At 38.5% G+C, this 138562-nt stretch overlaps 20 protein-coding genes and 1 pseudogene across 25 annotated transcripts; 10 read left to right on the top strand and 11 right to left on the bottom strand.

Moving 5' to 3' along the window:
- Window positions 1-1016: 1016 nt before the first annotated feature.
- LOC114729030 (VQ motif-containing protein 9-like) lies at window positions 1017-3626 on the bottom strand. 2 transcript variants are annotated; one of them, XM_028915971.1, is made up of 2 exons: window positions 2025-3626; window positions 1017-1031 (listed from the first exon to the last, which is right to left on the bottom strand). In XM_028915971.1, the coding sequence occupies exon 1, from the start codon at window positions 3010-3012 to the stop codon at window positions 2035-2037; it is 978 nt and encodes a 325-aa protein (XP_028771804.1). In that variant the 5' UTR covers window positions 3013-3626; the 3' UTR covers window positions 1017-1031; window positions 2025-2034. The 2 variants fall into 2 exon arrangements, with proteins under 2 accessions (XP_028771804.1, XP_028771803.1); XM_028915970.1 differs by lacking the exon at window positions 1017-1031 and adding an exon at window positions 1592-2010 and having other exon boundaries at window positions 2043-3626.
- Window positions 3627-8158: 4532 nt separating this feature from the next.
- Window positions 8159-11386, top strand: LOC114729046 (cytochrome c oxidase subunit 6b-1). Its single transcript, XM_028915994.1, has 5 exons — window positions 8159-8479; window positions 9394-9696; window positions 9803-9885; window positions 9992-10073; window positions 10881-11386. The coding sequence occupies exons 1-5, from the start codon at window positions 8273-8275 to the stop codon at window positions 10932-10934; spliced, it is 729 nt and encodes a 242-aa protein (XP_028771827.1). The 5' UTR covers window positions 8159-8272; the 3' UTR covers window positions 10935-11386.
- A 1555-nt stretch (window positions 11387-12941) lies between these two features.
- Window positions 12942-17250, top strand: LOC114729033 (serine--tRNA ligase, chloroplastic/mitochondrial). The gene is given in 16 exon segments (XM_028915972.1): window positions 12942-13301; window positions 13404-13552; window positions 13768-13861; window positions 13946-14094; window positions 14211-14223; window positions 14226-14302; window positions 14754-14767; window positions 14769-14809; window positions 14812-14838; window positions 14841-14929; window positions 15333-15499; window positions 15820-15954; window positions 16040-16133; window positions 16686-16707; window positions 16710-16828; window positions 16831-17250. Coding segments are annotated over 16 exon segments (1422 nt in total). The 5' UTR covers window positions 12942-13204; the 3' UTR covers window positions 16966-17250.
- Window positions 17251-20993: 3743 nt separating this feature from the next.
- Window positions 20994-21820, bottom strand: LOC114729087 (uncharacterized). The gene has a single exon (XM_028916043.1). It carries the CDS (start codon window positions 21743-21745, stop codon window positions 21236-21238), a length of 510 nt encoding a protein of 169 aa, XP_028771876.1. The 5' UTR covers window positions 21746-21820; the 3' UTR covers window positions 20994-21235.
- Window positions 21821-24375: 2555 nt separating this feature from the next.
- LOC114729056 (queuine tRNA-ribosyltransferase catalytic subunit 1) lies at window positions 24376-31438 on the bottom strand. 2 transcript variants are annotated; one of them, XM_028916010.1, is made up of 16 exons: window positions 31213-31438; window positions 30782-30875; window positions 30203-30381; window positions 29571-29621; window positions 28742-28798; window positions 28176-28296; window positions 27854-27920; window positions 27691-27732; window positions 27200-27305; window positions 27000-27110; window positions 26488-26559; window positions 26309-26410; window positions 26164-26210; window positions 26010-26037; window positions 25265-25446; window positions 24376-24699 (listed from the first exon to the last, which is right to left on the bottom strand). In XM_028916010.1, the coding sequence occupies exons 1-15, from the start codon at window positions 31228-31230 to the stop codon at window positions 25288-25290; spliced, it is 1254 nt and encodes a 417-aa protein (XP_028771843.1). In that variant the 5' UTR covers window positions 31231-31438; the 3' UTR covers window positions 24376-24699; window positions 25265-25287. The 2 variants fall into 2 exon arrangements, with proteins under 2 accessions (XP_028771843.1, XP_028771842.1); XM_028916009.1 differs by lacking the exon at window positions 24376-24699 and having other exon boundaries at window positions 24769-25446.
- Window positions 31439-33992: 2554 nt separating this feature from the next.
- Window positions 33993-34838, top strand: LOC114729060 (classical arabinogalactan protein 1-like). Its single transcript, XM_028916013.1, has one exon. It carries the CDS (start codon window positions 34193-34195, stop codon window positions 34610-34612), a length of 420 nt encoding a protein of 139 aa, XP_028771846.1. The 5' UTR covers window positions 33993-34192; the 3' UTR covers window positions 34613-34838.
- Window positions 34839-36345: 1507 nt separating this feature from the next.
- Window positions 36346-38495, bottom strand: LOC114729059 (28 kDa ribonucleoprotein, chloroplastic). The gene is made up of 5 exons (XM_028916012.1): window positions 38244-38495; window positions 38016-38114; window positions 37161-37445; window positions 36849-37006; window positions 36346-36760 (listed from the first exon to the last, which is right to left on the bottom strand). The coding sequence occupies exons 2-4, from the start codon at window positions 38106-38108 to the stop codon at window positions 36872-36874; spliced, it is 513 nt and encodes a 170-aa protein (XP_028771845.1). The 5' UTR covers window positions 38109-38114; window positions 38244-38495; the 3' UTR covers window positions 36346-36760; window positions 36849-36871.
- A 1313-nt stretch (window positions 38496-39808) lies between these two features.
- Window positions 39809-41491, top strand: LOC114729057 (RING-H2 finger protein ATL54-like). Its single transcript, XM_028916011.1, has one exon. It carries the CDS (start codon window positions 40064-40066, stop codon window positions 41135-41137), a length of 1074 nt encoding a protein of 357 aa, XP_028771844.1. The 5' UTR covers window positions 39809-40063; the 3' UTR covers window positions 41138-41491.
- Window positions 41492-47170: 5679 nt separating this feature from the next.
- On the bottom strand, window positions 47171-48877 carry LOC114729080 (transcription factor bHLH96-like). The gene is made up of 3 exons (XM_028916036.1): window positions 48185-48877; window positions 47642-48025; window positions 47171-47488 (listed from the first exon to the last, which is right to left on the bottom strand). The coding sequence occupies exons 1-3, from the start codon at window positions 48587-48589 to the stop codon at window positions 47393-47395; spliced, it is 885 nt and encodes a 294-aa protein (XP_028771869.1). The 5' UTR covers window positions 48590-48877; the 3' UTR covers window positions 47171-47392.
- A 13280-nt stretch (window positions 48878-62157) lies between these two features.
- LOC114729070 (RING-H2 finger protein ATL11-like) lies at window positions 62158-62964 on the top strand. Its single transcript, XM_028916026.1, has one exon. It carries the CDS (start codon window positions 62158-62160, stop codon window positions 62962-62964), a length of 807 nt encoding a protein of 268 aa, XP_028771859.1.
- A 2558-nt stretch (window positions 62965-65522) lies between these two features.
- Window positions 65523-67093, top strand: LOC114729079 (RING-H2 finger protein ATL11-like). The gene has a single exon (XM_028916035.1). The coding sequence runs from the start codon at window positions 65858-65860 to the stop codon at window positions 67007-67009; it is 1152 nt and encodes a 383-aa protein (XP_028771868.1). The 5' UTR covers window positions 65523-65857; the 3' UTR covers window positions 67010-67093.
- Window positions 67094-69263: 2170 nt separating this feature from the next.
- LOC114729027 (flavanone 3-dioxygenase 2-like) lies at window positions 69264-71398 on the top strand. The gene is made up of 4 exons (XM_028915967.1): window positions 69264-69496; window positions 69619-69854; window positions 70517-70844; window positions 70916-71398. Exons 1-4 carry the CDS (start codon window positions 69278-69280, stop codon window positions 71156-71158), a joined length of 1026 nt encoding a protein of 341 aa, XP_028771800.1. The 5' UTR covers window positions 69264-69277; the 3' UTR covers window positions 71159-71398.
- A 1283-nt stretch (window positions 71399-72681) lies between these two features.
- LOC114729074 (putative clathrin assembly protein At4g40080) lies at window positions 72682-74916 on the top strand. Its single transcript, XM_028916030.1, has one exon. The coding sequence runs from the start codon at window positions 73094-73096 to the stop codon at window positions 74126-74128; it is 1035 nt and encodes a 344-aa protein (XP_028771863.1). The 5' UTR covers window positions 72682-73093; the 3' UTR covers window positions 74129-74916.
- A 299-nt stretch (window positions 74917-75215) lies between these two features.
- LOC114729073 (protein DETOXIFICATION 27) lies at window positions 75216-78299 on the bottom strand. Its single transcript, XM_028916029.1, has 8 exons — window positions 77774-78299; window positions 77107-77648; window positions 76914-77000; window positions 76758-76814; window positions 76119-76357; window positions 75902-76020; window positions 75714-75803; window positions 75216-75567 (listed from the first exon to the last, which is right to left on the bottom strand). The coding sequence occupies exons 1-8, from the start codon at window positions 78065-78067 to the stop codon at window positions 75481-75483; spliced, it is 1515 nt and encodes a 504-aa protein (XP_028771862.1). The 5' UTR covers window positions 78068-78299; the 3' UTR covers window positions 75216-75480.
- A 12602-nt stretch (window positions 78300-90901) lies between these two features.
- LOC114729069 (uncharacterized) lies at window positions 90902-92500 on the bottom strand. Its single transcript, XM_028916024.1, has 3 exons — window positions 92332-92500; window positions 91752-92253; window positions 90902-91565 (listed from the first exon to the last, which is right to left on the bottom strand). Exons 1-3 carry the CDS (start codon window positions 92498-92500, stop codon window positions 90902-90904), a joined length of 1335 nt encoding a protein of 444 aa, XP_028771857.1.
- Window positions 92501-96258: 3758 nt separating this feature from the next.
- Window positions 96259-97797, top strand: LOC114729077 (purine permease 1). Its single transcript, XM_028916032.1, has 2 exons — window positions 96259-97171; window positions 97248-97797. Exons 1-2 carry the CDS (start codon window positions 96449-96451, stop codon window positions 97596-97598), a joined length of 1074 nt encoding a protein of 357 aa, XP_028771865.1. The 5' UTR covers window positions 96259-96448; the 3' UTR covers window positions 97599-97797.
- An 8052-nt stretch (window positions 97798-105849) lies between these two features.
- Window positions 105850-108693, bottom strand: LOC114729055 (bet1-like protein At4g14600). The gene is made up of 4 exons (XM_028916008.1): window positions 108452-108693; window positions 108214-108331; window positions 107258-107314; window positions 105850-106319 (listed from the first exon to the last, which is right to left on the bottom strand). Exons 1-4 carry the CDS (start codon window positions 108511-108513, stop codon window positions 106158-106160), a joined length of 399 nt encoding a protein of 132 aa, XP_028771841.1. The 5' UTR covers window positions 108514-108693; the 3' UTR covers window positions 105850-106157.
- A 298-nt stretch (window positions 108694-108991) lies between these two features.
- Window positions 108992-112005, top strand: LOC114729053 (GEM-like protein 1). Its single transcript, XM_028916003.1, has 4 exons — window positions 108992-109515; window positions 109666-109767; window positions 110332-110603; window positions 111454-112005. The coding sequence occupies exons 1-4, from the start codon at window positions 109218-109220 to the stop codon at window positions 111625-111627; spliced, it is 846 nt and encodes a 281-aa protein (XP_028771836.1). The 5' UTR covers window positions 108992-109217; the 3' UTR covers window positions 111628-112005.
- Window positions 112006-116459: 4454 nt separating this feature from the next.
- LOC114729054 (zinc-finger homeodomain protein 2-like) lies at window positions 116460-119468 on the bottom strand. 4 transcript variants are annotated; one of them, XM_028916005.1, is made up of 2 exons: window positions 118388-119468; window positions 116460-116516 (listed from the first exon to the last, which is right to left on the bottom strand). In XM_028916005.1, exons 1-2 carry the CDS (start codon window positions 119166-119168, stop codon window positions 116500-116502), a joined length of 798 nt encoding a protein of 265 aa, XP_028771838.1. In that variant the 5' UTR covers window positions 119169-119468; the 3' UTR covers window positions 116460-116499. The 4 variants fall into 4 exon arrangements, with proteins under 4 accessions (XP_028771838.1, XP_028771837.1, XP_028771840.1 ...); XM_028916004.1 differs by lacking the exon at window positions 116460-116516 and adding an exon at window positions 117035-118063; XM_028916007.1 differs by lacking the exon at window positions 116460-116516 and adding an exon at window positions 117035-117976.
- Window positions 119469-125559: 6091 nt separating this feature from the next.
- Window positions 125560-127710, bottom strand: LOC114729068 (serine/threonine-protein kinase-like protein At1g28390; annotated as a pseudogene).
- Window positions 127711-133736: 6026 nt separating this feature from the next.
- On the bottom strand, window positions 133737-134705 carry LOC114729040 (uncharacterized). Its single transcript, XM_028915983.1, has 2 exons — window positions 134488-134705; window positions 133737-134413 (listed from the first exon to the last, which is right to left on the bottom strand). The coding sequence occupies exons 1-2, from the start codon at window positions 134586-134588 to the stop codon at window positions 133966-133968; spliced, it is 549 nt and encodes a 182-aa protein (XP_028771816.1). The 5' UTR covers window positions 134589-134705; the 3' UTR covers window positions 133737-133965.
- Between the last annotated feature and the right edge of the window lie 3857 nt (window positions 134706-138562).

Below are 138562 nucleotides of genomic sequence, written 5' to 3'. Positions count from 1 at the left end.
AAAAATTTTAATAAGCTCAATTTAAAAATTAAAAAAATAGGGTTAAAAGTTTTTAATTAATCTTTATTAATATTTTATATTATTTCTTCTTTTTACTCCTCCGGTCCTAATTATAAGACCCAATTGACTTATTTGAGGAGATTAAGGAAGTAAGTTAAATTGGTTATTTATAATAAATAAGTGTTGTTATTCCTAAAATATCCTTGCTAATTAAGTGTATTGGCTAAAACTATCATTATTAGAAGGATTATCTTAGAAAAAAATGCATAAATATAAGAGAGAAAATGGATTGGGTCTTATAATTAGGACCAAATAAAAAGTCAAATTGGGTCTTATAATAAGGACCGGAGGAGTATTAAAATTTCAAAACCCTATTTTTTATTTTTTCTAAACAGGACTCATTAAAATTTTCCTTCCTATTCCCTCTCCTACAATTCTCTCGGGGAAAAAAAAGCTGATGTGGCGTCCAATTAAGCTCACCATGGCTGGGATATGGTCCAGTAACTGCCACCGTGTCGCCTCTCCCTCTCCTCCTCCTTCCCACGAACCTCCCCACAATGGCGTCGTTGACTTGGAAGTCGCTTGTTGTTCTGACTGGGAAACAGTGGCAGGCGATGCCAACTTTCCTGGGCTTGGAGACGCACATGATGATGTTAGAGTGGAGGGACCTGCGGCAATGTCAACAAGTAATTGATTGGAAATCAATGAGTAGAAAGTAAAATGGAATTCAGAGAAATCCACCCACCTGCAATGGAAAATTCACTACTGGTGAGGATAGTGTTTGAACTTCTGAAATGGAAGATGGGAGAGTGGGAGACTTCTTTATATTGCGCAAATTCCCATATTCACACATTAATTTTCCTTTCTCTTGGCCCTCTCGTCTGTCATAGTAATCCAGAAGCCAGAGTGCAAAACTCTTCTTTATCTCCGGCGTTAAGGACCGTGGCAGACACAGGACCATGTTCCAGCCATGGTCAGTTTACTTGGAAGCCACATCAGCTTTTTTTTTTTTTTTCCAGTATCAGCAACCCCTTTTGCCATGTAGGATGAATCATGTATAAGAAGGATTAATTTATTAAATAAGAAAAAAAAATAAGAACCGAGTTTTAAGAAAATTAAAAATTCAGAAACTGATAGTTAAAAAATTGAGTCATAATTGAATTAAAAGTTGAAGTATCAAAAGATTAATTTTCTCATTAATTTTCACCATAATTCAAATCATTTTATTTATTAAACTTTATTTTCATTCCAATATGTGATTAACACGTATCAAAATCAGCCCAATGATGAAGTGAGGAGAGTCCAAGAGGGCACGCGGCCTAAAGAGAGGTACTCCAGAAACCGGAAAGACCATCTGCAGTCAGGCCGTCCTCATTTCTAGAATAGCCCTCTGAGAACTTAATAGCAATGAGCCCAACAGGCAGGATCCCGTATGAGAGATCCTTGATCACCCATCTCTTAAGCCTCCTCTTATCAACCACGTTTGCCCACCAAAATCAATCGGATGTGCCAAAAATCGTCCAACAATTAATCACGTACCCCATCATCAATTTGTATAGAAGTCTAACAGCCTGGGGCAATTTCACCTCCATGACAACAAATTATATATTTTCACACAATTAGTTGTGTCTTGTCTACTGACAAGCAAAGACAGAGAGTGCCACGACGTTCAGCTGTACGCGCAACTCAATGGAAGTGATATGAGAAACTAGGAAATAACCTTACAGCCGGAAAATATTCGAAATGAGAGCAGTGGCATCCCCCTAAAATCATAATTTTATAGCTAACCATATTTCCTATCGCCCAGTAGACCTAAGCAGCAAAACCATATACAAAAAAATGTTCCCACCTCGTGTCTTTGGTATGCATATACAGAATAAAACTACTAAGTAGTGAAGGGACTTGTATCATCAGTCCAACCACTACAAATTGAATGAACCTGATTCCTTCCGACCTAAAACCATGTACAAAACCCGCAAACCAAATCCTAAACATCAAACAAACAACATTCTACTCAGATTTACCTGAACCAGTTCAAAGACCTCTCCATTTTGGGCTTGGAACGGGCACCGTCGGCGAGAGGGGCAGCTGAGGAAACACTAGTTGACCCGACGAAGGCGAAAACAGAAGACATGGGGAAAGCAAAGGGTAGGGCGATCTCGGCGAATTCAAGCATCCGAAAGGGGCTGGCAGAGACGGCGTCTGAAACTGCGGTTGCGCCAGCGCATTTGTTGAGGCTTGTGAAGGAATCACCCCCTGCTGCATCGGCGTGACCTGCGATTGAGGCGCCGGCTGAGGCTGTTGTGTGGCGATATTGTTCCAGCGAGGCGAGGCTGGAGGAGCTAATGGCGGAAAACCCGAGAACTGCTTGGGATTCCAATCCATGTTGGACGTGGAATTCTGGAGATAGCGCATATAAGCGGAAACAGGAGATTCTGCGTGGACAGACGGAAAAGGTGGCAGAGGTGATAACGGCGGAAGCGGTCTCGCAAAGTCAGAGAAATTAGCTCCGGAACCAGCGTTAATGGGGTTGCCTGTCGAGGCCGAAGCGGCGCTAACCGGAGGCGGTTGGGGCCGGTGAATAGCGCCGCCTAGCAACGGAGGTGGGCGATTGCCAATCTGCGCGAGCGGAGGAGGGCGTATGCGCTGAAGGCGAGAGCTAGGAGGCTTGGGCTGTTGAATAGGAGGCGGAGTGGAGATGCGCTCGTGAGCAGGTGAACCCGTGAGCTTCTGGACTACATCCCTGAAGTCGTTCTTGTTGATGTTGTAGACAGGAGGCTGATGCTGCGCTTGCGGCTGAGCCGCGGGTTGGGGCTGGCCGTGATTGAGCTTGTGGTTTTGGGGCTCAGTGAGAGAAGAATCAGAGGAAGGTTTTCTGAGGGAGGGCTTGGAGATCTTGTGAGAAAGCTTGTTGAGGTGCCTGAGATTATGAGAAGAGATGGTGCCATTGCTGCTACTGGGCGTGGCCGTGGCGGTAGAGGAGTCCGCAGAGGACTGGCAGCTTTTATCCATTACACTAAAACTCAAGCACTTTTTTCTCTCTCTAGATCTACGATCTCTAATCTCTCCCCGCGCATAGCAGAGTGATGCCGGTGGGTTGATGTGGTGGGCTTCCTCTCATCGCACCCTGCGGGTAGGGACACAGATGACTAAATAGAAAATTAGTTTTTTGGGTTTAGAGGGACTGGGGATGTGGCCAAGTTCCAAGACTCTTAACATGTTCCTGCAAGTGTTCCCGAGATCGACCTAACGAGGGGCCATATCGTGGTGGGAAAATCCGAAAATAAATAAATAAATTAAGGCCAATATGTCTGTCTCTTTACGCTGCCTTATGCTCTGCCTTTCACTGTTTTTAATACCCCATATTTTTGAGACAACATCAAGTGATTACCCAGATTTGCAAATCATAAAATAACAGTGACATAATTTCTATGAAATTTCCACTCCAATCCCCAAAATTCTTCAACTCCTGAATAAATCTGTTAAGACTTTATAGGAATTATGGCAATATTGGACGATATCTGGAAATATGTACATTTGGGCGGTACTTATGGTTCGTTTTCTCTACTCCTCTTTCATGTGTTTTCACTTTTCAGGAGTTGAAAGAAGGCAAGGGACAGGAAGCGCAGAAGAAGGGAGGGCGTAACAGATACTATACATATGGCTTGGTGCCTATTTTAAACTGCATGCCCATCATAAAAATGGAGCTGATGGGGTTTTAGCAATTTAATTACTAAAGAATTAATTAGACCGTGAGTCGTACAGCAGTGTGCCTAGGGTCGGTGGTGTTTGCTCCTTTTAGAAAGAGGAAGAACTAAAAGTGGAAAAAGGAACTTGGTAGGGGGCATAGGCTGATTCACGAGTCGGGTTCAAAAACCTCAGCGATGACCGGTCAAACCTGAAGCACGAGATGTCCTGGCTCTTATAGACTTGGCCACGGAATCTTTAAAATCTTGTCCCTCCAACCTCCAAATGATTGCCGCCCTACGACTCACAATTTCAAGGGCCAGAAACACACCCCCACACGCGCGACAGGCGCCGCCCGCAGAGGAGGAAAAAAAGACATGTATATCAGGGAAAGAAAATTACGGCACCCACACTTTGCCTTTTTTCAAAACATATCTCACCCATTGAAATGTTTGTTTTATATTTTCTAAACACTCGATACCTTGCGTTTAAATAAGGAACCCAAAATAACAGGTTTCGGGTGCGGGGGGTCTAAAACGACTCAGCCCTACAACAGGTAGAGAGAATAAAGGGATTTTAAAAGTGAAAAAATTACACTCAGGTCTCACGAAGATGATTAATTCAGAAAAAATCTTTAGAAATCCTGAAATGATTCTTAAGTCCCCAGGTACCTGTGTGTAATAAATTGTAATTATAAAATTACCTGTTTAACCCTATTAATTTGAACCCAATGCAATTCATTTACAACCTCAGCGGTGGCTGTTGACAACCCATGGATAAATGGTTAACAACCTCGGTACTGCCTGTGGTATCCCACAGAGTGAGTTGTTAGGGGCACTGTCGAGGTTGTCAACCACTTCTTCTCAGATTGTTAATAGCCACCACTGAGGTTGTAAATAAATTGCTGCAATAAAATTAAGAGGAATAAGTAAGTAATTTCATATTTACAATTTATTACACACAGGTCCCTGAAGATTTAGGGATCATTTCAGGATTTTCAGGGACTTTTGCTAAATTAATTATCTTTTATTTGACTTGAGTGTAATTTTCCCTTTAAAAATTATTCGTTTTGATTCAAAAAAATAACTATTCGTTGACGCTGTCTTAGGGCTTGTTTGGATAACATAGAAAACCATGGTTTTGGGACCCAAACCATGGTTTGGGTCTCAGACTTGCCAAATACCCAGGAAAAAACAGAAACCATGGTTTTGGATCAAAACCATGATTTGGAGCTCAAAACCATGGTTTCAGAAGAAGTGGATTCATTCTGCTTATGGCTCAAATGGGAGAGTATAATTGTACCTGTAGAGTAGATCTCAACGATAATATGATTTTAATATTCCTCAATTATTTTTTTATAAACATATTTAATCTTGTATTTTATAAAAATATATATACATATTAATTATATTGTTTTATATATTATTAATTATGTTGGTAAAAAATATATTATTAACAATTTTATTTTTTCAAATTAAAATATATTATAAAATCTATCTTTTATGTAATTATCATATTAACTTATACATTTTTTAGTAAAATTTGTACATATAAAAAGTTCTTCTGATAACAACTATCCAAACACTCTCATTTATCATAATCACTTTTTCACAAAATCTATTTTTTCCAGAAGCTATTCTCCAAACTATAGTTTGGTTTCATTCAAACACACCCTTAGTCAACAAATCGGGTGAAAGCCGGGTTCAAAACCTCTCCTTTTTTTCTTTTATTTTATTTCTTTTTTTAATCGTTAGATTAATATCTTAATGGTTTAGATTTAAATCTTTTATACCTCTTATTAAAATATTAAATTATAAAAATAAATAAATTATAAATTTATAACTATATTAAAAATTAATTCTAATGAGTTGCAAGTGCACTAATTTTTAAAAAAATATTATTAATAGTTTTAAAAAAATTAAAATCTAAACTGTTAAAATATATTAATTTAACGATTAAAAAGACAAAAAATAAGAAAGAAAGAGGATAGGTTTTAATCCGAATTCCTATCATCCATTGGTGCCGCCGCTGACGCCCTCGAAGTGACTTTTGCCAGATCCGGAGGAAAGGAAAGGAATAAAACTTGAAGCAGTTGTTGCTTACATGGATGTCCGGTAATTTTAAAATCCAAGCTCAACTTCTAAAGATAAAAAATTGATTAAAATGTCAAATGTATTTTACAAATTACAGCCATACTTGCCCTGTAATTTATACACAGAAGAAGACAGATGTTGCGAGTTTTATAACCCTGTTTACGATCGAGGTGCTGATGGTTTTAAAAAAATTAAAATCTAAACTGTTAAAATATATTAATTTAACGATTAAAAAACAAAAAATAAGAAAGAAAGAGGATAGGTTTAATCCGAATTCCTATCATCCATTGGTGCCGCCGCTGACGCCCTCGAAGTGACTTTTGCCAGATCCGGAGGAAAAAAGGAAAGGAATAAAACTTGAAGCAGTTGTTGCTTACATGGATGTCCGGTAATTTTAAAATCCAAGCTCAACTTCTAAAGATAAAAAATTGATTAAAATGTCAAATGTATTTTACAAATTACAGCCATACTTGCCCTGTAATTTATACACAGAAGAAGACAGATGTTGCGAGTTTTATAACCCTGTTTACGATCGAGGTGCTGATGGAAGCTCATAATCGCGGTAACGTGTGCCTGCAAGCAAAGAAAGCTTTTGTGTGTTTTTAAGATGAGTGACGTGTGAAAGGGGCAAGCGTGTCAGAACCTGATCAGCACAATAGTTTAATTTCGTGGGAGTTGATTAGGGTTAGGTACGAGGCTTTTGTTTGCACCATCCATTGACAAGTTGCTTTAACCTGTGGACAGCGATGGCAAGCTAACCAGTCGCACTCTAATCAACTTTATATGCAAAACAACCTTAGCTGCTCTGTTGTTATTTAAGGCCGCACAGGCTCTGTCGGGGGCATCCACTCACCAACCCATCCCATCAATAGAATTACACATATGCATGATGCGGACCTCGTATTGCACATATGACCATGCGTGAACTCTTCATGTTGTTGCGATAAGTATGTGCACATTAAATTAGGAAGTAATAGGCAATAAAGGGCCTGCTGACAGAACTTCATATTCGATGGGAGAAGGAGGGAGGAGCATATCCCTTCCTGGAGGCTGATTAGTCTTCCTGACGCACGCATTTATCTTTGACCGCAATTTTTCTAACGTCCAGTGACCCACGGCCTCATTTTTTAATTAACCCGTGTTTTGTCCTGTGCGTAGATTATATCAAGCGCGTAACCACCTGAGTGACCTCACCTAATCTTATGCGTGCCTCTTCGTAATTTTTGGGTATAAAGTATTGGAATCGTAGCTATCTTGATTTTGCGTTCCTTTGATTTCCTGCCGCACCTGTGGTATAAGCCTATGACTCATTTGTGCGTGCCTCGTTTCCCATTGTCAGTTTTTCAGGCAGGGCTAGGCTCACCTGTGCATTCAGCTACTCTAGTCATCATCCGACCTCACCCACTCTTCTGTCCACGCACACTCACAGAATTTTAGACAGTTACAGTTTGAGAAATAAATTTAATTAAGATTCGGATTTTGATCCAGTGTCTTTAATCACCAAAAGCAATGCATGTTGCCCTTTATGCTCACTCGTAATAATACTATCTCCAATTTTAATTATAAAAATTAGTTGATTATTTTAAAGAAACTAAAAAATAAATTAAATTAGTTATTTGTAATAAATATTTTGTCTTTTTTAAAATATTCTTTCTAATCAAATATGTTGGTTAGAACTATCATTATTAGAAAGATTATTTTCAAAAAAATTATATCAATATGAAACAAAGTGGATTGGATTCTTATATCTAGGATTAAAATAAAAATCAAATAAAGTTTTATATTAAGAATCAGAAATAGTAAGTTTACTACTCTTATTTCAACCACTCGCTGCATCATAATTCATAACCACAGTTCCGTGCCTGAGCCCAAGGTATCTGCTAGGTTAACCGTAAATAAATGATTTTGTATTGTATGAAATAAATAAATAAGAAGAGTTTTACTTTGTGAAATATAAACGCTAGTTTCAAATGCTCCAAACTACAGTTTAGACCCAAGCGGGTCATCAATATGTCGCGAAATGTGCACGGAGATGTGAACCCTGCTCATGAATAATAGGTCTAGTACATTCATTCATGTAATTTTTTCTTTTAAATATATATATCTTTTTATAAGAAACAATCATATTTAAAGCACTGCCAGGTATAAATATCAACATACTTCTTAGTAAAAATTTGAATATTGATTTTCTATATCATAATAAACTAACTTATTTTTCTAAACCCATCCCATTCATCTTAAATAAAAGTTCTCTACTCTTCGAGGGTGTAGTGAACAATTTGCTCGGCCCCCTATTTTATTCCATTTTTTGTATACTTGTTTTGATAGATTTTGTGTACTTTTTTCTGGGCTCTAAGCGCGCAGCTAAGTGGGAGAGGAAAAATATGGCCGAAAAAATAAAAGGAAAGGCCCAAAAGAGGGGTGTATGGGAATCTACCCGAACGGCAGCTTGCTCGGGTTGACTCCCCATATGATGCCGGGTTTTTGTCAGGATGGTCAGACGGCTCCGATCGAACACGTGTCTCGCCCACATTCTAGTGCTCTCTCGCCCATTCCACCCTTTCCCTTTGCAGCCACTATTCCAGGGTCACCCTGCACCCCCATCCATACCTACCAGCTTATTCCTCCAATTACTATTCCCTGAGCTCACTACACCGATGGCTGTAGCTGAGACCGACAATTCTCCAACACTTGCTGAGGTATACCTCCCCGCTTTTCTCTTCTTAACTGTATGCAATGTAGAATTCGTTTTTCTAAAACGTTGCTGGGTCATTTTGTTCCATTCACGAAGCTCGATTTTGACGTACCAGGTAGATTTTATATAAAGAATCGCCTGCTCAATTGATTTTGATGTCTGCGACTTCATCGATTCGATACAAAATATCCCTTCTGGTGTGAGGAGAGGAAAATGGAGCCTTCGTTTGATTAACAATCTGGAGTCCTTGACCTGCGATTTGATTAATCAGTGCTCAAGCATATTATTATAGAGTGAAAAGCTTGATAATGTATTTCATTAAAATTTTCATTAATTCAGCTGATTATATGTAGCGTGTTGCTCAAACCTTCGAGGGACCGCCCCCCGGGCGGGGGGCATTTTAGAATCCCCTTTCGCAGGAATCTCTGAAACATTTCTAACTAACGAATAGTAATAATATCTGAGGCTGTCTACCAGGAATTCTATGCTAAACCTGTATTGGCCACTATAAGGTTATGCTAGAAATGCTTGCTGGGTCTGATCTGATTGTTTCTAATCCTATACTGTACTCCAATCTGTCTTCTGCCTCCCTGTTCTTCCAGTTATGAGAATGAGTTGGATACTTGAAAGGCAGCACCGTGTCATGGAGTTTGAATTTTGTGCTTAGGCTTCATGCTCAAGTAGAAGAGTTTATTGCTAACTTAGTCATTGTTGAGGACAATGATAAGAAAACATGGAATTACGTGTTATATAGTTGCACCAATAAAATTGGTCCAAAAGTTTAATGAGTACATAAACATGTTTTGTTTGATAGGTTTACTGTGTCGATAGTTTTCACCTTTCTGTTAAGGTGGGACATTCGTGTTCTCAGCCCAACATATTACCTGAAAGATATTTTTCTGTTGCTTTGACTTTCAGCAATATCTTGTGAACGATAAAGAGGAGAAAAAAGATGGAGGCAATAAACCTGTGGAAGTTAAACAAGTTGAAAATCCTAGGGAGGCTTCTTCTGAGGAATCTGTGGCTGAGAACAATGTGAAAATATCCCCTGCACCTGCTAAAGAAAGTAGTGAAGTCGTTCCAGGGGCTGAAGAAAGCGCTGAGCCCAATTCTGCCGTTTCTGAAGAGAGCAATGATGTAACTGCAGAGCAAACTAGTGGAAACACCGGAGAGGAAAACTCTGGTGATCAAGATGCAGCGGAAGAGACTCCAGAAATTAAGGTTTCTGCCCCCTCCTTTTTTACTTAATCTAATACTACACCTTTTCTTAATTTTAGCACGAGCATACCTACTCTTTCTTGTATGTTAATTTTGTTCTGCTATCAAGCTTGAGACTGCCCCAGCTGATTTCCGTTTTCCTACTACAAATCAAACAAGGCATTGCTTTACCCGATATGTTGAATATCACCGGTGAGCCATAGTTTCTTTTGGCCTTTTGATTCTATCATGCTTGTTGCTGATATAGTATGAAGAGATGGACTGTTTCTGTTATATTTATATTTGGATTCCTGTGCAGATGCATAGCTGCAAAAGGAGAGGGTGCCCCGGAATGTGATAAGTTTGCAAAATATTACCGTTCTCTTTGCCCTGGCGAATGGGTATGCATATTCAGTGTCTCTTTTTAAGTTAATGAGCATCTGGGTTCTGCCAATTGGCAATGTGGGGATCTGTTTATCCGTTTAGATCCGTTGACTTGCTTATATTTCTTGCTTTTCACTGATTCTATGTGGAAAATCTATCCAACTTTTGAGCTTTCTGGACTCTGATCATTGCAATGGAGAAGCATCATTTACTTTGTTGCTATTATAATTGTTCCGAAACAATTGTGTCTTGTATTCTATGACAGACTTTTTCAACGTTGAGAAATGTCTGGTTTTGTTCACATCATCACTGACTGTAAGTCAAATAAGAAAATTGTTGAAGATGACAAAACCAACTGTAGTCATGAAGTTAATTAGGCTGCATGCGGAAGGTTTCTGTACAAGCATAGGCGCATAATAGTTGGGATTCTCATTGGTATAGTTAGTTTCTGACTTCCTGGTAGCTGATGTGCTGCGCAGTTCATGCTGAATTTAAACTCTCCTTCCTTTCAAGGACAAACCTTGATTAATTTGTTGACTAATTGACCAGAAAGTGAGAGTTTTATGGCTTTGAAGTGCAACATCGCCATGTGTAAGATTTTTAGCATTCATGTTTTCATATGGAGGCTGGCTGGTTATTTTCACTGGTTTCTGTCATCAGATAAAAAACATAAAAATCGGATATCGTGGTGCAGATATTTTCGTTTCATTCATAACGTACACGCTCGCTTTATCTTACATTTCATGTGGTGTTGTTTCTACATCAAATCTTAAAGTGGGATGTTTGAACTAACGGTCTACTTCTATTAATGCACCTATAACCAGGTTGACAGATGGAATGAACAAAGGGAAAGCGGAACATTTCCAGGTCCTCTGTAGCCGGTGTTTGTCTGAAATGGCTGGCACAATTTGCTTCTCCTTGTTGCATTTAAATTTCTGTTCTGTGTAGAGGGAAACTCTCATGACTTCGCAGGAGGTTCAATTCGACGCACTGGGTTAATAAGAAATTTTGGCTCCCTATTTGAAGTGGCTTGAGTTGGATGCGGATGCTTCAAGTAATTATAGAGTTGTTTCCTGTCATGCGTAGAAACCAAGCGTATCTTTTTATATGTTGTTATTTTTTTCAATCTTCCTGCCCCGATGGAAGCCTGTCTTCTATGCATTTCCTACTTTCAAACTGCTTACCGTTGGGGCTGATAGGGATTCTGAGAAATTGACGTCTGGCGATAGCGATACCTTAGTGGTCTGTGCTTAAAATGGGTATCCTTTATTAGTTCTCACACTAATAAGTTAATTTTGCTTTTATCTTTATTTTAGTGTTAATTTTTGTTTATTTTCTTTATTTTTACTTTTATCTCTTCACTTGATCTTAATATAATTTCATACCTTCATCATTTCTTTTGCTTAATTTAATTTGGTTTGATTTGGTTCCAGCATCATTTGAGTTTGATTTTCACCTTTTAATATCATTTTATTTTGTTGTTAACTTAAAAAAATTCCAATATTTCTCACTCTTTGGCGGGGAAAAAATCTTGCACGATATGTTGGCTTATATTATTGTTTTTGGTTTTATTTTTTTAACTACGACAAAATGGTATCCTGAAATAAAGAGTTCAAATATTACAAACAGTTAGCTAACTTATATTAGCAACCCTAAAAGAAAGAAATTACTTTTAAAATTACATCAATATGGTAAGAAGAGAGAGAATTTAAAAGAGCGCCGAAAAAATGCAAGAAACACTTATATGTGCAGGGGACATGAATAGGAGGCTTACTTAATTTGGACGTACGCGTGATGTGATAATCCACTCTGATCTTGTCTAAAAAAGAAGAAGAAGAAGAAGATAATCCACTCTGCTTCACTACTCATGCATTTTATAGCTGTGAAGCAATGCGAGGCTGCGGGCATTGCCATTACCTACGCACATGAGCAGAGCAAAAAAATTATTCTCCGAAATTAGCTCTTTTTCAAAAAATATTAAAGATTGTATCTATTTTCAATTTAAATGTCGTTAAAATATGAAAATAAAAATTATTTAAAAGGATACAAAAGGCAGCACAAAATCCATGTTGCCCCAAATTAATAATAGTCCCAAACATTTGACCTTGGTTGACCTGTATACCCCGGTGGAGCATGCACACGGGGCATTTATCTCTCTCTGTTTTTTTTTTTTTGCCCACTCACTTTTTTGTATTTATAAATTTGAGTTGGAAAAAGAGTGAAATGGATGTCGCCTCGACATGCCGCATAATCATAATAAGGTTAATTAATGGTCAAATCGTTTGTCCCCTAATTTTAAGTACTGCTCATATTGGGCCACTTGAAAACATTGGAGAGACAAATGCCACGAAGGAAGAATCGAACTTTAAACCCGCAAAATTGTGTGAAAGTCATGTTGATAACTCCTAAATAATGTAAATATTTATGTATTTTATATTTCTAATAATTCATTCACAAGATATGTTTAAAAATAAGATCACAACTTATATTAAGATGACTCAAAATTAACTAAAGTTAGGAAATTAAAAAACATAATAAAAGAATAACGTTTAAACTAAATAAAAACTAAAATGTAAGTGATCAATATATTTTAAGTATATTATGCTCCTCAAATTGTAAATATAAAACTCACTTTATAATATAATTTATATTATAAAATAGTTTTATATTTAGAATAGGATAAGTATGACTTACAAATCATGTATGAATTTTTTTTTTTTTAGCCAGCGCGCATGAATTATGTGGTGTAATGGAAAATTGGAAAAATACATGCATATAGTAAATTCTTTTTCTCCCGCGGAAGCATATCACTAATATTTTCACTTTCACGAATCCGAAATTGACATACGACGAGGTTAAGCTAGAGCAACCGGACCATCACAGTGCCGGGATCCATAAGAAATGAGGATAAAACAATCGGCCGAAAAGTTGCGGTCGTGTTTGCTTAAAAGCTTTCCCCTTCGCGTCTTCTGGTGCTGTGACTGAAGCGACATGGCTATCCACAGCTGCCTGAGCAGCACCCCTTTTCAAAGTCTTCAATTTGCCACGGTTTCCCCTTCATCTTCCTCACGCCTTGTTTTCCCAACAGCCGATAGAATTCCAGTTAATCCCCTTTCTTCCCGTAGCTACTTACTCAAACTACCCTTGCATGCAACATCTCACTAGAGCTCTTTCAGCTTCTGCTGCTGTTCAAACATCTCCCGCCACATCGTCGTCCACAACTAACAAGACCCCTGATGACAAGGGTGATTCCTTCTTCTTCTTCTCTTTGTTATTTTGTCAATTTCGTTCTTAGCTGTGAAACGCAATGTATATGGAATCTTGTTGTTCATGCTTGGGTGATGTAGGTGGGAAAGCACCGTGGAAAGCAGCTATAGACTTCAAGTGGATAAGGGACGACAAGGAAGCAGTCGCCGCCAACATAAAGAATCGAAATTCTAATGCTAATTTAGAGCTCGTGCTTGAGCTATATGAGAAAACTTTTAATCTTCAGAAGGTTAGGTTTCTCTACAAGGTTCACGTTCTGATTTTGCATTTATTTCTTATTTTAATTATAATTTGGACTCTTCTTGATGTTCAAATTACAAATAATGTTTATCCGTATCGTAGTGATATTGCTTAGCAATTGCATCAATCAGTCGGGAAATGGAGAAAGGAAAAATGTCCTTCTCTTCTCAATGCTTTAGCTAATTTGTCATTCACAGATAGCAGGAAGTTGAGAGGGTTCGCGGGGAAAGGAATGCAGTAGCAAACAAGATGAAAGGAAAAATGGAACAATCAGACCGTCAGAGACTCATTGAGGAAGGTGCTCCTAGAGAATTTGTCATCCAACAGGCTTTTTTTCTGGTGTTCAAGTAAATTACCTAAACCTGTTGTGTTGTGCATGCAGGAAAAAGTCTGAAGGATCAGCTGGCTGCCTTGGAAGAAGAGCTTGTCAAGCTTACCGATGAGCTCCAACAGGAAGCACAATGTATACCGAATATGACTCATCCAGATGTTCCAATTGGAGGAGAAGATAATTCAAGAGTAAGAAAGAAGGTATGTCAATTATTACAATTCCCTACCTTTCCTCTCGAGAGGAAGGTTGTTATTGATCTTCCTCGTGCTCGAATTAGTTTTTTCCTCAAATATTAATTTAGTGTGCCCCCTTTTAGGTTGGTAGTCCTCGCAATTTAGCTTTGTTCCCAAGGATCATCTGCAACTTGGAAAGGAACTTGATCTTTTTGATTTTGATGCTGCCGCCGAGGTATACCCCATTGTTTTATAAGGTATTAAAGCATTATATCTTTGAGGTTCATGTTTGCTTATCTCAATTTATTTTGTTGGCTTGTAGTTTGTGGCAACCAGGTAAGATGAATTCCGTGAATTTTAAACAAAAATAGGTGGTGATATTTTATACTCAAAAACCATTCCTTTTCTAGGAAGTGCTGGCATACCCAGGAGGCAACCTGTTTTCTTAATAGAAGTAGCCATTCTTTTTAAATGTCATATAAAGATTTTAGTAGGGTCGGACAAATTTTTCCCCCATCTAATGTTTCATCCGAGGCTTCCTGTTTTTTTTCCCCCCTAAAATAAACATTGCTTTTGTCTAAAGCATTTTATGAATTTTGAAAGCATGGACTTCTAAATGAAATACGATAACGTAATTATCTTCATTTCTGTCTCAAATGCAGCTAATGTACTGCTTGCTGTACCAGGTCAGTGGTTCAAGTTTTTAACCTGAAGAATGAGGCGGTTTTGTTGGAAATGGGTCTGTAAATTGGACACTCTCAGAAGTAATGAAGAGGGCTTTACCCCATTAACAACTCCTGAAATCGTTCACTCCTCTGTTGTTGAAAAATGTGGATTTCAACCGCGGGGAACAAATACCCAGGTTTGTGATTACATTTTTCAGACATCATTTGTTTCCTGTCAGTTCTGTAAAATAATCTTTGCTTCACAAGGCTGAGAAGAAGTGCATAAAACTGATGACAAACATGTTTATTCATCCATTTTGAATCATTGATCATGAACTAGATATTGTGCTATTGCTAGCAGAATAATTGTCCGTTAGTCCTTCCATCTTTATCTTGTCTTGTCATATGCTAGGCATGAGACCTTGCATTGGTTGTTCTTCAGAAGATAATCAGTAATCACAGCAAAGTTCCGTCCTCTGTTGTATGATGCAAATTGATACTGTTAGGCTTTTCCTTGCAACTACTACTGCTTTCATTTTCTCCTATTTCATGTACAAGGACCATAGTGTGTATTGATGCTCTATACCAACTATTAAACAGGTATATTCCATTGATGATAGCGATCAATGCCTCATAGGCACTGCAGAAATTCCTGTTGCAGGCCTTCATATGGATTCTATACTTGCTGAATCATTGTTACCATTGAAATACGTAGCACTTTCTCATTGTTTCCGAACTGAGGCTGGTGCTGCTGGTACTGCTACAAGGTAAATATCTTGGGAGACCAACAAATGAATTTTAAATCCCAAATTATTAATATGTGTGTGTGTGTGTGTGTGTGTGAGCGCTTAATCTCCAATGACAAACCTTACATCACATATTCTAGCTACGTTATTCATGATGAATTTATTGGACCATCTGTATCTGCTATATATTTAACATCTTATCCTAGATGCTGATGGTGAAAAGAAGAATCTCCAGCACCTTCCTGATCTGTATAATTGTTTAAGTAATGTCAGATATAACAATACAAATTGATCCTGTTATAAATCCTTGAATAATACTGTTTGATGTCTATATCATACAGGGGTCTTTACAGAGTTCACCAGTTCAGCAAGGTTGAGATGTTTATATTTTGCCGCCCTGAGGAGAGTGAACGCTACCACGAGGAGCTTATTACAATGGAGGAAGACCTCTTCTTATCCCTAGGCTTACATTATAAGTGAGTTACTTCATCCCTTCCTTAATCTTCAACATAATTTGCTTTTTCTTTCTGTGTGATGTGATTTTTTTTTTTTTTGGGGCAGAACTTTGGATATGGCCTCGGAAGATTTAGGTGCCCCTGCTTATCGAAAATATGATGTGGAAGCATGGATGCCCGGCTTAGAACGGTTTGGTGAGGTATTTTCTTCGACTCATCAACTTTCGTGGATGCATCCATAAATTTTTCACTGGCTCTGGGCCTTAAAGCATTGCTTCTTCTTCATCGATGATTTTGATTTGTTATTTATCTAGAGAAAGCAAGTATAGCAGCTCGGTGTGCTTGCACACAGAAGCTGCAACTCGCTGTTTTTTAACGAATGTCACCATAGGGCTCTGTTTATTATCTGCTATCCTTCTTGAAGTATTTTCTCACGTGATTTAGTATTAATATGATGTGGAAGCATGGATGCCCGGCTTAGAACGGTTTGGTGAGGTATTTTCTCGACTCATCAACTTTCGTGGATGCATCCATAAATTTTTCACTGGCTCTGGGCCTTAAAGCATTGCTTCTTCCATCGATGATGTTTGATTTGTTATTTATCTAGAGAAAGCAAGTATAGCAGCGGGGCGTGTGCTTGCACACAGAAGCTGCAACTCGCTGTGTTTTTTAACGAATGTCATCATAGGGCTCTGTTTATTATCTGCTATCCTTCTTGAAGTATTTCTCACGTGATTTAGTATTATGATCAGATATCAAGTGCATCAAACTGCACAGATATCAGAGCCGGCGATTAGGAATTCGGTATCGTCCATCAGGGCCACCAACCACAAGCACAAAAAAGGCTAAAGGCAACCTTCCCGCCACAATTGTCACACATTTGTTAAATGCAAATGCAACGCTTGTGCTGTACCTCGGATGATTATTTGTTTGCTCGAGAATTACCAGCAAGAAGATGGATCTGTGGTCATTCCTGAGCCCTTGAGGCCCTTCGTGGGTGGCCGTAATATCATATCCCCAAAATCTGGATAAAATTGATTATTACGTTTACTGCCATTTGCAGGATTGTTGCGTCATTAAATGAGAATATATCTTGGGTCTATGCATAGTTATAGGAGGAAAGTGTCTTGATCAGTTAGTCGAAGAGATTGTCTGTTATTACTCGGAACTGCTGAAGATTGCTTGGCAAATTTGCAGCTGATATAGGAAATTTTCCAGCTGGATTGATATGCTATTATTTCCCCAGAACTTTCAGCTGCGTACACTTTTGATGTCAATTGATTTGATAATTAAATCTTTTTTATATAGTGCTAAAAACATCCTCCAATTTCGTCATTCCCTGTCAACCTTTGCAACATTCCATAACGTATAATTCATCTAATGGATAGAAGTCGCGCATCGGTTTTCATTTCCTTGTTTCTTATTTCGTGCATCCAGCGATATACTTAAATTTTAAGGAAAGCCCATCTCCAAGTTTTCTTTTCTCATTTTCTCTCCTTTCCCGCAACCGGGCCTCTAGTACCCCATTGAAAACCCTCTAGCCGCAAATCAGACTTTAAGTTCAAACTGTGGGAATCAGATGATGTGTCAGCCACGTGAGTTGAGGTCGCACTGATGCGATTCAGTGTGGAATGGTGTCCTGCTTTGGGGGGGGGGGGGGAGCAATGAATGGTAAACGTGTCATTCTTTCGCCAAGAAATCATTTTACGTGGAAAAAGAAATATTGCTGTGACTCGATAACTTATCTACGAAGAAATCATTTTGTGGTAATTGCCTAATTTTGCTTTTAGAATCCAGCTGAACCCTGTTGCTTTGGTAGTGATACAGTCTGAGCCAAGAGTTCTTTTAGAACTTGGCTTGTTTAATAATAACTACCATTTGCAGGAATCATAGCAGCATCTGTGTGATTAATTATCAATGGAAAAAAAAAGTGTGTGATTGTTGTACAGTCTTCTAAAAAACACAACTTTAGGATTCGGAGTCCAGAATCTCGTCAAGTGGATTTGGAGAAGAGAGATGTTTGTAGGCCTTCTCTAACATGCGAGGCCGACTAAGCCAATTTTATTTCTTTTTCCTTTTATCTGATGAATCCTCCTACGTCTGAAGAGAATCCGCTCCCACACTATTACTGCAAATAATGATACGCAATGATTTATACGGGAGTTGCATGTTCATTTTATTCATTATAGAATCTACAGGACGGGAAAACAAAAAGCATCGGCACATATGGGGCGAGAATTTAGACGATCACAAAGCTTGACTCTTTAATATTGGGAGAGGCGGTGCGGTGCCGGTGCGGATCAAATTCCATTGCCGTACAAGTCTGATGGTGTCACGGGTGTGCTGTACAAGCAGTGTTTTTTTAATTCTGCCAACTCTGAGCTAAACCCCCGCGGCCACCTAATAAGCGAGAGGGATCATCATGACCGTGCTTTCTCTATTTATTAATTATGAGCTGGAACATCCCACGCCTTCACATTTATTATTTAACTATGCCCGTAGTCCATATCTTATCAAAATAATATTATATGTACTTGTATATTACTTGCCCACCACCCTCATTCATTCTGCATAGACTCTTGTCCATGGATGTGTGTGCTCTTCCTCAGTTTTGGTCCTACATAGGTACAGCTCTCATCAAAATAATATTACGTGCTTGTACATATTTTATCACAAACAGACCATTATTTATCGAACAAGCGAATGCTACGTCATAATGGGAGTTGGGAATCTCTCAAAGACTAATTTAGTTAGCCATGAGCGGCAAAGACCCTTGGGTCTGGTGGCACTAATCCCTCTTGGGAGGGAGGTCACAGGCTGTGCTCTTTATATGCGGATGTGTGTTTTGTGTGTTCAATTCCCAATGACCATGGCTATCTTGGCAAACCAGGAGGAAAACCAGGCCATCTTTTATTGCGAATACGCACATATGCTTACAAGAGTGAGATCTCAACGCACAGATTATTTACTGCAAGGAAGAGTCGCAAGCAGGTTCACAGCAATTTTTTTTTTTTTGGTTTTTAAAGATATACGAATATGACTAAAAGCCCATGACCTTCTGGCGAAGAGATTAACACCCATCAAGCCTCTCTAGTTTTAGACTCTATTGAAGATGTCGACCAAGCATTATGGCATAACTGGTAGGGGGGAGGAAAAAAAAACACACAAACGCACATCTAAGTGTGTTGGTGTGTATTATTAAACAACAGCCAACAAATACCATATTAAAAATCCCTCTGAAAACCAGATGATGTGATGTGCAGATTGCTGTCGCTTGCCGACCAAATATAAAGAAAGAGTATTGTGAGGAAAAAAAAAAGTATCATGTTGATTTTCTCTCACATATTTTTTTAATTGTAATTATCATTAATTACTCTGACTTTTATATAAAATAAATTTTTTACTACCGGTGACTTAGTCTTTGATGCAAATTTATACTCCATGCTAATGAAGTTGTGGTCACATCATTTCGATTTGCTGTCTAAATAGGCACTAAATGTTGATCGCATCAAGGAAGGAACTTCTTTAAGAGTCGATAGCTTCTTCCTAGGTCTTGATTCCTCTTAATCAACTAGCTTGTTATTAGCAATCCATTCTTGTAAGCCAATACATCTTACAGATGTTATCAGCAGTTGCACTACCACGTACATGTCAAAGCCACCTCTTGTTATTAAATGTCGATTATATATCAGTATTTTTTTTTTTTTCCGAGGGCAAAGATTTTTCTTGCACGAAATCATGTACCCTTTGAAACCACCGCGAAGGCGTGAAGATTGGATCCCGGTGTTGTTTCTTTAATTTCCGGCATTTCCAATTTTAAATTCTGCATAATTCTTCCTATGGGAGAGGGCATTTATTTTCAGCTTTAATTTGTGGTGCCAACTAACCAGTTTGAACTTTACAACGCATGCAACGGGCACTACAAAAAAAATAGAATGGCAACAACTTTTGTCGGCGACAAAAAAAATTGCTGTTGAAAGTCTACTTCCTGCGACGACAATAAAAAGTCATCATTAAAAGTATAATCTAATAATATATATTTTATTTTATAATAATAAATAAATTCAATATTTATTAGTGGTAAGACGATTGGTCGTGGTCACAAGTTCGAACTCTAAAGAAAACACATTTAAGATGAAAATATTTGAGCGGTAACGTGGTATGGACGTGGCGTCAGTAAAACTAATTTTTCTTAGGCATCACTTTCAGCGACGATATTTGTTACCATTAAAACTTCTAAAAGTCGCTGCTAAAAGTGTCTTTCTTTTTTTTGTCGCCTCAAAGTTAATTTTTTTGTAGTGGGGAAATTGCAAGTCTTTGTGTTTGTGCACGGCCGGCCCCACGGGTATTCTAGGAGCTGCCTTGTAGGGTTTGGCTTTTCCAATTTCATTTACGACTAACCCGTGCATGTGTAAAGACTAAAGACTTGATCTTGGCCAAAAAAGAAGACCGACGACTAAATAAAAATTAATACTATATGAAAATTCAAAGTCGCAAACACCAATACACGGTGGACAAACCGCTGGAATTTGCAACCTCGAGAAAATTTATTCGTCGATGATGCAGATTAGAAATTAATAACAAACAGATATCGAAGCAGTCAAGCCATTAATAATGCGTATGCGTCTCTTATTCATTCATCATATATATATATATATATATATATACTCCTCCGATCCTAATTATAAGATCCAATTGACTTATTTGAGGAGATTAAGGAAGTAAGTTAAGTTGGTTATTTAATAATAAGTGTTGTTATTCCTAAAATATTCTTACTAATTAAGTATATTGACTAAAACTATCATTATTAGAAGGATTATCTTGGAAAAAAATGCATAAATATAAGAGAGAAAATGGATTGGGTCTTATAATTAGGACCAAATAAAAAGTCAAATTGAATCTTATAATAAGGACCGGAGGAGTATATATAAAATTAACAATGGAGTAATTTGTTAGCCCATTCACAACTATGATCGACAGAGCAAAACAGCAGCAGCAAAAAAGATGATAAAATTATTCAATTCTACATGTGATGAATGTTTTCTGCAATATATACAACGTATAATAGAAACGATAGAGGACCTCGTTGATTCCATTAATTTAATTTTAAATTTTCTAGCTATCGTTCTCTCTTTCGCGATACGAAGAGAGTGATGCATGAATTTATATACAGATCAATGCATGGGTAATGCGATACAAGATCTCACTTTTTCTCCCTAGCTTTGTGTAGAAAAAGAATTGGAAAGAATCGCTAATCAATATGATAGCCAACGACCTAATTTGAAAAGATCTTCACTACATATTAGCTTGCCACTGTCACATTTTGTCTCACAGACGTGCAACGAACGAGCTGATCATGAGTATCTCTGTGCTCCGTTTTCTTATGTCTGGGACGAAGCAAGTTGAACAAAAACCCTCGACTTTTACCAGCCGTATCATCACCACCAATCGCATCTCTTCTTCTAGAAGCCGCAGCCATTGACCTGCTCTTGATGAGTCCATGCTTGGCATTAAACAAGAAAATGGAGATGGATGAGGTAGTCTTGGCCTCAGAAGGGGAAGCGCAAGAAGAAGAGCAAGAAGAGGAATAATAGGAAGATAAAGACGAAACAGAAGATGAAGTTGCAGCAGAAGAAGGAGGAGCGGCACGTGAGGTCGAGGAAGAAGATAACTGGGCAAGCCTCTCTCTCAGACAGAGAGAACAAACGCCGGGAGATTGGTGGTGTTTGGGGTGCCTCTTGCAGCTAGCGTCATGCTTGAACCGCCCGACGACATTGTTCTTGCGCTTGGAGAATCTCGTCAGGTTTAACATATTTGAAGGTCTTCATCATCGTCCGGCGTGAGAGCAGGTTGATTCATATACAGAGAAAAAGAGGAAGAGGAGGAGGAAAGGGAGCGATGCTTCCGTGATAGTTCATGGGAGCTTCCTGCGGAACTTCTCCAAAATGATCTCTTTTGACGGTTCATGTGGAAAGAGTTGAAAAATCAAAAATGAATTTTGGAATTTGTAGATGGACGCCTGTGATTGAGTGGGCAGGGGCCCACCGGGGGGAGTCGGTGGTTGGGATTTGAGGATCGCAGGTCGAAACCATATACGTGGAAAAGGCCGAACCCGAACCCATCTTGGTGGGGACTTGGGGAGGGGCGGCGTGGAAAACCTCAATTTTTGTTTTTTGGCAACCGAAAGGGTAGGCGTGGACCGAAAATTTATTCAAGCAACCAAACCGGCAAACGCTGTCGTTTCGTGAAATTTTTAAAAATTGTTTTATTACAAAGGAAACTATTGGCGGGTTTCTCTCGGGCAAGTGACAACCAATAGTGGGTGGCCAAATTGTATACTTGGGCCTTGGGGTGCCAGGTGTACTTTTTCCTGGTCACCAATAAGATTCTGCCATGTGTTGTTCAGGCAGAGAGCAGGTCAAGTCACTGTTCATACCCCGTCAAACTCGTTCTGTTTACGGAAATACCCTCGAACCCGGGCATCAAGATTTGGTCCAACTCCAATAGAACACGACCAGGTACTAATTAAGTGCGCCATAAAAAATCTTGGAGAAAAAACTATTATGGTCTTCGCTTTTATTTGAAAAACAAGGAGCACGTATGTATGACTCGGATTAAGCAGCCTAAATGTGTCGAGCTAAAATTCTTTTAACGTGGAGTATGAATTAAAATGGTTAATGTAAATAAATTACTCCTCTAGTTCTGTTTATAGAGCAGAGAGAAGAAGTTTTTTTATTTTATTTATAGATATTAAGAGAAATTTTTTACATTGATATGCAATTTTATCTCTTATTTATTATTGTGTTGACTTTGTTTAATAATATAGATTAAATATGAATAAAATTGAAAATTTATTAAATTTTAAATGAGAATTAATAAAGTTTAAGTTTTTTTAATCTGTGTAAAACATATTAGAAATGTCTTATAAATAAGATAAAAAGAGGAGATGGCAAACATGAATTTTGGGCGATACAATTTATACTAGATAAGTAGATATAATGTATGTCGCATTTTTGTTGGCAAACTTGTCAACGCATATGGCATTGAATGAAAGAAACAAGTGATTGGAGACTGGAGTTGGTGAAGACAAAGCGAGGAAGCAACAAAGACAAGGAAGCCCCGAGGACTGTGACGGTGACCTTCAAAATAACACGCGCTTGTCTCCTCATTTGGTTTCGCCCATGCTTCCTCATGATCTAATGCCATCACATCTCCTCTGTCAAATTGGATCCTACCTCCTTTTATCAAAAAATGACTTTCCAGTAGATTTATTCCCCTTAAAGGCCCCTGCGTTTTAATCTTCTTTTTATTTAAAACATATCATGCCATAATATACATAATCAATATATTCCACACGAGGAAAACAAGTCAATAACCCATTTGCTGCTCATCAACGTTACTATTAATTTGCGGTCTTAAACTCCACATGTTTTTAATTGAGGAAAAAGCAAATTCCCATAAAGTCCCCCATATCGAAATTGAAGCTGCTTATTTTTACTGACAGCTTAAAAAAAATACTAGACTAAGATAAGAATAAGCCTTTCTTTTTTTTGCTAACAATGACCGCAAAAGCCCAAATTAATAGTAACGTTGATGAGCAGCAAGTGACTAGATGTCGTGCACATCGATCTAAGGTAGTTAAACAAGAGAGGCTTTCCTTTGATAATGCATCACTAAGTGAGCTTTTATCTCTGGAAATGCATCTCAACTGTAAGTCCCAATCAAGAGCTTTCATATTCCTAATTTGCATAAACACCAAGCTACAAGAACCAGGTATAGAGTTGCTTAATAACATGCCAATTAAGGTTTTGGAGTCAGATTCAAGAATTATTTTCTTGAATCCCCTCTCCCGAGCCGTAGAGAAACCTTTAGGTATTGGCCATTCCTCGGCTTTTAAAGCATTACATATTCCTGATCCATGTGTAAAATCTGTCATCCATTTACCATTGTGATTTATAAAGAAACCCCCACATCCAGCTACTTGTTTAATAGAAGACACAGTACCATCAACATTGATTTTAATCCAATCAACCGGAGATGGTTCCCAAGTTGCTGACTCATTAGTAACAGATAAGCTACCAACTGAAGCTAAATCATTAGCTATTACAAAGGATTTTCAAGATTTCAAAATCATATCAGCAGGATTTGTTTGCCTTTGGAAGTCATCATTAAAAATAGAACAATTCATCCAAATCTGAAGCCTCCATATAGACACTCCCCAAATTTGGTTCCAGCAAACAGACAAATTATTTCCTGATTCGCTTTTCAAGTTTAAAGCCATCCAATCACGTAAAGAAGCATTAAAGAATTAGGAAATATACCTACGATTTAAGATTTTCATTCAGAAACGCTCTGCATAGATGCAATCACGAAGAATGTGAAATATATTTTTCAATCAGAGTTGCAACAGTTACATAAAGAAGTTTGACTCTATTTGCTTCACCAAACATTTGTATAAGAACAAGCTTTTGAATATTAGGGTTCGTCTCATTCTTGTTTCATTTTCTCTGGTACCGCAAAAAAAAAAAAAAAAAAACACCAAAAGGGGAAAAAAACGAGAGAGAAAAATCAATTCAATTGACCCTTCTCTTCCAAGTTTTACTCCATCTCCTCCAAACTCCAATTCAATAGAATTCAATAGACGTTTGTGTTAATAGAGGATTGAGGTTGGTTTATGGCAGCATGAAAGGGGTGACGGTAACGGATGCTCTTGTTTCTCTCTTGGTCGAGGGTCTCGATTTTAGGAGCAGCGGCACATAGATTGACCTAAGCAGTGACCAGAAAAAACAGTGACACATGGATAGATTGGAGTTGCAGATTTCAAATACACATAGCTTTAAACGTGATAAACCAAAACTGGTTATAACAAATAAACATATAAGAAACAGTGGGTCCCCGAAATTACGCATATGCTATAATTCCATTAACCTGACATGACAACACCAGAGTCTTTGGCTGCAGCACAAGAGAATGATTGTTTTCGCCCATTGTAATGCGTAAAACATGAGTAAAACCAAAAAAGGGGCAAAGTATTGATTGTACGCATAATCCCGAGGCAGCATAAGAAAGGTTACAAAATTTATGCTGCCAGTAATTACAAGGTCACTATAGAAAACTCTGCCTCTCAAAAGATTGAGCATTTTCATCATACGGTAAAATTTGACATTCCCAAGTTTTAAAAATAATTAATTATAAAATTTGTGACAAATTATAAATTTAACATATGGAAATATCTCAAATAGTAAAAATGCTCAATCTCTGCAGAAGTAGAACTCTAAGTATAATTATCGAGAATTATATTTTTTCTCTCGAAAAGGAAAAATTTGTATACCGTCCGCCCGGACCTTTTCCACCTCAAAGCCTGCCCGACTTCATTTCCATCTCTTCCTCCCTAAAACAATTTTCGGAATTGTGTTCTTGGTATGATGAGAACGGAGCGCAGCAGGAAGAAATGTTAATTCCAGCCACCTCCATAGCATTGCAGACCCATTCCGGAACATCACCTTCCGGGAACTGCAGCATGAGGATATGAGTAGTTTTAATTAGCAAATATCAACTATAAAAAGATGAGTCTTATCCATATAAGTAGAAAGTTCATATCTACGTTTAGTTCAAAACTCGCAAGAAATGCCTATCAGAGATCAGAATGTAACTCTCCAGAAATAGGCACCCAAGGCTAAGTCTGGGGCAAAAACGAGTATTAAGCTTAAAATGGCTCAATGTCTCAATCCTTGCAAGGCCTCTGTAAAATCTACCCAAAACATACCATCCGCTCTCAATAACGACTGCAAGGTCATTGACTCGTGGGTTAAGCGGTGGCAGGAGACTACGGAAGGTGGGGGAGGCTAAAATAGTCTCATTTAACTGAGCATCCTGATGCCTAAGAGATCCAAGAAAGCATTTCTTTTTCCCTTTCTTTTTTTTTTTGGGGGGGGGGGGGGGGGAGCTGTGTGAAACACTAACATTTTCATAGAGGCATGGGCGTATGGCCTATTTGCTGCGCATATGATAACAAAAGAATATGCACGTATTAGGTAGAGCGCAGTTATGATTGGGGAAAGTTTAGCAGTAAATACCATATTATGTAGAAAGTCACATACAAACCTACAAAAACAAAAAAAATAAAAATGTCATTGCCATATAGAGGAGGGATAAATTTATTGGTCAGGAAACATTAATTTGGATCAGAATATTTAGATAGAAAGATTGGAAGAAATCATTAAGACATACTTTGGCAACCTTCCCTCGATTATTGATGAGTGTAGGTCCCTGCTGAGCTGCATGTTTCAAGAGGACCTTTACTGTAATCACCGATATGAATACAAATATCATGAATCATAAATACATAACAACAGTTCATAACAGCGTTTCGTACCTGCATAATGTAATACAAATTATGATATGACAGAAGCTGAGATCCCATAGCATCTTTTGTCACAAGACAATGGATGTAAGCCCTGGTGTAGTTCTTGCACACCTATGGGAGACGAAATAAATTGAAAGGCATGTTTTATGAAGTTTTCATCAAACATGAATGTGCTCTTACAAGCATACCATACAAGAGCAGGAAGGATCGATGGGACGAGTGTCATCAGCCATTGCTCTATGTTTAAGTTTCAGTACACCCTACAAAAGTATTAAAATTACATAAGTTCTAAAATTCATAGTGAGGAGCATATAAGGAGTTGGTTGTTGATAGAGCACAATGACGTTATGTGATCCATGTAACCAATCCCATCCAGTGCAATGAGATTTGTTGCTGTTGTTGTTCCCAAATCCATAGTGAATGAACAGATATTAAAAGGCGTCATTGTGAAATTCTTTTAGAATGTTACTGATGAGATGTGTGCAAATTTCAACAAAAGGAGAGCAGATAAAGGCAACATCATTCGTGAAATAATAGGTTTTTTCAATGCAATGTGCCAGACCTAGCACACATACAACTATTAGAATGGGTTGAAATTGGCTGTCTCACATTCTACACTGAGTAAGGTCTATCTACTTATATATTTCCAGATGTTTTAGAACGTTACAAACTGTCTGTTAACAGGACAAAACTTAAGCACCTCAGGAACAAGAGCGGTGCCAAAGCGTGCAGTACGGGTAGGATAGACGCAGTCATACATGTCGGCACCCAAAGCACTGCAAACAACTATATCAAGTGGATAACCAACTCCCTGAAACAAGCCCAACGAAATATCACAATAGTAAATACAAATACATTAAAAAATGGTCGCCAAGAATAAAGTCAGTCTGTGTTTCTGACCATAACATATCGTGGTTTATCTTCTGGCAAAGCAGCAGTGCACTGAGCAACAACACGCCAAAATGAATCTTTATCTTCACCACCAGCAAGACCACCAATAGCATAGCTGTGACAGGAAACAAGTAATAATCCATTTAGCTCCTCAACTAATGAAAAAGCTACCCATTCCGAGGCCATACTGTGCACGCGTTGTGTCTATTCATAACAGGTGGTTAGAAAGACAAGCTATATATCTGACAATTCTAGATATATTTGGTGTTTGAATGTTACTGACTCTGGGATGCATGAAAGAATGCAATATAATCACATAAAAAAATCCGTCTAGATATTCTTTCTTTGATGAATAGAATGCAGTCTATATTTTAAACAGGGCATACCATAAGTGATTTAAAATTAGTCATCAAGCCATAGAACCATATGACATTGGAAATAACTCCAAGGTTGAGACAAAAATATAGCCATTCATACATTACAAATAAATTGACACATACCCTGGTAAATTGCGATCCACCAAGCCTCCGACACATATATCCCTGATTGCATTATCTCATGGTTTAAAGGAAATTTCAACAACCATAGCGGTAAAACAATGAAAAGGGCTATGGATTAAAAAAGAAAAAAAACCAAAAAGTTGAAGTTTGCACTCATATTTACCTCAACACAGGATCTAAACCACCTTGTACGATACCAAACAAGTTCTGCTCATTTGGTCTCTTGTGTGCTGTTCTTATAAGGCAATGCACATAAATATTCAGAATGGAAAAGCAGGATTACGCTGGACTAACAGAAAATTCATTTATGGGAAATTGGGAAATCAAGGGAAGAGCAGCACAGCTGATGCACCAAATTTCTCCAATACCCAGTTATTTAGTCATTACGTGGTTGAAGGATTACAACCATAGGAGATCTGAACCACATACATACATGCATAAAGTGTCCTAGGAGATGAGTGCTGGTTTTTTCACTAACAAATTACCTGCTATGCATCTGTCTATCCATCGGAGTGTGCGATACATGGCTTCCTCTATTCGTGGACCAGTAATAGTGGTCCTAACAACATCATCAAGAGCCATAATAATATCTGCTCCAATTCTGTTCTGCAGGATTTATTAATAAAAAATGCAAGCACATGAATTTGGAGCAGATTAGATCTTCAATTTTTATCTGCTGGAAAAGTTAGGTGACAAATTCAATCACGGCAAAGTTCTACTCCATTCTTTCTAACTATTTTTAACCATAAGCAGTGAAGCATAGCCACCGGATGCTAGTATTTGAAAGGCCTCTTGATCACAGGGGCTTAAATTCTGAAGGTGTGAGTTTTCAAATATTCATGGAGTGATGGAAGTTTAAAAGAAGGAGCATCCTTCTCAGTTAGTAAACCATGGATTGAAAATAACCATAACATAAGTCAATTCTACTTAAAGCCAATCATTGTATGTAGAGCCCCGCGCATATCAAATAGATTGTATTCCTAAGGATGATGCAAAAGGAAACAGCCAGGAGAAACATAACAGGAAAAAAATATTAATATAATATACCTACTTGGATCTGAATAGACTCTTCAGGGGTGAGGAGCATTGGTTTTCCATCAACTGGTGACTGAAAACAACAGAGTCTTTAGTTACAAATAACAAACAGAATGGCAGTATAGTTCATTATCATAGATCAAAAGGATTTTGGAATAGAGAGGATGAGAGATCTTCAGATAAACTGGAAAGAGGTATTCAAATAAACTGGAAGATGCCTAAGCAGCATTATTCCAAGAAATTTCAATCTTAGATTCAAGACCGGTTGGCATTGAAGTGCAATGTACTTGGATTTATATTGTGCATTCAGCAAAATGATGATGCAACTTTAGAAGAATAGCTCTTCCATCACATCTTTTAAGGATCAAGTAGTTTTCTTACAGCATTTTAGGGGTTTAACCAATGGTTACCCTGAGAAAGGGTAGTTGTCTGAGATGCGGGTGTGAGCGTTCATTTTGTTGATGAATTTATAAATTTGTTTATTGTTAATTCCTTATCCTCTCTCTTTCCCTTTTCTCTTCTAAATACAAATTCTCCTTTCAAAGAAAGCCATGAACACCACCTATGCAAGGAGGAAAAGTTAAATGATTTTATTTTATCATACCATGTCTCAGATAAAGAAAAATGTCAAAATGAGGAAAAAGATAGGGTTTTAATTAATCTCTGCAGAAGCTGTCCATTAGGGCAACCAATGAGAAAAGTCGACACATTTTGGAGAAAAACAAAAACATAACCTCATTCATTCAACTGCATACTAATGTCAAAAGAGGAGCAGAACGCATTTTGCTTGAATCAAACAAAACACACATTTAAATCCTGGTCTATATCATGAAACTCAAATATACCTGAAATGTCACACCTTTTTCAGTGATATCAGCAAGATGCAATAGTGACACCTGTAACATCATCAGAATAGATTTGTGAGATGGCAAGACCTGGTATATAAGGTTTTTTTTTTTTTTTTAAATCATAGTTAAAAGGATGTATCCAGAATAAATAACAAGATAACACATTAACGTCACACGACAAGTCTAGCTATAATATCATTTTGATCATCGTCTTTACTTTTATTGCTCATAGTTGTAGTTACTTTCAATAGTACTCCATCTTCGGCTAAATCCTACTACATATTTTAACAATATAAGACACATTTTAATAAAATATTGCAGACAAAAACCTCACTCACGTGAAATAAAACATAAATAAGATAGACAGAACAAATCACTGAAAAATGCAAATTTAATTCCATCTTATACTTGCTTCACTTGGAAATATATACACTCCAATAGCAACAGATCTTTATTTTAAACCCTCCTTTCCACCTTATTGTGCATCTTACATTTGGTCCGTTAACTATAACAATTAGTACAAGTTATGTGGTACGACGAACTAGAATCGTATAAAAATTCTATCCTACAAATACGCAATACTAATGAATATAGCGCTGAACAGGGGCATAGTAAATATGCATAGCAACCATTTGAAAGCCACCAGAGTCTGTAAGTAGGGCCCTTGGCCAGTTCATAAATTTATGAAGACCGCCAGCTTCATCAAGAAGCTCAGAAGTTGGTCGAAGCGCCAAGTGGTAAGTATTTCCAAGTATTATTTGACAACCAATCTCCTCGAGCTGGTTTGTTGTCAGTCCTTTTATCGTTCCTGACCAGCAATAAACCATACAAATACAGCAAAAATACACCAATTTAGGTACACCATGACGAACTGATGAGCAGTTGATAATAGTATAATAAGATAATTTATTGCAAAATTTGAAGCATATTAGAGTATAATAAGACGTCTTACATTTAAAGTAACGTGGTTAAGCTATTTTGTACTATGAAATGACTCAATTGCAATCACGTGCAAAACTCAAAAATTACTATTTTTGACGCCGAAGATTTGATTAAAAAAGAACAAGTTGGAGGCCAAATGAAAAGTGAATTTCATTCTCTTACAGTATGCAAAACTTTTGAAAGGGTGAGTTTTACTTGAAAGATTATATTTGCAGTAGCTGCTTGCCTACCATAATAATTACAAGGAAATCAGTTTAAAATCTGACCTTGTGTGCCCACTGGCATGAATAAAGGCGTCTGGCACACATAGTGGGGGAGTGTCAATCGAGCTGCACGAGCCCGGTTGAACCTGCCAAGAATCTAAGATAGGAAACAAAGCAGCAGATTGTTTAGCGCGTTCGGCACGATAGACACAAGAACACGCTCTTGAGATATTTAAGAAAAATGATTTCATCCAAATAATAATAAGCAACTACAGTTCAGAGCATCGCAAGAAATATTTATGAGCTGATGAATGCAATGCAGAAGTGCTTTTCAGCCGTCAGGAGACAACTGAACCAGACGTCGTCCACACTGTTAAAGAAATATAAAACGCGTTCAGATATTATGAGTTGGGCGCATCAGCGTATACGCACTGCTCGATGGATGCAAATAAATGCAGGCATATGAGTCTGCAAGATTCGAAATGAAGCCTAACCTCAAAACGAAGCGCCATGAGATGGTATGGTCGTTTACTTTGACGCGAAGCACGGCAGTCCCAAAGTTATCCCGACCAGGAAGCAGGAGATAAATATGAAGTAGCTGATAATTTACCTTGTATATGGGAGTAGTGATGAGAGTAAACGCCAGGTAAACGCCCGGAAAAGATATGGAGACGGAGAACTGAGGAGAGGGTGGGGTGGCAAAGGAGAAGCAAAAGGCTGGGGTGGCTTACAGGTTAACGCTCTGAAATGAAATTTTGAAGTGAAAGAGGTGGCCGGACGCGCTTTTTTCTTGTTAGTCGTTAGCGTGACGGCGAGCGCGGCAGCCCGCCTCCCCTCGAAGTAAAACTTACTAATTCTTACCTTAGCCCTTTCTGGTGGGTCGGGTACACTATTGCATGGGCTGAGGGCTTCAACCTCCATTATCCTCTTTCATTGGGTTTTGTCTTTTATTCAGTTCCAGATTCTTGGTGCTCCCTACCTTTTTGGTGGCATGCTCATTTATATTTGTGAGTTTCTTTATTTCTTTCATATGCTTCATCTTTTGACTGTCAAAAAAGATTAAGGAACCGCATGACTATGGAATCCAGCCAATCCTTCTTCAAATCAAACCCTCTATAATCTCTTTAGAAGGACGCGCGCAAATGCACGAAGCCACAAACTAACTAATTGTGCTTTGCCCCGTAAAAAAAAAAAAAACTAAAGTATTAATAGTTTAATTTTGTACAAGATTTTAATTTGTTCTCGTAACTTTAAAATGTGTACTTTTAATCTTTTAACTTTAAATTTTTTTTAAAAAAAATGATGACATTAAAATCTTAAATGTTGATAAAACATTTTCAAATATTAACATATTAAGTTTAATTTTTTAAAAAAATTATTATTAAAACCTAATAATTTTATGATTAAATGACCAAATATATGTTTTTTAAAGTTAAAAAATCAAATTAAAATCTTATACAACGTTAAAAGACCAAGTGTATATTTTAGCCGGAAAAAACCAACTGTGCTTTGCTACAAAGAAAAAAAAAAAAACAAACAAACACACCATGTGGCCGGAGTGACATGGTAATGTATTAACTCCCAAATGACGACCAATTCATGTTTGGGAGCTGGAAGTGAGGGAGATGAAGAGAATCTGGACTCATGTTGGCGTACTAAATAAAAACTCACAGGTGACTTGAAAAATAATAATAATAAGACTTGCACAAGATTTTTAAAACAAATTATATTATTTATAATGTGTGGATATAATTTAATATATTTCACGTGTAAATAAAATCTAAAAATTGCGCTACATGGTTTATGAGTTGTAAATAAACATTAAAACTGTGAAAAGATTGTTTCTGTAATTCCGAGATTTTAGACGAGCAGACTAATTTTTTTTCCTGAACAGAATTGGAAAATTGCAAACAAACAAAAATATATACACACACACATAGATACATACTCCTCCGGTCCTTAATATAAAACCCAATTTTTATGTTGGTTTTGGTCCTAAATATAAGACCCCTTTCTCATATTTATCAATTTTCTCTAAATTACCCTTATGGATACTCCCTCAACCATAATCAAGTAGAAGAGGAAGAGAGGGTATTAAGAAAGATGATTATGGTATTTTAGGAAAAATGTAACACTTCTCCTATAATTAACTAACTTACCTAACTTTCTTAATTTAATCAAATTAGTTAAATTGGTCTTATATTAAGGACCGGAGGAGTATATATAATTATATATATATATATATATATAATCGTTGGTAGATGAAAATGAGCACCCCACGTTCCTTCCCTCGCCGTTATCTGTACGCCGTGTCGGTGACAAGAGGTTCGAGAATATAATAGTAGACGATATGCCTAGGGTCTCATTCTGGGAATAAGAGGATTTTGCGGCCTGAAGAAGGGGGAAAAATTGAATTTTTTCAAGTCACTTTCCATGTCCCGCTTACTCCACTGTTGTCAGATAATTTTGCACAGTTTGATTTTAACAGGTGCTCCTTTGTATATATATATATATATATATATATATATGGCAAATAAACCACTGCCAACACCAACGCAAAGGATGATTGTGCAAAACTGTCAACAATAACAGCAAATGAATCACATTGCATGAATTGAAAATTTCCTCTTGTAGTCATAGTGCTGTATCAGTATCTATTCACGCCTCGTATCGGAAAAGGTTAATAAATAAACCCCGCAGAATGTCAATCCCTGGTCCACTTGTGATCTCAATATCAAAAATGGGTTTCGGTCCTCCCAACGACCCCCACGCATGCGTTTATTTTGTCACTTTCTTCATTTACTATTTAAGGAGATTTAACCAAAAATGCCACCCCAAAAATGGGCTTCCACCCCACTTTAATATGCAGTATTTTTTCCCCCTAGCAGTCATGATCCGATTTAAGGTGCTTCTGAGTCCTCACTGCCGCCCGTGTGGGATAAACATGGACATTCTACGATTCAGGAAAGCTTGCCCCGGGACTGATTTTTTTTCTTCCCTTTTTTCCCGGTAAAACACATTAATTATGAATATGAATAACTGGGATAAGATTTTGTACAATTATTTTTGAATTCCAGATCATCAATCTTTCACCCACGATTGTTGTTGTTCCCATCCATTACTTATTTAAGCGGGAATATCCCGAGATTTGTGGTCGTCAGGTATTAGTTGAAAAATCCCAAAATATATGAAAGTGAAATAAATGTAGTTAATCAAAGGATATTAACTGATACGAATTTTCTCCCCTTTTTTTATTTCGAGCCCTCCCGCAACTTTCATCGCGGTTGACTGTTTGACCGTGAATGACTTGCGAGGAAAATACTCGCCGCTTATTGACACGAAGACTTCGAAACCGACTAAAACCTAAGACCCCTCAATATAAATACCTCGCTTCCTTTCTTATTCCCATCTCCGTCACCCTGCATCTGCGTCTTCACTCTCTGCTCTTCTTCGCACTCACTCGAGTTTCCCACAATGGCAAACTCTGTCTTCCTCTTGATCTTGGCCTTGATGGCCACGTCCGCTTTTGCTCAGACTCATGCTCCCGGCGCCTCCCCTGCCGCTTCCCCTAAGCGCTCCCCGGCCCCAGTGTCCGCTCCTAAGTCACATTCTCCTCCGGTGTCGTCTCCGCCGTCCATGGCCCCCACATCTGCCCCAGCGGCCACCGTCACCCCACCGGCTTCGTCCCCAGCCACCTCTCCTCCTGCTCCTCCGATGGCTCCCGCCGCCTCACCCACTGTCTCGCCAACCGCCTCTGCACCGAGCATTAGTGAGACGCCATCACAGGCTCCCGGATCTCCGGCTCCCAAGAGCGGCGCCGTTCTGAACAGAGGCGCACTGTTCGGATCTGCAGCCGCTGTTGCTGTGGCAGCCGGTTTTCTTCTTCAGATCTGAGGTGGTCGTAGCGTGGTTTCATGGGTAGGGTTTGATATTGTTAGTATGTGAAGGAGAGTATGATCCACAGTACATTTCTTGATTTGGTATTTTAGTGAGAGAGGTAGGATTTTAGAGATGGGCGAGATAGTACTATACATAGTATCCCGTATTATTTTTCTCTGGTATTGGGGTTGATTTTGATTGTTTTTCAGTATCATATTTTCATATTCTGTTTGTTCGTTGCTCATGGCGGGTGACTTGCATTATTTATTATTGATATTTCAGATTAAATTCTACTTCGTTCTTGGATTACATCTAAACGTACGTGCTTGATTAATTTAATAACATATTGGTGAGAAAAATAATATGTCTTTAAAAATATATGAGGGATTCAGATCCCATACTTTTGCTGTCCATTAGTTCAGCAGGGACAGTATTAATTATTAAATAAAACAAACGCATCATGGTCCTTTGCCAGAGCAGCAACGGCACAAATTGAGAATCAGATTCAACCATAACATAGTGATAGGCCGAATCCCAGGCGGTAGAAAGCGCCGAAGGCAACTGAAGGTAAGGCCCATGTCGGAGTAGTGCTCACTTTTGATGTTTAAAAAAAAAAAAAGATGGAGAAAGAGAGAGAGGTAGGGTTGAACAGGTGTCTCCATTACGCTACTATAGCGATCACATGATGGTTAACAGCTGTAGGGGACTTTAGCGCGACACGGACGCATATGTTTGGGGAAAATTATAATTAAGATTTTACCTAAAAGAATTAAATACAAAAATATCTTTTAAAATTATTAAATTTTTCTGTAATCATAAAGAATTTTATTATAATAAATTTTATTTGTTTAATTATTAAATTATTTTTTTTAGTTTATATTGAAAATTGAAAGAGTAGTAGTTGACAATACAAAGATTAACAACTATCGTAATAGGTAGGATTGTTCACGGGACGGATCGGACCGGGACACTGACAGAAAATCTGTCCCGTGTCCCTGCTCAACCGGGACGAATCTGGACAGGACGGAACGTCCTAAATTTTTTTTTAATTTTTTAAATAAAATCTGATTTTTTTAATTATATTTTTTTAGACTTAAACCTTATTGTATCTTAAGTTGTCAATCACTGTTCTTGTCAATACAAATTAAAAAAATAATAAGAACAATTTGGTAATTAAACAAATAAAATTTATCACAAAAAAGTCTCTTAAGACTTTAAAATAATTTTATGAATTCAAGAGACTTTTTTATTTATAATTCAAGAAACTTTTTATATTTAATTCTTTGATAGAATCTAAGTGCAATTTTCCTTTAATCAATCAATTTGCATGATTTCTACAAATAACCCCCCATGCCTGCAAAGCCAATAGCTGATTCAGTTCGTAAATCCAAGCGAACTTATCCCTCGTTGTCGTCGGATGGAAGAAGACTGGTGAACATACATTAAAGGGACACGACCGGTTTAGCATCCAACAAATCGACGTTGAAAACTCTCTTGTTCTTTGGGTTTTTGAGCAGTTCATCTGTTGATTTGCAAATCGGAAATTGGCCATTTGGCGTTCATCTGGCGATTTTTCGCGCATCAATAATTTATTAAAACAGCCAAAACTTGGCTCGAAACAGGTTTTCGGTTTTGCCTATCTACTCCCGATCAAAAAGGTCTTTACCAATCCTCGTTCCTGTACACTATGGAAGAAATTGCTGATCACAAAAACATCCAACACGAATATAAAGGAAGTCCGCAACAAATTTAAGAATATAGCATATAGCGACTTCAAACCAAGCAGGACGCACAGAATTTACAGGACATTTAAATGCAGTGGTTTTCGTGATTGGTCAAAGTTCCTAGCAGCTCAAACAATCGGCAAATCACGACGCTGCTTCGTCTAACATGGCCCTCAGAATCCTCTTTTGTTTCCATTTTTTCACAGTGAACTACGGAAATGCAAACTCTTTCTTGGAGCTATGAATAGTAACGGCATGTCATAGTTGCATTGAGCCTTTGAGGCTTGCATTCAGGAAAGAGCTTCAACCCGCAACCACAAATAAATAATACAAAGCAGAATGAACGCCGTCATATTACAGTTATAATTAAACACCAGACATATTGATTCAATCCTTGTAACAAATGGGTCTCTGTTTATAAGGGTACATTGCAAACCACCTGTAAAATAAGAATCATTTCTATCAACAACGACTTTATATATCAATGAACATGAGCAAACAAATAAAAGCTCTGCAGAAGATCATACAACATCAATAGTGTAAGATGGTGTCAATCAGCTTTATCTGCTTCTACCCCATTCACGCTGGTCTCAGAAGATTCATCTTCAGACCTCGCACTCTCCTCTACTGGTTGTTTAACAAACTGCTTACTACGCGCCACCCTGATTGGCCTTCCCATAAAATTCTGCAGAACAGCCATTTTACCCACATCCTTGGTTAAAATTGGCACTCCAAACTATATTTAGCAGTAAGCCAAAAAAAAAATGATAATGAAAATAACCAAAATTATGAATTCAGCATGTTCAATCAATTCACTGGAGAATGAAGTCCGTAGATACCTTCCCTTGGAACTCAGAAAGGGCGGCCTCAGCTTCTCTCTTAGACTTGAATGATACAAATCCATAACCAGCGGACTTTCTAGGGTTGTCATGAAATATAACCTCGGCAGAAACAACACTACCACTTCCTGAATCAAAAAACTCCCTGAGATCTTTAGCCCTTGCTTCATAGGACAAATTTCCAACGAATATGTTAAATGTTACTGTCTTCTGCTGCACAGGAGGTGGAGCTTTCTTCTTTTTCGGCCTAGCATATGCCAGTCTCAGTATACGCCCTTCGTATTCCTATCAAAAAGCCAATATCCAACTTAAACCTCCCCCGGATGTGAAGAATGTTAAGAATAGTGAAGTAATCAATTAAAGATGAGCATATGAGAAGGTTATAGCGATCACAAGTAATCCTAAAAGAGAGACCGCCCACAGAGAGTTCGGATCCTCTACCTCCCAAAATTGATTCATTGCATGTCGGGTGTTTGGACAAAGATACTGGGAAAAAAATTGGAATAGTATTTTTATACGATACAGACCCCATAAACATATACACTTTCTTATGAGCTATATTAAATTATAGCATATATCACGCTCCAATCGCCTCCATGACTATAAATCACCTGTTTTTCTCCAAAAGCTTGCATGAATAGAGATGATCTATTTTCCTCATAAGAGTGCCCTCAACAGTTAATAACACAGCCTAATCCTACCTTTGACACAAAGCAAAACAAAATTATTAAGTCCAAACCATTCCCGTTGACAAGTCCATAGAATCGATGAAATCAGAAGTCAAAACCTTTACTACAACAAATTAAAAGACCACAAAATAAACACACACACACACACACAACAGCTGCAGCTTACATACGATTCGAGACTATTCAGAGCCGCAAGAGCCTCTTCTTCCGAGCCCATTTCAACGAACGCCAAACCCCTGTTTCTCGTCTTGTTATACATCGATAGCTTAAGAGTAAAAACAAAACATAAGCTTCGTCAGTTTAAAAAACGAAAGCTGAATGCGAATAGAAAATGGAACTCAAGCGAAAATAAAAAGGAACGGGAAAGGAAAAACAGAAAGAGGGAACTGAAAACCTCAACATCTAGGACTCTTCCATGCCTCTCGAACAAAGAACGAACGTCTTCAGGAGTGCTAGTCCAAGGTAGGTTCTGAGCAAGCAACCTGGTTCGAGAAAATTCTTCAGCTTGTGTCTCAGTTGGTTGGCTGTCATCGGAAACATTTGAAGGAGAGGAAGTAAGCGCTTGTTCTTGGGATACGGTGGCCAATATTGGTAGAAAATGAGAAATTTCTTTGGTTTTATCGCGTGAGGGGTGAGTAAGGGAGAGAGGTGGAAAATGAAATGAGGAAGGCGAGCAACAAAACGAGAGATTGCCGGGGGAAGGATGGGGAGAATTATGGAAGAAGAGAGCGGGCGAAGATGGTGTTCTACGGAGAGGTTAGCTGTTGACAGGAGGCCGCAGATACGAAATAGCGCCATTGCCACTCGAAAGGTTGAGTCTCACTCTATTCTTTATTACCAGTCGTTGAGTTCCAAGGCGACAGCAGCGTCATGAAGCAACTGGGTCGAGGGGCCGAAGAAGCAGCAGCGACGGGAAGCGGTTGTGGGTATGGGATAAGGGAGCAGGACATCAGGGGATTACGCCATCGTGGAATGGGGACCTGCTTCCAACGACACCGTTTCTCCCATGGTGATTTCCATTTTTTTTTTTTTTGGGGTATCTTTTACAATTTTGTTTCTACTCAAATGATTTTTGGTTTTTTACGTGATTGAAACCGTAGAAAGAACCTGACCACAAAAAAAAAAAAGTGTAGAAAGAACAAGCGCGTTTTGTACAAATTATTATTCTTCCACGTAATTTATAAAACAATGTAATAAAAATGATTTAATTTTAGTTGAGCAAATAGATATTTTTCATTTTGGTTTCTTCATATCGGGTCTAGTTTTATAAGGTCCATATGTATTTGATGTTTATTCGAACGGGCCCAAAAATATTGGGTTTATTTGTTGGTCTCCTCGTGGTCTCGACATGAGGCCATAAACAGAGTATCTCCACATAAATCGTTTGGTTCTACACAAATTGTGAACCAGGTGGAACAGAGAATGTCCGCTGGATGTGAATCCAGTTGAAAATGGATGATCACAAAACTTTGAACCGATTTGGGATCACCATTGCACCTGTGGGCTGTGGGATAAACTACTCTGACATGCTTCATCAAAAGGGTACTTAAATTTATTTCTTGGGACTAAACCCGGCGATCTCCAGCGGCACTCTGCAAGGGTAGGAGAGTTGCAGTGGAGGCACCGAACTTGAGGATGGGACATCATCATCCTGATTTGAACTCAGCACCAACGCATTTGCGAAGGCTGCTCCATGCTCCTCGGAGTACGTGCTCACTTCCTCTTTAAAATGTACTCGGCGACAAATTCAAGACATGAATAACAAAAATGACAAGTGTTTTCAGTGTTATAAATCCCCTAAATTCATGCATAGCTGGCATGGGAATGCAAAGGAACTCAGTGCATACCAGCAAAGGAACAGGAAACTGCAGTTGAAACAGGGGAGACGCTAGATGATGAAAGCATTTTGTATGGCTGTATTTTCGTGGAAGCTGCCGCAGTTGGAACCAAACACCACATAATTGATCTGTCGTTAAACAAGCCAACAGAAATAGCAGGGAGGCACGAAGCTTCTTTCCGACTTGTTATCATTTACCAATCACAACAAACACTAAAACCTTTGAAAGAGACGGTTAAACTATTAACATCGTTTCTTCTCTTTTAATTCTCACAACACCCATCTCACGCTTCTCACAAACATCACTCCCACTTTTCCTTTTCATTTTTTTGTAAATTCTGTCTGTAATTCCTTTTCATGAGACTTCCAGATCCAGGATGCACAGAAAGCTCTTCCCTGCATCGTCCACAACAAATCAAACCCAAGAGTGCTCTGACTTTTGTGAACCAACTTGCCCGTACAACTGCTTTTCCTTTCCAGACCACTACTCCCCTCCACGGCCGCCTCCGCCGCCCATTTTACCTCCAAGTAATCAGATCACGTCCTACTTGGCCATCGTTGCTTCACTATTCACTGTCGTATTTGTTCTTGTTGGTTTCTACGTTCTCAAAGTAAAGTGCTACTCCGACTGGTGTGGGCGGAGACGCAATGGATCCTTTACCACCCAATCAGACAGCCTTGAGGATGAGTTTGTTCGCGAGAATCAAGTTGATCACCCCATCTGGTTGATCACCACAATTGGTTTGCAGCAGTCTATCATAAACTCCATCACGGCTTGTAAGTACAAAAAGGGCGAGGGACTGATCGAAGGAACAGAGTGTTCAGTGTGCTTGAATGAATTCCAGGAAGGCGAAACCTTGAGACTCTTGCCAAAATGCAACCACGCCTTTCACATCCCCTGTATCGATACGTGGCTGCGGTCTCATGTCAATTGTCCTCTTTGTCGTGCCGGTATTGTCCCTAACAATGCCACTTCCGGTGCAGCCATCTTAAATATGAGTTCATCCGTGGAGGAAAACTCCAACACGGTGGTAAGAAATGAAGACGCCCGAGTTGAGCGGAATGGTGGTGAATTAATTATTGTGGACTCTGAAAACCGGGAGGGAACAGGAGAAGCAGGGGAAGCCGAGGAGTTCGCTCATGAATCAATTTCAAAGGAGTGCCCGAATGTTGATGAGAGTGAACAGATTGTGGATGATATGCGAAAAGGAACGAGTTCTGTGTCGATGGATTCTCCCGTTGATGATATAAACCATGACACTGAACGACACACGGTCAATCTTCTGAAGAAAGGTGGTGAATACTCAACACTCTTTAAATCAGGGCGTCGGTCTTCAGTTGCACAATGTCTTCACGTAACCCCAGTTTCGATGAAGAGGTCAGTCTCCTGCAGTGGAAGGATTGTATCTACGAGAGGCTACAAGAGTCTGAATTCAAGTCTTGCCCGCTAGAATTTTCTAACATCACAACTTGTACACACAAGCGTCTTCTGTCTTCTGCATCGTTTGAATTGGGGGTGCCATTATTTTCGCAATCACCAAGCATGAAGCGCGTGGCATGCAAAGCAAAATTATGTTCCGAGGAAGAGTTAGATTTTAAATAAGGCAAATTTTAAAATGGTTTGGTTGTTATACTTGTAGTTTGGGATTTTGGGCAGAAGAGTTACACACGTCCCGGCAACGAGGAAAGGCACATGATCCCCTGACTGAGGAGGCGTCTTTGTTTCTTTCCTCAAGCCTATTGGGCTCATGTAAATATCATATGTAAGCTGACGGCCCAACTATGAGAATGAGACTCTTCCACCACGCAGGCTCTATCGTCTTTCACCCACTTAATTTTTTCAGAAATTGGGTCTAACAAAAAAAAACTAATCCATAATGAATCAATATTTAAATTTTTATTAAAATAAATATTCATATTTAGTGTTTTAACAGGATTTCAAATATAATTACTTCTAATTCCAATAAAAAAAATATAATTACTTCTAACAAAAGAATACTTGTAATTAGGGGAAAAAAATCCTTCAAATTGAGGATCAATTGTCCTGTAGACCCATAAAAAAACTCAAAATAAAAAAAAACAAAATAAGAAATAGCTTAAGTTGCTCAATGTTGCGGAGCTGAAGGTTCAAGGTCCAATGATCTGGTAAAAGAAATCAGAGAAAAAGAAAAGAAAAAAAAATCTCATTTTAGCCAAAATGTCATATTCATGATTCAGCGTTAACTTGACCAGTGATATGATGCCACAGCTCCTTTGAACGCGAGGGTTGGGTGCCCACTCATGGTCGAAACCCTAAACGGGTCCAGGCAACCTTTTTAAGTTTTATTCTGTAAGACCGAAAAAGCATAAAAATTTATTCTCTAATTATTACTCGAAGAAACATTCACATAGCAATGATTGCTTCCTCTTCCATTACTTGTCTCTGCTTTCCATTGCTTGGTTGCTTCGAAGAATAGTAATAGTGGAATGTAATTCATTTATTTATTGCCAATAAGCCTTTTCTCGACAGGTATAGTTGATGCACCTAAATGTTAATTTATCTACATATATATAATTTATTTATATTAGGATTAATTAATCTGCAAGTTCTTATAGTTTTAACGAATTTTGAATCAGGTCCCTATAGTTTTTTTTCTTTTTATCAGGTCCTTATACTTTTACCTTTTTTTAATTAGGTCCTTGTATTTATTTTTCTTTTAATTAAGTCCTTATAATTTCACTAAATTTTTAATCAAGTCCATGTAGTTTTAATTTTTATTTATTAATTAAATATAAACTTAATTAAATAGATTAATACTGAAATATAAAATATTAATAATTAAATTAAATTAATAATTATGTAATAAAAAAGTAATAGAATTAATTAATTCAGGAAAATTCTTTAGAACAATTAATTTTTTTGCTGAAAAAATTAAAATCATTATAATAATTCAATATCTCTAGAATATTATTGTTTATAAACTAATATTAAATAATATATACTATTTTATGTTTATATAATAGTACTATTAGAATTTATAAAATAAAGAATAAAAAATTCAGGGACTTAATTAAAAATAAGGTGAACTTATAAGGACTTGATAAAAAGAAAAATAAATACAATAACCTAATTAAAAACAGGTGAAAGTATAAGGACCTGATAAAAAGAAAAAAAACTATAAGGACCTGATTCAAAATTAGTTGAAACTATAAGGAGCTGTGGATTAATTATCCCTTTATATTATAGTATCTGCAAGTTATGAGTGATATTTCTCTTCTCATACGCTATATAATGCAGTGTGTATACTCACATTTGTTTATGTCGTCAAGGCTTTTGGAAGAACATTCTGTTAACATTTTCCCCTGGCGAATTGAAATGGCAAATGTACTTTTTTTCCCGAGAAAGCTGTCTCCTTTCCAAATCAATGATTTGGAACTCCCATGATATTCTTTGCGAGCGAGAGTTCTTGGATCATACCTCAAAACTAATAACCTGTACTGGTACTGGTTAGCTTAGTCAAGACGAATGTCTCCCAACAGCCATTATCTCTACCAAGCACTTTAAAATGTCTTGATTTGCCTTCAGGGTTAAATGAGATGAAGTGAAATGACCCCATTCCACGACGAAAGTCGAAGTTTGACAGGGGAGAGAAATAGAACAAACATAATGGGGCCCTAAAAATTAAAAAGGACGTTTAGAAACGGAGCCACAGTGGTGTCGATCGATCAATGGATAAGACAGCATTGGCCCTTGGAAAGCTTGTTAAGGCAAGGTAGGTTTGCCTCTATAAATCTTTCCTTTTTTTCCTAAAGTGAGAACAAAATCTAATGGATCTTCCATGACTTGGATGTGAAAATACATTCAATTGCTTATGATTATTACTGGCTGCACTGGTGGACCAAGCATATACACATCACTTACGAACCAATTTTACATATCCAGCAAGGTCAAATCATAATCATATCATCCTCTCTTCGAAACAGTATTTTGTCCACCCATACTCATGCTTTGAATTGTTTTTCAAAGCATCAATTTAGTACGTTCTCTGCGTGTAATACAGCAACGACATATCTACAATATTCTGGGGGAGATATAAAGATATCTATGGGCATAGGGGTGGCACATTGTATCAGACTGAAAGTGAAAGGATATTATCCTCTTCTCTTGTTTAATTTTTCTTGGGTTGAAGTTGACATGAACAAATGGGACGTTCGAGAGAAACCATCATAATTAAATTTCTCAATCATAAATTTGATGTCATGTCTTCATATGGTGACGAATTTTCCCCCAGTTATCACGGTTCAGCCGCAACAACGATATTACTATTAATAATTAATGTTGGACTCCTTAAATGGGCTATTATAAAAATCAAACCGAGGTACATCAATATATATATCGCCCTCTTACCCGGTTGAATTAATTAAGGATCATGAACCCATACACACGCATAAGTTCTGCTTTACACGTTGTTAAGGGAAAGTGTGCGCGTTAATCAGTAATTACCATATGATGATGCTGGCTAGAAGAGGATTTTTTCTTTGGGGGGGGGGGGGGGAGTTAGGCTGACCATATGTGGAACCAGAAGGGGCCACGAATGGCAGTGTGGCACGATAGTGCGAGGCCAATGATCATGGCCACTGAATCTGAGGCAGAGCGATTTATTGTTGGTGAAGACTTTCTTCTTCGGGACGAAAGTAGAAGAGTAAAGATACAAGAGCCATCTTATGCATTTGGCGGTATATGGTTTCAAAAATGGCATGCACATAATGACCTGTGACTTGGATTATTTGCAAAAATTAACTGTATATAAATAAAAATAAATATATATACACATATATTCTTCTCGTAAGTCTACGCCTCTGCGGGCTACACTTCTGTTTTAAAAATTTGCATATTTCTATGTATCTTATAGCTAATCCAGGTGGAACTTTTCGAATACGCGTAAAAGATGATCGATGCGGTCAAAGACGTCACAAATAATTTAGTTGTATTCAATTTTTTTGGGCCAAATAGTTGTATTCAATTGAATAAACAAATTATGCAAACTCCAGATTAAAATGAATTGACATGATTTATTGCCAAGTGGCTATCAACACCTAACTGATTTTTTTTTTTGTTTTACCAACATATATAGTTGAAAATTGTAAAGGAAACCCAAAAAAATTAAAATATAAATAAACCATGTAAATAACAGAGGGACAACAACTAAAAGAAATGATGATACGAGTTTCTTGAAAGATTTTCGGGGTGAATGAATTTTTATGATCGATGCTGTTCGTTTATTCTCATTGATTACTTCCTGGGGCAAATTATATAGGCAGGTTCTCCACTGGACCATGTCTTTAATTACTCCTCCGGTCCTTAATATAAGACCCATTTAATTAATTTGATTAGATTAAGAAAGTTAGGTAAGTTAGTTAATTATAAGAAAAGTGACATATTTTTCCTAAAATACCATAATCATCTTTCTTAATACCCTCTTCTTCTTCTACTTGATTATGGTTGAGGGAGTATCCATAAGGGTAATTTAAAGAAAATTAATAAATATGAAAAATGGGTCCTATATTTAGAATCAAAACCAACTCAAGAATTGAGTCTTATATTAAGAACCGAAGGAGTATTAATTATTGGTGATGCCCATGTCTCCGAGGTGGCCTAGTGATAAAGATGATGGCGTTCGACAACCCTTCAAAGCCGCATAATATATGGGTGAACAGTATAAATAGCTGGAGTGCTCCTCTCATTTGTTATATATGTTTGGTATTCTATCATACGTGCGTGACGTGCATCTTTGCCCATTGTTAGTTAAGGTTTCAGCTTCAGATGGTGTGATTGTCTGTCGGTTGCAACCTCTCTCGTTAATTTTCTTGGCCGATCCAATTCCTACAGCCAATGTTCGTACCCTTTAATTTGGTTCTAGTGTGATTAATATTCGAATATATACAAAAACTCGCGGAGCACTATTATTCTCTTCAGAATTCCAAACGGGTGGGCACTAATAGATGCATCGTGCAGTTGATGAGAAGCTAACAAAGAAATTAAAAAGGACGCTAAAAGAATATTTACATGTGGGAGACAAAATGGAAGGTACGTGTATAATTACCCATTCTCTAATTTAATCACTAGGAATGGTGGGTGTTGCTGTTAAACTGGTCGTAATGATTCTGCCCTGATCTCGATTAGAAATTTGAAACTTGAAACCCAATCCATATATAGATCTTCTTTCATATTTTGTTTCCCTTTTTGTTTATCTCTTTCTATTAAAGCCAGGGGCACGAATGAGAAGGTTTTGGGAAGAGGTAGCCATAGCTATGTAATTTCATAATCGGGCAATATAATGGAGTCTCCGAATGATTAAACTGCACTCCAGCTCATATTAATTTATATGTAGGGAGCTTGCTCGATTGGACAGCGTAACCGTGAAGGCCATCCAACTGAAGCTAGCTTACTATTATTCTTGGATTTCCTATAGTTAAAACGCCAGACCCCGAATGTCTCCCTTAAAATCATACACTACAAATTTTTCAAATGAAAATTGTGCGTGGATAATTTTCAAAAGAAATGTTGTTAAGGCTAGACATTATTGTTCATTATCATTAAAAAAATCGAAGGTCTCTAATTCAGCCTTGAACACGGAGATGATTAAGAGCATTAAAATGCGTAAAATTAAGACTACGCTGTTTCAAATGAGCAAATTTACGAACATTTCAGCCCCCCGAATGGCGTTGTGTGTGTGTGCGTGTTCGTTCTTTTATTATTCTATTGTTTACGGATGCCTGCCGTCGATTTACTGGAACGCTATTAGTTTATGGCCGTTGGATTTTTTTTTTGTTTCCCGAAATCTCTATGCGACAAGGCAATCAAAAGTACCGTACGATGCGTTCTCGAAATCTGGAGCAACTGAATAGTCTCAATTTCAGTCTCCGATAATTTATCGCCTGTTTCAAGCGAGAAAAGAAGGATTCCACTCGCGAGAGAGAGCATGTACGGGGCGAAATAAATTTAAAATGATGATCGGTTGCTGGCCAAAAATCTGATGGTTGGTGATTTCCAATCATATAAAGGTTGGGATTAGGTAATTTTGTTGTACGGGCAATATGTTATCTTGCCCCAATTGACCCCAAAAAAGACAAAAACCTCAATTCTAGCTATTTGCGTCCCGTATAAGCGATTCGAAACTTACTTCTTTTTTTATTTCCCAAAAAAAAAAAATTAAGTGAGAGTAATTCATTGTATCGTACATGTAATAACGCAAGGCATCAAATCTAATTCCAACGTAAGCAACATTAACATTAATTAATAATCCATCATCTATACGGATAACGGCAGGATATATAGGATGCCGTCCATAATTGAATATCCCCTTTAATTTTTGTTCAATGTTTTTTTCATTTGACCATTTGTTTAAGATTTACTTTCTGGGGCTAGTTTCCGACAGCTGGAGTGGCAAGGGAGGAAAGAAGAAAAATCTTGTAATTGCATTGGAGATGTGTGACGCATAGTCGCAGGGACAATGCTTTCAGCCACCATACATTACACAACAATACCGCATTTCTCCACTAAAATATTAATATCTTTTTTCATAATTAGTTATCTCACAGGGTCGATTGAGACGGCATCATAATTAGATTTAGAACGACACTTTATATCCCCGCCTTTCCAGAGATAAGATATCCCCAATATTAAAAAAAAAAAAAAGACGAAGAAGAGATCACATCTTCGAGTTTTAACAGAAAGGCGATTCCTCTTGGATTCTGCGCATTATTTCGTGCACAGCAGCAGCGATTTCATCCACCGTGTTCAGCTCACACCCATCTTCGAGCTGTTCCGTCCAAATCACAGATATAAAATTGTCAATTTCAGCATTCTAATAAAAAGAAGAAGAAGAAGCAGAACAGAGCGTAATCAAAATGGGGAAAGACCTCTTCAGTCATGGCATAAAATAATTAATAAAATGGAGAAAGTGGGAAGCAACCTTGACGCTGGCAGAGTGAAGGACCATGTCGTCGTGAGTCGTCACGTTAAGGTGGAGAACGGTGAGCCTGAGAGCTTGAAGGCCGACGACGATCTTGGTGAGCTGGCCGGAGCGTTTCTTGGAGAGTATCTTGAGGTTGGCGTGGGTGTCGACCATGGTGACTTCAATGTCTGCGACGGCCCATTGCTGGGAACTGGTGTTGCTCTGATTTGCATGGGTGGAGTACTGGGGGAACGTGAAGAACTCGGCGAAGGGCGAGCTGCACGTCCCGCACTCTTGCTCTTGTTGCTTCGTCCTCATCCTTCGTCCCTCCATTGACTGCAATAGCTGCTCTAGCTCCTTAACAAAGTTGATGGCGCCTCCTATTATAGAAGCTTGGTCCCCCTGTTTCGGCCCACAGAAACAAAAACCATGTTCTACGTCGGTAATAATATCATAATTAAATTAGGGCCTCATTCTTGACTTCAAAAATAAGGACCAAATTATTACAAACAGGACGGGCTGTACTTAGCAGAGAAAAAGGAGGTTGGAGTTTGAGCTGACCCTTTGAACGTAAGATGGAGGCATCAGGGAACGAAGCACCGCCAGGTAGTCATTCATCTGTCTCCGTCGATTGCGCTCCACAGCAATGTGAGTCATCCTCTGGCTCTCTAGGTCCTCCTTGTTCTTGGCGCTCTTGGTGCGACGTCGTTTACGACGACCCGAGGGAGCAGGGGAGATCAGTGATGGGCCGGCGGTGCAGGCCTCGGGAGAAGAGTTAGAATCCCAAGTTGCATGGACACGTCTGTCGTCTACGTTGCTGTTGATGAGCACTCCAACAGGGGCTTTCTCTTCTTCTGCAAGGAAGCCATGGTCGTCGGGGTTCCAAGCCGCGGCAAAGGAGTACGAGTCCTTGCAGCAACTATGTGAGAAGGGATCCTGCGAGAAAACTACAGTCTCTAGTGCCATTATTGCTCGCCTGGATCAGAATTTGCTGTGGTTCTCCCTGTTGCTCGCAAAGGACACACTACTTTTTTTTCCCCTCCCAACAAGGCACTGAGAGACAGAGTGAAAGACAGAGGCTGGAACGAAGAAAGGAAGATAAATAAAGATGTAGGGCTAATAGCGAGGTGCTGTAGAAGAGGAGTTTGGGGAAGGCAAGGAAGAAACTTGGAAAGGTAGCATAAGCTCAGAGGTGGAGCGGAATACGATCACAAATGGTCGAACAAACCGGCCTTTTATCCTGGACCCGAGGAAGAAAGTCTTGCAACTTGAAGCTGGATTATTCAAACAAACAAAATGCTACAGCAGCTTGCACGTGAGGTTTCTTCGCAAAACCCCTGCCTTTTATCCTTGACCGCCCACAAGTCTCACAACTCACAAACCACATCAAGAGCAGCTATAGATATAGGGACACACACACACAGGATTCTCTTGTCTCCAATTGCAAACTATATATATATATATATATATAACACACTACTCATGAACAACCTCTTTGCAGATGGATTTTATAAAATCTTACACTTTATGAACTGACAAATAGGATTTTGTTTGTTTTCTTTAAACAAGTGTGAATAAGATATACACACAAAATCTCGATTCGTGAATAGCTGTATCTTGCCCGTCGAACGACTCATATTCAACTGGTTCTAAACAAACAAAATGTGAGGGAGTGGAATATATTTTTGTGTGCAGCAAGTCCATTCTAATTAGGTGGGAAAGCTTACAAATACAAATAATGGTTGGTTGGCGAGGGGGCCAGAAACAACAGCCTCCGTGTATTGTATCAGATACCAGTTTCGTGAACGAAGCAGGGTGTGCACCGGGAGGGACGGGGACGGTCATCTCCCTTGTCGACATGCGGCTATTAAGTTCAGTTCAAGGGCTAGACAGTCTTTTAGCTGTTGAGGCACGCCTTCTTGCAATATTATATACTCCTCCGGTCCTTAATATAGGATCCAAATCTTAAGTTGGTTTTGATCCTAAATATAAGATCTATTTCTCATATTTATCAATTTTCTCTAAATCACCCCTATAGATACTCTCTCACCCATAATCAAGTAGAAAAGGGAGAGGGGGTATTAAGAAAGATGATTATGGTATTTTGGGAAAAATATGTCACTTTTCTTATAATTAACTAACTTACCTAACTTTCTTAATCTAATCAAATTAGTTAAATGGGTCTTATATTAAAGACAGGAGGAGTAGTTGTATATTGGCAATAGAATATGGAGAGCGGGGGGCGGTTTCATTTGTTAATAATTTGGTCGGATACATGGACATGAAAAAGAGAAAGGTGACGAAAAGCTGGAAATAACTCAGAGATTCTCAGAAAAATCCATAGCAGGGAAATGGTTTTTTCTTTTCAACAAACAAAAAGAAGCGTAAGAGGAAAAACAGGGAAGAAAGAACAAGGACCAAACAGCTGAGTTGAGAAGGTGAGGACAGGGTCAGACATCAGAGGAATCCATGTGACCAAGCAAAGAGCCACTCTGTATTCGTCTGCCATCCACACTACGCTCCCCCCCCCCCTCGCTTCCTTAGTTCCACTTTCCGAGGCCCCTGTTCTGTTCCTCCTCGTTTCATTTCTTCCATAACATTTTTCCCTCTTCACATCATTAAAAATGAATTAATATCATTGCAGATGCTCTGGCTAAGATTGGTTTTACTAGCACGGCCATGACACCGCTCCTCCTAACTTGAGGACTCTGGTGCGGAAAGATTGCAATCCCCTACTACTTAGTTTTCTCTTTTAGGTTTTTTGCCTTCTTGTATACCCAAAAAAACATGAATTAATATTTTTTACTGTTGGGATTTTTGTCATTATTCCTGCTTCCTTTCATTTGCCCGCTTCAATTAGATTCATCCTCATGTGGTTATTTAATCGTGTTTGTTATCATGTCAGGTATATAAAATTTTTGACTTAAATGCTAGTTAAAAACTCTCTCACTGCATGATATATAAACCGAACAACAGTACGTTTTTATAATTTACACTTTCTCACTCCCTATTTATTTATCCTAGTTTAGATTTTTATTTTTTTCTTAAATATATGTCATTCCAATTTTTTAAGCTGTAATTATTGCTTGTTTTCAAAAATATTCTTATTATATGGAGAATATTAAACATGAAGATGGTTATGACGAACGAAGGAAATAAGTAGCAAGATATAAAAAGAGGGGGGAGAAAAAAGAAAAAAAGAGTCAAGCCCAGTCAGGCAGAATATCATGCGATGCATATTTTAACACAGCTTCCCACGGAAGAAAAAAAACTAGATTTTTCACCTTCATATTTTACTCTTGCCAAAGACGAACATGATTCATTATTATACCTCTATTAAGTATAAATATCAACCGTCTGACCACATCTCGACGAGACATTCTCTGGGTTTTCTTTCCTAATTTTCTTGGTTCTCTCCGTTCACAGGGGAATATTGCTAGCACCATAATCTATGTATATATAATTTGTATGCCATTAATCAAATCAGCTCTACGATTATTCCCTCGATCGTCTTATATTTAATATAAGCTGCTCTGCCAATCTCTGATCTATGACTAGGAAATGATTAAACCAGGAAATAAGAAAATCCAAACCCCAACTGGCATTACTCGGAATGTATCCAGAAAAAATGTAATTTAAGAGATTCCCCTCACTGAAATTAAGTCTCAATGACAGGGCAATTAAGTTTGATTGATTAAGATCTACGACTAGCTAGTAGCCACCCCTCTAATTAAACTCCATTATCAGGATTGTTTATTAAAAGCTGAGAGTTTACGAAACGATTAATTGTTGAGTGTCTTGTTACGCTAGCCAGCGCCTACCGTGTTCGCCTTATTCTACATTAAAGCCTCCTTCATCATCCGTGCCATGATAGCATCTCTTCTTAATTAATTAATTAAATGTAAGGTGGATGCATCAGTAATTAGTACTCCTCCTATCCTTAATATAGGACCTAATTATTGAGTTAATTTTGATCATAAATATAAGACTTATTTATCATATTTATCAATTTTTTCTAAATTACCCTTATAGATGCTCCTTCAATCATAATCAAATAGAAGATGGAGAGAAGATATTAGGAAAGATGATTATGGTATTTTTGAAAAAACATATCATATTTCTTATAATTAACTAACTTACCTAACTTTTTTAATCCAATCAAATTAATTAAATATGGAGGAGTAATATTTTTTTGGTACAGATCAGTAATTAATAATTATTTCCTGCATGTAAACTAAGGCATACAAACAAAAAAAAAAAAAACTAAGGCATAACTTCCCGTCGAACTCATTGCTGGGCCGGTGCGCAATATGTTCTCGGCCTATTTTTTATCATCCTGACCCTGCATGACAAGAAAACGGTCCGCAGAAGAGAGATTTGCATGCGTGTCTTTTAGATATCTCTCCATCCAGTATCTGCGCGACGTACTTTTGCATATTATCTCTTTGGAAAAAAAACATAAAATTTTACAAATGCAATGGCTCGATAAATAAACGTGGGTTCCATGCATTGCGTAAAATTTGAAGTCAGTTATATTATATATTATGTTGACGTAATAAGCGATTTAATGAAAACACCATGACATGGATCTGTTATCAACTTTTACCTAGTAAAACTGTGTAATGAATAACAATGGCGTGCATTTTAGAAGAACAATATATAGAATATGTGCAAGAGTTTCTGAAAGAAATGGGTTAAAGTGTTCACAGTTTATTAACACGCATAACACGACTCTCTGTACTTTTCACCTCGTTAAGAGAAATGTGCTCATAAACTGTACTGCGCGCTAACTGCCCGTAACAAGTCAACATGAAACAAAGTCAGATTAGTATTATTAGACATCACGTTGCTACTAGTTAGTATTGAGTGAGACATTAATTGAACCCGATGAGAAGTGAACGCAAGTCAAACTGTAAACACCGAAGTAATTAAACGTGAAGAGGAAGGAAGTATGATACAAAACATAGCAATCGGGAGCCGCGGATATAGAGGGCCTAAAGTAGTAGGGGCTAGGTAAGACACGTCATTGAACCATTTTGTCCGAATTTGGAAGCGGGTTGCAGCTAATGAAAACAAGAGTAATCCAGGTTTCTGTGCAATTAAGCATTATTAATTTTGAGGGGCCAATGATTAAAAAAAGTAATTACTCGCATGTGCTTCAACCGCAAAACACGCTTCCATACGGCTTGGTAACCGAGGCAGCCGGGCGCAACGTACAAGTCGCCTCATGTTATTTACTAATAATATGCTTCGGTCACTGGCAAGCTAATTGGATTTTTATTTATTAGCAAGAAATCGAAGCCCTGTTCTCAGATAGATGGGTGTTAATAAATAAATAAGCCAGGAACTGTGTCGTGAAGTAACCAAAACCTCAAATTCTGGGAAACCGTTTCTTGTTTTATGCTCCCTCCATTTTTTATTATAAGAGACATTTGATACTCATGGCATGTTCCCATATATAAGAGACACTTAAAAGTTGTCTCTATTTTTTTGTATTGATTTCCTATTTTATCCATAGTTATTTTGTCTCCAACTCATACTATCTCTCCCTCCCACTTCTCTTTCTTTTAAAAATTTAATTGTTCCCTCTCATACTCTCTCTCCTTATTAATGGGGGCATTGTTGGAAAAAACATTATACTTTTTACATATTAATTGTCATCAACTAATTTTAACTATTTTTTTATCAACGTAATTTGGTTATTTGTCTCTTATAATAAGGGACGGAAGAAGTAGTGTATGTGCAGACGCCGGCGTTTGCTGTGCGTATTCTCGTGATCATCGGATTTCTTCTTCTGTGCGTGCTATCAGAAAATACATACTCATTGACTACTGGTTGATATTGGATTTAAGGCAAAAACGATATGATCGAACGTTTAATTTCAACGCTTCCCGCTCCTGTCTCCAATGCAGCTTATGTACTTCTATTTACCTCTCGCTAACACTAACAACAGTGATTATACAGTCCAACTTATTAAATTTGTCATAAATTAATACTCTTCTAGTTCTTAATATAAGACCTGGTTAATTAATTTGAATAAATTATAGATGTTGGTTAAACTAGTTAGCATGATATGTTTTTTTTTAAAACACCCTAAACACATTTCTTAGTTCCCCATCTCATTCTTCTATTTGATTATTGTTAGAAAAATATCAACAAGGTTAATTTGAAAAAAAATTAATAAATATGTGAAATAAGTCTTATATATAGGACTAATATTAACTCTCTAATTAACTCTTGTATCAGAAACTAAAGGAGTACTATTTATCAAAATAGGACGGCTGCATCATGTTCTTTTGGTCACAACTATAAGAATTATATAACTAGTTTATAAAAACTAAAAAATCAGTTAACTTAATTGTTTATAAAAAAGTATTGACCACTCTAAAATATTATTTTTAAAAAAATTATGCATTCAGAATTACTCTTTTATGAAAAAAAGAATAATATTTACAATCAATACAAAAAGTTAATAGGATTAATGATTATGATTATAAAAAAATGAGTAGATTAATGTCTTATGTTTAGAATTGGAAGGAGTGTGATGGAATAATTGTTAGGATATTATTGAAAAAAAATGATATTCCAGACATTTAAATGAATAAATTACATACACAACCCTGTTCACTTCCTCTCCCATGATTCCCGCGCGAAGCCAGGGAGAGTGTGTATAACTTTGTTACTGGCCAGCGTCAAACAATATGTCCTTTCTGGATTTTTATATTTCAGGAGTTCATATGAATAGTGCAGAATGAATAAACAACCATTTTTGTGGGTAATAGGAAGACCATGGATGGATATGACGGCTTTTGGTTGGAGGAAAAATAAGAACAGGCCGCAGCTGGAAATAATTGGGCAGGGAATGAGAAATTTGAAAGTGAAGAAGACGTGGCAGTTATTCCCCACGTAGCCGGGGGAGAAAGGGACGTGGAAGATGTTGAGATAAGCGGATGGCGTGCATAGCTCAGGCCATAGAGCGAAGTAGCTAGGTAGGGCCTCCAACTCGGCTCGTGGGGGTAGGTGGAGGGTTTTAGATTACTTAGCGTGTAGGCGCAGAGAATTCACGTAACAACCCATAGTTAGATAACTAGTTTGATCATTGATGCATGCAGCTTCCCGTCGCTAGACCCCCATCACGGTTAGGCTGAAAAGTAAGCGATAGCAGAGAGAGGGAGAGGGAGGTGTGTGTGTGTGTGTGATTTATTTTTAATTGGATCGATCCGGGCCAAGGTCTGATGCAGGGTGCATTCAGGCCCCTTCTTCCACGGACACATTTGCATCAGAATCGCCGAGATCAGCCTCCCACAAACACTACGGGTGTGTTTGGATGACACCCCAAATCATGGTTTGGGGTGTCAATCACCCAAACACTCCCTCTAAAAACCAAAACCATGGTTTTGGAAGAAGCAAAAATTTTTTGCTTTTAGAGAAAAAAGGGAGAGTGTAAGAGCCTATATGATATGTATTTTGTTATTTTTTTTATAAACATATTTTTTGATAAACATATTTAATCTTATATTTTATAAATATATATACACATTAATTATTTATTAATTATATTATCTTATGTATTATTAATTATGTTGGTAAAAAAATATATTATCAACAATTTTATTCTTTCAAATTAAAATATATCATAAAATCTATTTTTTCTGTATTATCATATTAACTTATATCTTTTTTTTAGCAATTTGTATATATAAAAAGTGTTTCTGATAACAACTATCCAAACACTCTCACTTCTCAGAATCACTTTTTTACAAAATCTATTCTTCACAGAATCTATTCTCCCCAGAATTTATTCTCCAGAATTACTTTTCCATACCACGGTTTGGTTTCATCCAAACACATAACGTACCTATGGATTTTTTTTTTGTTTGGTGGTGGAGGCGGGTGTGGGTGGAGGGAGGGGCCGCACAGCTGACGTGGCGCTCTCTCCCACCTTTACATTAAGGGGCACGGCGTGCAGAGGTAGCGGAAACGACGCCCCTCGCGTTCCCGCCTCAAAATTACCACATTCCAACTTCAAATTCATATAATACACGCTGCTTAACAAATCTATACTATGACTCCTACTCCCTCTCACTCAGTCACTCGCCAAAAACAGCATATTTCATTCATTCAGATACAAATATATTGACTGTATATGTATATATCCATTCTTTCTCATATTTTAGTATAATATACTTGGATTTATTTATGATAAAAATATATGGTCGATAATAAACACGTACGTTCCGTGTTGAAATAAAAATTGTACATATCCACACACACACTTATGTTTTACGTTGTTAATTAATTGACGACTGTACATTTATCATGTTTATGATGGTGGTTAAAGACGATTTAAAAATAATAACAGGCTATCGCTTTTATTAATGGCATACACATGTCCCGTGCAAGAAGTTTCAATGAATTCCCGGATTATTCTGGGTGAGGTTTTCCAGGACATAAGCTTATCTAATACTCTTTTTGTTTTTACTATAAGACTTAATTCTTGAGTTGGTTTTGATTCTAAGTATAAGGGCTATTTTTCATATTTATTAATTTTCTCTAAATTACTTCTATGGATACTTCATCAATCATAATCATGTAGAAGAGGGAGATGAGATATTAAAAAAGATAATTGTTGTGTTTTAGGAAAATGTATAACTTTTCTTATAATTAACTAACTTACCTAATTTTTTTAATCTAATTAAATTATTTAAATATATTTTATATTAAAAATCACAAGTATACTAATTATGATCACTCTTTCATCCCATCTCTGGACCTCTATTATCCTCCAGCCTAAGAGTATCGCCGATACTTTCTTTTCACTGGATGAGAAGTGATTGATTTGAAATTTTATCTCACTATTTAATTCCACTCATAATCAGTGAAGATATACGCGTACCGCTGTCATGCGTCGATCATATATTTAATAACTGTTTGGATAATTCATGAACCCGTCACACCGATCATTTAGTCATGAGACGAGAGTTTACTATTACTTGCAGTTTAGAAATATATATCATTTATAGCATCCGAATAATTAATTTTATTTGTTTTTTCTTAATCATAACTAAATTAAAATATATCTCAATTATGATTGCGTTGTTGGAAGTTAAAACAATCTACTGAAAAATAATCATGGTAAAATAATAACTCAAGGCCAATCAAACTGGGAAAATTAACGATCAATATCGCTCAAGCATTCAGATAAGGCCACACTGCTCGTGAGAGAAGATTAGGACAATGATGCATTCCCTTTGAATGCGGTGCCAGAAACATGCAGAGTTTGTTAGTATAGAGTACTACCTCCGGTCTTAAATATAAGAATTAGTTAACTAATTTGAGTGATTTAAAAAAATAAGTTAAGCTAGTTATTTGTAATAAATATGTATTGTTTTTCCTAAAATATCCTTACTAATAAAGTGTATTGGCTCAAACTACCATTATTAGAAGGACTACCTTGAAAAAAATTCATAAATATGAAAGACAAAATGAATTGGGGTTTTATATCTAGAACCAAAATAAAAGTCAAACAAGATTTTATATTAAGAACTGAAGGTAGTACTGTTTAATTCTCCCCGACTTAGACACGAGATATGCTTCTCATGTCCTTAGTATAAGAGTTAATTTGATTTTTAATTTTGGTCCTAAATATGATGATATTCTAATTTATTTTGTCTCTTGTATTTATTCATTTTTTCAAAGATAGTCCTTATAATAATTGTACATGTTAAATATTTCATCAAATGACACTTGATTAGTAAGGATATTTTAGAAAAGACAACACCTATTTATTATAAGTAATTAGCTTAACTAATTATTTTAATCTAATTAAATTAATCAACTAACTTTTATATTAAGAACAAGAAATAATATGCTCTGATTAATAGTTTAATTAAGGTGCTAATTGGACCCAAGAAAAAATCAAGACAAAGATGTACTTAAATCCTAAATTTGATGACAAATAGTGACATTTATAAATCATAATTCAAATTATTATTACACAAGTTTTCATGCAACGTACATGTCCCGTCATTTCAAAAGATATAAAAGATGCCGATAAAAGTTCGTACATTCTTCGTTAAATAAATTAAGAGGTATTTAGATAAAAACTAAATCATAATTTTAAAAATAATTTTATAATATATTAAGTAAGTATGTATAAATGGTTTTGTTTTGATTTATATAAAAGTATTTTTTTAACAAATAATTTTGTGTATCACAGACACCCCCTAACTGTAATTTTGGGTATCACAAGCTGTCTTTATGCATCATTGCTGAAATATCCGCGTATAGAATTGCAGTAACGCAATCAATTGATCAGTTCATCGCTGTCCACTCAACTTGTATACATAAGCTGGCGGTGCTTAAATTAATAATATTATTACCCCCCCCCCTCACCAGATACAATGAACTCTTTCAGTTCTATTGATTAAATTAAAGGCTTAAGTTCCACTTTTCCTTGACATGAAGTACAATGATTTTCCTGGATTAGAAATAGAAAAGACAGAAGAGCGATGATTTTGTTTTTTATTATCAAATACGTGATTCCGTAAAGAAATTATATTCATATTACCTAATCACAAAAATTCAACTCATTTATTTAATTTAAGCAATTATTTAACAAGACATCAGTACCTATGAGTTAAATGTGCGGTTTATCTTTAATTATGCTTTCCAGTAAGATCGATGGACGTCTTGGGACATGTAATATTAATATTATAGTACACTTTTTTTGAGAACGTGCGATTACTGCCCTTACATACTTAGGACCTGAAGGAATAACCATGGTTTGTTTATTTCTTTACATCTCGTGATGTATTTTAATTTATTCAAAGATTCTCACTTTGTCGGTGAAATTTCAATTTGTTATCTATCGATCATCATTCTCCGCGTTGCTTATGTTTATTTTGATGACATACATTGGATCATGGTATGTGAAAAAAAATAAGGCAGCACCATGTTTAAATTGAATGGTATATCCTAGAATTCGTGCGTCTTGTTTCTCAGGACACATTTACACTACAAAGGAATTATAAATCTGAGGTTTCTTTGCTACGAAAGCTATATATTGGAATGCACGATCAAACTGACAATTTTTTAACCAGACCTATGTGCCAGCTATAGCTGGAGGATCGAGGATCACTTGTTCTGCCTTAAATCTGCCCTAATATTATACATATAGACACGCACAGGCGCAGAAACACATGCATGACTTGTTAATTTTTACGCATCGAGAAATTTTTTTTGCAATATTGAGAACGTTGTCTTCCACACAGACACACGGGGAAGAATAAGATAAATGAAATTAAGGGCTAGCTGGTTTCGTTCCATCGCATATACTATATATATATATATATATAAACGAATCCACATTTCCGACAACTTCGGACGTACCAAATTGCATGGTGGGCATGACATAATAAAGATATAGAATCAGAACCTCTGTGAATATCCAGAATATAAAATATAGTGGGGAGTTTGGAGGAGGTTAGGTTAAAAGAGACATCATGTTGCAACAAAATGGGGTCGGTGTGTTGAAAAACGATATGAGAAGAAGGTGGTGAGAAGTGAGGATGATCGACGGACAAGAAACAAGTTGGTGCATTCCAAAGTCCCACAAACGAGTTTGTCTTGTTTGTTAGTAATGTTTATAGCAGTGAGACCCGGTGCAGTGCAGCATAGCGAAACCGCTACCGCTACTTCCCAAAACCAGGGGCCTGCCTGCATGTGCAAGCATCATAGTTCTTCAGGATGGATCATAAATACGTCCACTTTAAACACAGATCGATGGTTCTCTCGGTTTCTGACTATGCATGGGTCGTCACACGAAACTCTTATATATGGGACATCGACAAAACATGTTGAGTGTGGTAGGTAAAGAATTGTAAAATTAGAGGTTAGGTTTTTTTCCCCTCCGGTTATTCAGTTATTTGATCGATGTTATACGTTATGTTTACTTTCCGGCCCTTTATGTTACCCCACATCCCAAAACGACGAGGCTGCCGTCAGACGAATCGCCTGGTGAATCCAATCAGAAATTTAATTTAATATAACTAAAACTAACAAAGTGGGTCAACCGGAAACATCTGACATCAGTGCACAATATATATTAGATTTAGATTCAGTTCACATCAGTGTTGATGCACTGATCCCATGCATTATAGAGACGTGAAAGGTCTTTAATACCGGATACAACTTGGCACAGTACAACAGCACTGATGGAAGTATGCGAATATCACATTCGGGAGCTACTCCATTTGATTTTAATAAATTTAAATGAATCAAACAATTCAGTTAAAATTATTTAATGAATTTAAACCTTCAAAATTACTTTCGACGAAGTTCATTAAGCAGAGAGGATTGCTTAATTCTAGACGAAGGGTCTTGTATTAAAAATTATAAGAATTTATTATAATAAAGAGCAGGTGGAGCATTTTACTACGGGCAGTGAATATTGGTAAAAGGTGATGAAGAGATCACTGGGTTAGTGTTGAGATTGTGTTTATGTGAATCCCCTCCGTCTGTCTAAAAGTCCCCATTTTATCAGGTGTGTTTGTACTGGAGTTACTCTTCGTCCCTTGCTCTCCCTTGCTCTCTCAATGTCGCGCGCGCGTGTGTGTGTGAGACAGAGAGAGAGAGAGAGAGAGAGAGATGATTGTTTTAGTTCTCAGCGTTCTTCACCGGAACTCGTTATCACATAATTACACCGTCCATTCGTTCGATGACTTTCGCTATGAGCCTCATGACTCAGATGGACTATTTTGGGTCGGCCCACTATAAATTTGAGCCCAATAGTGTGTGATTTCCGTCTTCTGAAATTTTGTCTGTCTTCAGTTTTACGACTTCATTATCCTTTCCCTGCAGGTTCCGATCCCTGCTTTTCGATGTATATATTTCGTTTGTTTTTTCATTTAAATACACCGGAAAGAAATATATATTTCGTTTTCACTCGTGGGATTCAATTACTTAATCTATAAAAAAAAAATTAGAAGCCCTATCCTCGTAAAAAGAAATCCCTTATAAACGAGACCTTCCTTATTTTATCTTTTACAACATACTCTTTCCGTCCTTAATATAAAAACTAATTGTTAAGTTGGTTTTGGTCTTAAATATAATATTTATTTCTCATATTTATCAGTTTTTCTTAGACTTACCCTATAAATACTTCCTCAACTATAATAAAGTAAAAAAGGAAGGGAGAAAATTAAGAAAGATAATTATAGTGTTTTAGGAAAAACATGTCATATTTCTTATAATTAACTAACTTACCTAACTTCTTTAATATAATTAAATTAGTTAAATACGTCTTATATTAAGTATCGGAGGAGTATCATATTTGGTAGAAGTAGAGTGACATGAATACATGATCCCTAAGTATGATACCAATTTTATTTCTATAAGATCAGATCAAAACGCCTTTGGATCCTGTGCATGGATGAGGATGATGAACGCATTTTAGACGGAAACACGCACTACAAAAAGTGATTGTAGGTAGGGCTCACATGTAATCATTTGGTTTGAGGCCAACAACTCCACCTTTGTTTTTTCAATTCACTCTTACCACTCATTTCGCGAATGCAGAGGATTCAAGCCCATCGACTGGGAGGCATGGGACTGAAGGGATCATTTTAATAGTGTTGCATTTCAGTTTTATGAGTATTGTTTTAAACGTGAAAAGCAAATGGTTCATCCCCCACTAAATTAAACAAACACGAGAAGCATGCAAGTCCACGTGACCAATCCCGCAAGTCACCCATCCTTGCTGTATAATGGAGTGACAGTGACCTATCCTGACAATTGTTCTTTGCTGCCTTATATTTCATATACGCAACCAACCTTTACCAACCGCATATGGGTATGACCCTCTATTTACTTAACTGGAGCGCCTTGCTCAAACCACTCCCCAGCTCCCTACAAATTAACATCTCTCTCACGCACATAACCCTTCAACTTCCATCGGAGTGACGGATCCTGATATCTGTGTGCTTCCCGTCTGTTTTGAGATGGGGACTGAAGAAGACATGCCATTTACAGTGTGACATATGTACACATATATAGCTACTTCAGAGGTCATGCATTATTTATTAATTAATACAAGCACCTCATCCTTATTTATCAGCCAAGAGTTTTATTTATCTTGTGAAGAGATGGACAGATATTCATTTTTAAGTGAATAAGAAGAACCCCTGGAAATAATGCAAGGTCAGAGGTTCATATATAGGATGTGATTGGATTTGACATATTCTGCTCCCCTGGCTGTCCTTATTGCCTTGCCATATGAATCAAAAACATTATCCCTTGGGCATGCGCTACGGGGCGCCAAATTTTCGGTCGCGTCCTGGCCTCCCTAGACTCATAAAGTTTAATGATTTAATCAAATTAACTAAAACACAATATATTAACCGTACACTCCATGTATTAGCCCCACTGCCAGTCGGCGGCGGCGATCGTATATTTCTCTGCCTTCAGTTGTGTGTTTTACAGGTTAGTTTTTTTAAAAGTAACGCTGAATGGGCGGATAAATCCTTTGGCAGGAAATGAAGAGTAACACTAACAACGAGGAGCGTAGAGGCGCAGGCATCCCCAGACTGTTCAAACTCGACGATGAACTTACCAGTGTTACTATGCCTCATGTTTCGTCACAGGCAACGCCGCCGCAGGCACCTGCTCAGATCATGGAGCCACCCATGATGACCTACGACAACAAGACCATGGCCATCATCATGGGCGCCGTGGTCGTCGTCTTCTTGGTATCGGGCTTCGTTTCCCTGTACAATCGTCAATGTGGGGACAGACGCCGTTTCCGAGGCCACATCGACCTCACATTTCCAATGGGGCCCCTGCGATCCAGTTCCCGCGCCCAGGGTCGCGGTGTGAGCCCGGAGATCATCCAGAGCTTCCCCACTTTCCTGTACTCGACGGTGAAGGGGAGAGGGGCGCTGGCATGCGCGGTGTGCTTGAACGAGTACGAAGACGATGACACGCTGAGGTTAATCCCGAAATGCAGGCACGTGTTCCACCCCGAATGCATCGACGGCTGGCTGGCGTCTCACTACACGTGCCCACTGTGCCGGGCCAACCTGCTGGTTCCGGTAGTACTGCAGAGCGAGAGCGAGGTGACGCCTTTGGTAGCCGTCGGAATTCCAGATTCAGAAGAACAAAACGAGCACGATAATAGTGAGAACGAGAATAATGGAGGAGGGAGGGGGAATACAAGAGGGTATCGGAGTAGGACGGTGAAGGAGAGGGTGGGTCCAAGTCGGTCAAGGTCAACGGGACTGCTGATGGGGATACTGTTTGGGAGGTCTCGGTCAACGGGAGAAGCTGGAGGAGGGAGGGAGTAGGAGAGGACTGGGAGAGATATACGCTGAGGTTGGAGGAGGTGAGGATAGGGACGAGGCTGAAACGGACGAAGAGCTGCGTGGCAACATTTACGAGAATGAGCAGCGGCAGAAGAGGGTATCGAACCAGAAGCTTGGGCAGCCACCACTCGCAGTCACGCTACGCCTACGACCGCTTCATCACATCCCATACACTCTCCGCCGACCAACCCACTCCCTTATCTTTGTAAAATGAATGGTACGGAAATAACATAAAACTTTGCGAACAAGCAAAAATCAAAACTAGTGTTCGCTATTTATTATATATTGTCGGTTATTAAACATACAAGTTTGCTAATCAACACTTTTGTTTAAAATGAGATGTGATTTTTATTTAAAGCTTGGCATACTTGCACAGTTGATATGTAGGATGCATTTCAAGCTTCATGTTTCCCAGAATGTGTATGACGAGCAAGGCAGAGAAATTCCTATAACTTTTTTTTTTTTTTATGTGTTTATATTCTGTAAGGGTTGGAAAGTATACAATTTAAAACAGTCGACATGGATGAGAGGCGATTTAATTAGGTACAAAAGCGGCCATCCTCTAGGATGACTTATTAGTACGTAGTAAGTGGGATGGGGCACGTAATTGAATTGGGATATGCTGCGGCTGCAATTAATGAATAAGGATCCATGATGAGCTTCGTGGACTTTGAAGAGTAAGGTTAAAAATGAAACAAGTTATCCCCGTAGTTAGGCATGTGAATTAATCATATGCCTCCACAAAGAAGCGTGACACTGGGTTCCGCTCGCTTTGCCCCACCACACATTTAATTTGATTCCAAATATTCATTAATTGTGATTAATTAGTGAGTGGTGCACATGTCAGACATGGCTCCAGTTTCTTCAAAATTAGTAATAAAGATTAAGATAACTCTGATAATTCCACTAAATTATAATAAGTGAAATAGACGACTGGCATCAGGCCTGCGGTGCAGTGGTGGCTGAACTAATTAATTTTATTTTCTTATAAAACTTGCGCAAGTGATAATGCCACGGGTATTAATTATCCACAAATTTTGAAGAACTGATGCCAGAAGCAATGGCAGAGACCAGTACTAAAAAAGCATTTAAAAATGTATATGTTTGTGTGTTTTTGGGTTTACTTATCTGCTGAATATAATAAATATCAGTTGGGTGCGGCAGGCGTTAAGCAGCAAAGACAAGTACTTGGAAAGCATAGAGTTGCACTTACAGGTGAGCAGACTAGAATACCGGAGATGAACTTGTTGAATAAAATGACAGGAAATTAAAAATAAATAAAACAGAAATAATTGTTTGGTGCGTTGAAGACGGTGGAGACTGGGATTAGTTAAATGGAAGTGGTGGTTCACTGAACTGCCATGAATTTCAATCCACAGGGCGAGGAATTCAACAGGGGACCAGCAATTGCTTCGCGCGACTGGGACCAACTTTGTGTTTTCCACGAAACCAGGTCTGCCATAGGACGTTTAAACCCTTAGGCTCAGACGGCGACGGAAAATGACGTCCCAACATCTTCCTCTCCATGATATTAAAAACTAATGACGTGCAATCACCTTCTAATTTCTAACAATTCAACAGCGTGTTTATTTGCCTGAGATTGACCCTTGCTTTTCATTTATTTGCTCAGGCAACTTGAATATCAAATTTCAAACACCCACGTAGTCGTAGGTCCACCGGCTAAGCAGCCCTAACTAATAAGCTTGACATTTTAATTCCCATTTCACTGCACTGTACAAACTTTGAATTGTGTTATTAATCAGGAGCAAATAAAACAAAACAAATACCCTGCTGCAGAGGAGAAAGAAGGAACACATTAATTATTTATTCGTTATGCACAACGAAACATTTTTTGTGGGTTCCCCGGTTCCGGGATCACTAAGATTCAAAATATATGTGCGTATACCCCACACATGCGCCAATAGAACGGCAAGGAAGGAGGTCTTAACAAAAGAACGACCCGAAAGTGGGTAACAGAAGAATCCAAGAATCGATCCTGGCATAAATGTTGCAATTCGGAAGAAGATAAAAAGGCAATGTGGGGAAGCTCGCGAAGTGGATTCTGGAAGCAATCGCATAAATAAAACAAAGCCACCGTCACGGAGGAAGAAAGCAAGAAAATGAATCGCACTGGACAAGCGTAGCGACAAATAAAAAATGCATAATCTAGATTCTAGAGGCCCAAACTTGGGGGACCAAAGCCCCCTCATAAACTCCATCCCAATTCGCATGTCTTTGCCACGACAATGTCGTGATGTGGGGACGCCAACCTCAGATACAACAAACAAGAAGTAAATGTGGATTATTGGGAATATTTTATTTGCGGCTCTCCCTCCCCACATTTTTAAAAGTCATTACCCTAAATCCTACGTTCCCCCATCCTAGCACATCATATCCAACAACCCCGTGTCCCCATTCTCATTCCGAGCGCGTTCCCTCCATTTCTGTCAACTCTTCTTTTTTTTTTTTTTGCCCGGATTGAAATTAAATTACCAAGAAATTCACAATATGCATAAAAATATCAATCACACGACATTGAACTAAAAAAGTTATTCTTCCGTTAAGAAAAAAGTTTAAAAGGAAAACGGTCCCCAAAGATACCCCATCTATTGCATGCCGCGCCCAAATCTTTATATCTTCTCCTCGGCGGGCTCAACCGAAAGCATGGCATGTGATATTTAACGCCCGGCCTTTTGGTTTCGCTTTGCTTTCCAGTTACAACACCATCATTCCCATTCTGAGCAAAAACACACAAAAGAAGAAAGCAAGAGTGGGGCAGCCATCACTGCGTCGTATCGTACGGCATCATGTGTCGGATTTGCAGCAAAATTCTTTGCTTCCGATAGCTGCAAGCCCCTCAACCTGATGATCAGCTATGACAGTCCATTCCCACACTCCCCCTCCTCCCATCCCCCCGCCCTCCAGTCTCCATCATCGCCATGGCCTCCGCTGCCTTGTCCTGTTTCTACTTGCCTTCTCGGCTACCGCGCAATTCCCCGCGGCTCCCCCGCCTCCGCCCGCCGACCCTTTTGCCAGGCTCAAGTTCGACAAGAACATGGCCATCATCATGGTCATCCTGGTCCTCGTCTTCTTCATTTTGGGCTTCCTTTCCATCTACACCCGCCAATGCGCAGAGCGCCGAATGAGAGGAAGACTCGACCTCACTCTCCCGATCGGCATCAGCAGCCGTCGACCGCGTGGTCTTGAACCCGAGATCATCGATAGTTTTCCCACTTTCGTTTACTCCTCCGTCAAGGGGCTTAAGATGGGAAGGACCTCGCTGGAATGCGCCGTCTGTTTGAACGAGTTCGAAGATGATGAAACTCTGCGTTTGATCCCCAGATGCAGCCACGTGTTTCATCCTGATTGTATCGATCTTTGGCTTTCTTCTCACTCCACCTGCCCCCTCTGCCGCGCCAACCTGGTTCCAAAACCCGGTGATTCCTCCTTCGTCGCCATTCAGATCCCCAATCCGGACGTCGATTCGCCTCACCCTGACTCAGGTTTGAATTCCCGTGAGATGCCCCAGGAGAACATCAACACGGCGGCACCGGAGTCTCCGATTCTGAGCCGAAATCACACAGTGAACCGGAGCCGGACTCCTCGGTCAAAGTCAACGGGGTTCTGGTTGGCTGGCTTATTCCCCCGTTCTCACTCCACGGGTCATTCCTTGCAGCTTCGTCCCGGAGAGAATTGGGAAAGGTTTACTCTCAGATTACCGGAGGATGCCCGAAGGCAATTACTAAAGCGAACAAATAGTTGCGTAGCGTTCACAAGGGAGAGCAGTCAGAGGAGGGGTTATAGGACAAGAAGTGTAGGGAGTGGAAGGGGAAGGAACTATTTCCAGCACGAGCGATTCGGAGGCGAGGGGCGGCCAGAGCAATGGGGGTTCACGGTGAGGCCGCCGTTTTTGAGCAGGAGTGGTTCGACCGTGACGAACAAGGCACCGGAGGGTCCGTCGGGGGTGGGGATAGACGACATCGTGGAACGGTCTTCTGATCCACTGTTTTCCGGGAACAAAGATTAGATGGTAGGACAGGGGTAGCTTAGTCAATTAGTTTTTCACAGAGGGAAAAGTTTCCTGTTCATAGCATAACAATGCCACTTTTTTTTTCCCCCAAAAAAAAGAAAGGCCCTCTCCCGAAACTTTCTTCCACGTATTTATATATATTTTGAGTTTATCTGAGAAGATGTTTGGATGTAAACTAAAATATAATTTTAAAAATAATTTTATGATATATATGTGAATTAAATATGCAACAAAATTTATCTTAATTTATAAAAAAAAAAGTATTTTTAAAAAATATTTCCAGAGATATCCCAACAGCTCCCCAAGATTTCGTTTTCGGAAAATTGAACCCAAATGAACTGGAGGTGCGCCTGAGAATTTCAGAACATGCTTTTGTATGAGATAAGATTACAAACTCGTGACAATTTTCATTACATATATGGAGTTGTTTTGAAAACGTATTATTTGCGTTGACTATACTCTCGAGTGTTGTCTCAACAAGAAGATCAAGATGATTCAGCTACTCCTGCAGTCCTAATTATTGTTTTTCGTAATGCTGCTGGAAATGACGCGGCTCTACTAGAACATCTCTTTAACACCTTTCTCCCAATACCACCTCTGGTCTTCAACGTAAGTTATAACCCGTAGTTCAAATTGAACCACAAATTAAAACTTACGTTAAGAAGCAAGGTTAGTATCATGTCAGCAAGAAATGATCAACATAGATTCAAATATGATGGGAAAAGTTATAGCATATAAGATCCGATTGAATGACGTGACCTTTCTAATTTATTTAACTATTTAATTTTAACGGAGAATGTGATTGTTATACCGGAGAAGCAGGATCTGTTTTTTGAAAAAAAACACCGCAAAGGAGGAGAAGGAGAAGGAATTAATGGCAGTAATGATGATTAATGAGCTATTTGATACAAAGCAAGACATGCACGCCTGCATGGTTGATGATTGTATGTAATTACTTGGAAAGAAACAAGGCAAGTGAGAATGAATTAACGGTAAAACTGGGAAAATCACGAGTCATCAGGGATGGGCCACAGCACAGGCTTTACCTTTCGGTCGAAGATGGCAATAAAGATCATCGCAGGGGCAGAACAGCCGCAGCAAATTAGAAAATTAATGGAAGAGTATTGGTCATAGCTTTATATAACTTGACAGAAATAAATTTGTTTATTTTTTTGGGCCAAAACATAAATTTTGTTTATTTGAAATTATTATTATTATTTGCATGGTTTAGGTGCAGCCAGCAAGGACGTCGCGCACGCGCATTTCTTTATCTTGTAAGTTACGTGTGTCGACGTCTAATCGACAAAGACGGAAACCGCAAAGAGATTGGACCGAGGACATGAAAGGAGGCCCAGCCCACGATCTAGTGCTAATGTTACTGTCGACAGTTGAACCCATCCGTACACACTAGTTGATGCCCTCACTCTGTCCCACCCCTTGCACGCCCGCCTACGCCCATTTTCTCTGCTTCAGTGCTTCCTAGTCTTACGGTTCTCCCTTCCAGTTCCACGTTGAATTCGTGCGCCTGGGACAAGGAAAATCTGCTGAGTTCAGAAGATGACTAATATTTGATTTCTTTCAATTAGTTACGCTGATTTGGTGCCAGATCCATCTCTACATCGCATCAAGCAGTGCACAATGTCAATATACTTTCTCTTTTAAGGCCACAAAACGGGAATGCATAATGTCAATATATTTGCCGCCAAAAATCCATTCCAGCGTCACCAACAACAAATTCTCCCACCTCTATAATTTTCGATGCCTGATGACCGTTTCTGATCCATTATATTTTCCATCAGTGCTCGTGACCTTTCATTTAGGGCCTCCACGCAGCAAACTACTCCCAATATTGTATTGTGATTCATAAAACGTTTTACTTAATGCTAAATGTCCTGTCCTTTTTTAAATCCGCCCCCCGCCCCACCCCAAAAAATCTACGACCATCATAGTGGCAACAGATAACACGTTACTTCGGGCAGCATTAATAAACCACAACAGCACTGTGGGGGTATATAGGGCAAGTTATGTGGTTTGATTTTGAGGGTTTCCGTCTCTGCAACGAACACCACACGTTTGTGGTGGAGCCATCAACCCTGACGATCCCAGGGAGGGGTTCCACAGTGTAATGGTAGTAGCGTGGTTTTATTATATAAAGCCTCACTCTATGGGGAGTGCATGCTATCTGTAATAGTAGCAGCGAGCAAGATCCCCTTTGTTACTCCATACCCAAACCCAGGCGAGGAGAATCCCGAGAAGAAAGTAAGGATGGATAGTGTGAAAGGGCTAGTTGAATCCAATCGTCTGATGAGCTCTATCCCCTCCAAATATGTGTGCATTCAATGTCCAGAAGATTCCCTGTACTGCCAATCCGACGTTATTGTTCCCACAATTGACTTCTCCAAGCTTACCTCTTGCGATCCCAGTGAACGCTCCAGAGCAACCCAGCAGCTCGGAGATTCCTGTCGCGATTGGGGGTTCTTTCTGGTAAGCTCCGCGACTTTTTCTTCCCTTTCATGTCAGGAGTTCCGATCCGTACATATGTTCGATCTTCTTCACTTCTTTTCTGTGAGGTACCCACACCTAATAGTTGGGTTGGTTAAATGTAGCTGATAAACCACGGATTGCCGGAAACACTAAGGGATGGGCTGGTGAGGGCATGCGTCAGCTTCTTTAATCTGACGGAAGAAGAGAAGAAAGAATTCCAGGGAAGCAGTGTGTCGGATCCCATAAGATGCGGCACAAGCTTCAATCCGAACGTGGAAAAGCGTCTTTTCTGGCGAGATTATCTCAAACTCCAAGTTCATCCTCGCTTCCATGCCCCTACCAAGCCCCCCAGTCTCAGGTATCGCCCCTCCTCTAAAACAATCATGTTTAATTTATATTCTCATTTCTCACACGACATTTACTGACAAAATATTAGGCAGACCTAAAAAACTGTTTCAATTGCAATTTTACCTATTTTTGGTATCAAGAAAATCATCAACAGAAATTATTCCTCGCCTGAAGACGGGCAGGGAAGCTGAGAAAGATTAGGAATGAATATCATACAAGGAATGATTTATCTTTTACTTTTATTCTTTGAAAAATTATTTGGTATGTATATAATATAAAATAAAGATAATTTTTTAATTATAAGTTTTCTTTAAAATTAATTTTACAATATGATGAGTATCGTATAGTATTTGAACCATGCAAATTTAACTATATGAATGGTTGAAATTGTACTTGGACTACACAAATTTTACTATATTGATCGGTGAGTATCATAACACTAAAAGGAATTAGTTTCGGCAGATATGATCCTCATCAAAATTAATATAGATGGTCAGGATTTACGTTCCAGAGTAGGAAAGGAGCTCGTCTGCAAGGTTTACGCCCAAACCATTCGCAATTAATTAATTAATTAATGTGCTTGCTCTCCTGGAGAATATGAAAAATCAAAATATCAACTGTTAACGAGAATGTGGATATATAGATATGTTTTAAATGGTAAAATGGGTGCAGCGAGACTATAGAAGAATACTGCGAAAAAAGTAGGGCAGTGGCGGAGGAGTTGCTGAAAGGGATAAGCAGAAGCTTGGGGATGGAAGAGAACTCCATATATGAGAAGATGAACGTGAGGCTGGGGACGCAAATGTTTGTCGTGAACTATTACCCACCATGTCCAAGCCCGGAGCTTGCAAGGGGACTGCCGGAACACACAGACCATGGGCTTCTCACTCTGCTCATGCAAAACAACCAGGACGGGCTTCAAATCCATCACGATGGCAAGTGGGTTTCCGTACATCCGCCGCCAAACTCCCTCATGATCAACACCGGGGATCACATGGAGGTAAAATCTTGTTCTAGTCTTAGCATATTAGGTGATTGTTCGGAGTGTAAAGGGGTTTTGTATGTGTTCAGATATTGACGAACGGCAAATACAAGAGCGTTCTGCACCGAGCAATGGTGAATAATAAAGCGGCGAGAATCTCCATAGGGACTGCACACGGGCCTTCCCTGGACACTACGGTCGCCCCTTCGTCGGAGCTCATCACGGAGGCTCATCCACCTGCTTATCGCGGCATCACATACAGGGATTACATGCTGCTTCAGCAAACCAATCCCCTTCACGCAAAATCTTGCTTGGACCGCATCCGCATTTGATTCCATGCATCCCCTTCCTTTGCTTTTTACTTGTTTTTTTATCCTCCATTCCTGCTTTAGCTTTCGAGTCAGTACTGTCTCTCGCGTAAGCTTAAAATAAGGCTCTGATCTAGCAGATCTATGCTCATGGTTGTGGATTCTCACTTCGTTGTTTCTTGCTATGCTCGTTCGTTCCTTGTAATTGTACTATATAATGTTACCACCTTCTTATGCATTGCCCGTCGGCAATTTTTTACTATATATGCGTTTAGAGCCTGTTTGGTTTGATGGGAGGGTAAGAGAGGCAGAAAAGGGTGGGGTAAGGGGGTGTGAGAGGTTTTAAATTTAATTTGGTTTGATTAAAAAGAAAGAGGGTGAAGAAATAATAATAATCAATTTACCATTTTACCTTTACATATTAGTTTATATTTTTATTTACATATTATATAAATTCATTTATATCTTATTTCAAATTATATAATTCAATGAATATTCAGTCTTTTCATATTAATATGTGTATTTAAAAATTAGTACAGTAATAAATATAATAATATAATTTACATAATCAAATTAATAAATTTTATATGGTCCAAAAAAACGAAATTTTTTTCTTTTTTATCATTTTTTCTTCCCAACTTGTAAATATATTTTAATTGATACCATAATATATTTGTGAAAATTAATTCATTTGTAATAATATAATTTTTCATTGCAATAATTTTTATTATAATATATTTTTAATTACAATAATATATATTTTTATTTAAGTCTTACAATAATATATTTTATAAACATTAATGAAATATCATAAAAATATGAGAGCAAAATGATCTAACATTTTAGCCTTTCTCTTAAAAAAACCCAAGAAAAGTCAAAATAAGGGTAAGAGAGTGAGGAGAGGGGAGATTTTAGTGCTCTTTCCTTTCAAAATTTCTAATCAAATAACGAGAGAGGCTCGTTTTTCCTCTTCTTTCCCACCTTTTCTTCGAATCAAACACACCCTCATGGGCTGGAATGAAACGTGCAGAGAAAAGGTGTCCACACAGCATCGCGGCTACCAAGGACCAAGCCTTAGAATTTGATTCCGTATAGCAAAGAAAAGTGACCTCGTTAATTTAATTTCAATAAATAATACATGCGCCTCACACTTAATCTGAATGCTGACGCCGTCAAAAGATGCTCATACGAATTGAAAATTCTCTTCTTCAACTTATAATTCGTATAAAATGACTGCATGGGTATGATTTATATATATAGCTACAATCTAATTATATATAAATACTTCGAATCGTAAGAGATTTATACATAGTCATCACAAAAATAGAGCAAAAAGAATACGTGTGTGTGAACAGGAGATGAGTTCATTATTAACATTTTTTAAAGCACGATTGCTTAATTATAAAAAAATAATTTAATCCTAGTCATCATATAAAAAAAAATTCTCGTTTACATTGCACGTAACTGATTCTTGATTAGAAAAAAATTCATATTCATAAAATAAAATTAAAAGACAAAATAATTCCAAGAAAGCGACACACTTATGAAATGGTCAGCTAGATCGATAGTTTTATGAGCTCTCACTTTCCGAGCAGAGTAGATTTCACTAAGAAAATAAGATTAGAAACCCGAGGGTTGCTTGCCCGCGTATGCAACCGATGCACTGCGTGGGAAAAGGCTGGCAAACTGAGGAAAATTAAAGCCCATCCAACCTCATCGATTGCTATATTAATTTCGATTCATGAATATTTGATCGCATGGCATATTAATTGAGATATTCAGAGTCTTGCTCTGGCAACTGAGTTTATTTTACTTCTCAGAGGGAATTTAGGACCTTGACTCTCGTTTGCGTCCATAAAAGAACAGTGTACGAACCCAACCCAATACCCTTTTCTTCACTTGATTCTTTCGTCGTTCTCTGTCGACTGCTTTCTTTCTGTTCTTTCCTCTCTATTCCCAATGGCTCCGAAAGAGAGAGTGCGAAATCTCATTTACAATCTCAAAGACAAGGCCTCCATAGTTGCGGCAACTCTATCGCTCAAACGCCACGTGTCCTCTGTTCGCCTCCACGTCCTCCGTGCCACCAATCACAGCATCTCATATCCTCCGTCGGAAGACCGAATCGCTGCCGTCCTCTCCGTCAGCCAAGGCTCACATCTTTTGCCACGGGTCTGCATAGACGCTCTCATGGACCGACTTCACGAGACGCGGAATGCCATTGTTGCCCTGAAATGCCTTTTCATGTTACACACCATAGTCAGGGGACCCCTCGCTCTGAGGGATCAACTCTCCTATTACCCTTCCTTTGGCGGACACAATTTCCTCAATCTATCCAACTTTCGTGACGATTCAGGGCCGGAATCATTGGAATTAACATCATGGGTTCGATGGTATGCGGGCGTTTTGGAGCAGTCTTTAACAGTATCGAGGGTTTTGGGTTATCACCTGACAAGCGGCGACAACAATAATCAAAAGAATGGGGTGCAGGAAAGAAAGCATCTTCGGGGATCAAACTCGGATTTGTTGCGTGAAATTGAAAGTCTTGTGGGATTCGTGGAGCAGCTAACAAGAGTGCCCGAATCGTTATACCTTCAAAAGAATGAGTTGGTATATGAAGCGGTGAGACTGGCGGGTGAAGATTACAGAAGTGTGCAATCCGAAATATTCTTGCGGGTTGAAGAATTTGGAGAAAGAATGGAAATTTTGGATGTGGGAGAGCTGAGTGGGTTGGTGGGTTATTTGACAAGAATAGAGGGTAGCAAAGAAAAGCTGGTACTTCTGTTCGTGAATAGAATAAGAAATGATGCGTTTTGGGATTTGATTAACCAGGCGAGAAGAAAGATGCAGGCAAAGAAGGAGGAGATGGAGGGAAAGTGGCTGACGGCGAGACCCAAGTCGATCGGGTGGGCAAACCCGTTTCTGGAAGCGGACCAACGGATAGCGATTCCGCCTGGCGGAGGGTGGGTGCGTAAGATCAGAAACGGCGTTCTTTAACGGCTCCAACGGTTGGATAACAGTTTGTTTTTGGTTTCTGGGCCATTACTGTTGGGGAGCAGTTGACAGGCATGTTTCTTCGTTCTTTCATCATGGTTGATATTTCGACATCCTTCCTTTTTTTTTTTTTTTGGGTGTAACGTTGTGTCATCCAGTTCTCTTTTTTGGCCTCTCTTTTGATGATGAAGGGAACATAGTCAAACATAATAGAATGCACAAGATGTAGGCCAGAGTGCTACACAGCTCGTTCAGTCGTTTCGTAAGTTTTGTCCCCAAGGGGAAGAGAAAGAAAAGAGAGAACACACAGATCCATCTGTGAGAGCATCGGGTTTGCTTTGACTTTTATTTTATGTTTGTTGATGGATTTATGGCGCTTTTCCACTTTCCAGAGACGGTTCCATGTGCCGTGATGGAGTAAGCTGAATTATTGGTCCCAGTACTGGTCCATTATGGGGGTCCCAAAATTCTATATCTTTACCTACTTATTAATTGTTTTTTAGCCAAAGCCTATATGTATGATTGTTAACTATTGCATTTGCATAATAGATTCTTTGAGAGCCAATAACCCATAATCTAGTGGCACTGACTCCCTCTTTGGTAAGGTCAAATATTTAAACCTTTGTGTTGGGTTTTCGAGCAAGATTTCCCAACGTTCCAATGTATTCTTTCCTTTTCTTTTTTCTGGCGTATTGCTGTCCGTTGAATGGAGTCGGCACCAATTCCATCCGGATGCATTGTATATGTAAATTGTATGCATTCTGCATTATGCAAAGGATATGTCCTGCGAAGCATGGGCTATCTCACTTTCTCGGCCCAATAACTATGATGTGTGTGTCTCCGCGTACAGATTCCTAACGACACCCCTCTGACTCGGTATATCCGTCATATTCTAGACGATTGTGAATCATGCAATCTCAAGCTCTTGCCGTCTTGCGTAAGCGTAACCCTGTTTTCTTTATTATCTGCCGACTCCGCGGATTATGCAGTATTTTTTTAAAAAAAAAGTTTTCAACTTAGGTTAGGATTGGCCCAAAAGAAAAATGAGTCGTGGATCACTTGCCCTCTGCACGCGTCAAGCCGGAGGAAATAGACAACAAATCACTAGCTAATTTGTATTAGAAAACTAAGATGTAACGATAGGAGATCAATGTTGGATGAGAATGAAAGAAGAAAGCAATTTGCACTCTCTTGTCATCCCGTTCCTTCTCGAATACTCTGTTCCCCCGTCCCTGTTTATCAATGTATGTACCGATCATTAACAGCAAAAATAAGAGTACAACTTTATCTCGACAACAAAATCAAGAATGCAATCACAGGAACAGTGCAATTAATTGTTCACTCCAGGAGACTTTTTACGGTCGGGGTGAATGGGAGACGTCTATTGAATCATTGGGGCTAGGAGTGGACCACTTTTTCACTCTGGAGCTCGCCGTCCTGGCCTGCACTTTCCCAAAATAGAAAAACCATTACCAAAGGACTAACAAAAGCTTTTAATTAAGTCGTGACTTCACCATCCTATTTTCCACTAGCAATTAAATTTAAGGGTGGCCAAATTAATTAATAACTTTTTCAAGCGGGCACGCACCTCCTTGTCCCAATCACATCTTGCTGTTATGAAGATGAGTACGAGCGTCTGAATCCCCGTCCCACCGAATATCATCCCCCCCCAAATGCCCTGCCATCATCAGTGCCAAAAACAAATCACAACATTAAAACATAATCAGGGTTTAATGAACAGCTAGTGTAGCCAGATTTCTTTGTGTACACACATACCTCGACACCAAGCTTGAAAACCCATCCCATAAGAAATCCAAGAGGGAGCCCAACAACGTAGTAGCAGCCTAAATTTATATACGCTACTGATGTTTGCCATCCGGAACCAACAGCCACCCCTGCATTTCCCATATCATAATATGACGATCTGCGAGAGAGTGTGCGTCATCTAAATATTAAAATATATATGGCGGCTGCACACGTTGAATATGCTGACCTGACAAGACTGGTTGGACGCTGTTGAGAAGTATGGTCGCGGCTAAGAGGAAAGCCATGCCATTGACTGCTTCAAGTACCTCTGAACTGGATGTGAACATGTAGGCAAGCTGGTCGTGAAATCCCATTATCACTGCGCAGAAGAACACCCCTATCACTGTTGATTCTGCAACCGATACTTGGGTCGCAAACTTTGCCGCTTTCCCGTTCCCAGCTCCGAGCTCGTTCGCCACCCTTACCCTATATATTGTGTCAACATCCGTTCATCATTTACGCCGCATTTGTGTGTGTGTGTGTGTGTGAATTATGGTCTCGTCTCTGTCATCATTTCAAACTAAAATTCTTCCGGTGCAAATCTACTGATGATCCGACTTTGAATAGTCAAAGGGTAATTTCCTAAGGGATGATATGACTCCTGTGGTTGAGTGTAGCTTTTTTCTGCCTATCTATTGTCATTTAGCGAAAACCTAAAACCGAAAAGGAGGTGCGTACTTGTCATTAATTAGACCTTGTTTTGACACAACGATGATTCAAAACGTTGCCACCACATAATTAATGCCACTTTACAGCTGTCTTGTGAATGGAAGGAAGGGGAAACGAGAGAAAGACAGAAAGGGAAGAGGATGAATTAAAACTGTACCCGGTACCGGCGAAGAAAGCAAGAGGAATCATCATTTCCCATCCGTTTATAGTCATACTGCGTGCGGCATAGAAGGAAAAAAAAATGCCCAGTAAGGATCCCAGTTTTGCATTTGCAGGAGCGAAAGGCCAACAACTCAGGAATTTAAAAACTCACCATATTGACAGCGCATCTACGGCAACTGTGGCATTCTTCAGGTGTCCCGTCATCAGTATGAGTATCCTATAGTACCAGTTCTCCAAACTGCATCCATCACCCTCTCAATTAATTTGTCTTAATTATGTTTGTATTTAACCTCATAGCTGTCAAGTCAAGTAATAATAGAAAGAGAGAGAGCGTGGTAGCAGACCAGAGCATGACCCCGGAAGCGGCAGAGAGCTTGAGAAATTCATAGAGCCCTGAGAAGGCTTCCATGGAGAGACCCGTCCAGGTCAGAGGGCAGCCACCGCAAGCCACATAGCCATACATGCCGAACACCAGTACCCACCAGGAAAGGTCCAGAGCAATGGCCGCACCCACCACTCCAACATCCCAAACGTATACGAGCAGCCAGCTGGTGAGCACATTGACCACCAGACCCGCCAATGAAACCCAGGCAATGATATAGGTCTTAAGCTGGCACTGTAGGAACCTTTGAAGTGGGAACTGAAACGCAAAACTGAAGTGCAAGGGTATGAGCCACAAAGCCACCACGCCGGACTCCACCGCCACATCATCTGGCTGTCCTAACAATCTCAGAATAGGGGTCGCAAACACGTACAGCGGCAACAGCAAGAAGCAACACACAAACAGGACTATCCAAGACCTTTGCATGTATATCCCCAGCATGTGATATCTCTTTGCCCCGAACGCTTGCCCGCACAGTGTCTCCAACGCGCTGGCCATCCCGAGCTACATAGTATAATAAATATATGGTATCAAATAGCAAGTAGAATATTTAATTTATTCATTCAATAATTGATAATAATAGCGGAAAATTGGTAGATAAAGCCTTGCGACCAATTAATTAGGCATACCAGGAGGCCGAAGTTGAAGCCGACGATGACGGTGTTGGCGATGGAAATGGAAGCGAGCTGAACATCTCCGAGATGACCCGCGAAGGCTTGGGTGACGACGTTCATGGTGAATGACGCCACGCGGCTGAGGATGGAGGGACCCACGATCAGCCATAGCTTCTTGGATTCGATCCACACCTTAGTTCCGAGTTTATCTTCTTGACTCGGGGACCCATCCTTGAGCGAACACTCTGGCAACAGGGGCTGACTGAGGTCGCCATTCTTATCTTTGTCGTCTCCGTTAACGCTTCTCATGATCCGGGATGTACGACGCGCTGATACGTACTACCCTTCTGGGCGCTGCGTCAAACTAGAATGTGAAGTGCCGAGCGTCTCCTGAAATTATATAAACGTGGCCTACTGCTGGCCTCGGAGTTTCAAGTTATAAATTTATAAAAGTTATGATCCTTCTCAAATGCTGCCCTCCCGGTAGGAAGAGGAGAAAACATCAATTCCAAATTTGCTTATTGCCCATTAATTCCAAACTTGCTTCTTATCCGATAGAGGTTGCGCACTTGGTCAAGGGAAAAAAAGTTACGCCCCAATTTGGAACTCTTCTCTTCTTCTTCTTCTTCTTTTTTAACTTCACAATTACTCATCATATATTGCAAATTACACATGTCAGCGCGAGCATCGCTCGCTGGCGCGCAGACAGGTTCTGGACCTGTTTTATTGTTCCCCGATAAAACATAAAATTATAAAAAAGGGTGTTTCCGATTGTGGTTGTTGGATTTATTAATTACACATCACGTACGCTAGTTCCTTGTTAGAAAAATCAAACAAGAACTATAAGAATATAGTGGGAAGTGGTTGAATTTTTGCGTTTCGGTTTTCCTGCGACTGGTAAATTATAGGTACGTCATTTACTTGGAGATAAGGTGGGGAAATTAGAAGACGTGACAAGTGCTAATGTCCAAATATACGATAATTAACGAAAGGTGTTACATGTGAAATTAAGTTGTATAAAAAAAAAGTAGTCTTATTATTGGAAAAAATAAAGTCGTATTCAGAATTTGTAGGGCGAATCCGCGCGGCCAAATAGCTACTGGCAATTTGTGGCATTGATATATGCATGTATATATATGGTATAGAATTTATGATAATTTATAATATTTATAAATTATAAATAAGAATATTTACCTTTTTAATTTCAGTGTGATGGTTTGACATATTTTTTTTAATACTCCGGAAAGTAGGCTTTGAAGTAATTATATACACTTAAAATTTTATAAAGTGTATTGGTAGAAAAAAATTCATAGGATGTGCCTAATTTTTTAATGTTTAAAGAATATATAATCTTAAAATTACTCATGTTCATGAGTACATAAATATGATTATCACAATAAATATTGTTGAGAATATTATTCTAATATTATGTGATCATGAGTTTTTGAACTGTTTTAGATGAGATTGTACGGTTCAGGCAAAAGGAAAAAAAGAAATTGTACGGTTAGTAAATGGATACTGAAGTAATAAATAAGGGAGACGGCCCGACAACAGGTATTGGGCAGGAAAGAGGAAATTAAAAGAAGTTATGGAGGGTGTTTTTGTGTAGTTGGAGGAATGCTACTTCTGTGAGAAAAAGGTAACATGCCAGGGATTTCTGTCATCAAATAATGTGGAGATTTGACTGCAGCCTGCAGGAAGGATGGCAAAGAATAGGAATGTGAATGATGCACGTTTGGTGAAGGAGGCTGTCAACCGACAAGTTTGGTGCGGGCTTTCCGCAGTCATGTTAATACTCTTCGGTTTTTTAAATGTAAGATTATATACTAGTATCTTCCTATTAACAGAAAACAGCACTGTACGTATTTAACAAGAAAAACAGATAAAGTAGCGAGGAGCATTTTAGCAATTTCTCACTATCTAGTTACTATCACTTGCGCCGCTCTCCGTGCTTGCATTCGTTACAGTGACCGGAAGGAAAAGTAAACCAATAACAGAAAAGTTATTAACTTTATTTTTCTTAGTGATCATGGATCAGCTTTATTTGATGATGATTGAAAGACACCCTGTGGGGAAAAAATTACATGTCCCTTATAACATTAACTCAGAAGGCATCCCTGTTTTTGTATTTTTGGATCTAACGGTAATGGTATGATAGGGGTGCTCGGATCAAATAGATACATTTTGGTGAAAAATGGATATATTGAATCAAAGCTTGTCATTTTGACGGCACTTGCTACATGGACGGACAGTAGTCGCTGAAATATGAACACGACACGGGTAATACCACCAAGGGTGAACTAGCGATTCTGGTAAAAAAAAAGAAAGTGAGAACTAGCGATCGAACGTTTTCGCCCCATTTCTTATCAGAGGTCATCCATAACTGCATAAGACACACTTTGATCATAATAATAGCGGCATATTGTGGACAGAAAGCAATATATATATGTGGTCAAAGATGTTTACAAAGACCAAAGAAATGAACAAAGAGACGTAAAATCACGAATGTGAAACACGCCGGGAAAAGCAGTAGTAGGTGGAGATAATTGGCGTTCACACCTACAGCTACTTGAAACCCGGGTCCCATTACCAATAGAAATCAAATACGGAGCTCAATGATACTGTAGCAGCTAGCTAGCACTTAGCAGCCCAGATAAGTAGTATATCGTTCTGAAACCAACAGCCAGGTAGCTCCTGCATTTAATTCAATACGATCACCACGGCTATATAAGATTATATATGCTCGATGTGCATATATTGACGTGACTAGACTGCCGGTTGAACAGTGCTGAGGACCAAAAGCTGTAAGCCTTGCCATTAAACAACTGTATTAATTTTTATACGAGATGAAGTGAAAGGTTTTCTTTAATTGCGTATTTTGACCAGACGTGTCGGGAAGACCGGTGAAGAAATAGAAAATAAATTAGCAGGAACAGAAATGGGTATCAAGAATTAGGGACTTGTTGCCTGTTGATGATCAGAGCTGCGTGAATGTGTGTATTGTAGTCTTGAAAGTGATGGCTATAAAATTGAAGGCGGTAGAAAAAATCAGATGGCAAGGTCCTCATAGACTCCATCTTAACGTCTGCTTCACCTCAGGACTGGAGATGTGAAAACGTCCTCTTACTCATGCAGGAAATTTCAATTCAATTGGGCTTTAAAGCTTCATCAAAGGACGGTAGCTATAATCATTGGGTTCTTAGAACCCCAGTCCATCTTCAAGCTCTGATCGATCCAGATAGAATGGAGATTAGAGACGCAGTTTATCTACTCTTCCCCCCCCCCCGGGGGGACAATTTCACATTCAAGTATTCTAGCTTGTCCAAACGTTTTGTAACTTGTACTGTTTGGACCTTTATTTTAATGAAATATAATCTCCTACTGTTCGATGGAAGGAGGGGAAAAAAATAAAGGCAATAATGGAGAGGGACAGTCATATAGGAACACCCTTTTTTTTATAAAATGATATAGTAAAACACTATCTCTTTGCCAAAAGTTTGGCCTCATCACCAGTCCATCAATATTATTTAAACTTTACCACTGTATGAAAGCGTAATTGGCGGTTGTTAACTTTATATATGTGCAAGTCTGGCTTTGAATGAGAGTAAGATATATATATATATATATATATAGATAAATTCATCCTTGCACCTAATTTTCTGGGTTTTCTGGGTTAGACTTAGACCAAGATATTAATCATGGTGTTCAAACAGAACTGAAGACCTTAGAACTCAGAAAGACAAAAACTGAATATTGGCAGTTTTCTGCACTTACAGTGTTGGAATTATTCGGCCTCAAATGCTTATGACAAAAATAAATAAATAAAGGGAAATTTACTTATTGTAATATAAAAAACGAGCATCAGGCACTATAATAACATTTAGGTATAAAAATACCTGTTATGATTTCAAATGACTCTAAAATGCACCTTTTGTTAACTTTATAAGATTGTTGTTTATTTTAAATTGTGGGCCTGTCCACTTGCCCTCCACTTTCTATATTTTTTGCAATATCAGTCGGTCTCTCCTTTCCTTTCTCTCTCTCTCTCTCTATATATATATATCACGGTTCCTGCACAAGCTTTAGGATGGAGGCCACTGAATCACCTTGGATACTTTTGATTTGTGACTCTGACTCCCTCTCATCCTCTCCCTCCCCTTACATCACTACTCCTTTTAGCCCTCAGTGTTTCGGCAACTCTTTAGTGCCCCCATCACTCCCACTTGCTCTCCTTCTCCTCTCTTCCTCAGTGATCATGATTTGCCTAAACACTACTGTTCCTCCTCCTCCTCTTCCTCTGTCCCTCTCCACTTGTTTCTCCACTGCTTAAAAACGCGCACGGGCCTCCATCACGTTTATATTCTTGTACTACATATTGATATCGGCCCTTTAATTTATTCTTCCAGGCCATGCATTCTTCATTTGTTATCACCGGCCGCGCATTATTAAGTCGTCATAAAAATATTCTGGACTATCTCATTTTTACCGACATGATATATAGTTTCTGATAATTACTATCAGGGAAGACTGGAGCCTAGAAGTTACTGAAACGAATCTGCAAAATGCAGAAGAGAAGAAAGAACACCGAGGGAGGGAGAGAGGAGGCGGATGTACATGCATGCTTGACAGTTTGGTGGGCATGCAATTTTTTGGCTGGTAGATAGATAAACCGATGTACCTTTAATCTCATGTACTAATACTTTATTTGTTTAATTATCCTTGTCTTGTCCCCTGCGGATTTGACTCTGCCAATCACGATCCAAGGTGGCGCACTGCACCTTTAATTTGAATCCATATATGTCACCATTATCTTTAATTGCCATTATCTTGATCGTTATGGGCCGTTGTGGACCGATTAAATTAATCAGGGTGGACGATCCATGACATCCCTGTTTCTCCCCTGACGTGGATCTAAGAAGGACAGGCCGCATGCCTTTCTTTAGGAATTGCCACTTAAAGCTACGTCCAAATTACCTTAACCATTTATCTACTGAGCTGTGGCGATTAAAATAACATAAATCGAGTTGATCAATTACTTTAGAACCGATGTTGTGTTCATTCCTCATTTCCTAGTGTTTCTTCACTTCATAAAATTGATCTTTTATTATTAAAAAAATAAAAATAAAAAGAGGCTCCCTGTCCATGTACGCTAAAGAATTACAGCACATGAACTAGCAAAGTGTGCGAGAGAGAGGGGGGAGCACGAAAGGGCTCTGGAGTGCCATCTTTCCTTGCTCTTCTCTTTTTCCTTTTATTTCTTTGTTTTCCTTCGTTTTTTGGTTTTTCTTTCTTGAAGAGGATGGAATGACTTGGCGGAGCTAAACTGGGCTGAATGGGAAATTAAAGTTTCAGATGACGAAAGGCAGCGAAATGAAATATCTTGGTTGGCTAAGGATTGCTGTCAAACAAGGTAGTGTATTTGGAATGATGGGCTGGTTCCGAAAGTATCTATCTATTTCAAAACTCAAAACCGGCCAGGACAGAAAATCTGAGTCTTGTGATTTGAACCTTTTTAGTCGCCTTGGGTTAAATCAAAAATAAAACCAAATTATGCAGTAAAGCACAACTCGGGTCGAGTCTCTTGAGGAGCCTTTTATTAATTCCTAAGTTAACTAAGTGACAGAATAAAAAGGAGGGTTTGAAAATGATTTTTCAATTAATAAAACTAATTATGAAAATAAGAATTAAATCTAAACTATTTTTTTGGTATTTTTTTAATAAAGAAAGAATGAAAAATGCAAATTTGAATTTTAGAAAATCAGTAATGAGAATGCTTCTTGAAAACAGAATGTAGCTATCCTTGCTTAATAAAAGATATGGGAGTAAAATAATTCACCAAGTTAAGAAAACAACCCCAAACACGGTTTGGGTCAAGTAAACTCAACACTTAACTACCCTAAACGCTAGATAGTAATCAAGTTATTAAGTTACTTTTAAAAACCACTTGATGTGCAATTTAAATTGAGTTAATAAAACTTGTTTCCCTCTCAAAGAATGCTCACGGAGACACTCAATTGCAATACATCTCAATCATAAAATCTAACAACGCGCCAGATAAGATAATTTTAATGAATGCAAAGGAAATATATATGAATTCAAATCCCAAGTAATACAACTCAAATTAAATTGCAAAAATCCAATTAACAGAAATTATAACGCATAATCTCAGTCTCCAAATCAAATGAAATATTCCTAACACAGGAAAAATCTAATGAAGTCCAGAAGAAAATTAATTGGAAAACTAAATACTCCCCTAGTTGAAGCTCCAAGCTCAAGCTACTCCTCCATCTTCAAGAAGCACAAGGAATTAGCCTCTCATAGCTCTAGAAGAATCCACAATATTTTTGAAGCAATGAGAATTCATGGAGGCTTTGGTGAGAAAGTGGGTGTGAAGATTATTTGTAGAAGAATACAAATAATGGGGGCCGACGGTGATGATGATAGTTATGGAAGAGATGGATGATGATAATGAAGCCTGTGGAATAGGTGGAATGAAGTGCGTCTTTGGCCGAAGGGGAATATGAGAATTGAATGGGTGCGCCGCTTGTGATTGCGTGAGAACTGGTGTATATGTGTGGAGCGGGTATGAGGCGTGTGAATATGAGTGTGTGTACGGTGGTATATATAGGAATGGAATGGGGGGCGGCTGTGATACCTGCGTGAAGGAGGAGATATAATATATATCCAAATCAAATCTCAAAGATAGGCGTGTGGATAATTTCTGTGTCCTCTTTTTGAATCCATAAAAATATAGATAATATCATAATCTGATGCCATCCAAGCTGTGTCTCCAATTTCCTTCTTTTTGCATTTTTTTATTTCCTTCCTTTCAGCTTTCTATGATCTTTATTTCCTTATTTTTAAGGCCTGCAAAAGATAAAATGAGATGCTATCATAAAATCCAAAATCAATTATTTAAAAAGAGATAAAAATATGATAAGATCTCCTATTAAATCTCTAATTTCATGCAATCAATATTTGATTCAAAATATCTACAATCAATGCAATTTATCCCACTTTAATTGATAAATATCTCTAAAAAGATATCAAACAATATATTAAAATCAGCATTTATCAACTCCCCCACACTTGAACTTTTGCACTCCTGGGCAAAACAATCAATCACATGAAAACTAAGACTAACACCAAGAGCAATTAAAGAGTTATACAAATTCATGGAAAGAGTATAATAGCCCAATCAATGACATCCAACAAACTAGCAAAATTCATAGTTAAAACTAATGCAAAGGATTAGTCAAGTATGTAATCAACCTTGAAAGTGAATAAATGAGAGAAAGCTCTCAAGGATAATAGTGTTTCACTCATGTCACCTCATTGGGGTAATTTTCACTCAGATCTACTTAATTCACACTCTATCATAGGCTTGTAACAACTCTACTGTCTCAATTACTACCACAATTATACAATAAATCATGAGGACTTTAAAGGGTTGTAATGATGGAATTAGGCCACATGGAATGAATGAGAAAAATGACAAGAACTATGCATGCACATATGAATGATAAGCATCTTAAATACCACTAGATATTCCATAAAATCATGTCTCACAGAGCTACTTTTGCTACTTCACAGAATCCAAAGGAATGCCTTATTTCCCATACTTCTTTTTTTTTTTTTTTCACTCCTCTCTTCTTTTTTTTTTTTTGAAATTGGCATTCAAACACATTATGAAAGATAGTAGCAACATTCTATGATATGACAAGTCATGAGTATGTTAAGATGCTTTGAGAATGCAATTGAGATGTACATGCATTGTCGCTTGTCAAAAACGAGAATAAAAAGAAAGTGAAGGCTCAAAAGGGGTATGCAATGGATAAAAATGATAGAGGTTTGTGTTTGGGATAATAGGGTTATAAATATGAATGCCTCAATCACTTTTATCATATAATCACAATGTAATTAGACTAAGAGTTGAACAAGTTCTGCAGAATGAAAAATTAAGTTGATAATCACACACAAAGAAAGGAAATTAGGCCCAAAAATCTTCCAACAAGGTTTATTCTCTCATGTTCACTCACATTGGCTAATTAGACACTAAACTAATCACAAAGCATTAATCAAACTACTCAAATTATTAGCTGTAGGAGTATCATAAATCAAAGCATTATATTCAATCATGAACAAGCATAACTCAAAATTAAACTAGTGAAAGTCTCTCTGTTTTTTTTTTTTTTCAAAACAGAGTAGCAATAGTCAAAGTACGGGGCATAGTGAGCAACAGAATCACCAATACTAATGGCAGAATTAGTAGGGCTCAATCAATCAAAGAATTTCAATGTGAAATAGAAAGGCTCACAAATGTAGAAAATGGAGGTCCTCCCCCACACTTAGTCAATACATTGTCCTCAATGTATTTCAAAACACACTATCCTTACCAGACTCCCATGTAAAGACTAAGTGTTGAGTGGGTAAAGTAGAGAGCTTGGAGCATTTATTAACTAACAAGAAGGGAAAGAAAAAAAAAAAAAAACTAATCCTAACTACTACTACTGGAATGGCCCTCCCCCCACACTTATCTCAAACATTCATGTTCAAAACATTTCACAGGCAGACATATGCATGATATGAGAGATAGAGAGAGGAAAGGGACAACCTGGCCTCATGGAGGTTTTGTACTGTCGTGGTAGAGCTTGAGAAGGTGTCCATTGACTTTGAATTCTGATCCACTAGCCTCATCAAGTAGCTCTACCGTCCCGAAGTCATGCACTTTGGTGACTTTGTATGGCCCATCCCAACGGGTTTTAAACTTTCCTGGTTTGAGTGCAAATCGGGCTTTGAAAAGTAGTACTTGGTCACCAGCTTGAAAGTGCTTTCGCAGTATCTTTGGTCATGAATCTGCTTGGTTTTCTCTTTATATATGCGGGAACTCTCATAAGCGTCCAACCGCATCTCTTCTAGTTCCTGTAACTGCAACTTCCTTTCCAGACCAGATTCCTCTAGGTCCATATTGCACATCTTCACTGCCCAGTAGGTCTTATGCTCCAGTTCAACCGGAATATGACATGCTTTCCCATAAACAAGCCGGTATGGGGACATTCCTATCGGTGTTTTGAAGGCAGTTCTATATGCCCAGAGTGCTTCTTCCAACCTCAAGCTCCAATCCTTTCTCGAAGGCTTCACTATCTTTTCTAAGATCTGCTTGATTTCTCTGTTAGAAACTTCTGCTTGCCCATTTGTCTGTGGATGATAAGCAGTGGATGTTTTGTGGGTAACCCCAAACTTTGCAAGCAAACCATTGATAATCCGGTTGCAAAAATGGGTACCTCTGTCACTTATTATAGCCCTTGGTACCCCAAATCTACAAAAGATAGACTTAAGAAACTTGGAGACCGTTTGGCCGTCATCTTTCCTAGTAGGGATGGCTTCTACCCACCTAGATAAGTAATCTACTGCTAACAAGATGTAATTAAAACCTGCAGACGGTGGAAAGGGACCCATAAAATCAATTCCCCAAACATCAAATACCTCACAGAATAACATATGGTGCTGCGGCATTTCATGCCTTTTACCTAGCCCCCCAAACCTCTGGCATTTATCACATGCCTTACAATATAAATAAGCATCCTTAAACAAAGTTGGCCAGTAAAATCCAGCATCTAATACTTTCCTAGAGGTCTTTTTAGCGCTAAAGTGTCCCCCACAACTCAATGAATGGCAGGCAGAAAGGATGGATTGGAATTCTGTCTCTGGTACACATTTTCTAATGATCTGGTCATTGCAATTCTCCACAGGTGTGGTTCATCCCATACATAGTACTGGGCTTCTCTCTTGAGCTTCTTCACCTGAAATGGAGACAAATAATCAGGAATCAATCCTAATACCAAATAATTAACCAAGTCAGCAAACCAGGGTTCTTTCAAACCCACAGCACATAGAGCAACATCAGGAAAATCATCACAAACTAAATTAGAATCATCTACTCCCCTTGTATCACTAGGAAGTCGACTGAGATGATCTGCAACATGATTCTCTGCTCCGGCTCGATCCTTGATCTCAATATTGAATTCTTGCATAAGTAGAGCCCAACGGAGCAGCCGAGGCTTAGACTGTGGCTTTTTAAACAAATACCGAACAGCTGCATGATCTGTGAACACTACAACCTTAGAGTTGATCAAATATGGCCTAAATTTATCCAAAGCAAACACAATGGCAAACAACTCTTTCTCAGTGGTTGTATAATTACACTAAGCAGCATCCAAAGTTTTTGATGCATAAGCAATGACCTTAGAGACCTTACCATCTCTTTGGCCAAGCATTGCTCCAACAGCACCATTAGAAGCATCACAAGACAGTTCAAAGGCAAGTTCCCAGTTAGGGGCAGTCAGAATAGGAGGGGTAATCAGTCTATGTCTCAGTTCATCAAATGCATGCTTACAGTTATCATCAAAAACAAAGTCAACATCTTTTTGAAGAAGCTTTGACAAAGGCAGAGATATTTTGCTAAAATCTTTTATGAATCTGCGGTAAAAACCAACATGCCCCAGAAAGGATCTTAAGTCCTTAAGTGAAGAAGGGTAGGGCAAGGAAGAAATAACCTCAACTTTTGCCTTGTCAACCTGAATACCATTTTTAGAAATCACATGTCCTAGCACGATGCCTTGAGTTACCATGAAATGACATTTCTCATAGTTCAAAACGAGCTTCTTCTCAATACATCGAGCTAGGATTTGATCAAGACTAGATAAGCAAGCATCAAATGACTCACCATAAACTGTAAAATCATCCATGAAAACATCCATGCAATGCTCAAGAAAATCATAAAATATAGACATCATGCAGCGTTGAAAAGTACCAGGAGCATTACAAAGACCAAAAGGCATCCTCCTATAAGCAAAAGTACCAAACGGGCAGGTGAAAGTGGTCTTCTCTTGATCCTCAGGAGCTATAGGGATTTGAAAGTATCCAGAGAACCCATCTAAGAAGCAGTAATGACTCTTTCCCGCTAATCTCTCTAACATCTGATCAATAAAAGGCAATGGGAAATGGTCCTTCCTAGTGGCTTCATTAAGCCTCCTATAATCAATGCATACCCGCCACGAATTTTGAACCCTAGTGGGGATTAACTCATCATTGTCATTTTTAACTACAGTCAACCCACTCTTCTTAGGTACTACCTGAACCGGACTAACCCACTCACTATCAGAAATAGGATATATGATCCCTGCACTCAAAAGTTTGGTGACTTCTTTTCTCACAACATCTAGGATCAATGGGTTAAGACGCCTCTGGGGCTGTCTAACAGGTTTGGAGTCCTCAGTAAGTAGTATCCTATGGGTACAAACAGTTGGACTGATCCCAGGAATATCAGCTAATGTCCACCCAATCGCCTCTCTGTTTTTCCTAAGCACACAAAGCAACTTAGCCTCTTCATCAGCGGATAAAGCATTTGAAATAATCACAGGCAAGTGTTCATCATGCTCAAGAAATGCATATTTAAGATTAGAAGGTAGAGACTTCAGTTCAAGGGTCGGGGGTTGAACAATAGAAGGGATTAACTTAGGGAGTTTAAGAGAACAAAGAGAACTCCCTTTTGTAGCCTCAACTAGGTAGCTTAGATTCAGCTCCTTGAATCTACCTTTTGCTCATTGGCCTTCCCAAGTGTTGAGTCAACTTCAGGTTGACCTATAGCAGCAACAAACTTGGGTTTTCATCCTTCACACCTGCATCACAACTAGAAACAAGATCTTGCAAGTATTTCAAAGTATGAGGAGAAATAATAGAGTGATTAGAAAGTGCAAGTGAATGTTCTCATAATGCCCTTTATCCTTAGGTAAAGATTGCCTTGGTTGCTGATCAAAGACATGAGTAGGGGAACTAGATGGAATTGGCCTCTCTGTTGAGCCAACATTATCACTTTCAGCTACAATCTCAGATTCCATAAAAGTATCTGCACATTCACGAAGCAAATCCTTTCCCAAACTAAGGTCACTTGCAAAAGCAGAGTCAGTATCACAGAGAGAAAAGGTATAAACCTGTGAAGTGGAGAGGGTACTGCTAATCTCAAAATCAGAATATATCATGTCGCTATCACAAGTATCAGAAAGAGAGTATATAGAAGGAAGAGAGGAAAAATACTCATCATAAGCAGACATGGCATCATTAAGCTCAGAAGAATCATGTTCAACAGGCATAGGCAAGTAGTTATCATCATGCAAATTCAATTCAAAATCATCCCTTGCCTCTTCAATGGCCAAATCAATAGCATTAACACCTAACAAAGAGTAATCCTCATATGGGTGTTTCATGGCTTCATACATGTTAAGGCATATCTTATGATTCCCAACCTCCATGGTTATGGCACCTTCTTTCATATCGATAATGGTATTTGCTGTTCTAAGGAAGGGCCTACCTAGGATGAGAGTGGATTCACTGGCTAACTCATTAGACACATCTAGGACATAGAAATCAGCTGGGAAAACGAGGTCTTTCACTTTAACCAATATGTCCTCTAAGATACCATCAGGGTGCCTAATGGACCTATCAGCTAACTGTAACACAACACTGGTGGGTTTGACTGCTTTGATTCCTAGGGCGATATAAACAGATTTAGGCATTACATTAATTGCGGCCCCTAAATCTAGCAGTGCAGCGGCTATGTTCACTGGTCCAATGGTACAGGGAATGGTATAGGCACCTGGATCTTGGCACTTTATGGGAAGTTGAGGCTTAAAGATAGCTGACACATTAGAGCTCAGTTGAACTCTTTCATTAGGCCTAAACTTTCTCTTGTGAGTGCACAAATCCTTTAGAAACTTACAATATGCAGGCATGCTTTTAATCATGTTCAGAAAAGGCATATTTACTTCTAGCTTACTAAAGAATTCAATCATTTCCTTTTGGGTTTGATCATCATGCAGTTTCTTACCTCTAAAGTAAGCATTAGGAAAGGGAATGTCAGAAATCTTTACCTCTTTACCTTTTGGCGTTAAGGCTCCTTGCATAGTTGATTCGCTTTTCTCATGTGTGGTTGGAGCTTTTTCATTGATCTCTTCCAGAAGTGGTTGACTTGCCACTTGAGATCCTGGCCCATCAGTAGACCTTGCTCCATCTTGAGTAATTTCAGCATCTTGTCGATCAGTTCTTTCTTCTTAGTGCTTTCAGAGTGCTTCAGCTTCATAGGAGTTAACGGAGGCTATCACATTCAATTTCCTCATCAACTTCTTCGTCATCCTCATTAGAGAATTTGACCACCCTCCCACTTCTCAGATTGATGGCATTAAGGGATTTGGGATTGATCACAGTATTTGAGGGTAGTCCACCCCCATTCTTGGCTTGCAAATCGCTCACAGTATTGGAAACTTGAGTCAGGTGAGATGTCAAAGTGTTATTCTTCATTTCCAATGCCTCAAACCTTTTACAAAGGTTTGTCAATTGAGCACTATCATTCACCTTATCACCCTGCATCTTTTGGAGAATCGAAGCAATAGAGGAGAATTGGCTGTCATTCAGGGCCTTATCTTCCCTTAATCGGTTATCCATATTATTAAGCTGAGCAGACATACTCTTCAGAAGTTGGCTGGTCTCATCACTCTTTGGTTGAGAGAGTGAATTATCCTGGAGTGGAATAACCATTCTTGAGGTGTCTTGAAACTGGTTAGAAGGAATACCAGATCCAACATTGCCTTGTGAAAAATGATTCTGTCCTCTAGCCTCATTATTCCTCCAACTAAATCTAGGGTTGTCTCTCCACCCCTCATTGTATGTGTTGGAATATGGGTCCCATTTCTGATTGTTAGTGCGACCTTGATACATTGCAGAAACTTCCTCAATTCTGGATGGGCAAACACTGCTAAGATGCATAGGGGAAGCACAGAATTCACAACTTGGGGCTACTAGGGCTTGAGAAGTACCCATGGCATTACATTGTTTTGGGCCCCTGTCATTTTCTAGCCTCTCCAGTCTTCTATCAATTTTTTCCATAAATAATTTCAATTCATCAGTAGAAGAAGAAGAAGCTACCTCCCTCACAAACTGCTTGTCTCTAGTGCCATACTGTTGATCATTTGTAGCAGTTTTCTCAAATAAGTCCCAGGCACCTTGTGGAGTGAGATCGAGTATCGAACCATTAGCAGCAGCATTAATAGTTCTCTGATGAAGTGGCAAAAGACCCTCATAGAAATACTGAACCAAATTAGATTTGGAAATCTGATGATTAGGGCAACGAGCCATCATGGTGAGAAACCTAGTCCAATATTCATAAAACGATTCTCCTTCATCTTGTTGTGCACCAAAAATAGCTTTCTTAAGCTTAGAAGATCGGGATGCAGGAAAGAACTTTTCAAGAAATGCTGTCTTGAGTTGCTCCCACGTAAGTGTAGTGTAGTGCTGAGGAAGTGTTCTTAACCATTCTTTAGCTTTTCCTTCCATGGTGAAATGAAAGGTTCTCCTCAAAACTTCCTCGACATCAGCACCTTGGGGCTTCATGGTGGAACACACCATCATCATGGTCTCAATGTGTCCGTAGGGGTCATCTCCTGAAAGGCCAAAAAATTTAGGCAAAGCATTAATCAAATTTTCTTTAATTTCAAAATTGGCATTAAAATTGTAAAAACCATGAGGATCAAAATTCACAGTAGAGTTGTTTATTTCTCTAAGACTCCTCTGATCTTCACCATTATTCCTAGGTCCGTTATTTTCCTCATGACCATTATTGTCCCTATTGCCCCTATTTCCATTTCCACTATTTTCACCATCACCCCTATTCTTAGTACGATCAGCCATGTCTAAAACTTGGTTAGCTGTACTAGGAATGTGTTGTTCTAAAAGAAGTTCCCTATCACTCTTTTGACCCTTTTTCTTATTTTTCCTTTTAAGTTGTTTCAAAGGTATGTCAAACTCAGGATCGTCAAGTAGGGTTTCTTTATCTCTGGTCATACACAAAGAAATTCAGAACAGCAATGTGCGAAAATGAATGAAGATCAGTGCAAAAATGCAAAATGTAATGCAAGATATGCAAATAAGACAAAAAAATGAAATAATTAAAATAAAATGAGAATTTTTTTTTTAATTTTTTTTTTAATGATATGCAAATACAACCTAAACTAGAAAAAAAATTCAAAGAAAATATAAAGAAAAGAAAAGAAAAAAAAACTGACACTTAGTTTACTAAGGAACCAATTACTTGGCTCCCCGGCAACGGCGCCACTTGATTTGAACCTTTTTAGTCGCCTTGGGTTAAATCAAAAATAAAACCAAATTATGCAGTAAAGCACAACTCGGGTCGAGTCTCTTGAGGAGCCTTTTATTAATTCCTAAGTTAACTAAGTGACAGAATTAAAAGGAGAGGTTTGGAAAATGATTTTTCAATTAATAAAACTAATTATGAAAATAAGAATTAAATCTAAACTATTTTTTTGTATTTTTTTTAATAAAGAGAGAATGAAAAATGCAAATTTGAATTTTAGAAAATCAGTAATGAGAATGCTTCTTGAAAACAGAATGTAGCTATCCTTGCTTAATAAAAGATATGGGAGTAAAATAATTCACCAAGTTAAGAAAAACAACCCCAAACACGGTTTGGGTCAAGTAAACTTAATACTTAACTACCCTAAACGCTAGATAGTAATCAAGTTATTAAGTTACTTTTAAAAACCACTTGATGTGCAATTTAAATTGAGTTAATAAAACTTGTTTCCCTCTCAAAGAATGTTCACGGAGACACTCAATTGCAATACATCTCAATCATAAAATCTAACAACGCGCCAGATAAGATAATTTTAATGAATGCAAAGGAAATATATATGAATTCAAATCCCAAGTAATACAACTCAAATTAAATTGCAAAAATCCAATTAACAGAAATTATAACGCATAATCTCAGTCCCCAAATCAAATGAAATATTCCTAACACAGGAAAAATCTAATGAAGTCCAGAAGAAAATTAATTGGAAAACTAAATACTCCCCTAGTTGAAGCTCCAAGCTCAAGCTACTCCTCCATCTTCAAGAAGCATAATGGAATTAGCCTCTCATAGCTCTAGAAGAATCCACAATATTTTTGAAGCAATGAGAATTCATGGAGGCTTTGGTGAGAAAGTGGGTGTGAAGATTATTTGTAGAAGAATACAAATAATGGGGGCCGACGGTGATGATGATAGTTATGGAAGAGATGGATGATGATAATGAAGCCTGTGGAATAGGTGGACAACGCGCCACTATGGGTGAAGTGCGTCTTTGGCCGAAGAGGGAATATGAGAATTGAATGGGTGCGCCGCTTGTGATTGCGTGAGAACTGGTGTATATGTGCGGAGCGGGTATGAGGCGTGTGAATATGAGTGTGTGTACGGTGGTATATATAGGAATGGAATGGGGGGCGGCTGTGATACCTGCGTGAAGGAGGAGATATAATATATATCCAAATCAAATCTCAAAGATAGGCGTGTGGATAATTTCTGTGTCCTCTTTTTGAATCCATAAAAATATAGATAATATCATAATCTGATGCCATCCAAGCTGTGTCTCCAATTTCCTTCTTTTTGCATTTTTTTATTTCCTTCCTTTCAGCTTTCTATGATCTTTATTTCCTTATTTTTAAGGCCTGCAAAAGATAAAATGAGATGCTATCATAAAATCCAAAATCAATTATTTAAAAAGAGATAAAAATATGATAAGATCTCCCATTAAATCTCTAATTTCATGCAATCAATATTTGATTCAAAATATCTACAATCAATGCAATTTATCCCACTTTAATTGATAAATATCTCTAAAAAGATATCAAACAATATATTAAAATCAGCATTTATCATCTTGTATTACAGAAATACAACCAGCTTCCTTTTCTGTTTTTAGGTGCACACAGAAAGTACCAGATGCTACGATTATGTGGCGTTTTATTATTTTTGAAGGCTGGGCGTATATATTAAAAAATTGAACTTATATATGAATATGCAGAAATCAGTCGAAAAGAGAGATGAGCGAAGATGGAAGATAATAACTAACGGAGCACATATCTCGTGGATTGGAAGTAGCTAATAATTAGATAGGCTTCGCTGACCACCACTGGACACCTTCCTTCCCTTGAACACATCCAGTCCTCCACCACAATATCTAAATAAATAAATAACCCAGCTGTGCTATCCCATCCCTTCCTCACCTCAAGTTATTTTCTTAAACAGATATTAATATTTATGTTAATTGTGTACAAACTTTGTATCCACTGACTAATTACCTTTTTTTTTTTTGGGTCCGTTACTCATTCCGCCAGTCTAGTAGACTTGTGCCATTGACTTAGCAAGAATATGATTTAGCAATAGAATATCATGGGCCCAGATATGTTCCGATCGTTACATCGATATGTAACGGGATAAATTAAGGGCAACGGGTCATAGATTACTGATAACATATTATATAAAATTAATTAATTTATAATATATTATTTAGCTATAACTTATAACCATTTAATCGCAACATTTAGATTACTATATTTTGACCATATTTATAGATAAGATAATGTGAGAAGATGACGGCATGCTCAGTTATGCATTATTGAATTAGTGGCACTGACGATCTGCTATATGACATTCATTTGTAATATTCATGATATCTTAGCTAGTTATATCAATTCCTTATATCCTGGCAAAAATATAATCAGTTCCTTATATAAACCAGTATTTCTTGAGCTCGTTATATATTTTCCGACCAATTCATGACCAATTACGAGGCCTAATGTCCAGGGCATAAAATCGCGAGCAACAGACTTCGAAGCACAATATTGCAAAAGTCATCCCAACATATATAATAGATACTTTTATATGTATAATAGAAAATTTCCAATAAACTAGTAAGATGCCTGTCTCTAAAGATCGCATCTAAATTTTGTCATTTTATATGATATAATGGCATCCGTGAACTCTACATATTTTATGAAATTAATAATAACAGTAAAATGTATATATTTTTAAATGATATGTTTCGAGACTTGCACCGCTTGTATTTAAGAGTTAACTAAATTCTTTATCATTTTTCTCTTAAGAGATTAATTTATGATGGCAGTAGAGAAAAAGACGAAAAGGTAATTTGGATGCAGAAAAAGAATGAATACATTCGGGCATGTGGCCCCTTAATTCTCCCAGCCCCGTACCATAGTACCCAGTACTCACATTCTTTCTTCTTTGCGTCGCCTTCTTTTAACAGCAATGCAAAAGATCGAGATGCCGAATTCACACGCCAATTATGAATTTAAGAGTTAGGAATTACGAAATCGTACTAAAACCTCGAGCAATTTTAGTAAAAGCTTATGAAAGCTTTTAAATTTCGCCAGTGTTGTACAGTGTAATGTTTATGTGAGAGTACATTAACACGTCGAAAAATAAACAAGGACAACTGGCCAGTCCGAAGGATCCCGTCGATAAGATTCATGTTTCTTGTTTGAACTAATTTAATATTTATTTCAAAAATTTACCTTAAAATTAATATCAAGAATAGAATGTCCATCTAAGGTGGGTTGGTGGGGTACAAGATGGAGCCGGCATTCTTCAGGAACTTCAGAAATTAATGGCCACCATTTATTAATTAATATATACAAATCATTAGGCAAAATACAAATCATTAAGCAAAGAGGAGTTGATTGATCCACTGCTATATCCAAAGTGCTTCTCCTCTCCGGTGATCTCGACGACACATCCTCGAACAGTTTGTCTCAATCAGCATTGTTACAGAGACGCACAAGATGCGAGAGGACGGTGAAGCGTCAGCCAGACAAAAGAACAGCACCAGGAGAGTCCTTTTCTTACTAAACTGCCTCTTACTCTGCCTAGGCACCACTGGTGGCCCTCTCATAAGTCGCCTCTACTTCCTCCACGGCGGCAAACGCGTCTGGCTATCCAGCTGGCTCGAAACCGGAGGTTTCCCTGTCTGCCTCGTTCCTCTGTTCATCTCTTATAGTCGCAGCCGCCTCTCTCGCCACCCTAAGCCCTTCGTCTTCCTCGACGCGCGCTTGTGTCTCGCAGCTTTTGTCATCGGTGTTCTCACCGGCCTCGATGATTACCTCTACGCTTACGGCTTAGCTCGCCTCCCTGTTTCCACTTCCGCCCTCATCATCGCCACCCAGCTGGCTTTCACCGCCGCCTTCGCCTTCCTTCTTGTCAGGCAGAATTTCACCCCTTTCTCCGTAAACGCCGTCCTCTTGCTCACCGTCGGGGCCGGTGTCTTGGCTCTCCATTCATCCGGGGATCGTCCCCGAGCTGAGTCCACCAAGCAATATGTGCTGGGATTCGTGTTGACGCTGGCGGCAGCGGCCCTGTACGGTTTTTTGTTGCCTTTGATAGAGCTTATGTACGGCAAGAGCAGGCAGCGTTTGACCTACACGCTCGTCATCCAGATTCAGTTCGTGATGAGCTTCGGGGCCACTCTGTTCTGTACCGTTGGGATGCTCGTCAACAACGACTTCAAGGTTCACTGCTCTGTATCTCTTCATCACAACTTTACTGGAAAGGAATATATGAGGAAACTGAGTGTTGATTTTGCAGGTGATGGGAAGAGAAGCGAGGGAATTTGGGCTGGGGGAAACAACATATTACGTTGTGCTGGTGTGCAGCGCGATCATATGGCAGTTTTTCTTTGTGGGAGCTATAGGGGTTATCTTCTGTGCATCTTCAATGCTTTCAGGTATTATAATCGCGGTGATGCTGCCGGTCACCGAAGTATTGGCTGTATTGTTCTACAAGGAGAATTTCACAGCAGAGAAAGGAATCAGTCTGGGCCTCTCAATCTGGGGGTTTGTGTCATACTTCTATGGAGAATATAAACTGATCCAGAAAAAGAAGGAAAATAATCCCACCCCTCTGGCCGACTTCACTCCAAGTATTCCTAATCCATGAATTCTGCTGTTATTTATTATTTTCTTGCTTTTCAGTTTTCTTCTTCAATTAGGTGTGCGACCCTATATTGTGAGAACGTAAGACCGGCGTGTTAATATTTATGTATATGTGTGTCTCATAATAAACATTTTTCGGCGCATGTATATATACATATACATATATATAGGATGATACTCCAATATTTTCTTCAAATCCTAAATATAAGATCTATTTTATAGTGTAAATTAGCATGAGGAATATATTAGTATGGATCTTGAATTCCGCCTGAATTGCTGCTGAACCTGGGCGGTTGCAGTTTCTTGAAACAGTGCTTCCCATGCGCAACAACGCTTTCTCCTCTTGCTTTCATCTTCTCGGAGTATGTAACAGTTTCAGGGCATTTTGAACGCTTCCCACCCCGAGCATCTTCACTGTTGACCGCGGGGAATAGAGCAGCTTTGAGAATTTCCTCCAAGTTAAACTATTAAAAAAAAATTATTTCAATGTTGGCAATTATCTAACAATTTAAATCAATTACCACTAAACTTCAAAAAGATTAGGAATTGTTCTAAAATATTTAATTTTTTAAAATTATTTTTTTCCTCAAAATGTCGCTGTCCTACTGTTTATTTGAAATAAATGCACTGACTTTGCTTTAATTTCATTCCAAAAAAAGAAAAAGAAGAAAGGTAAAGGTAATCATAGTTTATCCAAATTCTGTCAATTTAATATGGATTACTCCCTTCCCTTCTATTTATAAATTTTAAATCTGGAGAGGATACTATTCATTTTATAAGTTTTAATTAAAATTTTATTTGAATATTTAATATATTTTTTCAAATATGTTCTAAATAATTTATTCTATCTTTTTTGTCATACCCTCTTATTATATTTATCTATACATTTTTTGATATTTTTTTATTTATTATAAACGCTTGTTTAGAAACTATATTTCTAATTGCACTTTAAATAAGTGATATTTAACGATATTCACATAAATTAATAAACTGTGCCCAACCGTATCTGACAAATGAGCGCTGTTGATACCTGGTATGATTGCAGTACCCTATAATTGGTCCCAGCCGGCAGCCACATTTCGACTATCATTGACTGCATCTAAGTTTCCTGGGTTCCCATCCTCTCATAGAACACGCGGCAACGAGTGGATCGATGATGAAACGGTTGGCACCCAATACTTTTCTTAGCATCACCTTGTAAGCAACCCGAAGTCAAACGGACGCACTGACGCTAAGAAACTGAGAGCCAAGCCTCCTTCCGCTGCACTCAGAAAGCGCAGAGAAAGCCGGCAAGCCCATCGCCACCGTGGCCTTATTATTTTTGCGGCCAGCATTGCACATTGCAGTGGTTAGCTGCGAAAGAGAGGGACCTTTTCTATCTCGCCATTTTCTTCCTTATCCTTCACCAGCGAACTGATTCGGCGCAGCTTCATTTTCTTGCATTTTGACCGCAGCTGTGGCTCCAAACTTGGATTTCTTGAATTAGGTTTGTCAAGTGCAAATCGCCACTCTTCCACACTATTGCGTACGAGTATGTTAAAATGGGGTTTTGCTGTTGAAAGGAACAAAGTCGAATGGATTGGAATTTTTCACTTCATCGCTTGTTTCCTTGTCTGTCTTTTATGCCGTCGGTGCCGCAAAAGAAGCTGGAAGGAGCACGGTTGCTATAATTTTCTGGACATGGTCTTTGTACATGTTAATACTAAAATTTTGCTAGAAGGATTTTTGCTGTTAAAAAGGCTTTGTGTCTCTGTATTGTTAAGAGTAAAAGTACACCAACTCCCTTCCTAGATATAGGAACTAGTTGATTAATTTAAATAGATTAAAAAAATAAGTTTAGTTAGTTATTTATAATACATACGTGTTGTCTTTCTTAAAATATTTTTAATAATCAAATGTATTGGCTAGAATTATTATTATTAGAAAGATTATTTAGAAAAAAATGTATAGACATGAGAAATGAAATAAATTAAATTTTATATTTAAAATCAAAATAAAAATTAAACAAAATCTTATATTAAATACTCAGAGCTAGTACAATAATAATGGGTGTTGGGTGTGTCTTTTATTGCCGTGTTGAAATCGGCACAGATCTTAACGTTTGAAGTTTGTCATTTGCGCCGGCACATTGATCCTCATGGTGAGTCACAGGTTGTTGTTGGCCTGAGGTACCCTGTTCGAAACTGGCGAGAGGAAGAGTAGAGAGACTGACAGGGAATTGTGAAGTTTGTCATTTGCTGTTCATTAATACGTGTTCTTGCAGCCTCTGTTTCGTTTCATGATGCAGCTGAGTTTCGCCTCGTATTGTTCGAAGCAATGAACATCTTGTCCGCTACTCCGCTAAACCAAAAAAAAAAAAAAACACAAATCTTGAAGGAAGACCATGTTGGAAAAACAGGGGGAAAGGAAGAAGACGAGTCTGATTTTCGCTGGGCAATGACTAAAAAAATGGGACAATTCTGACGTGCAGAGTTTACTTAAATTAGATGGTTCAGGGATTATGATACTTATTAAATCTTAATCATTCAAAGTTAATATAAACAGTAAAGATTTAAATTTTTGTGTTTTTGAAAAATATTTTTCTTTAATACATACATAATTCAAAATAAATATAATTTCTTAACTGTAATTGTAAGTTCTTTTAAAAGATAATTTTTTATTTAAAAAATATTAGTCGAAAATTTTAAATCCAAACTACTAATAAAATTGTATTTGTATGGGGTAGATTTTAGGTTATGAGCATAACGTTACTTTCCAAATCCCAATCCGTTTATTTAATACACGAACCTAATAGAGACACGTCTTGGATCTAGACCCCACCCCACCAACGCCCAGGACCCAAAGAAGAATTTGAAGGGAAGAAATTTTTGTTTATATTCTAAGTAGATCAAGATAAAATTTTGTCTTATATTTTTCTATTTTTTTATTTTATTTATAAGTCACTTTTAGTGTTTTTTTACACACTAAGAAAAACTTTAAATTTTATTAATTCTCATTTAATATTTAACAATTTTTTAACTTTATCTTTATTTAATATATGTTATACTTCATTTAAACAAAGTTACTCTTTTGGTCCTATTTATAAGACACTTCCAACATATTTTATATAGACTAAAGAAAACCTTAAATTGTATTAACTCTTCATTAAAATAAAATAACTTTTCAACTTTACCCCTATTTAATATATACACTTAAAAAAAATAACTATTTAGATTATAATAAATAAAGGACAATATAATATATTTATGGTAAAAATTTAATGAAATGACTTATAAATAGGAACAAAACAAACCTTCTCTCTATGCCCCATAAATAGGAACAGAGAAGTAACACAATAATAAATGAAGTGTAAAATTATACATCCATATAAAAAATTGAGAAAATGACAAATAAAAACCCGTGAATTACTAAAATTACAAAGAGGTTACTTGAATAAACCAAATTGCTAAGAAGGACCCAGTCTCAAATTGTAATTATAAAATCAGGCTAAAAAGACAGAAATGCCCTTATTCTCTTTCTTCCATCACCCCATCTTTTTCTCTTTCCTTTTTCTCTTTTCCTCCGTCTTTGTCCTTCTCTCCCTCTTCATCTCCCTCCTTCTTTTCTTCCTTCCATTCCTCTCCCTCTCAAAAACATTCATCTCCTACCTATACATTTATCAATATGATTAAAGTTGTGGCCATTTCCACCAATCTTTATTACAAAAAAGATGGTGACCCATCATTAATGCTAGTCGATGACTTTCGACTTTCATTTCCAGATATGTTTTTGATATAGTATTGTTTGATTGTCGAGAATACTATCTTCTTTTTGTTTACTTGTATGTGAGAATCGATAATCTCCTTATTTGATTTAGAGTTGCTGGTTGCTGTCAAAACACCTCTGGTTTTTTGTTATTTGATTTAATATTCTTGTAATTTTACTTAGTAGTGTTGTAACCATGGATTGGTTAGTTTGATCACAGCAACATGGCATGACAATATAAAAATGTTGGTATTTTGCTTATGGGCAGAGCAATATTAACATTTAGTATTTATAGTTGTAAATAATATCAATGTAAATCCATTTAATATTCTAAAATTTATGACAGACCTCTCTACTGACTTATAATTTCACTTACCATAGTTGTTATTTGGCTTTCACTCTTGTCAAGTGATTTTCACAACTTGTCATTCGTCTTACTCAACTTGTCATAAATTACATATCTTCTGTCATTTGAAAAGAGAAGATTAAATTTTTATGAATTGCTTATCAGAAGTTGTCATTCGCTTTACTAAACTTGTCATTCTTCTTACTCAACTTGTCATTCGCCAATGATGTTTAGTAAAGTGTATGACAACTTCTGATAAGCAACTCATGGGAAATTAAGATTCTACGTTAAAATGACAATTTGCACAATTCCTTGGCAAATGACAAGTTTAGTAAAGTGAATGACACCTTTTGATAAGCATTTCATATGAATTTAATTTTCTCTTTTCAAGTGACAATTTCTAGATTTATTTAGCAGATAACAAGTTCTGATAAGCAATTTATGATAAGTCTAGTTAGGCAAATAACAATTTTAGTAAGGCAAATGACAACTTTTGATGAGCATTTCATACAAATTTAATTTTTTTTGTTCAAATGACAGAATTTTTAGATTTCTTTAGTAAATGACAAGTTCAGTAAGGCAAATGATAGAATTTTTGTGTTTCTATCACTGCATTTCTGTCACCATGTTTCTAATTAAGTGGACAATATTAAATAGTTCTACATTGTTACAATATAGAACTGATTAACAAAAAATATTAGTATTCCTTTGCACAATATAAAAAGACCATAATTATCAGATTGTCATGTGTTTCTATCACTGCATTGTTGTCATAATAGTTAAAAGTCTGCATTAACAACACTAGCTAGCAAGCGAAATTACAACAATAGTGATCGTTACATTCCCTCCAATATATTTAACTTTCCTTTCATCACTTGCTTCAAAATGTCCACCAATGTGTACGTAATGTAACAAATTTTATGTTTCTGTTACTGCATTTCTATCATCATAAGATGATTGTTTTTTACTTTAGAAAATCACAATTTAAGTATAATATATGACAAGTTAAGTATATCAAATTATAATTTCGTTTATTTCCAGATTTCTTTAGTGAATAACAAGTTGAGTAAGACGAATGACAAGTTTAGTAAGGCGAATGACAACTTCTAATAAGCAATTTATAAAAATTTAATTTCCTCTTTTCAAATAACAAAATTTTCAGATTTCTTTAGCAGATGACAAGTTCTGATATGTAATTTATGACAAGTTGAGTAAGGTGAATGACAAGTTATGAAAATCAATTGACAAGAGTGGAAAGCCAAATAACAACTGTGGTAAGTGAAGTTATAAGTCTGTGAGGAGGTCTGTCATGAATTTCAAAACATTAAATGAATCTATATTGATACCATTTACAACTATAAATACTAAATGTTAACATTGCTCTGCCCATAAACAAAATACCAACATTTTCAAATTGTCATGCCATGTTACTGTGATCAAACTAACCAATTTGTAGTTACAACACTACTAAGTAAAATTATGACAATAGTAAGTCAAATAACAAAAAACCAAAGGTGTTTTGACAGCAACCAACAACTCTAAATCAAATGAGGAGATTATCAATTCCCAGATTCAAGTAACAAAAAGAAGACAGTATTCAACCAGGCCATCTTCAAAATCTTTAAAATATTCAAACCAGTGAACCCTGTAGCTTGTATCAACAACTTAGAGAACTTAGCCTTCTTCTTCTTTGCTATCAGAGAAAACAATCCACAAGGTTGACCACCATTATTCAACAAAAAGGTGGCAATCACTCCTTGTTTTAGAATTGCAGAAAACTGTCCCCAATCTTCTATTCCCCCGTCACCGACCACCTTCCTGTCTTCACCCACTGATATCCTACGCAAGGAGTTGCGAAAGCCCTCTTAGCCCCTCACGAGACGATTCACAATGGAGGAGACCCAACGAAGACGCTTCTTCGACCCAAGGAAGAAAGAGAAAGAAGAAGAGAGGGAGAGGGAGTTTGAAGAGAAGAAGGAAAGAAGAGGTCTCCCGCCTACATCTGCCTTCGTTATTGAATCTGAGTAACTGAAGGGTATTTTAGTCTTTTAGGTGTGATTTGCTAATTACAATTTGAGATCAGGTCCGTCTTAGTAATTTAACTTATTTAGGTGACTTGTAATTTTAGTAATTCAGGGGGTCTTTATTTGTTATTTTTCCTAAAAAATTTCTCTCAGTACTTATAAATAAGACTAGAGGAGTATTTCATAAATTATGATAAGAAATTACCTACAAGTCATTCTCACTTATCAAGGGAAGTGTCGATTTCGCTATTGAATTGACAAAAATGAATGATTGATGCTAATTTGTTGGTTTACAGCAGTTAGATCTTCCCAGTAATTAAGAGATGAGTGCATGTTGGACCAAAATTGAGTGCTGAACTGTTGAGATGAAGGAAACTTGGTGGTGGCACATTTTGGACGGATGGAAAACAAAAGGCATAAAAGCTTCTTTTTGTTTGATCCCATGCTATTAACATCGCTTGTGTTATTCTTCGACATTCCTTCCTCCTCAGAATTGAACCATTTTCTCTTGTCTTATAAGTCCACCTCGATTTTCCAAGTGCTGACCCTGTTTTTACACTTTCACGATCGTCAAAACACCATAGATATCCATTTGACAATTTTTTCAAAACGCAATTGGTATTTTTGTCCGCTCGAGTACTCTGATGGACGCAAAGTTCCTAACATGCTATTGAGTTGATCTCAATCAACTTCAATATGCTTTTATCAAGATGAAACTATTTGTATCGGCCAAAAGAAAATCTTAGATTCGGTCATAAGCGTCAATATAACATTCCTGACAAATTAAAAAACGGTGCCCTCCAATTGACCCGTGTTAATGAGAAAAGCATTTTGTTGCAGAAATCTCGAAACACAGGTAGTTTAGTAACCCACCTGGCCTAAATGTGATATCCAAGTTGAAAAGACCGCGTTCTTACTGTACGTGAATAGTTTACTCTTCCGAGAACCTATTGGGAACTCACGTGATAATCAGGAAATTAATCTACCCAGCCGGATCGTGGCTTCTATACTGGTAGGGAGTAATTGATGCCAGTTAATTATTTTAAGATTGAATTATGATTTTAATTATGATTATGGACAAATATCCGTCCGTTTGAATTTTGATACAAGCAATGGGTGGAGGTCCGACTTGCGAGAGGGGTCTGGCTATCCAGTTCCAGTATCAACGAGCGAAGTCCTAAACGCAACTAATACTCTCAATTTGAGAGAGAGAAAATCGTATCCAAAGGCCCAAAAAAAAGCAGAGAATCCCACACGTTGCCACGTGTTGCTTTGACAACTACATTTAGCCGCCTCTTAATCACATTTAGTATTCCGATTGCGTTCCCTGAACAAATGTTTTTGAAATGACAGTGTCTATTCTTACTCTAATTATGCAGATGCAGGGTTTGTAAAATACCAATGCTTTGGAAACGAAACAAGGCTGAAGGGAACCCAGCCATTCAATCGCATAAATACTCGGAATCAATTGCATGCATTTTAAATAATAAAAATAAATCCAACCGCGTTTACCTGGAAGACCTTCCATGGTCTTGGCAGCTGAAGGACATTCTGAAGAGGCAGTCAAAGGGGTAACTTCGATTCAAACACGAATCTGAAAACAGACCATCACGGAAACCTCCACACGTTATACTAAAAGCTTTGGATGAACTTCATAATTCAAGGTTTATTCCCAGAAACACGATGGATTAACTGTTTAAATGAACTTCATAACTTCACCATTCAAGCTTTAAATGAACCTGAAATTTTAATTCTTTAGTGTTTATACTAGGCATTGTCAGATAAGTCAGCCGATTGCAGATTAACGGTTTGCCATTTTCTCAACCACATCGCCGTCAATGATTGTTCACAGTCAATTCTTTCTGGTCATGGAATGGTCGCGCGCGGGGCAGGGGCATCAAATCTTTATTCTTTATACAAGCCAATGTCTCCGCTTCCCCTTAAGCTGTCATCATGTGTCGGGGGATGAACAAATTTTGAGTTACAACGGGTATGCTCCACAATTTTCTTGTGCATTCAAATAGATATTAATAGTTTTATCGGTCGGGATCTCTCTTTTCCGAATAAAATTAGAAAAACATTATGATTCTCCAGTATCACTGCATAGGATGAATGAGATAGCTGTTTTAGACACCGTCATCTGAGTGATTAGGAAAAAAAAAATTCACATTTTACTGTACATAAGATAAAACGTTACTCAGGATAGAAATAATCACGGGCCATACAAAAGGAAATTTTGTTTTCGCACCCCCAATGCACAGCACAGGAAATTAATCATTCTCATCACTGTGGGCTCTACAGGTACACATTTAGCTATAAACTCTAAAGGATTGTAGAGCTATACTCTTTACAACAGAATCAGGCATCATAAGGGTGGTCTCATGGTCCGAAGAAGCCCCTGAAGTCATGTCCTTCATCCACAACACCAGACAGCCAAACCTCCCTCTCCTCATTTTCTGGACATTTTGGACCAAAGGTACACTATAAAGAAACAGACTAAAGCAAAGACAATTACGTGAACAATATGGTTTGAACCATTTTGGATTATGCTCTTGTTCAATCTTCTTAGATTATTCTTCACCCCAGCTTGGGCCTTTATCATTGTTATTTGCTGTAGTGAAACAGATACAAGCGGCATGTTAGCAAATGGCAAGACAATATGACAGTTTTCTGCTACATACGAGACAACAGACCATTGATGGAACAATTACAACGAAAAACATGCAGCTCAAAGGAGAAGTTAATATCAGCGAAAAGCCAGCGAATATAATGACATTAATGGACATCTATTCCAGGATATAATAGATACAGCTAAATTGCTGTGCTTGAGAAAACAGGAGGTTGTCATAGATTTTGTGTCTCGGAAGCTAATACTGACACTTTAGCTTGGATGTCTCAAAATATGAATGTTGATTTCTGTACCTTGTCTCAACCACCACTTTACTTCTGCTACCGTGGCGGGTGATGATAGGCAAGGGGTGGCAACCCCATGTCACATGCAAGCTGATTTTTACATGAACCCTTTCATTTAAAAAGAGAAGAGCAGCAGAAAGTTATTACTCCACTTTTTAATGGAAACTTTCTAAGACTTAATACATAGATTTTACAAGATGTAGAACAAACTTCTAATCAAATTCATCTCTATAAGCAACACCCCAGGGCACACAAGACAGCTAATACCGGTCATTTCCTCAACGATCTTCTTCACACAAATCAAGCCAGAGTCCTACCAACCATTCTAAAAAGGTAAAGATCCATAGCAAAGAGTTATCTTGGCGTTTTAATACAAAGGTTCAAAATATAGATAGCACCATGTTGCTGTTTTATTCCCTTTAATATTATACCCAATTGACCCTAAATTTCCGATTGAGATACATTTCCTACCATGGTTAGCATTTTAGCTACACAAAGTAGAGCAAGATCAAAATTCTTACGGTGAATATATTTTGCCTGATTCATAATTGAGAAACTTTAGGAATGCTGTGCTCTTCATTTTGACTACTAAGGGGGAAAAAAAGCCAAACAGAGATTATTTAAAAATTGACGTACCAGCTGTTCCAGAAAATCTTTCTGATACTTAACTTCTGTCCCAATCTCCTCAGCAACCTGCACCAAAGAAATATTAAGTTGTCTAACAACCTGAGGATGCAGAAAGGGAAACAAAAGCTTCCAAACATGATGTAGCTTCATAAGAATAGATAAAATAAAGGGAAAATGACAATTTAGGACCTGATTAGACAATTAAAGTACAAGGCCTGTCACTACTAAAACACCCAATTTTTCACTACCCAAATTTCAATTCTTTCTACAACTTTTCACAGTTTAAATGTCCTTGTTATTATTTTTCAAAACAGGTCCTGAGATGTTACTCTCAATAGGACAGAACTTAATAACAAGTCAAGCCGGTAAAAAATAGTTATAAGATGGAAATGTGACTCAAAAAAGCATCACCAATTCTTTTGTTAAAAAAATTCATATAATATTCCTCAAGGAGCGATATATTGTTGGATGGCGGGAAACAAAACATTTGGAGATATTTGAAGCGTAAAGCATATATTTTTACATAATTCTTCTCCGAACCAAAAACATGAAGTAGTCTACCCTTCTGAGTTTCAAATAGTATAATTCAATCCAAGTCCATTCGCTGTTTGCATCCCTTCATGGTAAAGAAATTAAGCCACGGGGAAAGGGGTTTGAATCAAGACTGGATAATCCACAAAAATCAAGACTCCTCTCTTACGTAATTCTAAATAGGTTCCATTAACATGGGATACACAAGTAGAATAACTCCTGTAAGTTGTTTGCAAATGAATTTGGATCAATGACACTGCATTTACAAATTCGGTAAAGTACCCCAACGAAGGAGTTGGAGCAGGATGAAGGTGGTATGTCACACAATTTGGATAACTTGCGAGCGTTGCTTATCAGGCTTCATAATTTTGCGAAAACTCATTTAAGAAGGCAAGAAAAGAAAAGAAAAACCTGTCAAACGGATCAAAACATACATTTCTCAGTTTTCCAACTTGGCCACGTAGACCGCTGATCTCCTCGTCCAAGTCCATCGGATCAATACGCAATTGGATTTCATTCGACCCTGCAACTGATCTCGTGGTGAGGCCCTCTCTGCATCCTCATATATGGATATGTGAATAAGAATTATATCAATCCCTGGAAATTCTTTCAAAAAAAAAACAAGAAAAAGAATTTATTTGTCAATTGGCCGAAGAAGAACAGAAAAGCTACCTTGAACGATAAGGGGCAGCATGACCAAAAGGGGAACCACCTCCGTGCGAATTGGCAGCCATCGAAGAAGATAGAAACCCTAAAATAAAAACGATGGCTAAGAAGAACTTAACGGAGGTCGCAAAACAATGGCAACGATAACAACCGCGAAATCAGAGTTAGCGAATTGGAAAGCAATACTCGGACTCGGATTCGTTGTTCACACAGCAACATTCCCCCTTGCTTGGCTCTTTGAAATATACGCGGTCTTCCGAGTGACGTGTCCAAAGGCAGATCCACCGTTAAGTTTTGCCCTCTTTTCTCATCGACGGTCCCTAGCGGGCGGCTCTTGCACCACAATCATTTCACTGTTTTGTTTTTCAAATTTATGGCAGTATATATATGAGTGTGCGTGTGCGCGAATGAATGGGCTTAAAGGGCGATCCAAAAGAGAGGAAATTATTTGGGCTCAACTTCTAACGGGCTAATAAAATTTTCTGTTTATTGATATCCCATCCAATTTCAGGTACCGTGTGACGGAAGTCCAATTATTCGGCTATTGTGCCCGGAACATATTCGTGATATCCCATGTTCTCAGTTTTGAATTGAAGTCCCTCGTCTCCGGAATTTCTCCCGCAATAAAATTTTTCTCCCGGATACTCTGTGTTGAAAGAAGTCTGGAGTACTTGAAATCGGGGTTTGCATCAGCGTCACCTTCCCCGCTGATATAGGCTGAGATCCTGAAAATTTCCGATCCGAAGCAGGGAAAATCCCCAGGGCATAAAACATGAGTGCTGAACAAACCGACGCCAGCAAGTCATCATCAGAATCCAATCTTTCACAAGCCAAAGATGCTCACTCCTCAGATTATGCTCCGTATCCAAAACTCGATCCCAAGGATGTTGCTCCACCTCAGGAAAATTGGACTTCCGTTCCGGTGTCCCAACAACCCGTCAACGCCACTACCGCCCCCGAAGTCCGCGCCCCGATTTCCGAAGATGCTGCCACTACTATGCCCAAAGAATCTAATCCGTACGTGACTCCTGCACCGGCCCCGGCCCCGGCCCCGTCATCTTCTGTCAAGAGTGAGGATTGAAATCCATGTTTTTTTTTTTTTCCTTTTTTGCCAACTTGAAATCCATGTTTTACTCTCCTGTACTTGCAGATAAGCAAGTCCCATTTGAGTCTGGAGACCGTGGGCGTCGAGAATGACTGAAAATTCTTGTTTTGTGCAGATACTTTAGACTCGGTGAAAGATGTTCTTGGGAAATGGGGAAAGAAAGCGGCAGAGGCTACCAAGAAGGCCGAGGATCTTGCTGGGAATATGTGGCAGCACTGTATGTTTTACGCCTGCTATGTATTGAATCTTGTGGCGTTGATAGCTGCTGTTGGGAATTCTTTTATTACATGTTGACTGTTAATCATGTTATACTATCGTCTACAGTACTATGGACGTCCCTTTTGTGAGAAAGAGACTGAAATTATAGTATTATAGCACCCTTAATTATTTTGCCGAGAAAGTGTGACTCTGAAACAATGAAACCTGACCCCGCCTTTCTCAAAAACAACTTCAAAGTGAATAGAGACTGAAATAATGGTACTTAGATGTCTTGTCGTCTTTTCTGAGTATGGTTATCAGTAGATTTTTGTCTCGAATTTTCTTCTGCGCTCGATAGTTTGCTCTGTCGTCCCTTCTTTAGTTGCTGGCAATTAGCTATTATTAGGGATGATAGAACACGTCAAACTGCATTTCAATCGTAAATGCTGTAACCTGTCGTGTTGTTGTGCCCGCATCATATCATGTCTCCCTGGTCCTGCTCTTGTTGTTGCCTCTTAGGTTGATAAGTTTAAGTGCTTGAATTGTTTTCTGCTCTGTAACCGGATGATCGTCCTTGTTACAGTGAAAACAGGTCCTAGTTTTGCTGATGCTGCCGTGGGAAGGATTGCTCAGGGAACGAAAGTTCTTGCAGAAGGTGGCTATGAAAAGATTTTTAGACAAACTTTTGAGACTGTTCCAGAGGAGCAACTTTTGAAAACATTTGCATGCTACCTATCCACTTCAGCTGGACCAGTGATGGGAGTTTTATATCTGTCGACAGCAAAGCTGGCATTTTGCAGTGACAATCCACTTTCTTACAAAGTTGGCGAGGAGAGTCAATGGAGCTATTATAAGGTACTCTGGAGGCTTTTGCGTAGTACTATCCTCTAATAAAAAATTTTAACATACATTTTTCCAAATTAGCAGATTTAACTGATTCAATATTTATAAACGGCTTCACTTGCCAAGAATATTATAGTCATTCAAATGTAGTATTTGTATGACGTTTTAGAAAACAATGCTATTAAGCGGACATATTAATTTACTTCTTAGATTGGCTGCCGACTTTCAGGGATGGATTCATTATGAGTAAGATTATGCAGAAACTGATCCCACATGCTAACCAGTGCCATGTGAAATTTAAGATGAAGACTAATGTGTCGTCGATACGTGATTGATTATCCAGACTTTTTTCGGCGAATGGTTTTGTTGTGATAGAAGTATTAAGGGGGAGGGTTTAAGGTCTCTCTTTTTAAAACTCTGATTTTCTGGAAACAGAATAGAAAGAATTTGCCAATTTAAATTATTGTAAAACTTATGAGATGGAAATAGATTATTGAGAATTAATATTTGTTTGAGATGGTGAATATTTGTAGTTTAGTGTTCTCTTTCTGTGGACCTTTATTCATGATGTTGGAATATTTTCCCGCCATGAGATTTGCTAGTCAGGAAGCTCCTTGATTAGTCGTGTATACCCGACTGGTTGGTAATACAAATTGATCCTAAAATAGACTACTTGGCGGAGGTAACTTATAGCTTACTTCTCAATAACTTAATTTGAAAAATATTAGTTGAGGCTGCCTTTGTTCATAGTTCTAACCCAAAGGTCTTATGCTTTATCTCTGTTCTATATATTACTTAACAAGTTTAAATTTTATAGAATTATTTTGCTTCCCCTTATTTTATTTTTTGCGCGCATGCATAGGTTGTTATTCCATTGCATCAGCTGAGAGCAGTGAATCCATCAACAAGTAGAAGCAAACCATCGGAGAAATATATCCAGATCATCTCTGTTGACAACCATGAGTTTTGGTTTATGGGCTTTCTGCATTATGACGATGCTGTTAGAAGTATTCAAGGAGCATTACAACCTCACTGATGTGCACGGCTGTACAAAGGCCGTCGCCATGTGTCATCTTGTCGCCCACGACTTGGTCGATGTTTGATGAAGTATCCTGGGTGTTTATTAAACATCGGATTTTTCATTTCCTCTGTATTTGTAATCCTTGAGCTGGTCTGGAGCTTGTTGTACCATGTTATGGGGTAAGCCTTTGTACTGATTATATGGTTTGTCACAGGTTTATTTCTTGCTTGTTATTGTTTATGGTCTAGAAGTTGGGGAGGAAAATATTAGTGCCTCATTTGATGTGGTTTACATGTGAATTCCAGATTGTATAAATCAGTTTGTTTATTGTGGATCGAACGAACATCATGGTGCGATTATCTTATTATCTTAAAGTGTTTCGTTCCGGAGACATCTGTTTTTCCCTTCCCCTTTTTTACTGGGTCTTCGTGGGGGACAATATGCAAGGTAGCCTACCGGGCCAACGGCCCAGAAGCGTTGATTATCCACACAAGCGGTAAATACGGAGAAGTACCGCACTGCATTCCGGTGGTGTTTTGTGGGGCCAACAATGTCCGAGATTTGAAAAGTATTATGCCGGAATCCGTTGTCGGAGAGTGCTTGTGATTTGTATTAAATTCTGTGGCAGCACGGACTCTCCGTTATTCTTGAGGTCAAAGAAAAAGGACCAACCCTTATAATTTAACATAAATACAAATATTCAAATAATGTCCAGAGTGAGTTGTACTGTTCTCCGTCGTATACGAGTGCCTCTGTTCTTGCTCCTCGTCCGAACCAGGTGAGGTCGTGGAGTTTCTTCTGTGTAATTCGTTTTTCTCTAGGTGGATGTGTGTGCGCGCCTCTCTCTCTGGCTATTGGTACTCGGGAGGTGGAAGGTTAGGGTTTGGTGCTATGGACGTGGGGCAGAGTAGCAAAAGGGGAAGCGACAGAACTGATTAGGTGGCTCGTTGATTGGTAAATTGTCCGTTGCTAAAGGACGAGAAATTCTTAGATACTCCTAGAGTACCAAATCATATCAACTCTGTCCTAATAAGAATCCTCCACCTCATATAATTTAACCCACATGTCATCGACTCATACCCATTAATTTGTTATTTTACAATAATAAAAATTAATTTTCCTCTTTTGCCCCAGTTTCCTCTTTCTCCGCCTCTTCCCCCTCTCTTCATCTATCTCAAATCTCTTCCCATTTTTTTGGCCATCGATCGACAATGGGCATATCTCCACGGCCGCCGCGCTCTTACGAAATGCTTTGAGTTAGCCAGAATGCTTCATCGAGAGGGATCAAGTTGGCTAATCGGGACTTTACCCCCTCCACGCCACTGCTTGGTGCCTGTGAGTTCGCAGGTAGTAGCAATGCCGACTCTGAAGAGGATGAATAGGGGGATGAGGATTTTGAGAATAGAGGTGAAGGAGACTATTTTGACAACAAAAGTTGTGATGTTCTTGTTACCATGGTTGACGAAGAAGTGAACAACACAGTCCGAGAGTATTCTAATAACTTGTCCAAGATGTCGTGCCTTTTCCTCCACACTTGATATTGTGCTGCGAATCTGGATATGTTGCTAGGGCCGAAGGAGAAAAAGAGAGAGTTTTGAGTCTCTTGAAGAGAGAAGAGAGAGGGTGTGAGACGGAGGAAAGAGGGGCAACACCGGAAAAGGCATTTTTATTATTTTAAAATAACAGATTAATGGGTATGAGTCGGATAACTCGTGGGTTGAAATTATATGAGGTGGAGGGTTCTTATTGGACAGAGTTGATATGATTCGGTACTCTGAGAGTACCTAAGAATTTCTCGCTAAAGGACTTCTTCATACGGGAAACGTAGTTTCGATGGTCCAAAAAGGAGGAATATGGAAGATTAGGTTGAAATTCTGGATATCGACAAACAAAGACTTCTACGTGGTCATCATCATTAAGGGTTGGCATCACGTTTGATAGTCCAAAGTCCAAACTGACTTTCCAAGCAGTAATGGCTGGGCTTTATGAAATGGTGATATTTGGTTGAGCGATTTGGTAATCTGACTTTTCTGTCTCAAATGGGTTTTTTCTATAAGCTGCATCATCTATTCATCTTACTTTTGACGGTGAAGACCATCAGTGCGGTAGAGAAAACTACTGGAGAACATTTATCATTGTACTTCAAATTCTTTGCCTGCCTAACCTCTTTCACATATATATCTCCTCTCTAAAAAAATAAAAAAGAATAGAGTCAGCGACTACTGATTTATATACATACACATATATCCATTAAATATATTCAATTAAGTATTTCAGTATTTTTTTCAATTTCTTCATAATAATAAATTAATTTCTTTATTTATAATAATTTTATTTTTAATATTTTCTTTATATTTGTCACATTATATACATTTAATATTAAATATATATTACTTAATAAAATTTATATCCTTTTAATCATTTTGCATCTAAACTGACTTTTTTTATTAATCATTCAAACAACTTTTAATTTCTCAAACTGACTTTTTTCATAAAGGGTAATCCAAACATAAAATCACAATTTACTATATGACTTTTACCCAATCTGACTTTTGTAAATGTCAGATTGAAAAAAAGTTACTTCTGCTACCGCTAATTCAAATATATCCTAAATCTCGATTTAATAGTGTTAGGTTCTCACTTGAACCCGATGGAAACAAGAAATGAGAACAATAATGTAGAAGATGGGGGATGGGCAATTGGGCATGCAGAGAATAATAGGGTAGCGGGGTAAGAAACTTCACGCGTTCGGTGGACTCTTCCTTTATTTTCCAAGTCACTGTTCTTTTTCTTGATTCGATTTATCTGAAACGTGATCTGATTTTATTTACAGTTGAGTTGGGCACCTGCTGTTCGATGATGGGGCGGCAAAACAACGCTTGCATTGCTTCTCTCTTTTTTTTTTCGTCAGGGAAGAACGCTTGGATTACTTCGGCCCGCTAAAGCAGCGTAATATATACATATACACATATATATATATAATTGATTTACAAATTTTAAAATGAGTCATTTTTGTGTTTTTGTTGCATGCATTGCAAAACTAAATGCAGGCATTGAGTGAACGGGAAAAAATGATCAGTTTGGTTTGGGAATCAGTGACAGAGACGAGGGAGGAGAATAACTGCATAATAAATATGTCTCTTCGTTCCACATTAATGACTTTTATGTACCGTCTGCTTCACCTTTCTCGTGGAGAAGAGAAGTGGAGCTGGCACCTTCCTCTCCAAAATGGGGAACGTTGGAGAGGAGAGGGGAAAAGAAAATTATCCAGTGTTGATTGATTTACCCACTCTCTAATCCTTATTATCATGTAGAGTATCTTTTAGAAGCAATATTTAGCACTAGCGACCTCATTAATTGCCTTTTTTTTTTAATCTTATTCTTCTTATTAATTGATGTTCAGAATTGGAAAAAAAATAAAATAAACCTCATTATTTAAAGAAGGTCTTTTTTTTTTGAAAAAAATATTGACCAATTTAATACAAATTTAATGATTTGACTATCATTTCTTCGCATGTCATTCCCAACCAAGCAAGTGGTTATGAGAACAGCTTCCTTTCTCTTCCTTTCCTTTCCTCTCCTCCCCTCTCCTCCCCTCTCCTCCCCTCAGTTGAACCAAAACTCCACCTCAGTCCTCACACTAATCATGAGATGAATAAGATAAAAGTGAGCAGGGGGGAGACTTGTTCGGCATGGCCCACAAGGGAACAGAGGGAGGTGCTGGCGCGGGGGAGGACAGCGGGGGAAAAGGTCAGGAAGAGGGTGGGCCAGGAGTTATGGGTCTGACACGTGTGGCCCAACTACAACTGTCATTATTTATCACATCCTGAGAATATCAAATCATGGGTAGGCCCATTGCCTCAGGATCCTCTCGCTCTCCATAACTTGCACCCTCATTTCAAGGATCTTCACTCACTCCCTCATCTCCCTCCCCACTCCCCCACAACACACCCCTCCCTGTGCACTTCATTCTATCTCAAACTATTTTGTATCCACCTTGCTAAAGTCTCGCTTCAGCATGTTTAGTAATACGTTATTTGCTCCTTTTACTTTCGTTTGTGCATGTTTCGATATGATGCATTCAGGAAATCTTATACAAATCATGTACTACCGTTCCTAATTATAAGAACTTTTTTAGGTCTTATAATTAGAACTTAATTGAAGAAATTAAAGTTAATAAAACTTTGGCTAATTTAATTTAATTCACACAAGTTAATAACAGAATCGTCCAGACGCGATGAGACTGCGAATACTGTTGGTGGAAAAATGCTAAAAGATTAAAAAAAAAAAAAACATTCTTTTTATTGCGGCTTTTCTGCCCCGGCAAACACAGGAAATTGAATAATGCGGAGATACTGTAAGAAATAACTCTTGCTGCTGTTTCTCTGAGCACGAAACTATAAATAATTCGATCGTTCCATTTACAGACTGTGAAGATCATTGCTGCTCTGCCTCTACCCGGCCAATCCTCATTTGGAATTGCAATAACATCATTCAGAGATAGCTCCATTATAATTTACAGAATACGAGGTAATTGTGTGAGAAAAATTTTACTTCGTCTTACATAAAAATGCTTATAAGTATTTATCACAAGTAAATACAAATAAACCCTTAATCATCTCCACTGCGTTCTATCTGCACAGTTACCTTCATATTGTCATACTGTGCACTTCTCGATCGTCTCCCCCGTTGTCTCCCATTTTAAACCATGCCTACGGTTCTAATGACAGCTCAACTAACTAATCATCGGTGTGCTGTAAACAAAATCATGGTTAACTAGATGTAAATTATTAGTTTATTGTGATAAAATATTATTCCCAATGATCAATCAGACCAAATTCATCCCAATAGTCCATGTAAGTTGTAAATGCAATGAGTGCGCTTTCCTCACCGTCGCATATATGCTGCACAGTGACAGTATATATAAGTCATATATACGTGCGACTCTCGGATTGACATAATTAGCAAGTGTGAGCGGCAGAGTTGTTAATTGAAAGGTAAAAATGGTGGTTTTGGAGAGAATCTCACTTTTAGAAAGAAAACAAAACTCCATATATCAATTATTAGCCCATGAAAACTACATGGTTTGATTTGATGGTTATCGTTCTTTCAGAATTAAATATAAAACTGCATGCATGCATGCGCATATATAACGCACTTGCGATGTGCACATGCATCAAATCAGAGCTACTAAAACTAAACATCTTAATATGTTGTGCTCAACGTCCATTCGATTCCATCAATTAGAATATGCTTACTAAACTGAATTAACTTGACAAACTCAAAACTTTCGCAACAGATCGAAGAAGAACAAGTTAGACACAGGAGGTTTCAATGTTGACAGCAGCATTTGAAGCTAAACTTAAAACTAAATGTGGTAACTTTTGGGCGAGTCTTTTCTTTCGAGGTATGATTAACGAGATAATGTAAGTAATAATGAACATTAAAAGCAAGAGAAGAAGACAAAACAGTAACAAGAATGCGCTGTTCACCTCGCAACTGTAAAAATTATATATATATATATATACACATATATAAAACACTGCACATCTGCTAGCTGCTCCGATCAATGATGCGACTTTCACGTTAACAGTGTACGAGTATTTTGAATGTCTCCATCTTAACTTTGTTCGACCAGTCCAGTCCTTCCTTGTTTCTCCCGCACCATGCATCCGAATAGATGTTTTGAAAAGACTCAAATTCAAGAGCTCTCAATTTTTTTCAGGCCCCGGAAAGATAAAGTAACAGCGAACCAACATAAAGGAGCAAATTTATTGGGAGTTTGTACATATAGAACAATTAATGGAGGACGAGGTATCCCTCGTTCACCCAAGTACTAGAAAATAATGTCAAGAATAATGAACATCCACAGTTGCAACGGACGAGAATGTATGGCTCATTTTCACGCGCAACATGTGAGATCGGGATTCTAGCTCCGCCAATCTTTAAGAAAATTATAGAATAAAGTTGAGAAGAGATCATCCCAGGTAGAGGTTGGAGGAAGTCATACACCAATGTGGTCCGATTTGGACTTTACATCTCCCGTTCTCTCTCCATTATTTAACACAGTAAAGTATTTTAGGGGAGAGTAAATTCGCAGAAGATGGTCATCACTGAGATTGGATCTGGTTTGAATATGTAGGAAGTGATTTTTTCCGGTGACGTATGTGGAAAGCATGTAGCTAGAATGCGAAGGAGGAAGAGGTTGCGAGTTTAATAAGAGAGAGAAATGAGAAACTGAAGCGGTGAGAAAGCCCGGAGGGAAAGCAGGAAAAGATGACAGATGTGAAAAAAACACAAAGCCGAAGTGGAACAGCTTCGCACTTGCATGCTTTGCACGTTGAATTCCCATGGATTCATCTTCCTACATTCATTATCACATGAAATCACCACCTTCTTCATTCATTCTTCCATAACTAGCTTCCTACTTACTCTTTTCTGTCTCTCTTCCCTGAAATTTCGCTATTAATTACACTTCCTCATATTCTGAACCAGACTTGCAGCCAGCTCAATGGTGGTTTTATGCACACATCATACCAGAAATCACCATCCGAATCCACCCAAAATTTATGTTTGGAAGAAAAAAAAAACCATGAAACAAATGGCATAGAACTAATATCAATACTTAAGCAAAGCAGAAATAATGAGCAGGAGTAAGAACCCTAGCATTAATTAAATTTCTCAGTACATATATTTTTCATCACTCTCTCGTCGTCTCACTCATCTCCTGTGGACTTAAAAATGAAAAGAAAGAATTGAAATTAGGGTTTCTTACCGAGAGTGTTTTTGTTATTATGCATCCAAACCTTGAGTACCTGTCTCTTGACACCGGTCTCCGCACAGAATTGCTCCACCGCTGGTTCGTCATGCTTCTGGATTCTCCACCCCACCTTTTCCGAAAATGCCAGCATCTTCTCCTTCTGCTCCTGCGTGAATTTCGTTCGAAACCGTTTCTTCCTTTCGCTACCGCTCCCCCCACCGCCGAAACCCCCGCCTCCGCTGCTACTCGGATTGGACATGTCTTCATCTTCTCTACTCAGTCCCCCTCCGGATGCCGCGGCTGGCAGAGCCAGAGGCCGGTGATGTGCCATCGCCGGATTTGTCAGGTGGTGGTGGAGGTATCCTGTGCCTGGCGGTGGCGGACCGCGGTAGTAGTGGGGAAATTGATGGTGGTACTGGGGGTGGTGCGGCTGCGGCGGCAGGTGAAAGGAGCTAGTTTCTCCCTCGATCTCCTTGCGGTGGAAGTTGCGGTGACAGTTGCAGGCGGCGCATTTGAGAGCGTCAAGCGTGCCTTCCTCTCCCGCCGCTAAAAACTCACCGCAACCGTCAACGGCGTGGCCGCCGATGCTGACGGCGTGATTCTTTTGACACTCCCTGTACCTGACTGTTCCCGTCTGACCGCCTTTCCTGCCCCCAGTCAGGGCGGATGCACCTCCCTCGGCTCCGAAGGCAGCACCAGTTTTGGAGGGAGCCGAGTCGTAGCTAGTCGGGGGCATGGGAATCCCCATTTCTTCCTCTGCCTCTTCGTGCTCCTGATCTTGCTCCTCAAATTCCATGTTTCCTGTCCACTTTTTTAAATTCTTACGGTCAGTAAGTTGTGAGCTTGTAAATTAGGGAACAGCTTATGCAGGAGAATGAAACGGAAGGTGATCAACAGGAGCAGGGAGAGAGGAGTGATAAAACAGAAGCAATCTGACCGAGGATTAGAAGGAGGATGAATTGAAATCAAAGTAAAATACAAAAACATAAATGGGTTAATAAAATAGCTGTATAATGAGGATGAAGAATACATAAAACAAAAACATTAATTTGTTGGAGGTGGAAGTCGAAGATAAGAGAGCGGGAGAGGATGTGGTCATCAATTCTCGGTCTGCACAAAAGAGGTGTCTTGCTCTTGACTTCCAAGCCCTTTCCCGTACTCGCCATTTTACAGCTCGGTTATTATTATGTTTCACTGTTTCAGACATTTTACCCTTTTTTTGTCAAATATCTGTAAAAGTATCTACTCCTCGAATCTGGATCCCAACACCACAAATGGCATAATCAATCAATTATATTTTAAAAAAGAATATATCTTGGCCGCTCATTTCAATTATGGATATTTTTATTTACGTGGCTGCTTATGGTTTAAAAAAATGTTAAAACTTTGAGCTTGTTTTTTTTTTTAAAGGAAAAGGTGGCACGCTATCCGTACGGTAGATGTGGTTAATAAAAATGCTGAAAACAATGAAAAAAAGGGCGAGGAGGAGGGTAAAACGGGAATGAAAAGAAGAGGGCAATTGCATGCATAAGGAAGGAGGGCGGAAGGGATAAACTTAGGACCCGGGCTTCACATCGGAAAAATTAACATGTCGGCATTTATGGGAGCCGAGATGCCTACGTGCCCTCCTCCGACGACAGGAGATGACGTCACCCCTTTGGAAGGGCGAGATGAAAGTGAGGTCTACGCGATTCCTGTGGGGGTGTTGCGCATGTACCCCCTTGTCCCCGCCCTTCCACAGTTCCATGTGACCTTTTCCCAAACCATGCCATCCTCCATCCGTTTTTTTGGTTATCGTCTTGGGAAAATCTACAAAAACCATAAAAGGAAGTTAATTACTACCTCCAATTCTAATTATAAGATCTCATTTATAAACTACGAATAAGATCTTCAAATTGGAATAGGAGATAGTATCTCAAAAGAATTATGGTATTTTAAAATAAAAATATAAACGGTCGAAAATGCTTCTATGTAGGATGACTGATAATCCAATTACAAGCGGGGAAGATAAGTTACAAGTCGTAGAAGCTCCGTTGTAAATAAATTATAAATTTTGAAAGTTTTCTTAAATTGTGGAAGCTCAATTGTAGACATTAGGGGTTTAGTCGTGCATAGTGAAAGATTAGGTTGCAGAATGAGTCTTCAATTAAACTATTAACATTTCTAGAACTTCCGCAATCTTACAGATGATTCGTAGCTGATTTTTTTTTTTTTTTGCAATTAATGTTTTAATATTTACAACTTAGTTTCCCATGACCTGGAGTCCATCTCCTGCCCTCTCCAATTCAACCGCCCGTGAATTACACATGAGCATTTTCATCCATTCACTCTTGTTAGCCAAAAAAAAAAAAACTTTAATCCTTTTTCTGTCATTTTAAAATGGCTAACTTTTTTCATCCTCTGAAGTCATTCTGGTTATCAACAAAACCCAAAACCCATATGGCGCCTGCCTCCTCCCTTAACGGTGATCCGGCGACTAGTATAATTAATGTCGCCGGACCACTTCCTTGTCAGTGGATGCAGAAGCCCCCTTTCATGATTGAAGTGAAGACTCCGGCAACCAACGGATGCTCGCACATGAATCTTAATTGTTATTATTGTTCCCAACACGGTGCTCCATCCCCCCACCTGACCACCCCTCCCCCCATTTTCCCACCTGTCTCCCATCTCATCACCATTCACCACTTTATTTCCCCGTTCTTTGGAATTTAGCTCAAAACAGTCGATGTTTTTAATTTTTTTTTCCCTAGAAAACCCAGACATTGAAAAATTGCTCATCACATAGAAATTATCAAAACGAATGACATTCTTTCTTGAAAATATAAGGCTTTATACTAAAACTCATAGAAGATGGTCTTGTGTCAGAATCAAAAGAAGTATATGTAGAATGCTTAGTTTTTTTTTTTGGACCGGTAGAATGTTTAGTGTTAAAAAAAAAAAACAATTTGATCCTACCTCCCACGTATGGTGTGAAATTTTAAAAGCAAGACCTCTTTGAATTGGGAATAACAATTATAAGGGGGTGCAATGGCAGTGTGAAAAATTAAGAGATTGGTGTAAAACGAAGAAAAGAAGAGAGAGAGAGAGGAGGGGGGGCACGTGAGTGAGGGCAGCAAACAACAAAGAGGCAGTACAATGGGGATTCCCTTCCCGACTGCTGTCATTTTCTTGTCAGCTGCCCCGAAATTACCCCTCCCCCCTCCCTCTCTCTCCTCCCTCCTTTGCTTCCCATGATCCCTCCACTTCATCCATTTTCGTTACCTTCTTCCTTCTCATATTTAATTAATAACTTTCCCATCTTCCTGCATGCTCTCAACACCCACTTCACATCATATCATTAATCATCAACCACCCTGAATATCAGTCAAGTCTAGTTCTCTTCAAAAAGATGATACTACTACATCCAAATGAAATTATATGATTCACTGATCACGGATGGACGGGACAACCCGTTCTTGCTGAGAATAGCTGAACAGGAAGAACGCTACAAATGTTGAACATATAATGAGAGAAGGCGCATATGGAATGATTATTACGTGTAATTAGGAGAAAAAAAGTGAGGAAGGGAGGAGTACGATGTTAGCAGAAAAGGGGGGGACTTTTGGTTGGGGGGGGAGGCCCTCAGTGGTAATGCCTGGGGCTGGGGTGGTCTTTTGTTGTGTAGTGACTTAAAAAAGCAGATGAACATGGATGGATCCGTGGAGAGTAGTGTGGAGGGAATAAAGTAGGGAGATAAAGAGTAAATATGATTCCTGGAAGACAGAGGCGTACTAAAAGGGTGAAATGGAGAATTGGGGTATGCTTAGTGTGACTATGTGTGGATTTTGATTTGGAGGGATCCAGTGAGATATGGAGAAGGAGGCATATATTCACAGTGAAATTAAAAGAGGAAGGGGACACCAGGCGGGGACAGTGACAAGACGAGAGGGCGAAAGAGAGAGTGTTGCGTTCTGAGCTTGAATTTGGATGCTTTATGGCAGCCTTTTTAGCATCGCCCTCCCCTCTCTTCCCTTTCATCATTCCTCTCACTTTGTGTGTGGCCCATCCCTTCCATTCCCTTTCCCAATTCCCCACCCAGCTTCTTCTCTCCTCTCACTTTGTGTGTGTCTTTGCTCTTGTATGAGTCGTAATTTACATTTGAGTAGCATACCCCATACAATCAGGATTTTGTCTCTCTTCAGTATCTCATTTCTCTGCATTCCCCCGTTTCCCCTAAATTAAAACTCGCCCTCTCTCAGTTTTCTCCCCTTTCATTTCTTCCAGCCCTCCTTTCCTACCTGCTATCCGTTCTCTCACGTACCTCGTTTCTACTTTCTTTCTTCAGTCCTCTTCCCCATCCACATCAACTTTGTCGCCCTACATGCGCCACTTCATTGGACCCCTGCTGCAAAATGATTCTCCAAGCAGTCACCCCCCCTCCCCGGCGTTACAATGAACATTTGTTTTTATGAATCCATGCATATGTACTAGTCATACGAGGTGCTAGGTTATGAAGCTAAAAATACTGAAATAATGGTTAAAGATGGATTTTGGAGCTTGTGCGCACGGGTATTGAAGTCTTCCCTTTTACACTTGCGCCGGTGGGCCACATTTTAATTCCAGAAAACCCAAAATTAGAGAAGAGAGCTATTCAAGTATTCTTACGCCTCACCGCAACCCTCATTTGGGGGAAACAAAAAACAAAAAGGCAAAGTAGATCGGTAAGGTTGAATTCATCTCAACCCAATTGTTGAACGATGATCCGTTCCGATCATGGCCTCTGAGTCTGTGACCCAAGCAAAACAAGAGATGTTTCAATATTTAACAAAAATAGAAATAAAAACAGACACATCAATAATAGTTTGTTTCACTTTACGCACACACATTAAATACTACTTGGTTTACCAGCATTTATTTTCAACCAATGGAACCAACTTTTTAAACCTGAACAAGAGAACAGAACTTGATAGCTTGGATTCATGTTTTTTGTTTTTTTGCGTCGCCGTTCCTTCGTAGGATAATAATAATACATTGACTTCCTTAAAGGACAAAGAAAAATATTAAAATCACTGACATGGTACTTTTTCATTTGAAATATCTGGATTTTTAAAATATGGGCCTGAATAACTGGAGATGTGCTTCATTGTTCTAAACTCTGCTCATAGCGTTTGAATTAGACTAGTGGGCTTCTGCTAATGTGAAGGAAAATTCCCCACCCACTCCCCCGCCTCCCCGCCCCACCACAAAAAAAAAAAAGTTGAGAAAAGAAAACAAGAAGTGAAACAGGTGAGATCCGGAAATACGACATTGTGATGTTTAAAAGATCACGTGCTTCACTTAAATAAACACTTATAAATATGCTTTATATAAGCCAAAATAATTTTTTTTCCCTGTACCTACATCGTATTTCTCAAATAACTATTGAAAAGTTATTTATAAATCATTACAAACAGATCCTACGACAACCACCAAGTGTTCTTGAGCTTTGTATCAGATGAATACTTGTCATTTTTTTGAGCCAGAATAATTGTCATTCTAAGATACACATGTTCCCTTGATATTCTCCAATCTCCATGTAATTGAAGAAAGCAGCTTCTAAATTAAAAATAAAATCAAACTGATCTCCATCCTTTTTTTTCCCTTCATAAAAGAAATTACTACATTCGATCTTAATTATAAAATAAGGTTTTATAATTAAGACCGGAGGTAGTATAATAATTTGGATTTTGGAAATAAACGTCCGAAAATCATGATCATACAATGTGAAGGTTGAGATGGATCCAACGATAGCAGGGATACTGGCCCAGACCCAAAAAACTCGTAACGGGCTGACCCAATGCGGTAATTTTAGCGAGCCTCGATTGCATTTATTAGGCATCAATCGGCGATACAAAAAAGGACATTTCGACTTATTAAATGCGAGGGTCCCAACTGTAGTCCTGACTGGGCTTGCTTTCTTTTGCTGCCACTTGCCACAACTTCCACACAAGTCCATCCGCATTCTTCCCATCACCTTCTCCTCTCCAGAGTGATTTCACAGGGGAAATTTACTCCATGTAACCGACATTGGTGGCATACAGTAGAGCATTAGCAACAGATAACGTTGAAAATTCTCCACCCACATGAAACTAGAAGCCGGCCCCGACCCAACCTACTCCGCTTTCACGACTACATCACACTATGAAACTTAGTTTATCTCAGACTCTCAACGCCAACCCCTTCATCCATTTAAAACCCCCTCTCCCCAAAAGGTTGCTTTCAATTTTACTATATACGGATAGCGTGGCCTTTGGTTTCACTACTTCCACATATGCAGGAACTCCTCTGTGTCTTGCCATGCAGTGTTTTAAAATCTAAGACCAAATACCAAATCTGTTAAGTGCTTGCTGACCACTGAATCCTTGATTATTAGAGTGGCATTTACTGGAAATCCCACCATCAATTCCCTTATTATTTATTTCCCCACACCTCCAAACAATCCAAAACGCATTTAATGGCCCAACAGGCCAACCATATATAACAGACTCGGAGTAATAGGCAGGAGACTTGTGATAAGTAAAAATTTACGGTTCGAAGCAGCGCTTCAGCCACAAATGTGACCAATGTGTGTTAAAAGCCCATCATAAATGCTTTCCGCTGATCGTATAGCGTACACAAAATGCTGACCAACATGTTGATCTGCATTTGTGGCTGTCCTTGTGTTGTGTCCATTGGTATTTCACTTCTCTGCTGTCACTCAATCCACACCTGCCCTCGCTGGTTGATAACCATTCAAGATTTCAATGACAAACTAGTTGTGTCTCAAAGGAAGGTGAGTCTTTTAGCCAAAAGTAAGGTCAGTTTAACAACAACGTTGTTAAAGTTGCCGCTGTGCCTATGCCTCTCGTCCGTAGCAACAAGTTGTAGACCGCGTAAATGATGGAGGAAGACAAGGTACATTACGAATATTGTCAATAAGAAACGAAAACGTTAAATCTCGGATAAAAAGTTGATGAGATAAAAATCATTCAAAAAAAGATGAAAAGGCAGACAGAAGAGCAACAAATGAAAATATGCATAAACTCCCCGGCGCTGCCATGAGTTTTCGACACTGGAGAATCCAGAGATGGAACAAACTAAATAGAAGATAAACAATGAATCGCCTGTGTAGTGTGAGAGTTAATATAGAGTCATAGAAAAACAGAACTGATTGTTGATTGTTAATATCGTTATAGAGCTCTGCCCAATTGAGGTAAAAGCCGTCGATCGTGCAAAACTCCCACGGACCTCGACTTTTTCAGCCTCATTTCCCACTTCCTCGTTACAGGCAAACCGAGTTGCCCATTCATTTTCATCTTACCCTCACAACCAACCGATTTAGACCTCACCACTTGATCATTCCCATCTTCGCTCGTCTCATGATGATCTGCAACACCCACACTCGACACCTTCCCATTCCTTTTGCTTCCCATCTTTATCACCCTCCCGACTTCTTCCCTCCTTTCATTCACTTCCCACCTACTCAACCATTCTGCTTTCCCCTTACGCCCCACCCGCCTCTTCACGCTCCTCCATATTGGCCACTCATGAATCCTCTTCCTCACCTGTTTTATACGCTCTACTACTTCTGCCATCGGTGGCCGCTCCTCCGCCTTCGACCTCACGCACCTCACCGCCAAAACCGCCAGTTGTTCTATCACCCTTGGGTCTGACGGCGTCCCTACGCGCGGGTCACGGATTGCCTCAAATTCTCCCTGATGGCGGGCTGTACTTCATGTCTATTGCGTTCCTACCGCTGATGATCTCCAGTAACAATATCCCAAAGCTGAACACATCGCTCTTCTCGCTTAGATCCCCCGGCGCGAGATAGCATGGGTCGAGATATCCTAAAGTCCCCGCCGGCAGCGTGCACTTCCCGCGAAAATCAGCTTCACTCCCCCTGAGAGCAAGGCCGAAATCGCCCAGTCTCGCGTTCCAGTCGTTGTCAATTAAAAAGTTTGAAGATTTGATGTCCCGGTGAATCACTGGCGGGTTGGAGGAGTGAAGAGTTTGAACCGCTTCTGCCACCTGCAATGCGTACCGGACACGTCGGGCCCAGCCGGGCGGATTAGGCGCCGAGTGCAAGACATCATGGAGCGAACCGTTGGGCATGTACTCGACGACAATCAATTTGTTGGCATTGGAGTCCGCGCAGAAGCCGATGAGGTTGACGATGCGGCGAGAGCTTTGGACTCTGGAGAGAATATCGATCTCGTTATCTGTGGGGCTGGTACACTTGGTACAGCCAGTACACTTGGGGCTGTGATTAAGAAGGCTTGTGGCGGATGGTTTTTTGAACTTTGATGTTTTGACGGCGACGATGAGCTCGCCGTCGTCGAGGGTTGCTCTGTAGACGCTGCTGTGGCTGCCTTTGCCCAGGACGCTGTCTGCTGAGAACCCATTGGTGGCTGCCACCAGATCCAAATACTCAAACTTTCTGATCTCCGGCAGCTTCCTATTCTTCTTATAATTTCTTGCTTTTGGGACTGCGTTTACGTTCCAGCAGAGTGGATCGCATTGGCAGGTGGCGATTGCAGACTTTGCATTGCAAGAAAGATAACCCATGATTTTTAATTGGGATTGAGAAAGTAAGGTGGCGTACGACGAGAAATGAATGAGAGGGAAAATAAGATTGAAAGGAAATTATAGATGAGTGTGGGGAGGAGGGAGGAGGTAGTGGTGGGAAACAGAGAGCCGCAATAGCCATAACTGTGGAGAAAAGGAGGGAGCTGTTGTGTTTAAACTTTAAAGTCGCCTATGATGATGAGATTTTCAGCCTTGGCGTAATGCAATCAATGCTTTTTTTTTTTAAAAAAAAAAAAAGAGAAATTCCGTCCACATAATGCATACCATCAATCTTTTCTTTTTTAAGATGTTCTGCAGCTGAGCACCCGATGCCTAAATCTTCACCTGAAGTAGAAGTGGCCAGAGTGGGTCCAGCAGTTTGGACTGTTTCTATCCTTGCAATCCCTTGTTGGCTTAGCAAGGAATGGATATTTACAGGAAGGAATTATGGTTGTTGCTTTCCTTCTTTCTTGTAATACCATTCATTTGATGTCAGTCCCAACAAGCTTGTGTCATCATGTAATGAAATTAGTCAAATCCCTATTTCCTTTATTCTCTTTTACGTGGCAATATGGTCGGGACACTTGCTTGAAATGACCGGCTTTAAAAATAAAGTCAGTAAACAAATATAGCAATTACCGGATACCCACCACCCCTGATCTGCCCAAGTCGTGATTTTCAGATGGAAAGAAAATGATGCAAAAAGGGAGTCCCAGTCGAGAGGCAGCCTCACTCTGTTATTGCAAATGATTAGCAGTATGTAGGGACGTATCTTAATCAATCGAATTATCTTCTTCTCCTGCATGGGTAAAGGCTTACATCACTATATATATTACAACTCAATACGACAAACTCCGATAATTATGGCAACCTAGCTCAGCCCGTCATGGTGTTCCTTTTTTTCCCCCCTTGTCCTTCATGATGGATATAAGATGTTTTGGACAGAAAATGAATTGGGCATCGAAGATAGGTTCAATCGAATAAAAAAGGGCGCGAGTCCTTTATGATTTACTATTTAGCTCGCATCTCGACACAGGAAAACTGCAATATAAGGAATCTCAAAAGCCACTTTGATTCTGTCAGGGATGAGGTTACATTCTGAGACTACTTGTGTTTCTGACACGCCCCACAAACACGTTGTGTGCCAGCAATCGATATAATTAGCTCGTTTTGAGACAAAAATAAACCGTATTATTTGATTTTCTACACGATATGTTGATTTATGGTCACCTAGAACAGTTCCGATTGGCACTTCGGCTAGCCTTGGGTTGGAAAAAATGAGATTATATTGATCAGAGGCATGCAGCAACATGTGTTATGCATGTGGCGAATTTGATTGTGTGAACTGAAGGGCAGAGTAAGATCAAATTTGTTGACCAGAGGTTTGGTGAACCCATAATTCCATTCAACCAACCTGCCATGTGTAAACTCCAACATTATTTTAATTCTATCATATCTCCTTGTGGGGCCCTGTATATATAAATATTGGAGTATCAATCACCGCGTCTGATCTACAACGCCAAATCTGGCTCTTGAGCTCGCTCGTACATACCCGCGTTGCCGACCACCATAGTCTATATATAATCGTCCAGTTAATCAACTAATCGAGGGGGAACCCTATTGTTTTTTACCTCACGTGTTTGTTATTTATGCATTTATTCATTCCTTAGGAGGGTAATAGAAAATGAAAACACACGCCATTTCACCAGCTTCACCGCCCCCTATTACGTACAGCTCGGGAAAGATCCATTTTCACATTAGCCTCCTTCTGATCAAAGCATGCTTACTACAGCATCCAATGGGTCATTTTTCGACTGCGCAAGTATGTCACTCTTGGCTTTTCCTCCAGGCCTCATCACCATGTGTGTGTGTGTGTGAGATCAGCCACGTGGAATCGCCTCCAAAGTTGGCGCTTTCATGATTTGGAATTCATGACATAATGGTAATCATAATTTTTTTTTTTCCCGGCGGAAGTAGGTAAAAGCGGTGTGAAGGGGTTAGTTCAACTTCAGGGGATCAATCAGATTGATTAAACACACCATGATTAAACACACCAAACTGCTTACGCTATGTTTGGTACGGGATTTTCGGAGGGGAGGGGAGGGAAGTTGCTCCCTTCCCCTTGTTTGGCTGGTATAATTTTTTAGGAGGGGGAGGGGAGCCTTGTTTGGTTAAGATGTTTTTTAAAGAGGGGAGGGGTTCTTCTCCCCTTCCATTCCCTTCTAGCCTCCCCTCTAAAAGTGGGGTTTTTTGGAGGGGAGGTGAGAGATGATATTTTAATTCCTTATATGCTCTTTCGATTTGTTAACCTCTAATCAATCATAAACATTTCTACATAAGAGAGTTCTTTTGAGCATCTAATAAGAGGTTATTAAGATAATTATCTCCAAAATTAGTGAGCATTTGTAAACTTTTTTTCTCTTCTTCTAATTCTAAGAGGCCGTTGGTATTTTCTTTCACCTTCAAGGTCTTTTCTCTGATTGAAATCTATCACTTGTGACTTTTTGTCTTGATATTCTATAAGTGTGTGACTATATCTTGTAAATCAAAATTAGTGAATTGTATTATATATATAGTTATATCTTAACAAAATAAAAAGTGAGAAAATTCATTTAAATTTTATGAGGCTAAAATAGTCAATTTTTTATTAGAACAAAATAAGGTATTATTAAAATTACTCGCTCCCCTCCCCTCTAATCAATCCAAACAGGAGATCATTAAAATCCCTCCCTCCCCTCCCCTTCCCTCCGTCGAACCAAACATAGCGTTAGATTACATTATGAAACCTCATCGGGTTGGGGCTGCTTTTATGACCGTGTCGTGTATAGCTTCCCATTAATTAGCTCGCAATGGCATTTACTCAGAACAGTTAGCATGTTGAAAATATTACTCCAGATGATGAATAAACGGAATAGTAATTTGAATTTACAAACTCGTCGCAACCGTTGACTTATGCCTCAACAACCTCCCACATTGTCAAACATTACCAAACAAAACGAAGAAATTCTTCAGAGAAGTTTTTTCCGAAACAAAAGGGGTAACTGATAAATCATCATCTCAAAACCTTCTTTTTTGCAGCATTCTGTCGGGGGACCGTTGAGGGGAGGCTTCTTCCGTCATGACGATTCACGAGTCACGTAATCTCGCTAAAATCATTTTGGGCTTGTAACTCACATCTGACCCAGGCCCGTATTTAAAATGGCGCAGGCGCAGGCCGCCCCTGCTTTAGCCTTTAGGTCATCTGTCCATAAACCTGCACTAAAATTAGGAATCTTTAACTTTATCCAACCACGCACAACTCGAATGGTGTTTTAACACGGATCTTAATAATTGAGAATGAAGATAAACACACAATAGCAAGTCCAAATGTGGGATCTGCATATCACACGTACAGCCCTTCTTTTTGTATGTATCTTCTTATCTCTTGATATAAAATCACTTCAGAAGAATCCCTGCGATGGCTGGTAATAATATTAACTCTCTCTCTCTCTCTTCTTTTTAAATTTCCTAAGTGACGTTGACGGTTAAAGAGTATGTTTGGATTGACGTTGGGCAAAACTGACTTCTAGTCCAACTGACTTTTATAACTGAAGATAGAGTAAAAGTCAGTCAGTATAATGCGATTTGTGTTTGGATAAGTGCTTATAAAAAGTCAGTTGAAAAAGTTGAAAGTTGTTTGGATGATTAATAGAAAAGTTAATTTAGTTGAAAATGACTGAAAAGGGCATGAAACTTTATTGAATAGTAGTGTTTGAAATGTATGTTTTTAATGTGATAATAATTTGAAAAAAATATGTAAAATTATTATGAAAATATATTTTATTTGTGAGATTATAAAATAAAAATATTTGTTACGGAGAAAAATTTGAAAACACATTGTAAATAATTAATTAAATATACATGATGGACAAACATGAATATAAATTAAAATTCATTTGGTCTCTAATTAAAGTAAATGAAATCAGATAACTAATTAGATCATAAGCTTTACACAATTTTCCCATAAATCAATTAGAAAAGTTGATCCATATTGCGTTGGATAAGTCAGTTAGAAAAGTTACTTTTTTCCATAAGTCAGTTAGAAAAGAAGCCCCATCCAAACAATCTTCTAAACCACAATAAGTCACTAACCTCAGTTTCACGCTTCCCCAGGCATTTTTGGCTTCTCCAATTGCAATCTAAACATAGCCTAAGGATATGTTTGAATTGGTGTTGGGCAAAACTGACTTCTAATCCAACTGACTTTTGTAACTGAAGTCAGAATAAAAGTCAGTTAGTGTAATGCAATTTATGTTTGGATAGATGCTTTTAAAAAATCAGTTGAAAAAGTCAAAAGTTGTTTGGATGATTAATAGCAAAGTTAGTTTAGTTGTAAAATGACTGAAAAGGATATGGAGTAGTGTTTGAAATTTTATATTTTTTAATGTGGTAATAATTTAAAGAAACACGTAAAATTATTATGATAAAATATAAATAGTTTATTTGTAAAATTATAAAATAAAAAATATTTGTTATGGAGAAAAATTTGAAAATATATTGTAGATAATTAATTAAATATACATAATGAACAAACATGAATATAAATTAAAATTTATTTGGTCTCTAATTAAAGTAAATAGAATAACATAACTACTTAGATCATAAGCTTTGTACAATTTTTCCATAAGTCAGTTAGAAAAGTTGATTCAGATTGTGTTGGATAAGTCAGTTAGAAAAGTTACTTTTTTTCATAAGTCAATTAGAAACGAAACTCAATCCAAACAATCTTCTGAGCTGCAATAAGCCACAAACCTCAGTTTCACGCTTTTCCGTGTGTTTTTGGCATTCCAAACGGTAATCCAAACAAACCCTAAGTGTTTTGCCAAATGTAAGTGGAGTGCAACACTGCAAAAATTACACTCTACGTTTTATTAAATTTTCTGGGCAATACAAGCTACTAACGAAACATCAATGCAGGCGTTCTAAAAATGCGCCTCTAAGCATCCAGGGTTATCATGAATGCATAGGCAATAAAAATAAGGACCTAAAATAACTCCAGCCATGGATGAGCTTTGATCAATCATGTCATTGCAAGTAGATATATATATAATACGTTAATTTGTATAATCATCTCAATACCATGTATAATTATTGGTTATTGCTTTGGTTTTTATTGAATGACCCTGCTTAGAACTGCAATAATCTTGACAAATCTAAACGCAATCTAATATATAGATTCTGAGTAACTGTGCTGGAAAAAAATCTAGCCAGACTTATTTCACTACAAATAAAACACAATTTAACAAGTCAAGCTATATGTATGTGCGCGCGCGCGCTCATATACATATAAAATTTCAAACTTTTTGGTATGAACCTGTGGTGCAGGATTAGGTTGGTTGTCACTCTTACCGCGCATTATATTTGTCTATATATTTAATTAGATTAGGAGCAGGAATCTGGTTTATTCTGCTCCATTTGAAATTCACAGTTAGATCCAAAGGATTTTTAAACGAGGGAGCGCTTCTTCTGTACTTTTGAGCTAGTTTCAGTTTCACTGTAACTTTTTGCAATCATAAACTTTTAGTTTCCTCGCACCCAAAAAAGAAAACACTTTTAGTTTCTTTTTGGGTTTTAAAAAATTAGCTTTCCGTTGGAAAGAGAAAAAACTAAATTGATCACTACTGGATCTGCCAACCTGAATATCATCGAAGGGGCTGCAATGTTGTCATTTAGCAGCCACCTTCCAAGAACATGAATGTTGTTGAGCACAAATGAAAATATTAATAAACCTTATCATGATTATGTCCTCAAGAGAATGACTTGTTAATTATGTGGAAAGAAGGATGCTGCAGCAGCGCTGGGATGACTTTAATTTGCCAGAGAAGAATACCCAATACTGTCTCACCGGTCCCATGTTCCCCCAATTATGGGGACCCTCTTCATTCCCCTTTCTTAATCCTTTTTTAATCACCAAAAGTATGCGCCTGCCTTCTTAATTAATTAACGTGCCCTCTTCTATTTCTTACTATGTTCCAACTTGGCATAACGGTCTAATTGGTCCAAAATCTTATTGACCCAATTTCCAAAAAGCAAAAATCCCTAAAACAAGGAGGTGCTCCGAGCAAATCATGACGTGTTCGTGTGGTTCTCGTTTAGCCTAAGTTCCCATTAAACACTTTACCGAGTCATCTTATTGTAAAGAATCATTCTCTCTGTTTTTTTTTTTTCTTTTCTCAGTTAGCTCCAAAATGACCACTAGGAATCCGAGAATGCAAGGCTCAATCTTAATTCGTAGAGGCAAGAAATCAAAGCCAATATGGTGTCTCCCCCGATCCCGAAAAGAGGCATCTCATACGTGTGGCTCAAAACTTTAACGTCTATCTCTAGCAGTTGACCCTCCCTGCGATTGACTCTCTCCGTCAATATCTGGAAGCCCCACCCGAAAGCAAGTGCAGAAGAAGAAATTGCCTAGAAATTTCTACTCAGATCTCGAATCGCTCTCCCATCCCCTTCGGAGTTTGGACTCATTTGGCACGCAAATAAAGACGCTTTGCGTATCATAGTCATCGTAGAAACTCATGTCTTAGCCATCAATTATGGCCTCTCATTGGATGGAGGTATCGCGCTTAACTCCTATCCGCCTCGCTGCTCACAGGATGATACTTATCCTGTATGACATATCACTGCCACTCGCAAACAAACTCACCTCCATCATTTGAGTTTGATCCAGATTCATAACCCGTTAAAACTGCATTTGTTAAGGATCCAGTTGGCAGATTAAATCCTATATAGTTTCTCTTGCGAATTACAGCCACACCGAAAGTGGAATGGACAGGTCATTCATGGTCTGGTAAAAATTGACGAGTCAAAACAGAAACATTACATTGATCGATCGTCCCGTTTCCCTTCGCCTGTGTGTTTTGTAATCTATACATTGTGCCTGGACTAGGAGTTTCAAGGAAAAACCCAGAAGAAACAAAAAAGCATTGACCTTGTTTTTAAGACTCCATCGTCTCTTGCTGAAAACTCTCTAATTTTAAAAACTGGTTTATTCAACTAGAAACTTCATCCAAAAGCTTGTACCTTCTCACCTTGTTCCTGAAGACCTGCCTCGTGACGATCCTGCTTGTGTTGGGTATATCCTCAGACTTGGTTCTCCTCAGCCTTTCCTCTAAACCGCCGTTTGTCACGATCCTCTTCCGCGTCGATACCACCACCGATGGAGACGACGACGGTGATCTCGCCTCCGGCGACCTCCGTTTCTGGATGCCTTTATTCTTCGCATGGACCTCACCCTTCTTACCACCAATCTTGTGTGAATTTACGTTGCTGTTCTTGATCCTCCTGTTCTTGCCGTCATCACCCGCGCTCCCATTATTTCTAAAGGATGAAGAGGAATTCGAAGAATTGAGTGACTTTTCTTTAACATCATCCTTCTGGGCCAAACACCAATTGCAAGTTCCATTGGCGTCTACTTTCGGGTAAAGGTTACTGCAGTATCTGCAAAATTGATAATAAAAGTGAGCAAAAGAGCGTCGAATTCGTGGAAAACACGTATAATCGATGAGACATACCTGTGCTGAGATCTGAATTGGCAGACTTTGCACTGAAAAAGCTCCTCATAGAAGCCGCAATCGCCACACATACAACACTCAGGCTTGGGTTTGGTGGTCATGTCTGTTCTTCATTGAAAGAGAGACGATGGAGCAGGCAAGAACCTCACCGAGAATACCCAATTCGCATCGGTAACTATATAAATAAAAAGTGGGGGGGGGGGTTTGAGTTCCCGGGTCGTCGTGTTTGTGAAGTTGCTCATATACGTAATGCGATGGCAATTTCGTGTTGCTGTGGGAAAACCAGTTAATTAATATTTATGGAGGCTGTTAGGGGTAAGGCAAGTAAGACAGGGACGTTGATTCTTCTCAAGTCACCTTCTTTTGTTAATTATTAATAGTAATATGAATTCACGAATAGCTCTAAGTCGTCCCATTTTATATATCCCAAATTTCAAAAGACGGGGTCATGGTCATCGGGTCTTGGCCGCAAGCGGGGTCAAGTCGTTGGATCCAAATAAGAGAATTGTGAATGAAGATTTCAAATGGCCAGACCCAAACCAAAAAAAAAAAAAAAGATTTCAACCACCATCCTATGCAATTCCATTTTCAGGAAAATTGGAATTTCCTTGGTTTTAGCCTCGTCCCATGGTCCATAATGACGAATATTGGGAAGGGCGGTACAAGAAATGCCGAAATATAGCTAAGTTACATTTTTATTGCAATGCTTTTGCTTGTCAGTCCCACCTTTTGTAGCGAGCGAAGATCATAACAACCATCACCCATTATTCATGGAAATTCATAATTAATTGATTCTTATCTGTTTCTGGGGCATCAAATCAAAGACCGCGATATCTTACCAAATAGAAAGCAGTAGGTTTTAAACAGATTCTTAAACATGTGATGTGAGTATGCAAGGCTCATTTTAAACCGCAACGTGGCTCATAATGATTGATTTGGCCACAACCACCATACTCATGCCAAAGTATTCAAGACTAAGACTGAGACATCCTTCCCTCCATTATATCTGCTTCGATGTTCGTAGCCGTAGGGTCCATCTCCATCTCCATTATCCACAGCGTAGCCGGGCCAACACCCACGCGTTTGCCTCCATCAGTTACGATGTTCTTGGTTCTGCCTCACCAACACACGGGTGATAGTTGCCAAAAAAAAAAAAAAAAGAAGCCAGGAAACGCTTCTTCTGATTCTGCATTACTTTGTGTTGACTTGTTAATAATATGGGAATTTCTTGGGTGATGAGCTCTAGGTAGGCCTAAAACTGTGATCAAACATGTTGAAGCTAGGCTTGCTTGGCGTTGTGGAATTGACATAACGCACAAGCCTCCTTCATCTCAATTCTTCACTTTAGCACAACTGCTCTAGCAAGAAGTCCCGAACAAAGCGATGCTAATTATTTATAAACAGAACATGGTCTCCCTCCCCACTTTAAGGCTTTTCTCGTACAGGTCCAAAAATGAGGACCCTCTTGTTAATTACCATAAAATTGGAATAGCTTTGGAAGCAACTGTTGTTCAACAGGCCATTTGGATTGAATGGATATATTTGACAGGTAATTAGTTGTCAAGTATAGATGAACCATGAAAAGAAAAAGTCGTCCCCCTACTCATAAATATCATACGTCTGTATCAGCTATTGTTTGATATTGCGCGTGCGTGTGTGAATATTTCTAATTTTTTCCTCTGATCTTATCACATTCTTCCTCATATTTTACGTTTATTTTGTTTTGATATTTCTCAAGATAAAACATCTGTTGTCCCATTTGAAGAGAAGGCCGCATCTAAAATGCAAGTTTTGGTCAAGAGATTCAAATCGATAATATAAATCATTCAAATATCAAGTAGAGCCATGAAGGCCTTCCAGTTTATCTTTTGGCACGTTAGAGATATTGCATTTTGAAATGTTTACTAGCCTTGTTTTGTTATAAAAGAAGAAGAGTTAAACAGTAGAAGCGAAACATAGCCTTGTTTAATTTCGTGTTTTAGGAACCCGAGGATGAAAAGATATCCTGGATAATATGTCTTTGATGAACTATTATGAGGAACAAGAAAATAGATGTTCTTAAAAAATTTTAGAAAGTCATATGTTTTTTTTTTATTCTAACAAAACAGGAAAAGAAGTGAGGGACAAGTCTTTTCGTTAATGGCAGATTTGTATATATTTAAAATGAATTTTTTTTTACCTTGATATTTAAAACGAAGTTTGACTCTAACCATATCCTTTTTAATTTGTTCGTGTTTTAGAACAATAACGTTTCATATTTTTTTTAATTTTTAAAACTTATTCCGAAAAATAATTATGCAAAACTATTTTTAAAATACAGAAACACAAAACAGAATAAAACAGCCCCTAATCACTCGAAACTCAATCATATATTAGTCAAATCTGGAGAGGCAGCTCAATTTAGTTCTGGACCAGTTGGCCTGTTAAACATGCGCCCAACTAGTGGTTCCACGGCAAATTAATTCGGCCCAGTTGAAATCAGACTACGTTTCATTACAAGACATGCTAATGGAGTTGCTGACGCTCCAGCCGAAAAAAAAGGATATCCGCATCTTCTTACTTTGATGAATGCCCGATGGATCTCAGGAATCTGGTGAACAAGAAATCTTTTGTTTAGTCTTTTTTTGTTCTGGTTTCTTTTGTACCAAAAAAAAAATTTCGGCCCAATTCACCCTATTCCATTTTTTTTTGTTAGACACAGATTTTTTTTATTAAAGACAATCATAGTCGAAATATTATCTGAGTACTAAATATAAGTACTTCTTCTAGTGGAGATTCAAACTCTAGTTCATCACACGGAAGACTGGCTTATTCCGCTAGATCTAACCCTCTTCGATACTTTTTGCATTGCTCCATTTAAAAAAAGCCGAAAACGACAAATGTGTGGAAGTCCATAGGTGAACAACATACGGAGGGCCGGGAAAGCTCTGCATTCATTTCATAATGAGGTAGTGAATAGTGATGCAGCATGCGGGGAAACAGCAGTTCATAACGAGGTTGAATGCAGGAAGAAAGAACGACAATGAGATCAGAGACAAACACTACTGGGTTTTTGCCTGTTACATTCACAAGGAAATTGTGCTAAACGAGCTTGGGCTTTCACAATCACATTTGATTACAAGTCGAAACGAAGGAGGCCCCTTTGGCACGTCGTGCATTCGATAGACGGTTCCACAGAAACAAAAACAGGGGTCTCCTCTATTAATCCACATAACTCCATGTTTTTATTCTACTTTGTTACTTTTACAGGAAAAACATCGCTTGTTGGTTCCTTTTAGCAGCATTTCCCTGAACAAAGTAGGACAGAATGGAGGGACATACGTTAGGATTACAGATACTACTTAGCCAGAGCCTTCCTTTTTCTATATGCATGCACGAAGGATCATTTAAGTTGTGCATAAGATGAAGAAAAGAACTGGTAATGAATTAAACTCCGATCAGGTACTACGAAGATTCTGCGCAAATGATTTCCTCTGGAGCAGTGTTTGGATTGTTGGTGATCCAATCATAAAGCTGAATGGAGGGCTATTCGATTCCCAATTCACAGAACACTGAGGAATGGAGACGGCAGGTACAATTTAATAGCACGCGAAGGGTGAGTGAGAAAAAGGAAATGAGATGGCTATAAATATAAAGATATCGAGGACCACATGTTTCAGAAAAGTGAGTATGTTGAAGATGAGTAAAAGGAAGTATCTTTAACTCCTACCGGTTCCTGCGCACCGTGTGACCAGTCAGATGAACAATTTAATTGACAAAACCTATCATCCAATTCAAGGAGCCCCAAAATCTTTTCCGCCAAGACCAGAGAAATAGAATATGCGCATTTTATTTATTTATTTTATAATCACACATGTCTTTAAGGCAATCCCATTCTATTTAAGGTACTATCTTTTTAATAAAACTTTATTTGTAAACTACAAATAAGATATTATAAATAGGATCGCAGGTAGTATCGTCGATGTGGACACATTTTGTAGTAAGATTCAAATCTTGACCCATCACATGAAAAATTAGTCTCTTTTACTAAATTCAATCTACTAATATGTTCTTGTTTTTTATTCTTTTTTGTTTT

This window comes from Neltuma alba, unplaced genomic scaffold (genome assembly GCF_004799145.2).
Source record: "Neltuma alba isolate B1F8T4 unplaced genomic scaffold, ASM479914v2 tig00012600_pilon, whole genome shotgun sequence".
NCBI lineage: Eukaryota > Viridiplantae > Streptophyta > Magnoliopsida > Fabales > Fabaceae > Neltuma > Neltuma alba.
Note: the sequence above shows the minus strand (reverse complement) of the source record. Positions and strands in the feature narration are given on the sequence as shown.

Excerpts from the sequence above, each read along its gene's own strand:
- LOC114729030 (XM_028915970.1), bottom strand. The coding sequence starts at position 3,012 with ATGGATAAAAGCTGCCAGTCCTCTGCGGACTCCTCTACCGCCACGGCC. Across the intron at positions 2,011-2,042 it reads TCCAAGCCCAAAATGGAGAG|AATGTTGTTTGTTTGATGTT; the intron begins GTCTTTGAACTG and ends AAATCTGAGTAG.
- LOC114729046 (XM_028915994.1), top strand. The coding sequence starts at position 8,273 with ATGGTCAGACGGCTCCGATCGAACACGTGTCTCGCCCACATTCTAGTG. Across the intron at positions 8,480-9,393 it reads ATTCTCCAACACTTGCTGAG|CAATATCTTGTGAACGATAA; the intron begins GTATACCTCCCC and ends TTTGACTTTCAG. Across the intron at positions 9,886-9,991 it reads CGATATGTTGAATATCACCG|ATGCATAGCTGCAAAAGGAG; the intron begins GTGAGCCATAGT and ends ATTCCTGTGCAG.
- LOC114729087 (XM_028916043.1), bottom strand. The coding sequence starts at position 21,745 with ATGTTAAACCTGACGAGATTCTCCAAGCGCAAGAACAATGTCGTCGGG.
- LOC114729056 (XM_028916010.1), bottom strand. Across the intron at positions 26,411-26,487 it reads ATCCTTCCTGCTCTTGTATG|GTGTGCAAGAACTACACCAG; the intron begins GTATGCTTGTAA and ends CGTCTCCCATAG. Across the intron at positions 26,211-26,308 it reads ATTTGTATTACATTATGCAG|CTCAGCAGGGACCTACACTC; the intron begins GTACGAAACGCT and ends TGAAACATGCAG.
- LOC114729060 (XM_028916013.1), top strand. The coding sequence starts at position 34,193 with ATGGCAAACTCTGTCTTCCTCTTGATCTTGGCCTTGATGGCCACGTCC.
- LOC114729059 (XM_028916012.1), bottom strand. The coding sequence starts at position 38,108 with ATGTATAACAAGACGAGAAACAGGGGTTTGGCGTTCGTTGAAATGGGC. Across the intron at positions 37,446-38,015 it reads TGAATAGTCTCGAATCGTAT|GAATACGAAGGGCGTATACT; the intron begins GTAAGCTGCAGC and ends GCTTTTTGATAG. Across the intron at positions 37,007-37,160 it reads TTTCTGAGTTCCAAGGGAAG|AATTTTATGGGAAGGCCAAT; the intron begins GTATCTACGGAC and ends GCTGTTCTGCAG.
- LOC114729057 (XM_028916011.1), top strand. The coding sequence starts at position 40,064 with ATGCACAGAAAGCTCTTCCCTGCATCGTCCACAACAAATCAAACCCAA.
- LOC114729080 (XM_028916036.1), bottom strand. The coding sequence starts at position 48,589 with ATGGCACTAGAGACTGTAGTTTTCTCGCAGGATCCCTTCTCACATAGT. Across the intron at positions 48,026-48,184 it reads CTCCATCTTACGTTCAAAGG|GGGGACCAAGCTTCTATAAT; the intron begins GTCAGCTCAAAC and ends GGGCCGAAACAG. Across the intron at positions 47,489-47,641 it reads TTCACTCTGCCAGCGTCAAG|CTCGAAGATGGGTGTGAGCT; the intron begins GTTGCTTCCCAC and ends TGGACGGAACAG.
- LOC114729070 (XM_028916026.1), top strand. The coding sequence starts at position 62,158 with ATGAAGAGTAACACTAACAACGAGGAGCGTAGAGGCGCAGGCATCCCC.
- LOC114729079 (XM_028916035.1), top strand. The coding sequence starts at position 65,858 with ATGACAGTCCATTCCCACACTCCCCCTCCTCCCATCCCCCCGCCCTCC.
- LOC114729027 (XM_028915967.1), top strand. The coding sequence starts at position 69,278 with ATGGATAGTGTGAAAGGGCTAGTTGAATCCAATCGTCTGATGAGCTCT. Across the intron at positions 69,497-69,618 it reads GCGATTGGGGGTTCTTTCTG|CTGATAAACCACGGATTGCC; the intron begins GTAAGCTCCGCG and ends GGTTAAATGTAG. Across the intron at positions 70,845-70,915 it reads ACACCGGGGATCACATGGAG|ATATTGACGAACGGCAAATA; the intron begins GTAAAATCTTGT and ends GTATGTGTTCAG.
- LOC114729074 (XM_028916030.1), top strand. The coding sequence starts at position 73,094 with ATGGCTCCGAAAGAGAGAGTGCGAAATCTCATTTACAATCTCAAAGAC.
- LOC114729073 (XM_028916029.1), bottom strand. The coding sequence starts at position 78,067 with ATGAGAAGCGTTAACGGAGACGACAAAGATAAGAATGGCGACCTCAGT. Across the intron at positions 77,649-77,773 it reads GCTTCAACTTCGGCCTCCTG|CTCGGGATGGCCAGCGCGTT; the intron begins GTATGCCTAATT and ends TATACTATGTAG. Across the intron at positions 76,358-76,757 it reads GCTTTCTTCGCCGGTACCGG|GGTAAGGGTGGCGAACGAGC; the intron begins GTACAGTTTTAA and ends CACAATATATAG.
- LOC114729069 (XM_028916024.1), bottom strand. The coding sequence starts at position 92,500 with ATGGCTGATCGTACTAAGAATAGGGGTGATGGTGAAAATAGTGGAAAT. Across the intron at positions 92,254-92,331 it reads TGTGAATTTTGATCCTCATG|GAGATGACCCCTACGGACAC; the intron begins GTTTTTACAATT and ends TTGGCCTTTCAG. Across the intron at positions 91,566-91,751 it reads TATGGCACTAGAGACAAGCA|TGTTTGCCCATCCAGAATTG; the intron begins GTTTGTGAGGGA and ends GCATCTTAGCAG.
- LOC114729077 (XM_028916032.1), top strand. The coding sequence starts at position 96,449 with ATGCGAGAGGACGGTGAAGCGTCAGCCAGACAAAAGAACAGCACCAGG. Across the intron at positions 97,172-97,247 it reads TCGTCAACAACGACTTCAAG|GTGATGGGAAGAGAAGCGAG; the intron begins GTTCACTGCTCT and ends TTGATTTTGCAG.
- LOC114729055 (XM_028916008.1), bottom strand. The coding sequence starts at position 108,513 with ATGGCTGCCAATTCGCACGGAGGTGGTTCCCCTTTTGGTCATGCTGCC. Across the intron at positions 107,315-108,213 it reads AAGTTGGAAAACTGAGAAAT|GTTGCTGAGGAGATTGGGAC; the intron begins GTATGTTTTGAT and ends TCTTTGGTGCAG. Across the intron at positions 106,320-107,257 it reads AAGATTTTCTGGAACAGCTG|CAAATAACAATGATAAAGGC; the intron begins GTACGTCAATTT and ends GTTTCACTACAG.
- LOC114729053 (XM_028916003.1), top strand. The coding sequence starts at position 109,218 with ATGAGTGCTGAACAAACCGACGCCAGCAAGTCATCATCAGAATCCAAT. Across the intron at positions 109,516-109,665 it reads CCCGTCATCTTCTGTCAAGA|ATACTTTAGACTCGGTGAAA; the intron begins GTGAGGATTGAA and ends TGTTTTGTGCAG. Across the intron at positions 109,768-110,331 it reads TGGGAATATGTGGCAGCACT|TGAAAACAGGTCCTAGTTTT; the intron begins GTATGTTTTACG and ends TCCTTGTTACAG.
- LOC114729054 (XM_028916004.1), bottom strand. The coding sequence starts at position 119,168 with ATGGAATTTGAGGAGCAAGATCAGGAGCACGAAGAGGCAGAGGAAGAA. Across the intron at positions 118,064-118,387 it reads TAATAACAAAAACACTCTCG|GGAAGAGAGACAGAAAAGAG; the intron begins GTAAGAAACCCT and ends GCGAAATTTCAG.
- LOC114729040 (XM_028915983.1), bottom strand. The coding sequence starts at position 134,588 with ATGACCACCAAACCCAAGCCTGAGTGTTGTATGTGTGGCGATTGCGGC. Across the intron at positions 134,414-134,487 it reads CAATTCAGATCTCAGCACAG|ATACTGCAGTAACCTTTACC; the intron begins GTATGTCTCATC and ends TCAATTTTGCAG.